The following is a 144,179-nucleotide window of genomic DNA, read 5'->3' as shown; positions in this document are numbered from 1 at the left end:
GCCATCTCTATGTCCATCTTTCTTTCTCAAGTGTTTCATTTTTATTATTCGTTTCTTATTAGTCTCCTGCAGCAAATAGACTGACTCCCTCTGTGCACCCAAGTCAACTAATAGATGCCCAAGAAAAACTTTCAGCAGCTTAGGCTATTGTGTGAATGATGGCTGTAGGCAACTTTATCTACACCTTTATAGCTAGTGATTCAAAGGCAGAAGAGTTCCTCCTTCTCCCAGCATCTAAATGTCATTCAGCCCAGGAGGACACTGTCTGTCATGTTTGGGATTTGTCTCCATTACCTGAACTAATCCTTGTAGAGAGGAGATGAGATACCATGATTTTTTTTTAGACATATACCCCTTTTGTGGATGGGGATGGGCAGGTCCCAGAGATTAGTCATTTCACCAGATCACATGAGATGGGGGAGGGAATGTTCTCCAGTGAAAAGAGAACTATTAAGGAAATAGTTGTCTATTATTAGAAGACCTAATGAATGAATTGGAGAATTAGGTATAAAAAGAGGTATCGCGGGAACAATACGAGGGAGTACAAACCATAAAAGGCTTTGTGACTCCACCTTGAAAAAGGTGGAAGTGCTTTTAGGTTTTGGCATCCATTTTGTTGCCATCTCTGGTGAAACAGAAAAGAGGCCTCATGTTTTCCTTAGCCTTTGTTTCTTGGTGTCTAATGCTGTGAGATTCTGAGCGGAGGGGAAATGAAAGCACTAAGATTATATTAGTAGTTTAGAAAATAGGTAAATTGCTCCAGGGATTGGTGTATGCAGACCAGTACGGCAGCTCAGGAGCAGAAACCATCTTTAATTAGATTTTCCTATATATGATGAATATTTTCTTTCAATGCATGACAACAACCAAAGGGAATGAATTGTCCATAAATTATCACCAAACATCTGGTATACATTTTAATGCAAATTACTACATGGGAATACAATTCCTTTAAACCACACCCATCCTCCTCCTCCCAGCAGTCTCCTAGTAACTATGTATTTACCTACTTTATTAAAGATATTTTTTAAAAATTGTAGGCTGTTTTCTTATTCTGTAATTTAGTGGAAAAGGCAAATAGGTTAAAATATGGCATATTTATAACAATATGGTTACTTATTATTCTAATACTACTTGATTCTTTAAATGTATTCTGTGAAGCAAAATTGTTCTAAATAACGATTAATAGACAAAGAGGCTGCATTTTAAACTTGTTTCTATCATGTTTAAGTTGATGGAAGTTTACGTCATGTACGTTATCAAAGACCAGAGATGGTTTTAGGTTAGAAGAATTCTGTTTACTTCCAAACTTGTAAACAGACATGTTCACAAGTTGATGCTCGTTTTTTAGGAATTGAAAGATGGTCTGGTATGAACTGCCAAACACACCACCTTGCTCCACTGCAGAGTGGCAGCATTCTTACATGGGATATGGAATGTATAGAAATCAGAGGTGTCAGAAGCATACATATTTGTGGCAAACACGGAGCAGTGTAGAGAAGAGACAGGATGTAATTGCAGAAAAGGCAGAAGAGATAGACAAGAATATGCTGACATTTTAGGATAAAGGTTCTAGAACTGTTATATTATTTTATCCACGTTTGTGTTGGATAAACAATTTCATTTGAGTAAAATGCCAAAGAACTAAGACGCATTTCCTCGCCCACTCCCACCTCTCCCTCCCCTCCCACACACCTCCCACTGGGGTTGGATTGCTGGCTGGTCCCTTATTATTCAGTCAGAGGGGTGTCCTTGAAAGAGGCTGAGAGTAATAAGGAAGCTAAATCCAGGCAACGCGGTGAGTGGCAGCAACACTAGACAGGAACCAACAACCTGAATTCTGCCTCTCTTTCTACCATTTAATAGCTATGTAATTATGGCCAGCTCACTTTACCGTAACCATTTCCTCATCTGAAAACATGTGGCAACATGCTTGCTAAGGCTCTTTTCTCTGCTAAAAAATTAAATTTGTCTCCAACATTTAGACCCAGAGTTCTAATTTTATAAGCAGCAAAGCTTTGGAGTTAAATTATTTTAATTAGCCAACCAATCCTATATATATATATATATTAATCAGAAATTATAGGTGAAGTGCTCTGTCAGGAACTGGAATATGAAAATAATTTATTGGGAGCAGATGTGGCTTTTAAGCAGTTGAGCGCCTGCTTCCTACATGGGAGGTCCCGGGTTCAGTTCCCAGTGCCTCCTAAAACAAAACAAAACAAAACAAACAGGAAGCAAACAAAGGAGAAAAAAACAACTCAGGGGAACCAGCCAGTGTGGCTCAGTGGTTGAGCACAGGAGTCACATATATGAGGTCCTGGCTTCAATGCCCAGCCCAGGTGCCTCAAAAGCACTTTTTTAAAGTAGTTATTAACTAACTTCACTGGGCTCTACAGTTAGTAGTTCTCCTCACTTTTTCATGATTTCTCTTGCCCCTCCCTCATGTCATTCATTACTTCCTTCTATACCCAACTTTAATTCCATGATGAACTTGAAAGAGTCAAGCTTGTACCTTTTTGTTCCCTCTGCCTAAAATGCTTTCTCCTACATATCTACATAGCTCCCTATCTCATTCTGAGGTGGAAAAAACTCCTAAGGGTCTGGCCGTGATACCTCTTCCTCCTTATCTCCTAATTGGCTGCCCCTCACTGCTCCCTCTGCTCCAGCAACCTTGGCCTCCTGCACATGAGGCACACTTGAGCTGAGGGCTGAGGCGCTGCTCAGATGCTCTTCCCCCTGGTTATCATCATGTCTTCCTTCCCCATCTCCTTTAAGACTGCTCAAAAGTCACCTTTGGGGAGCAGGTGTAGCTCAAGTGGCTCAGCAACCTGCCTCCCACATAGGAGGTCCTGGGTTCCTTCCCCAGTACCTGCTAAAAACAAAACAAACAAATGAAAAAGCCACCTCGGGAGAGCTGATGTAGTTCAGTGGTTGAGTGCTGGCTTCCCACATACAAGGTCCCAGGTTCAATCCCCATCCCCTGTACCTGAAAAAAAAAAAAGTCACCTTCATGAGCTTATGTGGACCACCATAAACTTGATTCCTTTACCCTCCTCTACGTAATTTTTTACAACATTGCTCACTTTCTTTTTTGTAATGTAATGCTCAATGTATTATTTCTATTGTTTGTTGTGCCTTTCCCATTGTTAGAATATAAACTTCATGAATATTTTGTTCACTGATATTCTAATTTCTGGCACATCGTAGGGTTTCAATGAATGCTTAAATTATCAGTGCATGTAATAATTACTTCCAAACAATATTTTATTAGAATCTATCAAATATTTTGTAGGACATACCCTCTTGAAAATAATTATTAGTTTCTATTGCTGTACAAAATGATGTAATGCACCACAAATTAGATGTAACATCTAAATAATTTAGTAAGAAAATTAATATAAAACAAATGTTGAGAGACTGCTGAAATGTATTATTTTTGTCAAAAGTAAAGGAGTTGGGAGATTTTATTTTTTGAAATTATAGGAAAACATGTTGGTTTATTGAAAACATTTTTTAAAAAGTACACACTATTCTTTTTGTGATTAGAAATGACACAGTGTGGTCATGTGGAAGTGTCAGTAAATACTTGCTCAAAATTTTAAATAGAACTCAGAAAAAGAATGCTTGGTATCTGCAAAATCATACCATGTGAAAGTATTGCCAGTAGAAGTGGATTCTTGCAGGGAAATTTTTTCTCTTATTGACTATTTGATATAAATATTTAATTTAATATACAAAGGATATAGTTTAAAATAATTAGGAATGGCCATTTCTTTTAAGCAACATTCTACATGCAAATAACTTTAATAATAGAATTTATATAAATACATTAAAACATTCAAATTTGAAATAGCTTAACATTATTCATAGTGACAATAAGTGTGGCCTAATATACTTCTCATCCTAGAAATCCATATTAATACATAGGTTTATAGTGCAACTTTAGAAAGACATTGCTTGACTAGGCAAAATGTTAACCTAAAATAATAATGAAATCAAACATATGTATTTGATGCACTTATATTGATAGTTGTTGTTTCTCAGCACTAAGTCCTATAGTAGAAACAGTCTTCCTGAGGTCAAAGACAGGATTAATCAAGTACAAACCTGCTTAAGGAGGTTGATTTGAATGGGAGAGATAGAGCTATATTTAGGATACAAACATTATCAGCATGTAATTGGTTTCTGTTGGGTACAAGTTTAAGAGAAGCATCTTATATTTGTGTAATGTTTCCAGTGGAAAATAATACTCCTCTGGTAAAGAAATTTAAAATTACACCAAGGGTGCTAAATTATTTAACAGTAAGAATTTTCACAAAAATGTTGATGGACATTGTGACCATAATTTAAGTCCAAGCAGTGAATTTCATATTGAATATTAAGGCAAGTTGCACTGTTTATTTTAGAAATCTCCTTAAATTTATGCATTTTATAGCATTTGATAAATAATACAGTAGTGTCCAAGGGAAAAAGTCTCAAGTCTACATTTTATTTACTCATCTAATGCCAACCTCTCCAACAATACCTTGCCTCCTACATTTCTTATCAGGGGCATTCCACAGGACATACTGAATCAAAGTAGAAACACATTATTAACCAATGACAGGTTCACCTACACAGTTAATAAATTATGTACTTAGGCGATGCATATATCCAGAATCCATCAGTGCACCTATCTGAGTAAATAAATGCTTGCAGAATAAATATAACAGGGTATGATGTTTTCATCTGAAGTTGTGGAGATTGGTGGAGAAGAATTTGCTTGGAGTCAAGCTTTATAATGGAATGATGGAGCTTAGAACGGTCAGCTCAGGCATCATCCAACAAGTGCTCTGGGAACGTGGGAGTCTAGGAGTCTGGAGTTATTTGTAAGGGTTCAGGATGCCCACATCTTTCCAGCTCTGTGACCTTGAGAAGTCAGTTAATCTCTGCAAAATGAATATACCAAAAATGTATACTTATGAGTACAAGTATACATAAAATAAACATACAAATAATGTATACTTATAAGATAAAGAGCATAGTTAGCACAATACCTACAACTTAAGTGTATCTGATAAGTCTAGCTCTTATTATTTTATAGACTGTATAAATTCCATTTATCACACATTATCTGCTATAGTTTTGGAATTTTGAGATGTTGTGATTACTACATTATACTTACATTTAATACAAGTCTTTTTTATATAAAAATATCTATGCATCTATAAATATTTTAATCAGTGGATAATGGAGGTAAACCTATTAGTGAACAGTGGTCTCTGTAATTTTGATTACATTATAGAAATGGTCCTCATATGCTTAAAGTTGAACATCACGACTCTATATGACATTTTAGAATTACAGAGACTAGAACCTGCAGTCCAGAGAGATTAAACAGTATGCTCAAGGTCATGGAGTTTGAGAGAGGAAAAGTCAGCATCCTGCATGCCAGAAATCGTCTTTCACATGACTTACTAGGCTATTCAAAGAGGGGAGATGGTGGGGGTCAATTCAGTGTCTGTACTCATGCCAAGTCCACAAGCCCTCACAGTTATAGAAATTTTCAGATGAAAACTTGAAAAAAAAATGGTCCTGGCCATATTTCTAGGAATAAGTACATCATAGGGTAAATGTACAAGGAACACTTTTCCCGGCCTGAAAAGTAATTGTTAAATTGCTGTTTTAATAATTGGGTCCAGATGGTTCAAATGAGATTTATCAGAATAACAATGCAATTTCACAAACTGTTTTTGTTTCGATATAAGAGAGTATTATTGTTTTTATCCTAGTTTAAACACTTTGTGATGTTTATTCTTATTAGTATTACTAATGTTTTCTAATTTTTTTTCCACCAAAGATTTCACTAATGGCAGTCTGAGTTTCTGTGGCAGGAGAAGAGCTACAATCATGGCCCCAGTCAAATAAAATTTAAGCATACTTGCTGACAAATATTTTCATTATTTCCAGAACTCAATTACTGTAATACTACCAAAAAGCTCATAAATTACTTAAAACTGTGTGTTCTGCACTTTCCCCCAGAAATCTCCATGGAAAAGCAACGTAAATGGTGTGTAGCTTTTGATGAATTATGCTTTTTCTCATTCCTAATGTAAGGTTGAGTTTCTCATTATTAAATGGTCCTGTGCCAAGATAGTTGGTGGCCTAATGGTCAATTAAATTTCAAACGGACTTCAAAGACCGGGATTAGTTCTTTCCCTTTACTTTCAATTCCTTAATAAAAATGTACTCAAATCCCTAAGAAAATTTTAAATGTACTTCATTTGGAGTAGGTATTTAAGAATTATAATATATTGTTTTCCAAAAATTTTTTAATAGTTGAACCTTTTAAAATAGCAGATGTGACAATCAGAATGATGATACAATTACAAGTAACAGTGGCTGTGCTAACATGCAAAAATGCAATATCTTCACTGCACTATTGAAGATATCTTAATTCTGCTCCATTATTTCAGGTACATAATTTGTATATCCCAGAGGGAAAAGCTCCACGTGTACATTTTGTGCCACAGGCATAAATCTTACAATAACTGTGACCATTGTACACAAATGATTTCCATAAGAGAATTACTTGGGAAAACACTTGAAGAATTTTAGCTGGGTCTTTCCATTATTCTATGAGATTACTCATTTTACATGACTTTAATGTTGGTGGGGAAAAGTACCTAGATTTCCTACACCTCCAAACAAAGCAACGCAGGAAGATTTGCAAACTTTCCTTCCCATATCCCCACAGTACACCCCTGGAGCAACCTCAGCTTAAGCTCTGCTGTCATAATAGGGATTTGATTTGTGTTTGACACTAAAAAGTACCTAAAAAGCCATGTGTGATAAAAGTTGAACAACAAGTTTCTTCTATAAAGTAATCCATGTTTTAAAAAAAATACATTTCAAGAAGTCTATCATATAGAGACTTGGGCATGGATACTGAAGGCAAAACAGCAAAAGATGCATGTACAAATTATGAGCACCTTGTTCATTTGTGTGGTTTGATGTCTATGGAGATCCTGGCCCAGGATAGGGCTCCAGTGAAGTTATCAGGTCTCCTTATCCCAGAGAATCCTGTTCTACGGTATCCACCACCACTGGCTGTGGGGGTGAGAGGTGCCCAGAAAGGGGACTGAAAAGGGCCAAGTCATAACTAGAAAAGAACTTCCAGCTCTCTCTCTTCTTCTTTTAACTTTTAATTTTAGCATAATAATAGATACAAAAAATAAGTTGCAAAAATCTAATAACACAGAGAGGACACTAATATTCTTCACCCAATCCCCCTCAATGGTGACTTAACTATTGTGCAGTAGCAAAACCAGGAAACTTACATTATTACAACGTGTGCATAAAGTTCTATGCCATTTTGCCATGTGGAGACTCTTGCACACATCGATTCCATCACCAGAAAGTTCTCCCTCATGCTACTTAAGGGTAGTTGCACTTAGGGCTGTGATAGAAAAGAGCAAGGAAGAGTAAGGATGAAGGTCCAGAAAGCACTAACCTCATTGGGTAGCCACAGCATCCTGCTGTGGGAACAAACTGCTTCAGATACCAGGTCCCATGACTTAACAAGGCTTGTGTAATTCTATAGTAGTGTGAAAGGAAGAGCCTTTTCTTTGATTTACACAGATAAGAAACTTTTACGCTGAGAGAAAACTAGGGAGAAGCATGTTGACACCAATATCATTATTTCTCACTTTGTGAGAAAATTCCAAGGTATGACCTGGAAAGAGGTGGGCAATGCTGATGGTTAGGGGAGGAGATTGACTAATGAGGCATTTTGTTGCTAGAAAAGTGTGCACACTAATATTAAAGAGAGAGAGAGAGAGAAAGTTTTTATCAACATATGTACCAGAACATCTGTTATCTCATACCATTAAATGAAGTTTTCTCCCTGAGAATAACAGATGTTGTAAACAAAGTGGACTCCTTTGACACCTTGTATATTAATTTGGCCATTTAATGGAAAGTTTTCTAAACTGAAATGTATAGTTCTTTGTCTTAACAATGTAATGCATACTTAATTTAACATTTATTGTTGACATTATGAGTACTAGAAAGCATATGAACCCAATGGGTTTTTTAAAGGGCTTGGGTTCTAGTAACACTTTGTTTCCAATGAGCTAAATAACTGAACAGCAAACTAGACCTTTAGCAATCTCCTTGCTCTTCAGATTTTGATCTAGAGATGTCTTAGTAAAGGCCCATTTACTCTCCCTGATTTTGAGATCCCCTATTTTCTGTATACTCCTGACTACCTACAAAAGCTCTTCTTCAAGGCTGTGCATTTGGAGCAAGCTTGGGAACAAGTGCTCCAGCCATTTTCAACTGCAGTCACCTAGACAATGTGGATTGCTGCAATCCACTACTTAGACATCACAAACTTCTGGGCTTTTCTCTTAATCCAAATCCACTTATTTGAATCCAAGTTAGTTTGTGATCATTCAAATAGACCTTGACCTTCTCACTTGGACAATAAAGATATGGGACTAAAGCAGTAGATATTCTAGACCATGCCCCCATTGGGCCTTGCAGACCACTGTGTGGATCTACTCTGAGCTCCCTACCCAACTCTTGCGCCAACCAGAGCAGCTCTTCTTCTATCTTCCCTATTTATTTTGTAATATTAGAACTCTGCTTGAGATTTTGTTTGGGAATGGGATCTGCTAATAAAAAATATTTTGAAAACCAGTGGAGCAGATCTCTTTATGATCATATGAACTGATCTTGCCATAAGGTATGGCCCACAGCCAGAATATTTAAATTTTCTAGGAATTTGAAGATTTTTTCCCCCCTATAGATATGCCAGCTGATTATTATTCTCCATGTCTCCCATGTGTTCTTCATTTCTGGTGGGAACAGGATTTCAGCCAATGAAAGCACCTGTTCCCACCTCCCTGCCCTGATTACGGACTTCAATCCTGGGGTGAAAGGATTACTTCCTTCTCACAAGAGGGTAAAGAACTTTCCCAAGACATAGCTGTGGTTCATATCAATGAGACAAAAACTGAACAGTGAATGAACAGTTAGGAAATATCCAAGATTCACTCTTCTGAAAAAATCCTCCCATCAGCATACAATGAAGAAAATGCCACTGTGCAATCAAGGTAAGGAACATAGCTGTCTTTCTGTAAATCTAACTAACAAATTGGTATTCATGTAATTGAACCTCTTATTTTCCAGGAAAAAAAAAAACAATGCATCTATTCTGTTGCCGCCTGTGCCTTTTGACTCACCAGTATCATTCAAGTCATTACTTGGGTTTTGAAAAAAACCTGAAATGAAACAATTTGTTCCTTCCCTTGCAGGTCAGTCTCCTTGTTTGTTTATGAAGTGAAAACGAGCCATATGCCTAACCATGAAGAGAATATTTTTTAACCAGGCTCTTTGGGAAATTTATTGAAAACCCCCACTTTTTCCCCCATTATCATCAAAAGCTCACCAGACTCCTGAAGATAAAACATGAAAACCACAGTTTTCTCCAAATGGTTCTAGATATTATATTTTTAACAGATTTCCAGACATAACTTATATTAAAAATTATACCTCTGATGCGATAATGAGATTAAAAGGTACCCGAATAATGGATCATATGATTATGTTGCTTATGTAAACTCTTCTGTAATATTTCAGATTCTAAATAACACCCTCGCCTATAGGCTAAATCAATGGAGAAACACTAACAGGAAAATCAATAATGGAACTTACCCTAAGGAAGTATTGATAGAATAGTTTTATTTTTATTGTCTAAGCCTTTGAGTCTGACACGATCTTTCACTGAAAGTAAAATTATGGTACAACCAGTCAGAAAAACAAATTGTCCATCTGTGCATTAGCTATTTCTCAGTAAGCAATAGGTAAAGGGTGACATCTTTGGAGTCTCTAAAATGATGAACTTTTTCAAGCCTGAGGTTTCATTTTATGGCTGCTGCAGATTAATAAAAACCTGTAAGGGTTTAATTCTGCCAACTCTTCTCTGTTCATTAGTATTACAAACCTTCAGACTTTTTATTTTATTTATTTTTTACCAATTCTGCCCATCCACTTTCTAAGCAAAATGACAAACCTGTTCGTTGGTTAATGGACCTTGCACTTTTATCCACTTCAAGTCTACTGATGTATAAAAGGCATATCCTTTTTTTTCCTCCAAAATTATAGAGAATATCTTTATTATGATATGGTATTACTTTCCATGTATAGAGGATGAATTACTCAGAGTTTCCTAGGGTCCATCAAAGAATAACTATCCAACCAAGGAAGAACAATGATCAAATTTTGGCAAAAAGAATTTCGATTTTAATTGTGCTGTGCAGGTCTGTTGGGTTCGCCTTGCCTGCTTTCTTGTAATTAGAGCACACTGCTACTCTGGTCATCAATGTGCTTTGTGGCCTACTGGTCAATCTCCCTTATCCTGAGGACAGTCACGACGGCTGCCCTTACCACATAACTAAGGCCCAGGCTTTCTGGCTGATCACCCTCCATCTGTCAGGTAAGTTCGTGCAGCCTGCACATCTCCTTTGTGCAGAATGAATGTGGGGACATCACCTTGGACTATGGCAGGTGAAGATAAACACTTATTAACTCAGATTTCCACAAGGACACAGGGATAGTAGCAACTGGAAAATGAAGGTGAGAATTGTTTCTTGAGGTGAGCATGAGTGATTGGGAAGAGCCATTACGTAAGTGTTGCTTTCAAAGGGAGAGAGAAGGAGATGTTAACAGCAAAGCTCGAGAGGAAAGGAGTGACATGGTGGCTAATGACAAATCCCGTGACTCCCACCTACCTCCCGTGAGTCTCTGAACAGCATTAGCCTTTATTTTCATTTCTCTCTTCTCCTTCCACTCCATGGTTCCTTTCTCAGTTTCTACTTTCATCCTGTTTCCCAAACTGATATACCCAGAAGAGGGAAATGAATCCTATGTCCCTTTTCCTACTTCTAAGATCTGACATTTGTTGAACACTTAAGAAGTGCAGAATACTGGGCTAACATGTTATACACATTATCTAATACAGTTCTCACGTGAGGAAGTACATTAGTCCGCCTTCACAGAGGTGGAAACTGAGGTTCAGGGGCTTTTTAAAGGCATCCATAGTCACACCACTGCCGAATGAGCAGCAGAATCTATGAAAACTGACAACTGTCTGACACCAGAGCTGGATTCCAAGCCATCTCCTAGACTGCCTCTTCCAGTTGTTTTCTGAGGTTTTCCACTAACCATTGGTTTCTTCCACCCAAATTTGAAAACATAAGCTGCGTTCAAAGACAGGCACAGATCAGATATTTTTTGCATATCTTTGAACATAAATGATGAAGTCTAAGTACCCTTAATAGTTTTCTCCATCCCAAAAGCAGAAATAATCTGTTTTGCAACAATTCTCAGTAATTAGTTAAATTAATTCTTAGGATTTTATAAAACATATATTCATATAAAATTTCCCATTTCTACAGTAGGATAGAAAACATGTGAAATCCTAACATTTTTGCATTCAACCATACACCCTTTTCCAGGCTTTAACAATGACTACAAGCAAATACACAGACACAACAAACAAACAAGCAAACAAAACAAAAACAAAAAAAATACTCCAGTCCAAAGAAATGAGTAATTTGAACAACAAAAGTGCAAACAGGACCTTAATTGACGAATTATTCTAAAGCAGTGCATTTATTAACCTGCTTGGTTTGTAGTAGTCATCTCACAAACTCATACCCTTACAACGTACTGAAATTATTTGTTATAATATGTGTATGAAATTGATACATATTCATCATTGTTTAGCATCAAAGTGAATGTGGAAATGATTTCAGAAACCATTTTGAAGTCTTGTTTCAAAGGCTCTGAGAAAATCAGAATTCCAACCAAATGAAAAGTAGAATTGTATATTCTGAATTACACATATTGTATAACATTAAGTGTGGCATAGATTCAGTGATATAAATGGATAATTAAATGTAGTCCTCAGAAACTTTCAAGTACTGCAAATGATGGTCCAACTACACCAACAGTTTTGGTCTCATTCTGGGGAAGGGACAGGTCTTATGGCAATACAGTTCTAATTATGTCCTTTCTGGACACCTTTATTATTTGAACACATTATCTATGCTTTGGTGTGCTTTGCTCATGGGACAGTTTAAAGTAAATGCCAGCAAAAATGTAGTGTTTCACTAAAATTGTATCAAGTAATCATTCTAGCACATGAGTAAAAACATTGAAGAATCATAAATTAGGAGGGTCAGAGAGGATCTAAAGTTCACTTAATTCAGTTTCCTCATCTACAGATAGAAACTGCAGCTCATACCCATTGTCAGACTTGTTCAAGGGCATACAGCCATTTCTTCTCATTGGAGATGTGGTATGAGATGGTGGGGAAGCATCAGATTCAATACAATCTTACAGCTCTGCCTTTTCCTGGTGCTAGGGCTATTAAATCTCTAGGCTTCCATTTCCTCATCTTTAAAATGGAGATAGTGTCTATTTTACAAGCATTGAATGGAGTGCCTTGTGTAAAATAGCTGGATTATATAGTAGATATTTGAGAAATGTTATTTTTTCCTCTTTCTAAAAGCATCGTGAGCTGGAATATGTGCTAGGTCCTGTCAATCTGACTTCAGTCTTTTTATTTTTATTTTTTTTTTGAGGTCCTGGGGATCAGGGATTGAACCCAGAACTTTGTATGTGGGAAGCTGGCACTGAGCCACATCAGCTCCCCTGAGCTGGTTTTATCGTTTGTTTTGTTTGTTGGATTTTTGTTGTTGTTGTTGTTGTTGTTCTCAGGAGGCCCTGGGACGTCCTATGTGAGAGGCAGGTACTCATCTGCATGACTTCATCCGCTCCCCTGACTTCACTCTTGAGTCAACCTGCCATGACCAATCAGCTACATCATACTCTGGATGTTATCTTTCTTTGGGGCAACACTAGGTGCTTTTACATATGTTTACAAAACTCAGGAGGAACTTCATAGTCAGGAAGGTGGTTTACCATGATAAGACTCACTAACTGTTCCCTGGTGAGCCGACCGAGATTTACCCAACTATGAATTCTCCAGATGACACCTCTTAACAGCTCGTGGGCTGAACACGTGTGTGGGTTCTCCTGCACCTGTAACTTCTCTAGGTTTAAGCTGCTCTGGTCTTTGCCACATCCAGATTCATGCCTTTCTAATACTGTTGACACCTCACTTCCCACAAAGTATACCGTAGCAATCAAGGTCTCCCACACCTACTGGAGAAGAGCAGGACTCTTCTGGTCTTTCCATGAATTAAGGGCCCTCCATTCTCTGGATTTTCAAGAAGGAGACAGTTTGACTCAAAGATTATGAAGGTTATCTTAACCCTTCCAAAATGCCAAGTATTTTTTAAAGTTTTTTTCCCTTGAAACAAAGAAATTCCTGTTCACCAAAGACAATTCTCCAAATCCAGAGAAACAGAAGAAAATTAAGTGTCATTCGTAAACATACCAGTTATTAATGTTTCACCTTTGAAATTATAATGTACATAGAGAGTCAGGAATCATAGAGAGTACACTGTACTATTTAATAAACAATATATGGCTAGGTTTTTCTCATGTCATTAAATATTCTTCCTCAGTATCTTTCTTTAATGGCTATCAGATGACATGTCTATCTTTAACAGGGCAGATGCTGAAATGAAAGATATTTTATTGACCTATGATAGATCAATATCAATTTTCATTCATTTGGCCAAAATTGATTAATTCTACTGAGGCTAAATTAACTTAAGCAACCAGCTTTTGGTATAAATTATGAAATTGTGATGGGTTTAAGCAGGCAAAATCTCCATTACTACTAAGTTTCATACAATAGCTGTATATAACTTGGATGGTATAATAGGCTACTATAAAAATTAACCCCAAAAAGGCATCCTTTTTTTATGACTATGAAAATCAATATCAATATAACAAAGGCACGGGAAGCACATTTTAAATATAATTATGGAGAAAAGGGGGCATTCAAGAAAAAACAGGAAGAATGTTTAGGAATGATTAGCTTAACAAGGGAGAAAATAAAGCCACAATTCCACATGGGTTCTGGTTTTTGTGGTCTAGGAATTGGAGATTAACTGTGGGACTAAGAGCAGATACGGGGCCTATGTACTAGTTGTCAGCATCCACATCCTGCTAGATGATTCCTGAGTTCTTGTTCCTCTCAAAAACTTTTTTGGGAATAAAACATTTATTGATTACCTATCTGTGGCAGACACTTGGTTTGTGATGGTGATATAAAGATGCATGACTCCATCTCTGCTCTAATGGAACTCAAATATAGTTGAACGAACATATGATAAATAATTACAATACCTTGTGACAAAGGCCATTTTATATGTGCCTTGGAGATTTGGGGGAGCAAAGAGGAAATAGCACTGGACTGTGTCTTGGGGTGGGGACTTTCCCACAGAAGTATTAGCCGACCCTTGAAGAATGAGGAGTTTCAACCAGTGGGCAAAAAGAAGAATGGTCAGTGTTCAGAAAGTCAAACTAAACCAAATGCTGAGTGATAGTATATTTGGTGTGTAGGTCTAGCACTTTTCTAAGTTCCAGAGGAAGACAGAAAAGGAGTAAACATTTTGGGTTTTGGCCCACATTCCCCATGACTCTGCCATCCCCTTGCCCCCGTTTCTTTCTCAAAAGGGTTTAAAGACACCATTTTGGAAAGACGCACAGAGCTTGAAGTCCAGGAGTCTCCCAAAGCTTGAAACAAATCTTGATTGTAGACCCATCTGTTCTAAAACTTCCACTCTGGTGTGCATCTCAGATGTGCTTTGAACAATTGTGTATTATTTTATTCCTCCTTGCTCTCTATTCTGAGAAAAGTCCCTACTTACTTTGGGTGCTGACGTGTTCTCTTCCAGCCACTTTATGGCTGTAATGTGAGAAATGCAGCAGGCCAGGTTCCTCGGGAGTTCAGGAATCATTAGGGACTGTGACACACCGCCCCGAGGCCTGGCCAAGACGACCACCCAAGCCCTATTTCTGCCTCTACTGTGGCACTTTGTTCCTGAATGTCACTAGAACCAGCACAGACAAAACACTTGCAGCATCCAGCCCCATGGAGTTTATAACCCAAATGTTATATTAGCAGTATCAAGATTGGCATGCACCACATGTTACAAAGACAATGCCACACTAGTAAAATATTCTATTGAAACTCTTAAAAAAAAAAGATCAGCATACACACACCACACACATACAAAGCCCAATCAAGCTGTCATTTCCTATCATTATGAAACTAATTTAAAAGTCTGGACTCTTAAAACATATTTTACTATTGCAGTTGTTGTTTGTCCAGGAGGAAAGTTGCCGATCTGCTCCCGTTAGATACTTTTGCTTGAAGATACCATCACCTGTGCCCTACCCCCACACTGTTGATCAGCTATGTTTTGTCATTGCTTTTTCCCACTGTGGTCATGTGGCAAATGCCATTTACTATGAAATTAGTGATACACTGCAGTGATCTTCTATTTAAAAAATCAGAAATTAATCAAACAGACTTCTAGAAAGCAACAGATAATGCCCAAGAAGTAAATAAAGGTGATGGATTCAGTGAGTTTGTGTTAACAGTGGCATCCCTCACAATCACTACATCTAGCATAAACTCTACTGTGTAGTATAGCATCGAATATGCATCTGGTATAATCTGTACTGTGTAGTATAGCATTTAATGTGCATCTGGTATAGTATATATGAAGAACCTACATTGGGAATTCTGGTAAGCACCCTGTGTCTTATTGCTGGATAGTGGTAATAATGACTTATCTAAATTGCACCGTTCTGGAAAATGTGGAAAATATTAAATGTCACAGAAAGGTCCCTACATCTGTGTTCTATTCCTGGGTAAACCAGAAAAGAGAAGGATTATGGGCAGTATCCTGACAATGGCCTGGATCTTTTCCGTACATGATAATTTAATAGCTTATCTCAAAAACAGGATTTGTCCTTTTGTCATCATACATATAACCTTGTTCACACTTTTTTCCCTTAACCATATGTCTGTTGTGTACCCAAATGACATTATATCTCCACTAGACTTTTCTTCTTGCTTTGCTTCTGAGAAACATCACAGCAGTGTAGGGGTAAAGAAAACAAACAAACAAAAACAAACTTGGCCAGACTTATCCTCTTAAGGTTTCAGTTTCCAAAGCTTTAACTTGCATGGGGGATTTCAGAGATCCCTTCTAGCTTTGATAATATATGACAAGCTGAGGTGGAAATGTTGAATGATGTAGTGATACTCTATCTTTGGAAACTGTCCCTTAAGGAAAGAACTATCAGAGTCCCGGGGTGAGGTAGCCACCACCAGAGGGCACCTCAGGGCCCCTGGCTGCTGTGACTTGCCCTCGGAGGTGCTGTTGGTATTTCTGAACTGGGGGGAGCCACCAGGCTGGGAGACAGAGAGCTGGCCCCTTGAGAGCTGCCAAAGGAGAAGCTGCAGGGACCACTTGCGAGAAACCAACAGGGAGGCCTTCTCTCTCTTCCCTTTCTGCCTTGGTCTGGCTAGCTCCCACTTCAAGTCTGGTCTTAAAAATGCCTGTGTCAGGTCTTCTTCCTATGTGCTCTCCTAGCGTAGCACTTACCATGGCTCCAGATCCATCCCTTTACCAAATTCACTAAGGCCCAGTCTTACCATTGTGTGTCCCTGCCTGCCTCAGGGCCCGGCAGTTAGAAGACGTCCAGCAAGTAGCCGAGGGATCAATCAGTATCAGCCAGAAGGCTCTGCCAACCAGGGTGGCTGCCAGGGGGAACTGTCCAGAGACGCCTCTTGGCAGTGCCTGAGCGCACACTGTGAAAATGGGGAAACATAATCATTAAAAATCTTCAGTTCCCTCATCCCAGTGCGATTCACCCTGGGGAAAACGGTCTACTGAATTTAGGGAATGAAGTAAAAGTTTTAGTTTCTCAATAGAGTGACCAAAAATAGATAACACATTCTTAATACAAATCCTAGTTGGAGTGAGGGACTGAAAAATTCCAAAGTGGGCTCAAATGCTAACCTGAAACTCAGATTCTGGTAGACAGAAGAGCCCAGGAAAAGAGCCACTGGAATGAAATCAGCAGCTAACTTCGTTCCTTTTTCTTGGAGAGGTTCTGCCAAGCAGTAAACCAGTGAAATGTAGGCAGCAAGGGAAAGGAGAAGCAGTAAATGCCCTCAAGTACTCCCAGTAGGAGCATAGTATCCAACCCCCAAGTAATTCCAAGTTGCCAATAGCTGTCTTCTCTTTTGAAATGAAGAAAATGACAATTTTAAAGGAAGGTGGAAAAGAAAATGCTTCCTTCCTCCATTAGTTTCCTTTCGTTTCCCTTCTCTGCTGCCTTGTTCCAAAATAATAAAATGCACTAAAGGTAATGAAACTGGCAGCTAGTGCTGGGTGGTATGGTTAAAGCCTAAGTTTGTTGGTCCTCTGTTTCAATCAGAAGCCTGCCCCGAAGAGTGCATATAAATAATCTGTGACCTCATTTATTAAAAATAGTGTAGTAAGCTAGATCCCACTGCTCTCCCCCAAGGACAGTTTGGCACACTACTTCTAATTGCTGCATTTCATTTTGCAAGAATGCTCCAGGAAATGAATCATTAAAGTCATTTTATCCACCAACCCATCTTCCCAATAAAACTAGACTTAATGTTAGACAGACATAATCTTAGTCCTTAAAGAAAACTTAAACCCAGAAGTCTCCTCTCATGAATCCTAAAGAAAGTAAACACTCCAGATGCTTGCTAAATAATATCAAGCTTCTAAGCCTAACAAGCTGGCATCCAGCCACTTTCTATCTCGTTGGGTTTTTATTTTAAAATATTCAATACTTTGTTCTGTGGTGAAAGATGCCAGGTCCTTTTTGTAAAAGCTGTTTGAATGAAATTCACTTAGCAAGTATTTCTCAGCTCACTCACAAAGAAGACAAAATGGCTCTCAAAACATGCACAAACTAATACCATAAGTGATCCCACACCAGTGCTCTGGAAGACTTTCCCATATTCGGAAGGGACTTGAATTATGTGTGGTGCCACAGGAAAAACCACTTGGTGGCCCAGTGCCCACCCCAGCTGACAGACGTGAAACCCAAGACAGGAAAAGGGAAATCCATCTGCCGCGGCTGAGGTCGGCAGGTGGCCAGGGCTCAGGAACACCCAGTTGGGCGAAGCAGGAAGAAGGAGCAGATAACTCCGCTAGCCCTGAGTCAGCTGGTGGAGCTTGCCTGGGTAAAGGCTAGACTGCCTCTTGTACATCATCCCTCTACCACCACAACCCGAAAGGAAAATAAATCAGCACAGGCATCACAGCTGCACAGTCCCCTGCAAGTGTCACTATCACTAAAGAAGATTTTGAGTCAGTTGATATTTGACCAGAGATTTATGCAGGGCCATTAAAGTGTTAAAAATAAATAAATAAAACTACAGCCCACTTCCAATTACACAGGGCAATGAAGTAGCCCGGCTAAGTGGAAGCCACAGAAGAGCAGGGAAGCTAACACTTCCTAAATGCTTCCTTGGTTCAATCTTCATTTCTTTTGATCTTCTTTAGCTCTTTTGATCCTCTTCTACAGATCAGCAGGAACTGATTGTGATCCCCATTTTCACAGAGAAAGAGGCTGCAGCTCAGAGAAGTCAATGAGTCCACTTCACTTAACGTTGTATAACTAAGAAAGGCCAGAATTGCTGTTCAAACCCAGGTTTTACAGCCTCCAATCCATTCTCCTTCCATTGCCCCACACTGCCTCATGATAACGGCTGTTATTACAGTGGCTCTACTATATGACAAAACTTTAAAAAATGAGTAATAGGCTAGAATTTGAACTTTTCCCCCTTTGTTCCAAATGCAAAGTGAAAAAGCAAAAGAATCTAAGGGACAGAAAAGTTAGGCAGAAAAGGAAACAAAGCAAAATTCAAAAAATGCACAAGTGTTTTCTAAAATACCATGAATTCTTTATGATCTAATCACTTCTCCATTGTGCCAGCTGAGAACACATTTCTTAACACCTGTTCGTGCCCTCTTGGAAGACCGTTGTTTTTATCGCATCTTAAAGTGGTGTTAAACACCCTCCAATTTAGGTTATAGGTTTACTTTGTTGTTGAAATTAAAATGTCCTGCAACACTATTGACACTGAAAGCATCTTAAGTTGGCTGGGTGTTTTAAGAGTTAGTTTGAAGACCAAGTTGTAACTCTGAACATCCCTCTGTGGTTATAGACAAGGCTTCCATTAGTAGACTCTGGTCAAGAAGAAGCTAATTTTGGCTCACTCCCAAATGCAAAGCCTTGTCCTCTCCAGCTTTGGTAAACATTGCCACTTTTTATTGAAATGTTATTTTTTTCTCTTGGGAGGCAAGTAATGTTTGAACCTGGATAAAACTACCAGGACAAAGGTCACTCACTATCTTTAGATAAAGAGTAGAGTGAACCGATTCACCCTGATGAATACAAACCTGGATTAGATGTAGTTCCTACACTCTAGATTTGTGAACAAATATCTGTCTACACTACAAAGTAACATGTGGCAAACGGCATAAAAGGAGCATAAGTAAATTTCCGCAGAGTTAGGTGAGGGAGAGGCATGTTCTATCTGAATGACTCGTGAGTACCAGAGGTATCAGAGTACTTGACACTGTCACAGAAGCTGGGAAAAGTGAGCAGGAATTGCCCCCTTTTAAATGCCTTATTTATAAATATATATACCTTACAGAAAATCTGGAAAACATATAAAAGAATATGTTCTGTGGAATACCATGGCTGAGAGGAGAAGATATATTACACATCTTCTTTACCAAATCTTTCATCATTTAGTTCATTCATAATATTCTCTCTGGGAATATTCCTATATATAAAACGATTTTTTTTTAAATTATAAAATTTTAAATTTTGCTTAATAATTTTGTAAATAAAGTAAATGACCCTTGTTCATCTATTCCTGATTTTATTTCTAGTATGAAGAAATTGTCATTTTGGGGGGTATTAAATCCTTTTGTGGGGAACCCAATAGCTAAATACGTGTGCAAGAAACAGCCCTTTTCTATTTTCTGATCTAAAAGACGAAAAACTATTATCATTCAGTCAACTTTGATTGCTCTCAGAGAATCTATCAAACTATTTTTACCAGTACATTTGTTGTTTAGTGTCACACAAGAAACGGGCTTACCCAGTGACCAGGTTTAGTTGCTGTAGCCTTTAGTCATTTTGTTTTGTTTTAGATACCAGGGCTGTGAATTGAACCTGGGACCTCATATGTGGGAAGTTAGTGCTCAACCACTGAGCCAATTGACTCCCTCTTCCTTTATTTTTGACAACCGAAGAATATTTGTAATTGTGCACTCTATCTGGTCACATGGCTCTAATATTTCCTTATTTTAAAAGGATGAAAGAAATTCTTTAGTGCCAGAATGAACATGGCCAGTACCATGAAGTATAATATTATTTGTTATTAGAAAATCAAAATAGCTGCCACAGAAGAGGATAGAGGATGTTCACAGTATCAACTCACTGAATTCAATGACATTTCCAAACAGGAAATAGATGTCAATAGTATAAGTAAACACTTCAGCCCACACAGCTTTGTTTTCTTTTAATTAAGGGGGAAAATTACCTTATCTCTCAGCTGGGGTTGCCCTAGGATCTTCTTAATTTACTGCTGTGGGAGACAGCTCATCTTACTCCTCTAATCTATTTCTTCACCTGATGTACCTCTGGATAATGTTTTTGGAATGAGAATGTGCTAAGTGGGCAATATTCACTTACTGCAATGATTCTTTTTCTAGAGGGAGAGTCAGGATAAATTCATTAATAAAAGCAAATGAGTTTTCCTAAATAGAGAAACCACAGTAAGCTTATGGTTCCACATTTCAAAATAAAGTGAGAAGATTTGACATTTTAATTCTCTTCCATTGTTCCTTTTCAGTCTTGATGTGTCAAATCCTAATGTTACTCTCATAAACATGAACCAAACACATATACACACATGCTCTCTCACATATCCACCTGTTCTATTTGAAACCTATCAAAGAGTAAAAATACATGAAAGTTTTATTTATTTGATTTCTCCTTTTTATTTTGCTGCTTTATGAGAGCTGCATGGGGCAGAAGACACTTTGTTTCACCAATAAAACAACATTAGGCCATAAATTTTTTTTTTTTTTTTTTTTTTTTGGTTCTCTTTGTTTCCTCTCAAGTAAGCACATCCTCATTAGTTCTATCACTGGAGAGGAGAATACTCAGAGGAATCAATCTTACAATCAAATTATATATCTGTTGGTATACTGTGAAAAACTCTGCAATTATTCTCTATAGATATAGCAGGATAAAAATCCATTGCCTCTTAATTCACCCAGTGTGTCAAGGGGATCAATGATACTAGGGCAGACTATATAAAAGACTATACAGCCATGCCAAGTGCTTGGACTGTAGTACGAACGTTTAAATCAAAATATGTGAGAAATAGCCCTGCCTTCAAATTGGTGAGGGAGGCTGGAGGTAGGACGGAATGCTGAGGGGCGAGGGAGAAGGTCCTCAGAGGTCCTGTGGTCTGGGGTCACAGCAAGAGAGTCTATGCTAGTTTGCTGACTGGAAATTGAAGGGGATTTATAAATGAGAATGTTACCAAGTAAGATTTGTCATAACTCAGTGACTGATTGTGAAAGAGGATGAAGGAGTATCCTCAGATGAATAAACCCTTTTACCCTGAGAGGTAAGACAATGATGGTGATGTTGGCGGAACGCCGTCCACAGGAGAGCAGGTCTGGAGCAAAGATGAACCCAAGTGGGTACGCAAATTAAGTGACAACAGGAGAGCCAAGTGGAATTGCCCAAAGGCAGTGAAAAGTGGCAGAATTCTCCCAAAGTGGGGAAGATAGAAAACCCAGAAGCTATATATATATATATATTTTAAAAGCCTGATCATGTTGATTACCTTTTGTTGTTGTTATTGTTAAAATCAGCACAAACAAATTCGAAAGACAAGCAAAACCCGACACACATAGTGGCAATACATTTGACCAGCAAATATTAATTTCCTTATTATACTGGAAGATATTTTACAAATCAATTAGAGAAGGATCGCTACCCAACAGAAAAAAAAATGAGCAAAGGCTATGGATAGGAGATTCACACAGAAAGAAACACAAGCGGATTTTAAACATGTGAAAAGATATTCAACTCTTTTAAGAAAAGAAAGAATTAAAACCACAAGGGGATACCATTTTTCACATAGTAGATTGGCAAAGAGAAAAGTTTGAAAACATTCTGTTGAAGAAGGTATGGGAATATGGCACTCAGAGTTGTGGGAAAAGAAATTAATACAGTTTTTGGAGGTCAATTTCAGATCATCATAAAAGAATGTGTAGTAAAAGCACATACACTTAGAACTTTCATGTTCTGAATTTATTTAGCAGGTAATTACATACGGCACAATGGACTAAATTTAAGTTAAGGTACAGAACAGATTATGTTAGCAAAAAAATATTCACAAATATGGTTTGCATATGCCTCTAGCATCCTCTGCAAGACTGTAAAAAGACCTTATGGATGCACATGTGGAATGGGGAGGATGAAGGTGGTAGAGAAGAACTGCCTAAGAAAGAGGAGGGAGTAGTCAGGGAACAAGAGATTCAGCAGGAGAGTCTGATAATCTGGAAGCCTTGGGGCACATGGGGAGAGCAGTCTCCTCCACTTAGCCTGGAAAGAATGAGCGAGGAAGGAGCTGGTGGAGAGAAGACGGTGGTGGTGAGTTTAGGTTGGACTTTTGAGAAGTCACAGAGTAAGCAAGAGAGAAATGAAACTTGAGGTGTTAAAGTTTGAGCAAGTGTCTTTGTTTCACTCTGTTTTAGTTTTTCTTTTACAAAGAAAAGAGAACTGAGTAGGGGAAACGAGAGAAGAGAAAAAATGTAGAAGAGAGGCTGAATATGCAAGTGTGAGGAGGAATAAACATCGTGAACCCCCCTGGGAGGAGGGATGGGATTAAACCCAGATGACAGCTGGTTGGACCGCTGGCTTTGGAAAGCCAATGGGGAAGGAAGTTGTCACTAGTAAAAATTACAAAGTACTTTGAGATGATAAAGAAGGCATATGGGAGGACGGTTTTGAAACAGAGAAGTTGGTCTCAGCTGAGGTCTTGAGACCATCTGCCCAAAGCTGGGGATTTCCCCATCAGAGATCATTACTTTAAGTGCTTTTTCCAAAAATGGCTACTGAAAGAGATTCCCCCAGACTTTAGTTTCTTTCTGATTGGACATCTCATCCCTTGCATAAATCAAATGTAGAAAAAGAGAAAATGCTCCAGAGAATATCCCGGTGATGAGGCTCCACCAAAAACCAGATTCTATCTAATAAAAGAACCATAACTTCAACAATACTCTCCTAAAGAGGTTGTTCTCCTTATTTCTAATGCTAGGCATTGCCTAAATTAAACTTATTCAAGCTCATTTGTTTCTTTAACTAGCTACTTCATTGACAGAATAAACAAAGTAAATCGACTACTTATTTAAAGTGACTTTACATCTAACAAATGTTTTTCTCTTTTCCATCTTTAATAACTGTTTTGGGGGGTTTAAAGTGCTCAGAGCAGAAAATTTTGGAAAAAGGTATACAAGAAAAAAAATCTAATAACCATTTATAAACTGTATTTTAAATATATAGATATGAGGGAATCATCTAAATGGTAATGTATATACAAAACATCATATTCTCTCCCCAGAAGGCATAAATTGTTAATTATAATTTCAATGTTTATTACTAAAATGTCAGTTTCTTCTTGCTTCTTTTATAGGAGGTTAATCATCTCAACAGTCCAAGTGGTATTCAAACTATGATCTGTGGTAAATGGGCATTTTTAGTCACTAATTTCTATATATGTTGTGGGCTGTGCTTCTTGGGGGTCTATTTAATATTAAAACTAATGTTCCGGCCGGAAACATCCAGCAATAGTTAAGGTTAGGCATTTGAGGATGCATTTTCCCATGGTGTCTGTGGCACTCCACCTTAGGTAGTTTTTATCACCTATCCTTAAGTTACAGATTTCGGTTGTCTGAAGCTCATTCTCTGGTCAATTCCTCAGGGAAGAATGAAGAGGTTTTGCATGTTTGTAACTGTTTGCAACCATTATATCTGCTTTATATTTTGGCAAATTTTCTATTTAAAGTTTTAATATAAAATTTGCTGAACTGTGAAATCATTGTCTCACATAGCCTTTTGCCTGGGTATCATAAATATAAATATTACTCAACATTGCTCTTGAAAATTCTAAAAATAATCTGGTTTTCTTTTCTTATAAAGAAAAATTGACTAATCCTTTGCCTAGATGTCCAGAGGATTTTTTTTCACTTTAAAGTCCAGTAATTTCATGGGACTAAGTCTTAGTCATGTTGGTTCAATATCCCCAGGATGCAGTATTCCATTTCAATATGTAATTTCAAGACTTTTTTTTTTTATTTCAGGAAAAATTGATTGGATTATAGCTTTTACGTTTTATTTCATTGCTTTCTTCTTTGGGAAATTCTAGCATTCATTTTTTAAAAACTTTTTAGCTTTTTTACATGCATAAAATATAAGATTCCCATGTACTACCCTATTATAAACATCTAACATTTAGTGAATGTACTACATTTGTTAAAATTTATGAAAACACACTTTGGTAATTGTGCTATTAACTGTAGTCCCTGGTTTAGCTTAGGCTTTATTGTTTGTGTTGTATAACTCCTTGGATTTTCAAAAATTGTTATTCTGGTAACAAAAACAACTTAAAATTTCCCCCTTCATCACATTCAAAATATAATTCATTGCTGTTGGTTATGGTCACAATATTGTGCTACCATCACCACCACCCGTTCCCAAACTTCTAGTATACATATTTTGAAATTTCTTTGCCTAACATCTAAATTTTTCCATTTTCTCTTGAACCCCTTTCTTTTTTATTTTTATAGTTGTCCTCCTTTTCACCTTCCATTAGGGCATTATGTGTATTTTCTAATTTAGATCTCTGAAAATTTCTAAAATGCTTTTTACTTTAATCCTAATTATTTCCTGAATGCTGTCACCACATTCCTGAGTTTTACTAATTCTTATTTGCATTGGTCTTTAATGTCTTCTACTGTTTTCTTTATTTCTTCCAGGTCATTTTAAATATCATGGGTTTTATTTTTCATCTATTTTGTGAACCTGTCTTTCAGGTGTAGTCTGTGGAAACATTTTTAAATTTTCCTTTTACTCGGAATAACTTTATAAGGAATTATTCTGTAATCCTTTTCTGTTGCTCATTTTTACCTGAAATTTGTTTTTCTGAATTTTTAGGAGGGAGAAGTAGGTCAGAAGAGCTCTTCCAACTTTGTGGCTCTAGAGCTCCCTCTTTTGTTGTTTTCATGAAATATCAAGGATATGGCTGGTGCTTTTGGAGACTTCAACTCTGATCATCTTCCCCACTCTTATCTGGACCTTCTCTCTATTTCTCCTCCTCCCCCCTTCCCCTTCCCTCTCTCTCCTTTTCTTCTCCCTACTCTGTCCTCTTCCCCTCCCTACCCCCTCCCCTTCCCCATCTCTCTCTCCCTCTCCTCCATCCACCCCCCCATCCCCCATTCTCTCTGGCCGGCTCAATTTGGAGTCTATTGCCAGCAGCTACTCCTCAATGTGCGACATATTCTTGTTAGTTTTGAGAATGGATCCCTTGCACTCATATCCCCAAGTTCGTTTTCAAAAGCCTCTTCCGACTTGAGTTGCTGGTCTAAGACTGGTCCCAGGGCTTCCCCGCTGTCTTCAGGCTGTTTGGTGAGTCTCCTGTTCTCAGATTTCCTGACTGCCCTGCTGCTCCCCTCCACTTCCTACCATACAAACTGTGATACCACGAGGACTTGGAGCTGTCCTTTGTCTCTTTCCGATGGAATTTGGAAGTTCACAAAGTACTATTTTACCTAATTTTGTTGTAAATGTTCTTTGTCCAATATTTATTGTGCTATCATAGTTGTAGTATGAGCTCTTATTAGGGGGTGCCTTAAAGATTGCCCTAATGTCTTCCAAAAATATTTTTTAAAGGTTTTGAAATAAATATATATGTCAGCATGAATATGCAGCTTATTTTAATATACCTTTGGAATAAAAGACTAAGAAGACCTTTATTTGCCAGACCCTAATTTATTTGGAGAGAGGATGGTAGCTTGTTAAAGGGATAAAACTAAATGCAATTTATTTTACTATTTAAGAGATTCAGATCAGAAAGTTATATAGAGGATATGATGGGAAATTCAATATGGCATCTTTGTAACTTAAGGATTAGCCTAATATGGGGCAAAACATGTTTTTCTTTTGACTTGCTTGGAATGGTTTAAATGACCATTTGGAATATCAGTTAAGTATTTTTCACACTGAAGGTCTGAAAACTTGCACGTTTGAAAAGTAGGGAAATAAGACTGGGGAGATAGAGTAGGTTTAAAGAAGAGAATCCAAGACCACACACACACACGCACACACACACGCGCACACAGCTTTATAAATTTTTCTTAAATCTAGACAACAAATATACTTTTATATGATACATCATGACCACTTTCTTTCATTCTATTAATATAGGCCAATTAAGTTAATGCATCCCCTGGCATGTCTTAATTCCTGGAAGATCATATTTTACTGGACTTCTTACATTTGCTTTCATCTTTACTAAATTGGAACGAAAATGAAATCCATTATGGATATTATAAAAAGGGTTACCTTTACTAAGGAAAGAATGCTCCCTCTCACCCTCTCTTTCTTTTTCCCTCTACATAGAGACAGTTTTGAGGTATAGGATAGGGATTTAAGATGTCCTTAGCTAGAAGGGAGATAGCGTGCCCTTGATATTCAGGAATCACCATTTCCTATTCTAATTTTCATACTACCAATGCAGGGGACCCACTCCCAGAGTTTCTGATTCATAGCACATCTTGGGCATTGATGCATTTGTTTTTTTAAGCCCCACAGGTATTCCAGTGTGCAGCCAGAGATGAGAAGCACTGGTTTAGAACATAAACTTGGAAGATGAGTCTAAGAAAAATGATAGTTTGCGAAAGAGCCTGAGTGTATTTGCTAGGAGTTTGGACTTCGTAGGTAAAGGGGTGGCACTGAATGTTTTTTTATTGTCTTTAAAAAATATATTTTTACTTGAGAAGGTTTTGTTTGTTTTTTTTTAAAGATTTATTTATTTTTATTTATTTCTCTCCCCTTCTCTTCCCCCTCGCACCCCACCCCAGTTGTCTGTTTTCTGTGTCTATTTGTTGCGTTTTCTTTGTCCGCTTCTGTTGTTGTCAGCAACATGGGAATCTGTGTTTCTTTTTGTTGGTGTCATCTTGCTATGTCAGCTCTCTGTATGTGCGGCACCATTCCTGGGCAGGCTGCACTTTCTTTTGCGCTGGGCGGCTCTCCTTACGGGGCGCACTCCTTGTGCATGGGGCTCCCCAGCAAGGGGATACCCCTGTGTGGCAGGGCACTCCTTGTGCGCATCAGCACTGCGCATGGGCCAGCTCCACATGGGTCAAGGAGGCCCCGGGTTTGGACCGCGGACCTCCCATGTGGTAGACGGATGCCCTAACCACTGGGCCAAGTCCGTTTCCCATTTGAGAAGTTTTGAACTTACAACACAATCATGCACATGTGTAGAATTTGCATACAACACCCTTCCACCAACATACTACATTGTTGTGGGACATTTGTTACAAGTTATGAGGTAATCTCATCCAGATGCAGACACACACATACACACAGATAGGTAGATAGACGATAGATAGGTGGATAGATGACAGATAGATAGATAGATAGATAGATAGATAGATAGATAGATAGATAGATAGATAGATTTGAAAAGTAGTGAGTAGCTGTGGACTGAGACCAGAGGAGAGGATCCAGTTAAAGTCTATTGTAGAGGCAAGACACAATGAGCATCTGCACTCTGGCAGTGCTTTACCGTCTGAAAGGAGAGAGAGACGTGGGAGAAATACTCTTGAGATGAGAGAGAATTACTGGGAAAACTCTGAAACTGTCTAGGAGATAGAGGGTTTGGGGAGCTTTCCAGGTAATTCTGATGGGACTTTTTGTTAAATAGAATTGATAGGGTTTGATTACAAACTGTAATAGGAAAACAACTGGGAATTGGAGTTGAACCTGAAGGTGACCAGATAGATAAGAATGTCTCCTCCAGAAGCAAAGTATGAGCATGGAGATGTGTTGCATTTTGCTATACTGAGGTCCGTGTGCTTCTGGGGGCTGCCAACCTAGGTAAGTCCAGCTGGTAGCCGAAATTTCAGGCCTAGAGTTCAAGAGAGAGCTCTGGGCTGGAGATCAAATTTCAGGATCCATAGATGTATAAGTAATTAGGGAAGCCATGTAAATGAATGAGGTGATGTTAGACGAACATGTTGAGTTTTAAAAGAACGGGCTAAGAACAAAACCCAGGGGGATACCAAAGTTATGGGAGCTGTCAGAAAAGAGAAACCAGCAAAAAATGAAAAATAGTGTCCAGAGAAGTAGGAAATTAATCCTAGGAGAAAAGCTTTGTATATGCGCAGGTACAAGACTGTTTCTGGGAAGAATAGTACTAATAGTTAAAATTCTGTTGAACTGTCCTTTAAATGTGCAGAGGTTATCACCTGGGAATCTTGTGCAAATGCAGATTCTGATTCTGAATGTCTGGGGAGGGACCTGAGCATCTACATTTCTCACAAGCTTCCAGATGATGCTCTGGCTGCCAGTCTCCTGACCATGTATAGTAGCAAGGGTATAGAGAACAGTGCCTGGTGAGGATATGAGCAGTGGAGACAAAAGAAGTGTTTCAGTGGATTAAGCAGAGGATATAAGTAAGAAACTAAAGACAGATAGCTGTGTACTACTTTTAAGAATTTGGGGTTAAAAAGTAACAAGACAGAAGATATGTGTGAAAGTCACATTGGAGGGAAGTCAGTTCTAAGGTGTGAGGGGCATACCTGCATGTTTGCAGCCTAAATGAAAAGGAGCCAGGGAATAAGTGACTGAAGATCAAGAAACCTAGCAATGTCCCCGAGGACTTGGCCTGTAAAGTAGGGTGGGGGCAGGGAACTCAAGAGTATGGTAGTGGCCGGGTTGGCAGGAAAGGAAAGAGCAAGGCGTGAGCAGAGGTAAGCTTGGAAGTAAAGCTTTAAGGCAGTGAAGAGTCAAGTCTTCTTTATTCTCATGAAGTAGGGATTGAGGGCAGCTGCTGAGAAAAAGACATATGGACCTCGAAGAAAGTGTTAAATTTGGAACCAGATTTGTGGGGCATTGAAATCCTAATTGACTAAGTTTATATGAAGTTTTAGGGGGCAACTAGCCATTTAAACAGTCAAGGAGGCCATGGAATCCAGTGGCATCAGGCTTGACTGACTGACCACGAAGGAAAAAGTCTACTGATGTTAACTGGTGGTGTCCTGGCTAATCGCCACGGGGATCCAGGGAGCTGACAATATTCTGAAATCTGGTGTTCAGTTGCTCTGTATCCCAAGGATTTCAGAAGATTGAAAAGCCTCAACCCAGGATTCCATCCCTCAGAAGGGCTGGTAAGCACAGAAACGTTTTGTGGAATGAAATTTAGGTACCAAAGAGGTTCAGTAATACGAGGCTACATGGTACCTCTTCTTTCTGAGGTAAAAGGCAAAGGTCTATTTACAAAATTAAGTCTGCAGCCTCTTAACTATAAGGGCGAGGTGTGTTCTGAGCAGGAGAGGCAAGTGGACTTAATGGGCAATCACCGGAACATCTACTAAAGGAAGGTCCCAACAGTGTCACCGGCTGGTTCCTATAGTAAGAGGATCTTTAGATAATGCCTGAGGAGCTCAGCTGGGGGAAGCAGTGTTATAGGGCTAGGAATGTAGCTAAGCCACTGCAACTGCGTCAAGGACATTTCTTGGCCTCATGTGCAGCTCCCTCCATCCCCTTCTCTAATAAGCACAAAGTTTTCCAAACCTGCTATTTAAGTATAAGCAAACACTGAAACTCAGGATAATTGCTGTGGCAGTTTGAGATTATTTATGAATCCCCAGAAGAGAGATTATGTTTGTAAATAATCTATTCCTGGGTGTGATACCCTTTGAATGTGCTAAGATTCAGCTGACATGTCTTGATTAAATTACCTGCTAAAATGAGGGCTTTGATTCGACCAAGTCAGTACTGCATGACTCAGGTTGAGTTCCTGCGCCCGGGTGAGCTGATAGAAATGGGCACTCACTTAAGAAGATACACAGGAAGAGAGAGAGCTCTCTTACGGCAGAGAAGTGAACTTTGATCTGTGACCCTGGGAAAAGAGATGAGCCACTCACCTGAGAGTTTGCAGCTGAGCGCAGAAAGAAACAAGCCCTATGCCAGCCTGCAGCTGGGAGAGAGGACGGCTGGACCCTCACAGAGATTGGCAACTGTCTTTCTTCAACACGTGGCAACTGACTTTGGAGAGACAGCAACCTTGAGTTTTACTCTTTAGAACCTTGTAACTGTAAGTTTCTACCACAAATAAATACCCTTTATAAATGCCAACCAATTTCTGGTACTTGGCAACAGCACTAATACAATTGCTCTCCTTCATTTTAAGGGTGTATTAATTTCCTATTGCTGCTGAAATAAATTTCCACAAACCTGGTAGCTTACAACAACACGAATTTTTATATTACACTTCTGTGGATTAGAAGTCCAAAATGATTCTCAATGGGCAAAAATCAAGAAGTCTGATAGGGCTGTGTTTCTTCTGGAGGCTATAGGAGAGAGTCTGTTTTCTTGCCTTTTCCAGTGTCTAGAGGTTTCCTGCAATCCTTGGCTTGTGGACTCCCCCTATCTTTCAGCTAGCAATGACCAATGGAGGCTTTCTCACATAGGACCACTAGCACACAGATTCCCATGCTTCCCTCTTCCAAATGTAAAGGACCTTGGTGATTATATTGTGACCAATCAATCCAGGATAATCTCTCCATCTGAAAAATCAGCTGATTAGCAATCTTAATTCTATCTGCAACTTTAATCCTCCTTGCCATGTAACTTACTGTATTTACCCATTCCATGGATAGACACAGGAACCATTATCCTGTCTACCACAAAGGGATATATTATTTCCTAAGAGAAACACTGGTCTTGCCAAATCCCCACCCATCTCAAAGATCATTTTAATGTCATGATTAATAGCCATGCTGCTGGTTCCTGTATTTTATATTATTTACTTATTTTTTTGGTTCCTGTATTTTAATTGGCTAAAAACAGAAGAATGGATGCTTCAATTACCATGAGAATTCACCCAAATGGAGTTAAACTAGCATTAAAAATAGAGAAGGGATGGACAATTTTTGGTTGGATTATTAACCAATCAAATTTAATTACAACAAAATCAGATAGACTCCTTAACAGTTTCAGTAAAAGGCAGATAATGAAGTTAAACATAAATATTATAAGAATGTGTCTTAATGTGCCATTGTGATTTTTAACTATTACCAGCTAGGTAATGAATAATCAGAATATTAGGAATAATTTTAATCAGATATATTAACTTTCATAACACATATGTTTACATGAATAGTATAACTACTAAGGTAGTATGATTACTCATTTAATCTTTTTTCTTTTCAGATCTGTGGGTACAGAAAGTGGGTACAGTCAATACCATGAAATTGCACAATAACTCCTTGTTAAGAGAAATAATTTTACTCATAATTGTTCTAGCACTACATTTGCTAGCTCTGAATTTCCAAAGCAAAAATTTCCAATTCCAAAGCAAAAATGAAATAAAGGAAGCTGAGTCATTTTTGTTACTTCAGATTTACTTAGAGTCTTTGATAGACTAATGTTTTTTGTAAATCTCTTGAGGGATTTCTAGTATGCATCATTTTCAAAAGTTCTTTGAACAGGACCCACTTCTTGCATAGTATAAACTACAAGGCATTAATCAATCAACATTTTTTTTTATATAGGGCTATATGGGACACCCTTTGGAAAATACTGGGAAAACATCCATCTGCTTGCTTGAAATTCCTAAGAATGGATTCGTCTTTTGTTTTATGCTATCTTTGATACATTTATGAAGGAATTCCTGGATGAAATTTTAGCAGAAGGAAAAAATGCAAACTTTTCAGGATGTAATTAAAGGTAAGCTCTTATGATCCTAAAATGATTGGTTTATAAGTTTCTATCTTCTGCTAGCCTGTGACTGTTTGAGGGCATGGACTCTGTCTTACCTTTCTTTGCACATCTCACGCCTAGGCTAGTGCTTGCCACACTATTGACACTTAATATTTACTGAAATAAAAAGAGCAAGAACCCATTTTTAAAAGTTGCTTATTATTTTATAAAGATATAGATTATAAGTCAACCAAGGATGTATTCGGTTTTTTTGTTTGTTCGTTTGTTTTAAAGATTTATTTATTTCTCTCCCCTTGCCCCCTGTTGTCTGCTCTCCATGTCCACTCGCTGTGTATTCTTCTGCATCCGCTTGCATTATCCAGTGGCACTGGGAAACTGCATCTCTTTTTCTGTTGCATCATCTTGCTGTGTGAGCTCTCCATGTGTGCAGCACTACTCATGGGCAAGCTGCACTTCTTTCACATGGGGCAGCTCTCCTTGTGGGGCGCACTCCTTGCCTGTGGGGCACTCCTTGCAGCACAGCACTCCTTGTGTGCAGCAGCACTGCACATGGGCCAACTTACCACACAGGTCAGGAGGCCCTGGGGATCAAACCCTGAACCCTCCATATGGTAGACAGATGCTCTATCAGTTGAGCCACATCTGCTTCCCAAGGATGGATTTGTTAAGCAGAAGGTCACAAGGCCAGGCACATGGTCTCAATAAATATTTATTGAGAAAGTGAATTAATAAATGAATGAAAATTAAAGTTTAGCTGTTGAAACCAAAGTAACATACTTGAAAGCATTTTGTAAAGAGTGCTTATATATAAAGAACTGATGCTAAGGACAAGATAATAGTGTCTCAAGAGAAGAAGTCTTGAAAGACTACAAAGTTTAGGCGATTCTGTAGAAAAGGTGAGATAGGAGCAAGTTCAGGACCCATATAAGCAAGGAAATCATCTACCAATTGTAGTCATCATCTTCATATTTATAGCTTTGACTAGATGTGGTACTATTCTAAGCATTTGATATGTATTAAATCATTTAATTTTCACCACAACTTTATGTGGGGCTTATGATTACACCCACCTTACCTATGAGAAAATTGAGGCAGTCAGTGGTTATTCTGTTGTAATAGTCAGTAAGTGACAGAGCCAAATTTATACTTTTAGCACTTACGTCATGTTACTTCTGAAATTGATTTTGCATTTTGGAAGGAAGAAGGAAAGTTAACTGGATAAGTAAGGTGGGCCCAAGTTATGAATGGACTTGAATATTAGAAGGGGAAAATGTGTGTGATTGCACTGTGTTCTGAAGAAACAGAGTGACCTGACTAAGCCTTATTTAAGGAAAATAACTTCAACAAGGTCCAGGGTGGCTTTGAGAGGAGAGACAGTATTATCATGAAAACCAGCCAGAAAACAATTTAAAAAGTAGAGGACACTAATATCACGAAAACCAACCAGAAACAATGAAAAAAGTAGAGGAAATATCTAATTTGAGGTCTGTATTCGTCTGCCAAAGGGGGTACCAATATAAGATACCATAAATCTGTTGGCTTTTATAAAAAGTATTTATTTGGGATAGAAACTTACAGTTACCAGGCCATAAAGTAACTTACTTCCCTTACCAAAGTCTGTTGTCATGCGTTGGAGAAAGGTGGCTACCAATGTCTGCAAGGGTTCAGGCTTCCTCTTCCTTTCAAGGCTCTATGGTCCCAGCTTCTTCCAATATCAGCTGTAGGTTGGGATAAGCAGCTCATCTGCTCTGCTCTCTCCAGAAGGCCAGCTGTAAACTATTAGGCGAATGGCTCGTTTCACTTCCTAGGGCCTCTGCTGTGCCTAATGAAGTCTTCTCTCTTTGTGGGGCTCCTGCCGTGTCTAATGGAGCTTCTCCATGTATTTACTTCCTGGGGCTCCAGCATGAAAACACAAAAAACTCCATTCTCTGTTCCGCCCTGTGGTTTTCTCTGTGAGTCCCCATCCACAAGGGGTGCTATGTCCTGCTATGGCCCAATCAAAGTCCTAATCATAATTTATTCAAGTAAAAGTGAAACCTCTGAATCCAATACAATCTAATATGCCCAGAGGAATAGGTCAGTTTTCAAATATAATCCAATATCTATTTTTGGAATTCATAAATAATGCCAACTGCTATAAGATCTGTTTCAGAGGAAGAAATAGCAGCAATTGTTGACAGAAAAAGAAGAAAATGAGAGACATGCAGAATCAAAGCTTGAGTTAAGGTTTCTAGCCGAGGTGTTAGGTTGATGAGAAACGTCACTAAATTAGGTTACACCATAGGACAATTTTCTTTCTTCCTTACTAGAATGGGGTAGGGATATGCAGTATAATGGGGAGAAATTTCTAAACTCCCTCTTGGCCCTTATATTTCCCCGAAATCGTCTCAAGCATCTCAAGCTTCAGCTGGTATGTTTGAACTCAGGGCAAGCTCTGCATTACTGACTGCCAAGAAGTAAATCTCTGAAAGAAGCAAAGGGAAGGCAGCACCTCCTAACCACATATACTTTGATTTCAGAGAGTAGATTTATTTTTAATACATGGAAAGTAGACATTCTAATCTTCTGATTTGGAAGGTGAGCCATACTTCCCTTTCTACTTAATCTTGTTTATCCCCGCCTCTCAGCTAGTGCTTTCTTAATGCTTCCTGCTTTAGACTTTCTTACCAAATATCATATTGATATATTCTGGCCTTTGTATGACTCATTTCACTTGGAAACCTCGTTCTAAAAAACTGTTCATACCTAAAAAACTGTTCATCTTGTAAGATGTCGTGAGCATTAACAAACCCTAGGTGATCCAATTCCACAGTCATTTATTGTGTGAGCCTGCAAAGCTCAATGCCACATACTGTTGGGGATACTAACCAAGCTTTAAAAATTGGCCTAATATTGCAGTAACTGTCACTCCAGTGAGGCAGATAGATAAGCACAGGAAATAGGTCAGGATTTCAGAGAAGGGACAAAATAGGTGATCTGAGAGAAGTTTAGGGAAAATTTCAGAGAAGATGGTAAAATGTAGCTGAACTATGAAGAATAGATAGGCTAGGGTAAGGAATGATAAGCATTCCAGGCCATGGTAGAACATAAAGTCATGAGTAAGTGGGTTAATCTAAACTTTGACAAGTAGGTATAGTTGGATCATTGAATGTAGCAGGTGAGAGTCTAGGTACAAGTAGACTGGAGATCTATGCCAGGGCTTGTTTCTGGGAGCTTCAAATTCCATGACAGTATGTTTGGACTTTATTATGTAGGTTGTGTGAAGTCAACTGGAAGAATTTAAGGATGTGGGTGGATATGGGTATGCCTGGATTTTAAGAACACCAGTCTTATTTGCTGAGCTGAGAGATTAGAGAAGAGACAAGTTAATCATTCTGAAAAGGGCTGATGAAAGCCTGAACAAAGGAAGTGAAGGTGCATTGAAAATGAGGGAAAGAAGAAATGGAAGGTGTTAGGACCAAATGAAGGAAAGTAGAATTTTTACAAGATCCTAAAATGTTTCTTGTGTTTCTCTCTAGAGCAGAACAAGTATATATTGTATTATAGTGATGTAAGAGACTGCAAGTGTAGAGTAAGTTTATTGTTCACATATTGGCCTACTTGTTTACCTGACTGATACCTTGTCCAATTACCAGAAGCATGCTTTTTTTTTGCTGATGGCTATATGCTTTCAGAATTTTAAAATTATTTTCTTCTTCTACAGGAAGCCAAGGAGTAATTCAAGGAACACAAATGTTCATTAATGGCACCCAAGAATAAATGAACACCCACCAACCAACACCTGAAGAATATAACTTTTGGAAGTGTGTATAAATATTTACTGAAACTGAAGATATGGATGGGTCATAAAATAAGTCTCAACAGGTTTTCTAAAAATTGAAATCCTGAAGATTATCATATATGGCTGTAGTGTAATTAAGCTATAAATCAACAAAAATAAAACCAGGAGCTGCCAAATATTGGAAATTAAGCAATATATTTATAGAAAACAATGAGTCAATGAAGCAAGCTCAAAAGAAATTAGAAACTATTTTGAATTATATCATACTGAAAATATAACATAAAATTTTGGAGGGAAATGAAATCTGTACTTGGAAGATTATAATCTCAAATGTGTATTTTAGACAAGAAAAAAGCTAAATATCAAGTAAACCCAGTATCTATCTCAAGGAATTTGGGTAAGAACAGTACATTAAACCTGATGAAAATAGAAGGGAATACATAGATAAGAGCAAAACAGAAAACAAATATACCCTAGAGATTATAAATACAAAAATTGGTTTTCTGAAAGAGTTTAATACAATTAAGTCCCTAACACAATTAAGAAGGGGAAAAGAGAGAGTCAGAAAGACAAGACAAGCATTACTGAAGGAACGTCACTATGGATCTTGCAGACACTGAAAACTTGTAAGATTATAGTACCTATAAGCTTTTTATCAGTAAATTTAAAAATTTAGATAAAAAGGATAAATTCCTAGGAGGATACACCTATCAAAATGAAGACAAAATTAAATAGAAAATTTAAGAAACCTTATATTTAAAACAAAATAGTACCTAATTAATCCCCCCACACACACACACACACAAAATCTAGGCCAAATGTCTTCACTGGTAAAGTTTTCAAAATATTTAAGGAAGAAACAACACCAATTTTACACAAACAAGTCTAGGTAATAGAAGTATAGGAAGCGCTTCGCATATTTTTTAGTGAAATCAACATATTCCTAATACTAAAATAACCTTATAAGGACATTACAGGAGAGGAAAATTATAGGACCTCTCTTTCATAGTGATAATCAGTCAAAATCAATCACCATAATTCAGTAAATGAAGAAAAATTAGGAAGCATCCTAAAAGATACAAATAAATTGCTTGTAAAATTCAACTTCCACACATGATAAAAAAACATCACCAGGAATAAAAGAAATTCTCCTTAGTCTGATAAAGGTTATCAATAATAAAACTGACAGAAAATATCATTTACATTGTAAAATATTGAAATATTTCTCCCCTGAGATTAGTGATGTGAATGTATGCCTGCTATCACCACTTCTATTGAATTGTTCTGCTTGAATTCCTAGCCAATGTTTTAAGAAAAGGGAAGAAAATGCATGAGAATTAGAAAGGAGAAATAAAACTGTATTTCAGTTGTATTTCAGACAACATGATTACATAGGTAGAAATTCTGAAATAGTCCACAGCCAAAGTATTAAAATTGATAATCCAATTAGGAAGCCCACTGGTAACAAAGTCAATATACAAAAATCAATTGTATATCTATAAATCAGCAGTAAACAATTAGGATATTTCATTTAAAATGATATAATGTATAATAGCATCAAGAAGATATCAACTAGGAATTTGTTTAACAAAAGTAAACAGGTTGGAAATTTTATAGAAATAAATGAAAGAATATATAAGTTAATGAATTGAAGGACTGAATAGTACCTACAATATGATCTATCAGTTGAAGACAATCTCAATCAAAAGGTGAGCAGGTATTGTGATTCTTAATTTTATATGAAATTACAAAGGGTCAGAATATCCAGGAAAATCTTTAATAGAAAAGACAAAGCTGGAGAACTTAAACTTTAAGATATCAAGTCATTAATGCAAAGTTATAGTTATTGAGTTGTGTGTGTTGTTATAAGAATAGAAAAATGGACCAAAGAACCCACTCATATGTATTTGCTTAATAAAGATGAAGGTGATGTCTTAATTTCCCAGGCAACTATGACAAATACCACATAATGAGTTGGCTTGAACAACTGTAATTTAGTGTGTCACAATTTCAGAGGCCAGAAGTCCCAAATCAAGGTATTGGCAATTCCATGTTTCCTCTCAGAAGACTGTTACATTCTTGTGCTGGCTCTCTGCAATTCATGGGGTTCCCTTGTTTGCATTTCTGCTTCCCATCATATGGCCATGTCTCTTCTTGTGTCTACTCTTCCAGTTCCCACTGACTTTGAGCTTCTGATTGTGTGGCCTACTCTGACTCCTAGATTATAATTTCTTCTCTTACAAGACCTCCAGTAATACGGATTAAGACCCAACCTGATTCAGTAGGCCACATCTTGACTAAAAATAACATATTCAAAAGGTCCTATATACAATGAATTCACACCCATAGGATTGTAGATTAAGATTAAGAACTGTGTTTCTTGGGGTACTGTGGTGGTTTGATATGGTTATGAATTCCAAAAATAGATATTGGATTATGTTTGTAATCTGATCTGTACCTGTGCATGACTGAGTTATGATTAGGGCTTTGATTGGACCACATCATAAGGGCATCAAGTCCCCACCCCTTGGTGGGTGGGGACTCACAGATAAAGGCATGACAAAGGACAGAGCTGGAGCTTTTGATGCAAGGGTTTCTGATGTTGGAGTTTGGATGTTGGAGTTTGATGCTAAAGCAGGAGCCCCAGGGAAAGAGACAGAGCCATACACCTGATAGTCGACAGCTGACCTTGTGAAGAGAGGGAAAGCCTAGAGAGCCTCATCTATAGCTGATCTTGTGGAGAAAACAGAGAAGCTGAGCCCAGAGAAACACAAGAAGCCTGAACCCTTGCTCCAATACGTGAAAATAGACTTTGGTGAAGGAAGTAACTTAAGGATTATGGCCTGGTATCTGTAAGTGCCTACCCCAAATAAATACCCTTTATAAAAAACAACCAATTTCTGGTATTTTGCATCAGCACCCTTTTGGCTGACTGATACAGGTACATAATTCAGCCTACCACAAGTAACATGGCAGTATCATGAGGGAAAGATGATCTTTATAATAAATGCTCTAGAGTGAATGGAATGTCCACGGTTTGTAAAATAAGTTTTGACTCCTATCTTACACTAAATACAAAAATCAATTCCAGTTAGGTTGCAGATCTAATGTAAAGTGTAAATTATCTTCATGACTTGGAATAGGCAAAGATTTCTTAAAAAGAAAACAAAATGTGCTCCCCAAAAAGGAAAAAAAAAGAAAAATAAATTTGCTGACATTAAAATTAAGAACTTCTTGAAAAGATATGCTTAAGAAAGTAAAAATGCAATCTAGAAAATAGGTAAAGATTTTGCAATACATACATATCGCAAGAGATTTGTAATCAGAATAAATGAAACATTCCCTTATACCAGTAAGAAAACAAGGCAGAAAACTTAAAGAAAAAAATGAACAAACAAAAAACAAAACAAAAGGGCCAAAACTTGAAAAGATATACAGGGAAGAGGCTATCCAAGTGGCCAGTAAGCATATGACAAGGTATTCAAACTCATTAGTTATCAGCGAAATTCAAAGGAAATGAAATAAGTGCTGAGGAAGTCACCAAACACACCTAGCAGACCATCACCCAGCTCTAAAGTATTCTCTTTTTCTATTGTGTGTAGATGTTTCAGTATGTTTCCATTCCACAGACTGGGGAAGATGTTAGGTCTAATGAAAAAGCTTGACCATACCTTAAACCTGAAACTGAAACTGGAAACAAGCAGCCCCAGCTGCTCCACAGGGCAGAAATTCTCAGTGCAGGGCCTCCCCACTCAGGGGTGAATAAATACCCTGCCCTCAGGCAGCACAGAGTTGTCTTTTCTCTCCTATGCACAGTGGGGATCCAACTTTGACCGGAGCAGTTGGCCACTCTTGGAGACCAGCCCTGATGGAGTCTCTTCCCCTGCTCTTTTGGACCCTTTGTGCTGTGTAAGTAATAAAGCAGTCATTTGCTGAAAGTGTCTGTTGTGCTGAGCTTGTGTGCCCATGACTACATATAGCAACTTGCTCCACAATAAGATAACAGTCCATATTCACCAGAGTGGCTAAAACAATAAAACTCACAAACACAGAGAAAAGAAATAGAGAGAGAGGGAGAGAATGCTAATTCCAAATCTTGGTGAGCATGTAGAACAACTGGAACTCTGGTTCCAAAACTGGTAGTATTTTCTAAAACTCAGTATATGCATACTCTACAATTCAGCAATTCTATACCCAGAGATTTGTTCACTTGAGATGCATACAAATGAATACCAGAAACTGAAATAAAAATATTCCTAGCAATATTATTTGTAATAGTCCCATCTTGCACTATGTCCTTCAACAGTTCAGAAAACATTGTGGTATATTCATACAGTGGAATACTAACCAGCAATGAAAACAAAATGAAATGTAGCTACACCCCCAAAACATGGATGAATTTCATAACACAAAGGTAAGCGAAAGATGTCAGATATAAAACAGTACAAATAAATTTCAAATCAGTAAACTATGCTGATTAAACTGGGGAAGTAGTGCATGAAGTGATTGGGTAAGAGCATGAGAGGGGCTCTCGAATAATTGTATTTTCCTGTTTCTTAGTCTGGATGGTGGTTAAACAAGTATGCTCACTTTGGGAAAGTTGTCTGTCTGCACACATATTACATGTGCACTTTTCTGAATGCATACTTTACTTCAATAAAAAGTAAAAATATTTATAAAAATTAGAGCAGAAAACAAAAGGATTACGGATCCTCAGAGGGTCGCTGAATCTGTGTGTCATTTATTCACCTATCATCTATCAATCATCTATTTATTTCTATTTACACACAAATGCACACAAACATATACATACACACACATATATGAAGGGCCACAAAAATATATACATACACACACATATATGAAGGGCCACAAAAATGTTTGCAGTCCTTTAATAAAATACTGCCTTTTGATCAAAGTTTGCACTTGGAAAATAAAATCTGATTGCAATAGCTAGAGGCAAATTTTAATAGCTTAGTCCACAGTATGTATACATTTAGTATTTAACACATAACCTGGGACAGTAAAAAATGCAGCTGTAATAACAACTCTAGATGTATGACTAAAACATTGAAAGTTGTCCAACATCATTTTTGAATAATTACTATTGATTCTTAATCTGAAATCACTAAGTGGAGGAAATGGTCTTATTAGTAGAAATTGCAATTAGATTCAATTGCTGTTTCAGACTTTCTGCATTACACAGAGAAATTTCAGTGTCTCTCTTTTTTTTTAATTAAGAAAACACTGTTAGAATTAATGATATGAGAAAGTAGTGAAAGGGTAATGGCAATTTTCAATTGGTATCTCATATGTAGGATTGTGGGGGTGATATGAGTTAAATTCTCACCCTATGTTAGTCACTTTGTTCCACAGTATCAGGGGGCTGCACTTACCCCATTCACCAAGACCTGTATTTATTCACGAAGGAGAGAAGATCAGACATAGCACTAAAAACTTTACCTTACTCTTGGTAAAACATCTCTATGTGCTTGTACTCTGTACAGTGAGTCAGTAATATACGAATCAGACCAATAATATTTCACATTTGTATGGCGCTTTGTGGAGAAAAAAGGGCTTTCACATATATTTGTTGTGACCCTCAGAACATTCTGGGGCTTTGGTAAGGCAGCTGAAACTATCCCCACTAAATGGATAAGGTTGGTGGCACAGCTGCCTCCTAAATTGGCTGTAACATTTGAATATGATAATTCCTGTTAAGTGTTTAGCACAATGCTTGGCACACAAAGTATTTGACATATAAGGCTTTCATAATTATAATAATGTATTGTTATTGCCTCTGCAAGATCTTACAACTCAAAAAATTCTGGGACAGAATGTGACCTTAGGTCACCAGACATCAGTCACCTCATATTGTCTTGAAACATTAGAAAAATCCTGACTAACCAGTTGAATAGTATAGCCCTTATATGAGGGCCTGTTGAAGATATTTGAGGAAAAAATAAGTTGTAATCATAATTTCTAAAAAAATCTTGACCTGGGGTGTCTAAATGAGAAATACAGAGATAGGTTCCCACTCACACTGTCCCTGTTGTTAGTGAGGTTCAAGGTAGGGAGCAAAAGGGACACCTGGCGCAATGGCATCCATTACCAAGAAGCTGGGGAAAATATTCATTTCAAAATTCTCCCTCTGTTAGTTCCCAGAGGCAGACAGAGAAGTCTCCTTTCTAATGGAAAGAAAAAAGGTCAGGTTTCTGGGAACAACACTCAACAGTCACTTGAAAAATAATCAGGCTTAGCTGGAAATAAAACATCTGCAGCATATAGACCACGAAGCAAAGAAAAGACGAGACGGAGAAGACCATCAACCCAGGAGTCATTTTGTCATCTTTCTGGGTGAGTACACATGTGACATAAAGGGAAGAGAAAGTGGTTTCCGAAGTTGGACGCACCAGCATGTTGCCAGGCAATGAGCAAAGACGGAGAGTTCAGACAAAAGGCTGATACTTCGCTCACTCAGCATACAAAAGAGAGCCAGATGCTTCTGGCCTAGAAGGAGCTTTAATAACACTGCAAAGAAATCTTGGCTCCCACTTAGAAAGGGGGAAATAATCATTCTCTCAGTGATCCTGAGAAGGCCTTTCTTGTACTGGGATCTCTGGATGAGGCATTTGCTCGTAGAGAATAAATTAGAAACTCAGAAAAATTCCACTGAGTAGAAACCAGACTAGAATCAGACTAAGGAATCTACAAGGAATCTGACTAGAATTTAAAAGAAAGGGCTGGGGTTGCGTGTAAAAGCAATTACTCTTTTTACTCATGAAGACTTCACATGAAAGGTGGAATTATTAATTGTATCCTCCCTGGTGGAACTATTTGTAATTTTGTAGTAACAATTATTAATAAAAACTGATAAAAATAACAACTGATGGTAAACGGCGCTGGGCATCTTTCAAAGTAATTTGCTGTTCCTTTCATCTTGTGTCTCTCACAGCAGTTCTACAGCGTGGATCAGGAAGTTGCTTTTGAGGATGAGGAAATAGGCTCCCATTGCTTTTCAGTTTTCCCAAGCCTGGCTACAGGTCAGAATGACCTTGAGAAGCACTACAGCACAGAGCCAGACTACCTCTATTTGAATCCCAGCTCTACCATTTACCATCTTTGTGATTTTGTAAACATTCTTATCGTTATGACAGGATAAGTTAATTTTGGTAAAATTTCTTAGAACCTGCCATGTGTTTGTAGAATCAAAGAGAGACACCCACCCCAAACCTACTGAATCTAATGTCTGTGGGTGGACTCTAAGAAAGCCTAATTTTAGAGGGGACCTCCAGAAATTTGTACTCAAGTTAAGCCCATAGATCCTCATTTGAGAACCTTTGGATTAAGCAACTTGCCCCAAGTCTCTCAACTAATTACGATTGCCTTAGAACTAGGCAAAGTTCTCCAACCACCGAGCCAGCCATCTCTGCAATGCCCTTTGGCTGTTGTGATGTCATTTGGCTCCTGGCTCTCCTCCTAGACTCACCTTCCGCAGTTCCCAAGCACCGCTGTACAGTCCAGCAGTACCTCACTGGACTTATGTTGCCCAGGGACAGTATTTCATAGTTTGTTATCTTCGTGTATATTGTTTTCTTTCTGCCTGGAATGCTGATCTCTGTTCTTTGATAAACTCTTATTTATCCTTCAAAACTCCAAGGGAAGCTTTGAATTTGAAAGTCCCCATTATATGCACTAATTAGCTTATCACAAAGTATTATACTTGCTGATTTCATAAATTCTTTCACAAATTATTCATTGATTTTCTTCTATGTGGCCAGGCACAGAAGATGCAATAACTTCAACTTCGTAACACTGGTTCTACAGGAATTCAGACAAGAAAACGGGCAATTGCAATATATGATATATACGATGCATTAGGGCAATTAGAAGAGTAAATAAACCAAACTTTGAGGAGTCAAGAAAGGCTTCCAAGAAAAAGTTATGTCTGAACTGAGACATATGAATTAAGTACAACTTAACCCCGTGGAGATAAGGGAGAATATTGCAGGAAAGAGCTTATTCTTTCCTCAAGGAGACCTTAAGCTCCTAGAAAACAGAAACGATGTTTATTTGGCCTATCTTCTGGGTACCTAGTAAAAGGGCTCAATAAATGTTGGTTAAATGCAGAATCAGTAGAACAGCACGGTATACATTACTGATGACAAGTCAAGAGGGCATGCAAGAGAGAGACATTAACCTTTTTTGAAAATTTAATTTTGTAGTTCAGATTCAAAAAGGTATTTGAGCTCATGCTCTCTTCTTGCCAAAAAAAAAAAAAAAAAAGAAAAGAAAAACATAGAGAACCTTGATCACCATACCATGAAGATATGAGCCATGCAAACTTGGCCTCAGACATCAGGAAGGAGATAGAAATCTACATTCCTTCTATTACCAGGCCCTCAATATAGGAAGGAAAAAAAAGCAAAACAACTTACCAGGTGTTTTGCTGAGAGTACTATAAATTATGAAGGCAGCAATCATCTATGTGATACCCATTTTTAAATTATAAAGCTTCCATGGAGTCATTCTCAAAGCAAGGCTATATAAGATCTCATTTATATATATACATACACATATATATACACACACACACATATTTTTAAGATTTTAGTCTGAGGTCAAAAATGTAAACTACTTTCTGAGGTGTATATGTAAATTAAAATTCTACCTAGCTGAACATTTCTATATCCTTAATATGTAAACTCCTCTAAACTCTAACCAGAAGGAATTATAACTAGTTTTTTAATTCCTTCATCTGTTTGGTCTTCCAGTTCAGTGTGATATAAAAGTATCATTTGAATTAGAAAACTAACAAGTAAATATGATCACCCCAGATGCTAATGGAAATCTAGCAATTTGGTTGGAAAGTTGACCTTCCTCTCTAAATCTGTGAGCACAAATAAAAAGAAGAAAGTTCAAATTAGGGTGGCGTGTTCATTTATGGGACAAGGAGCACTGTTGAGAGGGAGGATTATTTTTTTTAAAGTCTTATGGAAAAAGCCGGTAGTGTTTGTTCTCTCAAATAATCACATAAAGACCCTGCTAATGTTTCTGGTACAACAACCCTGCCGTGGTTCATTTCCAGACAATGAAAGGTGAGAAGACTGGAAAGGAAACCTAATAGTTCAATGTCTGTGGACACTCAATCAATTTTAATTGAATCCGCTAATTGAATCACCCACATCCTTTTAAGAAGGACATAGAAATGATGGAAGCAAGCCTCTGTTTAGATGCATTTTCTATTTCTCCCAGCATTTCAGCATCAACTGTGTTATTTTCCAGAAAGCATTGAGCTTTTTTCCAGTGAGGAAAGCAGGTGGCTGGCCAAAGGTAACCTTACTTGGATTTAATAAAGTGTTACATTTCTTCCATAGAGTTTCTGAAAAGTCCTTATTCAAAGTCTCAAGGTTCAAATAATGTCCCCAAACACTTTACTTGACATACTTCTCCCATTATCTTTTCATATTAATTTCCCCTTATTGTCTTCATGAGGGACATTAGGAAATTCCAAAGCAGCATAGCCATCTGCTTCTCTCTCCTGTCACCCGCTCCACTGACCCTCCCTTTGTCTCAGGCTCCGCCATGCTGACTTGGGGCCCCAGAAGAGGGGGCTCAGGGTGCCCCCAGTGTGGGCAGGGCAGGCCATGGGCTGTAGTCACCCAGATGGGGGTCAGCCACCAACGATTCTTTCAGGAATCCCTGACCTGGGGAAACTGACGTGCCTTAAAGGTGACATTAGATAAGAGACCTCAGTCATCCATATTCAGAAGGGAAAAAGCAACAACAACCAACAAGCAGACTCTATAGAAATTATTTTGTTTTCTTTGTTTTAATTTTATTTGGGGAGAAAAGTTCTGCTAACAATACATTTATTCTTTCATCCAATACGCATTGAATTCTTCTTGTGTACTAGGTGTACTAGGTTTTGTGGCTATTATAAAGATAAACAAAAACTCCTCCCTATCTGTCCTTGTCAAACTCCTATCTTACGGGCCTCACCAAGTCATCACCTGCAGGCAGATTTCCAACTGTCTGAGCGCGTTCACATACAGCTTCAGTGACACCCAGAGTGGGTGAACTGTGCAGGGATTTAACTCCTCTCTCCCTCCCTGGCATCCCTCCACCAGCGACCACTTGGGGTTGGTGTGTAATCACCCCAGCCCTGTGCCTGGCATAGAATTGCTCAAAGGTGCACATTCTACACCCTTTTCCTATAAGATTGTATCTCATCATTCATTGTGGTTGGTTTAAAAATGTGCTCTCTGTTGCTTGCTATCTTATCTGGATATGATAGCTGGATAATTTTTTTTTTTTTTTTTTTTGGAGGTACTGGGAATTGAACCTGGGACCTTGTACATGGGAAGGAGCCACTCAACCACTGAGCTATATCTGCTCCTGGGTGACAATTGGTGTTTTCTTTTGTTTGTTTTTGTTTTCAGGAGGTACTGGGGATTGAACCCAGGACCTCATACATGGGAAGCAGGCACTCAACCACTTGGGCTACATCCATTCCCAAGATAATTCATTTGATTTTTTTTTTAATTTTTAAATTTATTTCTCTCCCCTTCCTCCATTGTCTGCTCTCTGTGTCCATTTGCTGTGTGTTCCCCCATGTCTGTTTGTATTCTCATTAAGCGGCTCCAGGAAGCAATCCTGGGACCTTCCAGAGTGAGAGAGGCGATCATTCTTTTGTGCCAGCCACCTCAGCTCCCTGGTCTGTTGCTTCTCTTATTGTCTCTCCTCTGTGTCCCTTTTTGTTGCGTCATCTTGCTGCTTCAGCTCTCCATGTAGGCCAGCACTCCTGTGAGGGGCACAGGGCAGCACTCCACGTGGGCCAGCTCGCCACACTGGCCAGCTTACCTTCACCAGGAGGCCCTGGGTATCAGATCCTGAACCTCCTATATGGTTGAAGGGAGCCCAATTGCTTGAGCCACATCCGTTTCCCAGATAATTCATTCGTTATTGGCTTTCCCTACTCTGATATCAGTGTTTCCTGACTTTCCAGATAAACTATTTGCATATAAATCCTTGTCTCAGGGTCTGCTGCTGGGAGAAGCCAAACAAAGCACTATTTTGAATGAGCTTACAGGACCGTATGAGAACCAGACAAGTAACTGAATATGCACTGATTCATACGCAATTTCACACAGGCATGCACAAAAAGGTATGGAGAGTATACACATGACAACATGTGTAACACCTCTGAGACACTGGTCTCTACTCCAAGACAAAATAAATCCCATACCTGGGCATCCAAATCAATGCATTATCCAAACCCTCGTCTCACCTCTAACTTCCCTTGCTCCACTGTACTGCTCCTACTTACTGAATGGGATTTTGTACTTTAATATTGTCAATGTTTTGTTTGTGTTCCAGCCTCGTGTGGTGCCCTTCCCCTCTTTCTGCCTAAATTCTACCCTCCTTTACAGACCAGCCCAAATCCTCTCTACCCTATAAATCCAGTACTGACCACCTCAGCCCAAAGGGAATTTGATCTTCTATATCAGTATTGTTGCTTTGGTCCTTTAAGGGAACCCTATAAAGTACAGTTAATTACCTCCTTAATATGAACGTCACTTGCTCCCAAATGAACTTACAGGCTTTTACTAGGTAGAGTCTATGTGTTCTACTTTCTTGTCGCTTCCTTGGTCCTCAGCACATAGTCTCTCAAGTAACTGATTATTGAATTTGTAATTGATTCTATCTGTTTTGTTTTGTTTTTCCGATTTCATTCCCACCATGTAAATCTGCTCAAAGTTATTCTTAGAAACATATACCATTTTCTGTAATGGGAGGAGTAAAGCACTACTGTGAAAAGATACCTGTTTTTAAACAAACTACTAGTTGTCCTCCTTTACTAGTTGTCTTCCTCTTTTCTACCCACTAGTATGTCAAGTCTCATAGTAATAGGTTTCAGCTGCTACAGTTTCTACTCCTTATGTCAAAATCTTGACTCTTCATCTATTAAAACTTCACCAAGCAGCAAGAAGAATGAGAAATAAATATGACAAATGACCACATAGCTGACATTGCACCCCATTACTAAATCAGTAGAAAGGGTAGACAATAACTGATTCCAAATAAATCCTTCTGTATCTTGGAGTCAAAGGGTATAGGAGCTAAAGGGGAGAGCAGAGGGGCAGAAGGGATTATGACAAGAGAGACATGTAGATCATTTCGATTTAGAATTAGAATTCTATTGCTAAATTACTTTTCATTTCTAAGAATTTGCTCCATCTGTTGCCCTCCTAACACTGTCTAGACAATTTCAAAGTATTACATAATTCATAGTGGCTGAATATTTTCCTGTTTACTACAGTGCTTGTCTACAAAGGTCACTGATAAAATAATATTTTTAACTGGTATGGAAAACATCTCAAAAATCCAAGAAACAAGAGCCAACCACAGCCAGGGCTTATTGGTACTGATACATGGATAAAATATAGCCACCACAGACCTCATTGTTCCTTGTTTCTGACAAGGTTTTGACAGGTGTCAAAAAATAAAAAATCAGTTCATCTTGGCACTAGTAAAATGAAGACTATTATCCATGGACATCTTTTTCATTTTGGAATGGTCTGCTGAATAATAACGTAATGCTGATGACACAGGACAGTCTGCCCTAGTTAGAAGCCATAGCTGAGTAAACGCAAAATGCTTTTCAAAACTAACATATTTTTGGAATGTATTTATGGAGACAAGGAAGTAGCACTTTGACTATAAAGAGAATTAAAAAGAGTAAAGTAGGGGAAGGAAGGAAGGGAGGGAGGGAGGGGAGAGGGAGAGAAGCAGAAAGAAGAGAAAAGACTGTGGATATAAGGAAAGTGCATTCCATTCTGTGTTGATTTCACTTAGGGAACTAGCTAGTATTGGCTCACTGAAAGTGAACAAGTAGATTTTCAACCCTAATGCTAATTGTATGAATATTGTTTTGCCATTCTTGAGTTAGGAGGCTGAGCGCTTGCACAGTCTTGTATTCCTAGAGCCACTATGACAACCGTACTGGTCCACAGGCCCAAGGGTGCACATGGAGCCTCTTCCTTGTGGAGACGTGGTGTGGGGCAGATGCGGCCAATGGCAGTCAGGGCTCAGGGGCCAGCCTGGGCTCTCCGTGAGTTTCCAGGCTCCTCTCTAAACCCAGCATCTAAGAACTGGTAGAATATAAACGGATATTTTTCTAACTAACAATACATTTCTTTATTAATGCTATCACGTTTTATTTTACCTGTCCTCTTAAAAGGGAATATCCAGTAAGATTTAGGGAACTAGGTAGCAGGTTGACCAACCTTTTGGTTACTCTTTGACCTCCTGATTTATGGTCTAATCACATACTTTTCTGAGTCCCGAGTGACCCATCATCTGACCTAGGGAAGCCCATTTTCTGTTTTTCTGTGTAAGGGCTGAATACCAAGAGCAGTGCCACAGCCCTTTCTAGTATAGACTAAAGTCTATGGTTTGAAGTACGGCTCTATAAAGATGTCAGGCAAGTATACACCATTGATTGTGAAGATGTGTGGGTAAAGAGCTGCATGGCTATGGCACATTTCACACAGGGACCTTCTGATAAAAGTGTAGAATTAGCATGCATGCTTCTCTGCTCCCTTCTTAGTTTCTCCAACTTTGCATCTTCTCATATGACAGCAGACTCAGCTGTGATATGGTACTCTGGAAGGGAAATGAAAGAAAATGGTGTTTTATAGCAAAAGCAACTGCAGTACTGTTCATTTCTTTCCAGGATAAAACATCAATATACTAAAATAGCCAAAAACAGATTTTCAAAGAACATTCCAGACACACTAATTTCTTAAAAGGCTACAAACCTAGATGTGATATATTTGTGGTCACTGAATAACCCTTAAATTATGAGAGGTCGTAAATGAGGGCATGGATTTTAATGGAAGAAATTTATTAATGAAATTTATTCTGATTAAAAATTTCATCAAGATGAGTTACTTTAGAAGAAACAGAAATACTTTGCTTATAAGACTAAATATGAGTTTGAGAGTTAGATTTTACCAGAAAAAATTTGTGAATACAAGAAATATATTTGTCTTCGAATCCATCTACTATTCTCAGCATGTGTTTAAAACCCATGCCAGAAAAAGTCTTATTTTTGGTCAACTTTATTCAGTTAATTTGATTGGCCATGTTAGAAAATTGTTAACCATAGTCTGTATCAGTCTCCTGGCTGCTATGAGAAATACCGCACAATGGGTTGACTTAAAAACAGGAATTCATTGTATCACGGTTTCAGAGGCTAGAATGCTTGCTTCCTTCTGGCTTTTCCCCATGGCTTCTCTCTCTTCTGCTTGTAAAGGACTTCAGTAATCAGAATTAAGGCCCAACCTCATTCATCTGGGCCACATCTTAACTAAATTAAATCTTCAAGATACCCTATTTACAATGGTTTAACACCCACAGGAATGCAGATCAAGACCAAGAACATGTCTAAATTGGGTACATATTTCAATCCAACGCAATCTGCAACTCAAATTTACACATATATTAGAATTCCCCATGAGTATAGTTTTACAATTTTTATGACATTATATTTGCATACACAATATATAAAACATTATATTGATCATTATTGGTTGGCAACAGTGCTTAATTCTGAATGATCTCCGTTTTACATCGAGTATACAATTTCTAGTCATTTAATTTATGTTGAAGTTCTAGTTACCTATATCTTTTACAGTAGAATATATAAATAATAAATCTATATAAATACAAAAGTTACATGAAACTCTAAACTTGGCATAGGCACAATTCTCCAAAGAATGATTAATAAAACCACACAAGATCCCCAGAACATTAATATTTATTTATTCTGATGAACTTTTTATCACTATCATATACAAATTTAATGAGTTGTGTGTGTAGTCATTAATATGCAACCACGAAACACGAAATAAGAAGCAAAGTTAATTTATAAATGATAGAATCAGTAAGAGAAGTACTCTCCAAAACTATGTTTAAACTTTGTTTACATTTCAAAACCATGCTTACATTTTTTTTGGCACTTGGATACAGTTAAATAACAAGACCGGTATGTAAATAAGCATACCATAATTTTTCTTCTGTGACCATAATTAAGGCACATGTAACTAATATACCTGTAGGACAAAAAAGTGACTCTTAAAGTCTGTTTCTGTTATCAATTGGTATATAACAAATTACTCCAAATTAGGGGCTTGAAAACAATAATAATCCTTTGTTATCCTCCATACTTTTAAAAAGCCTTTTAATTTTAGTAATATATATACAGCTCAAATTTTCCCATTGTACCACTTTCGAGTGTACAATTGGTATTATGTATATTCACAATATTGTGACACCATCACCAATATCCATTACCCCAACTTTTTCATCCACCTCAGAAAGGAACTCTGCTTCCTTTAAACAATAACTCCCTATTTCCCTCCCCACACTCGGCCCCTGGTAATCTATAATCTACTCTGTCTCTATGATATTTGCTTCTTATAGGTAGTTCATGTAAGAGAGATTATACGATCTTTATCTTTTTTAGTACAGTTTTCCAGACAACATGGGAAACTTTCTGATAGGAAATAAATGGACACAATTTCAGCCTCACGGCAGTCTGGCAACTACAGATTCAATAAGCAATACTGCTGAGATCTCATCTGAAAGAACTGAGGAGTAAGAGTATAGAAATTATTGAAAACGGCAATCATCAGAGGCTTAAATGAAATTAACATCAGATGATTTCAAAAAGGAGGAAAAATATTTTCTTATATTCACACGCCTTTAAAGGTGTGTAAAAGAAATATAAAGAACTTAAGATCTGGATACAGAGTGATGTTCAAAATAGTTAACCACCTCTTAAGCACAAGTTCTGGGCAATTACTCAGGAGGCCAGCCAGCACAACCTACAGGCACAAATCCATTGATAATTAGAGTGCTGCCTGGAAGCAGCAGAGAATGTAGTTTACCAGGAATCTAAAGAGTTACAATTGCAAGAGACCTCAAAACATGATGATGGATCTATCCCTGCCTTTTTAGGTGGGAAAGGGGCTATCGATTCATCTACCCAACGAGGCAATTGTGCGTTAGAGGAAATGAAGAGATTTGCTCAAACATCACACAGAAACTAAACTGCAGAATAAAATCTATAACCCAGATATGTTTCCTTCTAGTAGGTTTTATTACAGCTTTGCTCTGTTCATTATAGTGTGGCATATTTGAAGTTCAGTATATATTTTAAAACTAACCAATATTGAATGAAGAATAAAAAGATTTCACTTGTAATTTGGCTCTACCATTAATAAACCAAGTGACTTTAAGTCTGAAGAAACTTCTGGGCTTCCACCTTCCTCCTCTGTGCTTCGAAGGGTTAGTTACATTAACTTAATGGTTTCCTCCAGTTCTAAATTCCATGAGCACAGACTACATAGCTCTTCCATAGGATAGATGCTAAAATAAACATCATCACACCTAGAAGTTTCACCTGGAAACCCAGAAACACAAAGATAGATCTATGTGATGATCTCCTGGTGATTTATTTCACTGTATCAAACATTTTGGGTGGAGGTAGACGAAGGCTATCTATACACATAAAAACTGGTATGTTGAGGACACATGAGGGCCACACTTTAATATTAAAACCAACAACCAATCATAAAATTTTCACACACAAAAAAATGTGTCTGACTGATGTTTTGACCTTGTAACATGCAGGCTGCCCAAACAGCTTGAGCTCTTGTGAGCTATTATCTCACAGAACAGAATGGTAATTTGAGGTTTTTTATAGAGGAGTGGGGTAAAAGTCTAAGTCAGCACACCTGACTTCAACTGGAGCTGGTTGTTTAATCGATTCTCAACACAAATCCAGGAAACAGAATAAGGCGTGTGATCTACTCATAATTTCCCTTTCCTGAAAGCCTTCAAAACAGGTACTTATTTATTTGAACATCTCCATTCACAACCCTGTCCCTGTTACAGCCTCTTTTCGGGAAGGATGTGAAGGAAGCTTCCCTCCTCACATGGTTAAGTATAGATTTCCCTTTTAGCTTCTCTCATAGCCACAGGCTTTGAATCAGTCGAGAGAAAGAGCTTCACACATACCTCAGAGTCTGAGGGAAAAAAGACACAGCCTTGAAAAATTTCTCAAAGAATAATACCAGAGAAGGTAAACAAGTGAATGAGGTTAAAGACAGATTCCCATAAAGCAAGATGGATCATTTTTAAGCTCAGTCAGAGGTCTGAAGTTCAGAGGTTAAAAATAGGACTTAGATTTCAAGTGAAATTAGTTTAGTAGTTATGTCACAGTTATTCTTCCCAAGAAAGAGTAATAGGCGTTCTGTATCCTATGACTAATGTGCACTGGCAGATTAAATGGAGAAGCTTACATAGTGTCTACCCACACTGCATAAGAATACAGCTTCCACGCTTACTAAGCATGTAATTTTAGGTATATTTAAACACAATTCAATTTAAAGAAATCTTCATCAGCCTTCTATTTTAAAGTGCTGATTCTTTTAAAAAGAAAAAAAACTTCCCATTTAAATGTTTTCAGTGCTTTAAGATTCATTCTTTCCAGCCCAGTTCTTCATGAAACCAGACACATCCTCATTACCTGTACTCATATTTGAAGTCCAAGCTCAAATACAATGTAAAAAAATATTTAGTCTAGCACAGATTTTTATTATTGTTGCTCAATGTTAATGAAGCAATTAGGAATGCCAGGCATCCCTAACAGATTAAAGAACTACCCCAAATAAAATGTCAGAATAATATATATATATATATATTTTTTTTTTTTTTTTTTTTGAAACTTGCATTAAATGCTTCTTATGTTAAAGATACTGTGACAATACTTCAAGGGACCCAGAAGTGAGTGAGGCAAAGTTGACAGTCTAAGGAGATAAAATTAAGATAAATTAAGGATTTGTTTGTTTATACTGCAGTGATTCTTTCTCTTGGTGTTGCTTCTGTGGACAATGTAATTATCAACTCCACCCTCTACCCCATTTAAGGTCCTTCAAGGTTCTGTGGCTTGGGACAGACATGGACATGAAGTGTTTTAGTCTGCTAGTCTGCCAAAAGCAATATACTAGGAATGGGTTGACTTTTACAATGAGATTTACTGGCTTACAAACATACAGTTCTGAGGCCATGGAAATGCCCAAATCAAGGCAGCATTAGGTGATACTGTCTTCTGAAGACTGGCTGCTGGTACTACTGGACTCCTCTGTCATGTGGCAAGGTACATGGTGGCATCTACTGGACTCTCCTTTCTTTTCTAATTCTTGATGCTTTCAGCTTCTGGCTTCTGGCTTTCTCTCTCTTCTGAATTTCATTCTCTTATAAAGGACTCTGGTAAGAAGAGTAAGACCCACCCTGGGCCATACATTACTGTTAGTAACCTAATTAAAGTTCCCACCCACAATACGTTTACATCAACAGGAATGGATTAACTATAAGAAGATAATTTTCTGGGGTCCATCCAGTTTACAACTGTCACATGAAGTTTCCAAGTACCTATACTTAGTGACTCATGGTGGGGAGCAGATGTTATTCCCTGTAAGTCCATAATGCTAGTGGCAACTTGTGCATTAGAATGAGCCATGGCTGGGAGTTGATATTTCTATAATCCAGCCCTGAGTGCCCTCACCTCTACTTTAAGTGAAGGGCTGGATGACAGACTATCTAAGGGGACATTCAGCTCAAATATTCTCAGGAATATTTAGACACAGCAGGGGCATGTGGAGAATTCCATACTCTCATGCCAGACCTGTATGGCTACAGAATATGCTCACTCTAAGGGAAAAAAGATAAACATTGCTGGAAGTCCCTTAGAGTTCAGTTTTATATTCATCTCAAATTTTAAAAACAGATGTGGCTAAAACAATTGAATAATTCAAAGCATTATTGCATAAAGGGAGAATGATCATTGTTAAGTTCAGTTGAAACGCGCATATCCTTAATTTTTATTTTAGCTGTGTGCGTGCATATGCGTGTGTGTGTATGAACTAACCCAAATACATTTTGAAAGGATACAGAGTATAAATAAACAGATCTATAAGTCATGGATCAGAAACATAGTTTAAGTTTCAAATAAAATTAGTTTGGTAGCTCTTACAGTTTGGTAAGCTGTGTTTTATGACACTCAGTTTCAGTATTTAATTCTCTAGGTGCAATATTCAGCTGAAAATAGGACAAACAAGCAAGTAGTATTCAAACTGTAGTGTTCTTTTTTTAAAATGGAAAAGTGCAGTGAAGTTACAGAAATAGCTGCTTTTCTATCAGGAGTCCTCATTCTACGGTAATGGTGGGGTGGCATCAAATGTATGAAGAAGAGATTGATGAATGTACCATTTTGCTACACTCCTCCCTCAGGTCCCATTATCTAAAATGCATTCAGGAAGCAAAAACTGTCATGAACAAAGGTTAACCTAGTAAAATTCAGTTAACTCTGCATTGCTTTTTGACAGTGATTCCTCAAACTTTACTGTGTGCATACATTTCCTAGGGATCTCATTAAAATGCATTCTGTATATGTAGTTCTGGATGGGACTTGAGAATCTGCATTTTTTTGTTTTGCGCCCTTTTATTAAGTGACCTCAACTGTCATTGTAGCTGCTGCATCAGCCTGCTCTTAAAACATAAAACACTTTTCCAATTCCTTTCGTCCAGGACAGAAAGATCTTCCAGGTTGCACACCAATGACACAAGAGGCTCCGGCGATGCCAGCTCCAATGATGGTGCCATCCAGAAAGAGAGAGGGTCCTGCCCCATTCATCCACATCTTCCAGAGTTTTTAAAGAAGGAGTCCTTGGGAACAAGGCTGCTTGGCATTTTGATGATGCAGATGTGGGTTTTGTATTTCCACAATGGTGTTGGGAGGTAGGTTAAGCGTTCGCCAAGGTAAGTCCTAGACTCAGCCTGAGGTTACTTGGTGGCTGCAATCTTATTCCATTTCGAAATAATGTCCTCCTGAGAATGGACAGAGACCACAGCCCCACAGATCTTCTCTCCATCCATGAACAGGTCCCCTAACATGGCCAGGATGAGATTCTCCCAGCAATGGGATGCGGAACCCTTCCTCAGCCGAATAAATCATTTGCCACCATTTTTTCTTCTTTTACTCACTTGCCACCATTTTTATTTGCATCCTCCTCCCACATGGCCTTAACTCCTTTTTTGAAGAGATGGAAGTCACTGTGGCCTGGCAGGTCCCTGGGACATACCATGCAACTGTAAAACTGCCAGAACTGCTCCATAGACTGCACTTATTACACATCAGATACCACGTTCAGATCCGGTAACATGAAGATAAACGAGACCCAGTCCCTGCCCTCAAGGAACTCAAGAGTAGACAGACCATTTTAATACTGAGTATAATCTAGTAATAAAGGTCCACCACGGAGGCTACCATTGAAGTGCCAAAGAAAAAATTTCACTGAGACTTGTGTTTGCATGATGAAGAAGTTTCCAGAGAAAGTTTAGCCAGCCGCCAGAACGGGAAGGAGAGAGTTCAGTGTGGTATTGGTATTTATGGAGACATCCACTGACCTAGCCTGAGCTCTTCCTTAAGCCTCTGCATGTTGATAAGAACTTGTTGAAGGCAGCCAAAGGCAATGCCCTGTCTCTTAAGTGGCTTGAAAATGTCACAGATAGGATGTGGTGGAGAGCTAGAATAGAGACACTATTTATAGAGAGCACGTCCTAACATCAGTATTTCTAGTTCATGTTGTTCTAAATAGATATTTAATTTTTAAAAAAGGATTCCAGCCTACATATTCTCCTACTTATCAGGGTCTTGGGAATCAGGAAGTGATGGTATCATCACATGCACAAGATGACTCATGCTCTTTCCCCCAGGGCTGTGAGTTTAACAGAATGGGGTGACAAAGTAGGGGAATCTCCACTTCCTGGAGCCCATGCTTACCCCTCCTTGAGATGTTTCCCTCCTCTCCCCATAGCTCTGTGTCTCATTAGACAAAACACATTAAAAATGTGACATTTCCTCCCAATAGCACAGGAAACATTTTAACATTACCTTCCTATCTCTTTTTTACACACCTATTTTCAAACATAAACATTTTATAAACAGATTTTGAATGCTTATAAGTTACCCTGTACAATTATTATTGTGAGAATTTCAAAACAGTGACTGCTTCATTGCATATCTACATAATTCAGGTTGACAAATGTGCATCAGGTATATCCAATATTGATGATATGAAAATTGTAGTTAAGTAAATCTACCGGTTTTAGGCATGATTATGTTTTGCATCTGGGAAGTACAAGAGTATAAACATAGCAAATGTTCTTTCTTAAAATTATAAATATTAAAATGCTACTTTTTTAAAGAAAAAGCAATACTTCATGTGGCTTCTTTTCTAGTGAAGGTGGGATTCACCTCTAAAAACTAGCAGATGTCAAAAAAAATTTTTGAAAAATCTTCTGCTCATTGAAAAACATATAAAATCCATACTAACAGAATGGTGGAAAAGAAAGAGAAGTCAGTATAGAATAAAATGCTAAAGATAAAGCTGGAGAAGGGCACAGATATGATTCATTTTTACAGTTTGTCCACACACCTGTTGGGTATAAGCCGCATATTTTAGCAACCCATTTGAGCAAATGGCCAGCCCTTCAGCCTCGCAGCTGTCTGGTGACTGCAGATTCAACAAGCAGCACTGCTGCCATTTCATTTGAAAGAATGGAGGGCTGAGTAAGATTTAAGTGACATTCTGGAATTCATGTTTTCTCTCATGTTGAGGAAGCCCACTCCATTTTCCCCTGCCAGACCCTGAGGTCTACTGGGTTGTAGAAAAGTAGTCCAGAGCTTGTCGAGGGTTGCTGGGTACCCAGCATGACGGACCGTGGAGGAACAAAATCCTCCACAGTCTCGCCACACCTCCACTGCTGCCTGACTCTCTTCCATTTTCCTTCTCTCAGTGAGATTGATGCAACTTAGATTCTTTTCCCTCAGAGGGACTAGCAGTAATATGATAAACTAATCCATACTTATAAGAATAATATAAGTGCCTTAATAAATTTATCTTCCCATAAAATCTGCATTACACTCTTCCTAGCTTTCTGGACACAATGATATTCAATTATATTTTTTATATTAAATATATTATATATTATTATATTTATATTAAATGTAATAATAACAGCAACAGCAATAGCTATCTATCGAGTCACTAATATCCTAAACTTGCACATGTTAGAACCATTTAGAGATCTTTTATAAACTCCAAAGCCTGGGCTGTACCCAGAGCAATTAAATCCCATCTTGATAGCTGAAATCAAGGCATCTGCAATGATTTGAATGGAACCAAGGAATGAAGCATTTACCGGAGGCCAGACATTTTTTGAGGTATTTTCTATGTTCAGATATGAATGGAGCAGTTGGTTTGCTTGACTCCAAAGCTCACCTTCTTTCCAGTGCTCTTGGGTGTGACAAATACCTAAAACAAAGGATTGACTGCTGTGGCTACTTCATGGCAATCTAAATGAAGCCTTCTTTTTGGCATGTCTTTCAATAATTATTGTTCTTTGAACAATGTTTACTGAGAATTTATAGTGTGTCAAGCATTACCCTGGAGATGCAATGATGAATAATACTTGGCCACATCTTTCAAGGAGCTCACAGTTTATTGTGGAAGAGAAGACTCCTTAGAAAACTGTGGTGCATGCTATGGAAGAACTATGTGCTAAGTACAGTGGGACTCTGAGAGCGAGCGATGCTATCTGAAGGGCATGATGGAAGTCTGAAAAGAGGAAGGACAATTTTGTTGGGACATTCTATAATGTGAGGAGGAATGTGAGGAGGAATTTTCAGGATGAATAAAACTGAGGACAGTCCAGGCAGCAGAAACAAAGTATGCATAAAGGCTCAGAGTCCAGCTTCATAGTGCCCTGCGTTGGGAGAGCATGATGTGTCAATAACAGTTGGGGTGGGGGGAGATCTAGAAATTTAGGCAGGGGCTTGAGGGCAAAGGTCCTCCTCCTGAGGGAAATTAGGAACTATTAAAAGATAGTTTCTTTTGTTTTACTTCTAAGCAAGATGACACTTGATCCTAGTCATGTTTTGACAGAAAACTTGCAGCGATATGATGGCTCTATTGCTGAGTTGGAAGGCCATTGCATCATTCCGGAAAGATGAAGAAGGCAGTGAACGCTCATAATCTTAGGGCATATTTCTGAGCACTTTGTGGTCATGATACATATTTATCAGATAGAAATGGACATGAGTTGATGAGTGACTGGATGTCCAGTTGAGAGAAGGGAGAGGGTGAAGATGGTGCTAAGCCTTCCTCTTGAGAGAGTATGCAAATGGTCAGGCCATTCATAGAACTGCAGAAGACAGCAGAGGAAGTTTGGGAAGGAAGAATAAATGCTCCCTTTTGGACTGACATCCAAATTTCCTGGCATCTCTAATTTCCTAAAACTTAAGCATGGGGTGACCTCCATGACCTCTGTCATTAATGACTATTAGATAGCCAGTTAATCATGTACATTAAATTCACAGAATAGTGACTGTGGGCATCCCACACTATTTAATGGAAAGATGAGTTCTTTATTCCTATCAAAGAAATCTGGTATGGCAGCAGCTCTTCTACGGGAACAGCTATATCCGAAGGTGAGACTTGGAGATTAACATGTAGTAAGTAGAAGCAACTCATGCTTATTTAGTGGCAGACACTGTCTAATCTAATTCTCCCAGCAACCCCATAATGTAAATATTATTATCACCATCCCTGTTTTACAGATGGGAAAACTAAGGCACAGAGCTGTCAAGTGGCTTGCCAAGGCCTCACAGCTAGTAAGAGGTAGCAGGATTTAAATTCACACCATCTGATTTCAGAATCTGTGCTCTCTGAACCTTTACATTCTATTGCCTCTGTCTGTAGTATGTTGCTTAAGCAGATAATGCTATCAAGATTTCAATGGTTTTTTAAAAAGAAGCCAGATTTTCCCTCCCATTCTTTAGTTCTTTCTTTAATTATTCCACTGATATTGGCTCTGTGAGTTCTTGTTCATGCTGTTCAGGAAGAATTGGAGAGCATTAAATTTTCCTGTACTCTAAAAATGACATCATTTCTAAGGTTTTGACATCTATATAGCACAAGAAATTGCTGGAAAAAATTTAATTCATATCCCACTTTAGTACCTCTCAAGGAGGAAGGATTTCTTGCCTCATTTCTCAGCAGTACAGGATGGAATTTCATGGAAACCTCAAGGGTATTTTTTTTTATATAGATTCAGAGTCGATTATAATAATCTAAGGGAATAATGGGAATTAAGTAATACATTCTTCTTCCTGATGAGAAGATGGTGCTTTCATATGGACATATTTGAATTAACATAGATTTTTAATTCCATTCTTCAAGAATTTTTAAAGAGCCAACTTGTTAGTAGAAATCAAAATTTATTTTCTTCTTGTACCATTTGGCACATGGCTAAGATGTGGAAATTTCAAGTTCTAGCTCCTACTTCTCCTTTAACTAGCTGTGAAACTCTGGGTAACTCCTTCTTAGCTCAGGCTTCTACTTTCTCATCTGTGAGTTGGGATAGATCGTCTCTAAAGCCTGTTACATGCCACGATTACATAACTCTATTCATAGAAACAAAACCTTATTAACACCAAGAAAAATTAAGGAACACACATGAAATAAGAGTGCTTCCCCTCTCCCCCACTAACTTTAGCTAATTGTGCTGGGCTTTAATTGGCTTAATATAAATTACATAATACCGACGGTGATATGATTAGTGATTAAAACTAAGAAGAAAAATGTATCAGAGAAAACAGTCCTTTTAGAATTAGGCATTTGCCTTTGTCCTGTGGTTTGAAAGCATCAAGCAGAAAGATACCATGTACAGAACAAAATCTCTCACAGTCTGAAACCACTGTACATAAACCAATTCTGCTTGGCAGGATGATATAGTAAACTAATTCACACTACTATGTTAATGAATTTCCAGATACATCATTCCTAATGGAAAGGAAAGTGCAACACAAAAGAATTGCATGTCTAATAAAGTATGCTAAAAGTAGAGGAAAATCATACAGTAAGGGTGATAAGGCAAATCCATGGCACAGTCAGCAGGTTTTTCATTTTTTCAGGACTACGCTTCCCTGGAAAGATAAATTTAGATGTGGGTATGTTTAATCAAATTCAACAAATATCTACTGAGGACCTGCTGTGGTCCAAGCCCTACTTACAAAGGAATAGAATGATTAATAATCCCGAGAGATGCTTAATTAATAAGGCAGATGGGATACTGCCTGCTGTCCCCACCATTTGGTGAAAAGGTGTATTTGTGCAGTGGATGGCATGACAGCGATGCAGCGATGCTACTGGGTTCGGTGGTGCTGGTCTGAGAGAGGGGTAGTATGTGGGCAATTGGGTTCAACTATCCTGGAAACTGGGGGGAGGGTTAGGGGATGGAGCAGGATTTGCATGTGTGGGGTTAAAATTACAACATTGGGAATGTTCTTTTGGCAAATATGGCAGGGGAGGATTACTGGTATATATAGGACAGGGTGCATCAGGTGCACCCTTCTATGGAATATGTAAATGTTCATCTTGTCATAGTGTGTTATACCAATGGGTGGAGACCCACACAATAAACAAGAAAATATTAAACTCCCGTCCTGGGAAGTTGTGCTATGTTCTCATATAGAGGGGCAAGAGTCTCGCAAGAACATAGGCAGTGCCTAATTAAAAACCACACCAATATGTCAAGCCCTCAATATTATTGCAAGTAACAATCTTATTGTTCAAAAATTGAAACTTAGCGGTTACCACAGGTCCTGGGGGGAGGTGGAGGGATGAAGAGAATAGATAGAACACAGGGCATTTTCAGAGCATTAGGATTGTTCTGCATGATCTCACAATGATGGTTACAGGCCGTTTTAAATTTCGTAAAAATTTATAAAAGTGTATGTCCAATGTAAATGTAAATCGTAATGTAAACCATTGACCATGGCCAGTAACAATGCTTCAATATTTGTACATCAATTGTAACAAATGTACCGTCTATATGTAAAATGGTATTAATAAGCAAGAGGGGAAAAGAGGAGGGCATTGGGTATATGGGAATCCCCTATATTCTTTGTGTGACTTTTCTGTAACCTAAAGCTACTTTGAAGATAAAATGAAAAAAACAATAAGACCCTGGGGAAATATACAGAAGAAAATCTCACTGTACATACAAGACAACAGAGCTTACAGTGATGAAAGACATATTATCTTAAAACGTTCTTTTTTATTATTTAAAATTCTTTTTTTAAAATTTTTTGTATTTTATATGTTATTTTTAAAACTATCATTATTATTTCATTTTCTTATTTTTATTTGGTTATTTTCTTGGCTTCATCTTTGGAAAGGTTTTTGTATCACAGAAGGGTCACAACTGTGGCAGGGGAGGATCATTGGTGCCAGATGTCAGTGATGGGGGATGCCTGGGAGAGAGTTCTTCTGGAGCATGCCTCTAAGGCATATGAATGTGTTCAAGTGTTCATAGGGCATTGTCATGGTGGGTGGAGATCCATACAATAATCAAAAGAATATCAAGGTGGTGGACTTGGCCCAGTGGTTAGGGCGTCCGTCTACCACACGAGAGGTCTGCGGTTCAAACCCTGGTACTCCTTGATCCATGTGGAGTTTGCCCATGCACAGTCCTGATGCGCACAAGGAGTGCCCTGCCACGCAGGGGTGTCCCCCGCGTAGGAGAGCCCCACGCGCAAGGAGTGTGCCCCATAAGGAGAGCCGCCCAGCACGAAAGAAAGTGCAGCCTGCCCAGGAATGGTTCCACACACACGGAGAACTGACGCAGCAAGATGACGCAACAAAAAGAAACAACAGATCCCCATGCCACAGACAAAGAAGAAGATGCAGCAAATAGACACAGAGAACAGACAACCAGGGTGGGGGGTGGGGGGTGGGGGGGGGCATGGGAAGGGGAGAGAAATTAAAAATAAATCTTAAAAAAAAAAAAAGAATATCAAATTCCCATCCTCTGGAGTTCTGCTACATTCTCTAATGGGACAGGAAGAATTCCCTGAGTACGGGGGTGGTGCCTAGTGAAGGAGGACAGACCATGGTGCCAGGCCCTTGATATTGATGATTGCACTTCTGACCCTTTTCTATTGAAATTGAAACTTAGCCTAGTATTATATGTTGCCCAGGAGTTACCTCCTTAGAGCCTTCTTATTGCTCAAATTTAGCCTCCTTCTAAGAAACACAATGTATAAACACACTGCTTCACCCTGGTGTGGGACAGACTCCCAGGGATAAGCCTCCCAGGCACCAAGGGACTATTACCAAGTACCAGCTGGCAATGTACCTGGAAAAAGACCTCAACCATAAGGGGGAAATGGTAAATACAAATAAGTTCTTATGGCTAAGAGATTTCAAAGTGAGTTGGGAGATCATTCCAGAGGTTATGCTTATGCACGTCTCAGCAGGATCTCATTGACTGCCAAAGTAAATATTGCCTCAAATAGTGGGGTATGTGAGGACTCTAGACACATCCAGTCACAATAGGCAGGGCAGACAACTCAGGAGTTTGGCACCCTACCAGGGGGCTTTACCTTGGAACTTATGTTCCCCAGTGTGACAGAGTTGGACTCATTTGTGGTTTCCCTACACATAGCTCTTCTGTCCCTTCTATTTGAACCTATATTTAGTACTATACTTGATAAGTGTATGTCCAAGAGACTTAAATCTTTGATCCATCCATGTGCCAGTTGGGCCCTGAATCTCAGCAGAGTTATAACACCTACTCTCCCATTTCTTGGACTTACCCAGGACAACTAACAAGGTGATGGACAACACCCATCCCAAGAAACAGAGAAAGTCTGCAACTGCATGCAAGAGAGTTCCATCCATCTGCCAATGGGATCTAAGCCCCTCTCAATTAGAGGCAGTGTGGGCATCACCATCCCCAAATCCTCAAGATTGGGGAATCAACAATGGACTAAAGTAGACTTATTATTATTCTAATATAGACTTATTGTTATTCTAGCAATGGAAAGACTTTTATCATTGATGTGAAAGCAATGGCCACTGGAGGCTCTGAGGGGAAGGAGAGGAAAAATGGATGTAATATGGGGGCATTTTCGGGACCTTGGAATTATCCTGCATGACATTGCAATGATGGATACTGGCCATTATATAGTTTGTCATAACTTACAAAATTGGGCAGGACAGATTGTAAACTATAATCCACAGTTAGTGGCAATGCTCCAATATGTTTGTCAATTGTAACTAATGTACCACACTAACAAAGGATGTTATTAATGTGGGAAAGTGTGGAAGGGGGAGGGAGTGGGGCATAGGAAATCTGGTATATTTTTTAATCTAACATTTATGTAATCTAAAGTTTCTTTAAAATAAATTTTAAAAATAATAATCCAGAAAAAAAAAAGAGTGACTATGTGACATACTTTGAAAAAAAAGGAGGGTGAACAGAAAAGTAATATGTTTAAGTTCTAGATGGGAGAATTTAAGATACAGTGCATAGTTCTCCATTTTTTTATTCCATTGCCATGCCTTTGTGCTCTAAATGGTGTAGCTCTAAGGGGGTAGAGCCCCCCCAAGCCTGGATTGTAACATCACAGCATAGGGACTATTGCCCTAAAGAACCATCCAGACTGACAGTGGACTTGTCATGAGTGAAAGATAAACTTTTGTGACATAAATCACCAGTGATTTTCAAGTTATTAGTAACTGCAGTATTGTCTAGACAACGTCACTGAAACCACAAAGCCCCTGCCTAACTGCGGTCTATGTCCCCTGTGAAATGGAAGAGGAAAAGTGAAAAGTGCACTTAACATTATTTAATTTAATGTGGGTGCCCTGAATAAAAGTAGAGTTGGGTAAGGGAGTTGGAAAAGACTGAAGTGGGTTATTTAGATAAGATGTTGAGTGAATTTCTAAAGAGAACTTATTAGCATAGATAAGATATCTGGAAAAAAAATGAAGAAACTTCAAGAGAAGACTGAAAAAAGAGCATCTCAGGAAAGGAGAACAGCAAATGCAAATTCTTGGAAGCCAGACCAATTTTGGCCTAGTGAAGAAACATAGTAAGAGCCAATGTGGGTCTAGCTAAGTGAGTAAAGGGAGTCAAATGAGGTGAAGTTAGAGAAATGGGCAGATCCATATCATGCAGGAGCTTATTTGTATTTGATCACAAGTTAAATGAAAAGTCAGTGAATGGAGTTGAACAGGGGAGTGAAGTGATCCAATTTTCATAGCAAACAGATCACACTGGCTGTTGTGTGGAGTTTAGACTATAGGAGAACAAGGATATGAGTAAAGTAAGGGTCTTTTAAGAGATTCGCATTTCCCTGATGACTTCTTACTAGGGCTTGAATCATGCCCTGCCCCCTTCCCCCCAAGAAAGACATGTACAAGTCCTAATCCCCATTCCTGTGGGTGTGAGCCCATTTGTAAATGGGACCTTTGAAGATGATGTTATTAGTTAAGGTGTATCCAAGCTGAAGGCAGGCAGGCCTTAATCCAAGATGGCTGACCACCTTATAAGCAAAGGAAATTGGAATGGACATAAAAGCCCAAAGTCAGCAGAAGCCAGAAGTCAGAGTAGACAAAGAGAGGGTTCATCTTGTAACAGAGGATTGCTAGAACAGTAGAGACTCCAGGAGAAAGCAAGTTCTGTCAATACCTTGAGAGTGGACTTGTAACCTCCAATACCAAGAGAGATTAAATTTCCGTTGTTTATGTCAACCAATTTGTGGTATTTCTCATAACAGTGCTGGCAAAATAAGACACTAGTGATATTGAGTATGTTTTCACTGGCCATTTGTGCACCTTCTTTTGTAAACTGTCTCTGCAAATCTTCTGGCATTTTTTATTGGGTTGCTTATCTTCCAAATATTTAGATGTAAATATTGTATTTGTATTTATACAGATATAAATATATGTTAAATATATTTCTTAATCATAAAATTTCTTTATACCTCTGGCATATTCACATTTGGTTATGGAGAATTCTTACTTTAAATGTTCCTTAATATTTTATTTGCTATTATTTTATGCAGGATTCTATGTCAATATTTAGAAATTAGTTGGAATTAGTTGGCCTATAGTTTATGGCTTATAGGTATGTGTGAATGTATGTGAGCACAAGTACCAGGGTAGTATCTTAATCAAGTGTTGATATTTTAGTTTTTGTTGACTTGGTAAAATATAACTTTAAATATATATATATAATGGTTTAAATAGCAGTGGCACTGCCTGTGAAGGTTGAAAGTCATTCACTAGTGAAATTGCTTGGAGTAGAATTTTTAATAGTGATAATTATGGTACTCATATATTGTGAGGAGATTTACATGATGAAACAATGTAGGTAAAGCTCATGACACATAAAAGATTCAAAGTGAATGTCAGTTCCAATCTGTTACAATTTCAAAAGTTCTCCTAGTCTTAGGAGCTACATTTTGCCTTGCAAGTAAATTGTGAAAACACAGAGGCTAAAAAGAATGTTGTGTATGATTTTTTGTAAATTCACAACTTCCGTAATAAAAATATATTAAAAAAAAAAAGAATGTTGCGTCCTAGGCATTGCACCATTCTAAAATTTTTCATGATCCTTAAAAATTCTTAATTGGACAGGATTTAGTGGGAAATTCCAGAATTTACAATTCACTTTCTTTGTATTTTTCCTGGCTATACTACAGGATGGATTTGATGGCAATGTCATTTCTGAGCAGAAGTGTTGTTCATCCTTAGCCTTAAACAGAACATAAACATAAATATAGTTGACCCTTTATTGGTCTTCCATGACATAGCTATATTTTTCTGAATTTAGTAAGCCCCTAAGACATTTTCCTTTCCCAGCATCTTTGCTTTGCCTTTTTCTAAGTTATTGGTGCCAAATACTTGGGTTCTCTTCTCTTCCTTTTTGGCATTACATACTTCTCATTGCTAATATCAATGCCCTTTGCTTGGCCTAGAAAACCACAAGAAGCCTGCTCACATGCTGGCATCATGTGGAATGCAATATATACTTACTTTCTATCAGCTTTATTAATATCATTTGCTGAAAATAGACCTAGACCTAATGAATTAAGGAACTGAATTAGCAACTGACACAATTTAAAAATGCACACATGCAAAAACCTCATCCCTTCTAGAAAAAAACTTTTGGTCATTAACCTGTGATCCAGAATAAGCTTTATTGACCTCAGACTGTAAACAATTCCAATGTGCAATGATGTGAGGGACCATCTGTGATTCTCTTATTATAGTACAAGCAACAACAGCATGTAAAGGAGTAATTGAAAATGCTTTCCCATTGGTCTTATTCATCAACATGTTATTAAAGTCATTGGAAAAATATTACTGGATTGTTTTAAGCTTTGTCAGATCTTATAAACCCCAGAATTATTAGCATTTTATCTAAATGAGTGGGATGTGTTGGTTTCTTTTTTTTTTTTTTCCCTTTATAATGAAAAATCATGTTCCAGGTGCCCTGTGATAAACTAATTAATCTTTGTCCAACAGTATTAATTAGGATGGCATTTAGACCTGTGTCATCCAAACACTCTTGGGGCTATGACTTACTCATAGGTTCTCAAGTTGACATAAAAAGCTATCGACTCACATTCCTTTGTGAGTAGAATTTCTGACAAAAATTTTCACATTTTAATTTTAATGGTAATTAATTTTTGGCAGGCAGAAAATACTGTGACTTTAGTGAATTACTTGTGAAAAGTCACAGGATTTCCTACCTAGACATCACTTTTAGTAATAATACTCTTATAAACACACCATTTCAATTTTGCTTAAGGCCAAATTGAGTCACTTGAATAAAAATGAAATTTGAGTCCTGAATCATGCATAGGGAGAGTCCAGGCTATCAGTTGGACACATTGCCACAAACTCCAGATTTACCTGGGAAAAAAATTTCCTGAAGGAAAACTACAAGAGAATTTCAACATCAGTAAGAATTCTACATGACCTGTCAGAGGAAATTTCTGTATGGGAAGGACTTCTCTCAAAAGGGACAGTGTACACAGAATTTATTAACAGTAAGTGGGGTAAGAGTCAGTTCCCATGCATTCTTTGTTGTATCACTTAATAAGTCTGGTATTGAAAGCTATAGAAACGAGTAGATAAATCATAAGTAAAACAGAAATAGGAAAACATAGTTGGCAAGTCTGACCACATACTTTTCAGGCCATGGGTGAATTAACTGCAGCATACACATAAGTTAATGCGAAATAAATGAATTGTTTGGTGGGGGCCCTTGGCAGAAGAGAATACACAAAAGAACAGCATGGGAGTTATTACTGAAATACGTAAAAGCTGTGGATTTTCGCCAGATTTCCAGTGACTTCATAAGCTGCAAGTCTTATAAAAAGCGTAGAATGTCCTATACTTCTAAATTTATAACAAAAATATCAATAAAACTGTCCAAACAGAATTTGTATTCTGGCTATGACTCTTAACTATAAAATATTAGCATATATGCATGCAAACAAAATGTATTTGGCTTATTTTAAAGTTGTATTTTCTTTTTTAATCAGGACTTTTATTTACATTTATCTACAGGTAGAAAAAGTTCTGCTATTTATTTCATAATGTTTCTCATTATCTTGCAGATTTTGGAATCAGGAACTCCTCCTTTCCTTCCCTCCCTTCCTCCTTTCCATCCTTCTTTCTTTCCTTCTGTGAATACAGTCAGTAAACCAACCTGCATTACTGAGCACCAACTACATATTAGGGATTCCCTGATATTAAGACATTCTATATACAAAGAATATTTTCATGATGGCTATCACATTGTTCTATGAAGCCATTTAATAACTATTTCATATTCAAGAATATTTATCTATCTAATTAAAAGTATGTTGTGGGAAGAAGATGTGGCTCAAGTAATGGGGTTCCTGCCTCCCTGGTTCAGTCCTCCTAAGGAAGACAGTGAGCTGGCGCAATGCGTGGGTACAGCGAGCTGATGCAACAAGATGATGCAGGAAGAAAAACATAATGAGAGATACAACAAAGCAAGGAATAGAGGTGGTAGCTCAAGCAATTGGGGGCCCTGGGTTTGGTTCCCAGTGCCTCCTAAAGAAACAAGTTAGGGAGGCGCATGGAGTTTGGGAGGCACAGAAATTCTGAGGAACTGAGACAATCCTATCTAAAACAACAGATCACCAAAGTGAACAAGCAGCAGACACTGAACTAGAACTAGGAGGCGCCTCCACAAGTTTCCATTACTGATGTGAAAGGAGATCTGTCGGTGTGTGAAGGCACTGGTACACTGTGAGGCTGGCACTCTGCCTGCTCTTTCCTTTGGCCAATACTGGGTCTGGATAAATCTCCCTTCAGGATGTTTCTGCAAAATATGGAAATGATACAGAAAATTAAGGAAATGGAAGTGACTTCCTAAATTGTCAGAGGAACAAAAATACTCCTGAAAATTTATTTAATATAAGACCTAGAATATTTTCCAGGCTGTTTTATAACCTTAATAGAATGCAAAGAAAGCACAGTTTCTATGAAAGCAAAGGCAAAATCCACAAACTGATATTAAAAGAGAAGTAGATGATAAAATGAAAATAATTTTTAAATGCAATAGAGTAAAATAAACTGGCAAGGAAAGGAGTAAATAGAAGAATTGCCACTATAGAAAATGAATCATGTGGAACAACTTAAAAATCTCTCCTAGAATGCAGAAGAAAAAGTCAAAGCAATTAAGAAAAGCAAAGATTTTTTTTTGCAGAGCAGAGAATGAAGTCATGATTGAAGAAAAAGATTTGAAAATACAGATTGAAAAATGACACTCAAAGAAATATTAAAGCAAAGAAACATCTAGAAATGTTGTTTTTTTTACTACAATACTTAGAGTGAAAATTCCCACAAGCCTTCAGGCCATAAACAAACTATCTAGACAGGGACAAATAGCCAATTTGCCTTAGACTTCTCTTGCTAAAGGGCACATTAGAAGGAAAAAACATTTATTGAATGCTGAAGAGGGGATAAAATTATAGGCAAGAATTTATTAAGCCAATGCAAACAAAAGAATCAGGCCAATGGTATAATTTAACACAATTTTAGGCTATATAGAACTAAAAATCAACTGAGTTTATTTAATAGTGGTAAAAGGCTTAATCTACACTGTAAATAAAAACTAAGAACCTTAATGTATCAAAGATATAATATAAAAAACATGGAGTAAAATATGTTAAAAAATTTCTGTACAACTCCATAAGCCCTATGTTCTGACCATTTGCAAACTAGATACTATTAATAAAAGATTAAGTTATAAATCCAATCTCTGAGTATGAATTGCTTCAGGCATTTTGAAGAGCAATTTGGCAGTATTTATTCAAATTACAAATGTGCATATCCATCAATTCCACTAATTCACTTATAGGTGCATGATTTAAGGAAACACTCCTGCATATTCAGTGAGAGATACATGCTAGAGGCTCATTACTATAATGCTTGTAATAGGGGAGAAAGAATGAAATAACAGAAACAGCCCTCAGTAAGGGAAAATATGGAATATGATGGACACTATAAAGAAATTTTAAAATATATTAATGAACTAAAAGATTATATTCCTAACTCATGATGGTGACCCCTGGATTTTGGGCATTGGAAATAGAATCCCAGAGAGTCATCAAAGGAGATATGTTGCCTGTAATATCTATTTCTTTTTCTTTCTCTTAAGAAGAATGTATACATCTACTCCACAGGGAATTATTTAAAATACTGGAAAGAAATGATAAATAACTAACAATTTTTCATTCTGAATGATAGGGAGATATGTGATGGCTATATTATTCTTTGTGGTTTTTTCTTTGTAATTTTCTTATTTTAATAAAACATAGCTCTTAGGGCAAAAAGAAATAAAAATTAGAGTTACAGAATATGTTGAAAATAAAACAGTGAGATCAGAGCATAGCAAAATTTAGGAGTTGTAGCCAAAGCTCTACTATGAGGCAAAATCCTCATCCTTAAATGGCATAATTATTAAATATTAAAGAAATGTAAAGAAACTTAGCATTCAATTCAAGAATATAAACAAGCCCAGAAAGCAAAAGGATGTGTGTGCCATGAGTTTTATAGACATTAACACTGATTTTAACTTCCTCATGAACATATAAAGAGCAGCCATCCATAGATTTCACATATGGTATACTGGAGGAAAGGCTAAAAACATTAGTCACTATATGTGGTGCTTTGAAACTGAATGTACCCCAGAAAACAATATTCTTAAAGCTTATCTGTTTCTGTAAGTGTAAAACTATTTTAAATAGAAACTTTTGATTAGATTATTTCAAGTGAGGCAAGGTTCAGGGTGGGTCTTAATCCTTTTACTTGGAGTCCTTTAAAAAGAGGATGAAGGGAAACGGACTTGGCCCAGTGGTTAGGGCGTCCGTCTACCACATGGGAGGGCCGCGGTTCAAACCCCGGGCCTCCTTGACCCGTGGGGAGCTGGCCCATGCGCAGTGCCGATGCGTACCGGGAGTGCCCTATCACGCAGGGCTGTCCCCCGCGTAGGGGAGCCCCATGCGCAAGGAGTGCGCCCCCTAAGGAGAGCCGCCCAGCACGAAGGAAAGTGCAGCCTGCCCAGGAATGGCACTGCACACACTTCCCATGCCGCTGACAACAACAGAAGCGGACAAAGAAACAAGACGCAGCAAATAGACACAGAGAACAGACAACCGGGAGGGGGGGGGATTAAATAAATAAATAAATAAATCTTTAAAAAAATAAAAAGGATGAATACACAGAGAGAGAAGGAGAAAACCATGGAAGCAAGAAGTTGAAAGCAAGGAAACTGGAAGAGAAGGGTGAGACAAGCAGAAGTTGCCATGTACCTTCCAATGTGACAGCGAGTCCAGGATCACTAGCAGCCAATCTTTGGGAAGAAAGCAGCACCTGATAATGCCTTAATTTGGACATTTTTCTTAACCTCAAAACTGTAATATTTAAGCTTGGCTAAAGCCAAGGCATTTCATGGTATCTGCTTTAAGCAGCTTAGCAAATTCTAACATTGTAACATTTGTGCATTACTCTATGTGGACAAGGGTTTCCTGGGTTCAGCTGAGAGGAAGGTGATATGGAAAACCATGCTGAGAAAGCAATTCTAAACTGGACTTCTAATGACCTACAGGTCACTTTTCTTTATCTAGGCATGGGATAGATATCAGTGGGAAAAAGGCCTTTCCTGAGACATTCTATGGTGATTGATTTTCCTGTAATGAGGTATATTTTCTAGAAGAAAATTTTTAACAGCCACATGGAAATCTGCAAGTGAATGTGAAGAGCAATTCTTAATCTTCATTAATAGAGAGGGCAAAAATCAGAAGGTGAAACCTTCTGGGTAAAATTGGGAAAAGCCCTAAATCTGTTTCATTTGTGATGAAAATTGTACCTGGAATTTCCTGTGGTGCCAAGATGATGAGGGTGCTGATATCGGTCTCTTTGGGGCCTGGGAAGAATTTAAATTATTGTTGGTGAATGCTAGACCCATAATCACAAGACAGAAAAGGATTGTCTGCAGTTTCTATTCTAATGGATAATATGCCCTGTATCTTCTCTCCCTGGGATGAAAACACTTTGTACTGATTTCTACATGAGGATTTGTGCAATTTTCTTTGAAACAAAAAGCTATTTACAGTGGGTTTTTTCATCAAGAACACTGAATTGTTACATGCATTCGAGGACTTTGCTTTGGCTTTAGCGCTCTCTATTTTCAGAAACTTTCTTTTAAATCTCACCAAGACCCAGCACGATTTAGTAAGGGTCCTATGAAAGACAAACTTTGAATTAGTAGTCTTGTACTCCATATGAAAAAATTTTAACAGTTTTTTTTTCCTATGGGAAAAAAAATGAACTAAAAAAGAATGGGGAAAATTCCAAAAAGCCAGACTTTCATAACTGTCAAAACAAAATTGCTTTACAACCAGCTACCCTTAACCCTAAGAAGAAGACTGCTTGTGGCCAATTGAATCTTCAAAAATGACTGCAAATATATCTCTTGTCTGACATGCCCCTCTGCAGTGTGAATTTGCCATGCCCCCATCAATGGATATAATCTAATTCCTCAGCCCTTGAATATGGGTTAGCTTGTGACTTGCTTCAATGAAGAGAGTACAGTGGAAGTAATGCTGTATAACTTCTAAGGCTGTGTCATAAAAGGCAGTGCATCTTCTGCTTTATTCACTGGACCACTTACGTTTGGAGCCCAAAGCTGTCGTGTAAGAAGCTGACGACCCTGAGGCTGCCATGCTGTAAGGAAGCCAAGCCACAGAAAGAGGCCACATGTAGATGTTCTAGTCAGCAGTTCCAGTCTTTGAATCATTCCAACCCAGATATGATTAAGCTCAAGATGATTTCCAGCCATTGTCACCTATAAGTCTTCCCAGCCGAGGCCCCAGATATTATGGAGCAGAGAGAAAAATCATTCCCACTGTGCCACATCTCACTTCCTGACCAACCCAATTTGTAAGCATAACCTACTGGGTCTGGTTTTGCTGTAATCAGACACTGTTTCACTGCAACTTCTTCATTCACATGGCCAATACACCACAGAGACTTCTTTGATCACATGACTGTCAGCCATAGACTGGATTTGCTTCCCAACTCTAAAAATAAGTAGTTTTGAATTTTACCTAGAGTCATTTGTAAATAAGACTCCCACTAACAGGGTACTTTGTTTCTCCATAAGAGTTTGGCTTCCAGCTAGCCAAGCCATTACCTGGCATTTGGCCTTCTAAAGTGTCTTTTGGCCATTTAAGGACTATATTTCTAAATTGCTTTCTCTGTTTGGTGAATACTGTAAACTACACTGCAACATCAGAATGACATTATAGCCTGGCAGTGACACCAAAGTTAGGAATATCATTCCTCAGCTCTAGGGAAACGCATCCAGCAGACAAATTACTTTAGAGTAAAATTGAAAACTAAGCCCTGATACCAGGGTCCTACTGCTTCATGTGCAAACTGAGTAAGAAATATTGTTGGCAAGCTGGCAGGACATCTTGTAGCACCAATATTACTTCAAGCACCAGACCAAGACATAAAGAGGGGCATGCTCAACCTTCAATAGAATGAAGCCTTTGTGTTGAAGTCATCTTGGATGGTTAACCCCAACTTTCACTCAGGGCAGGAGATCCACTTTATAATACCCCTCCTAAGTAGACTTTTAGCCTCTATTTGCTTATGTTGAATGAGAAGAAATTAAAAACTCAAATGACATACCTCTCTCTCAAATACATATTTAATTTTTATTAGTTATTCTCTAGTGAGTGAAATATTTTAAGCAGCAATCCATCTGGCATGGGTGGGAAAGCAGGTAGAATATTTTTAAGAGGACACCAATTTAGCCAGTTTTTAGTCTAGGCAAGCAGGAGTCATTACCAAGAGAAGATACTAACTTAGAGTTTATCAAGTTTTATTTTTGAAGTTTAAGTTGGAATTGGTGGAGAATCTCCAACAATTCTGGTTGAGTGCACTGGGGGATACGTGTTTTTATATGGCAACCAATGTATCCTGAGCGTTAGTCAAATGCTCAGCATTGGGTTGACATGCAATCTCCATTTCTTAATGGGGAGACCAGACAAGAGGCGGACTCAGCTGGCCAGTCCCAGTGTGGCCCAGGCAAGCTGCAGTCGAACATGCAAGCATTAGTTAGAGAACTGGTAGATGAATCCTGAACACCACGCCTAAAGAACATTGTCAAATTTAATTCAGCCATGTCAGTCCAAACTGTTTCATCCAGGGGAACCCAAAAGGTAGGTGGAGAGGGAAGTGGAAGCCAGATTTGAGGAGGTGCTGAATGCTCGATTAAAGAGCTTCAAATTTATCCTCCCAGATATAAAGAGGCACTATCCCCTCCCCCGGCACCATAGATAATCAAAAGTGGTCTTGACAGTAAGTCTTTTCATGATTTCCCCAAATGCTCTTCACCAAGGAGACACACATAGCTGTTTTGAAAACTGGCTCCTGAGTGCCTGCCCATTGACAAATGGCTGTAATTTCGCTTTCAGTTACTGCGCTTTCAGCAGCATTTCAGATGGCAGGCTGGCTTCTTTGGAAGTGCTGGAGGGGCTGCTTTGGACTTCTTTGATTTTTGTCTGGCTGCTTTCCACCTTATCTTACTCACTGGTTACAGTTTTTAAAACCTTAGGCATTTTCTGTTCTGCCTCAGCTGAAATATTTAGTCTAGTCCCTGAGAGTAATTGGCCCAGTACTTGATCGCCAATACATGCTCATATCTTTGGCAGAACAGAACTCAGTTATCATAGAGCTACAGATGATAAACAGATTTGTGAATCATTTCCTGCATTGTGAGAATAAGCAATTTTTTTCTATTTCTTAATGCACTTTAGGATTTAGGTTTTCTTCCCATTTCTAAAGGTAACTAATTTGCTTTGGATCACCTCCAGGACTCACTTCTTGGAGTCTTTTCTGCATTTGACTATCAAATTACGCCAAGGTTTTAGGAAATCGTGTGACTCTATCAAAAAAAAAAAGAGGGAGCATAACACAATGGTTAAACACTTAGACTCCAAAGCCAGATTGTCTTGGGTTTGAATCAGCATGTACCACTAGACTACCTGTGTGAATGCAAGCAAAGCAAAATACTTCAATTTTTTAATGGCTCAGTTTCCTCATTGAAAATGGGGAAAGGTAACCATGCTTACCACACACAATTGTTTAGAGAATTTATAGTTACAAAACACTTGAATAATTCCTGGTATGTGGTAAACATTATAGAAGTGTTTACTAAATAATAATTAAAGAAATAAATAAACCAAAAGACATTTCTATTAACGACTGGCTAACTGCCAGAGGGTCAGTACAGTACCTGGGTGGGTAGCTCCATTTAAAAAGAGCACTGGTGCTCTGGTGCTTTGAGTCTATTTCTTTCATACTAATGATACGTATGTTCAGGTTCTAGCTAAGTCTGAGAATGATAAAATAAGTAGATAAATAACGTGTCAGAAGGAAAGTGCAGTATTTGCAGATACACTCACAGATGTGGGTGTTGACTCATAAGACAACTCAACAAGACTGTTCAGGAGATCATATTTCTAAAACAGAGTCAACTACTTTCTTAACCACTGCATGTTCTTCAAGTGACTAGGACCATGGCTCACGGAGGGATGGATGAAAGAAAGCCTACTGTCCCCCATCAAACACTATGATCACAGTTTTATATTCCTGATCTTAGCAGCAGTTGACAAAAAAACTCAGAGATGAGGTTTCTGCCTGTACACCACCTGCTAAATAGTATATTAGCTTGTGAAGTGATTTTAATTGATGGTGGTGGATGTATATTTTTACTTCTTTGCTTATCCCGCTAAACATACCATAGGGTCTCACACACAGTAGGTGCTCAGTGAATATTTGCCTATTTACTGAGGCCAGAAAGAAGCAGGGGAAGCCAAGAGAAGATTGCAGCTAGTTAGGTCTTGGGTATTCCCTCTACACACCCAGACTCTCAGGAACTTTGTGAAAATGAGAATTTCTGTATTTTGTTGGCTTAACTTCCTGTTGGAGGGTGCTACTGTCCTGTTCCCTGAAGCTATATGTCTTACATAAACAGGTCTGTTATTCTGTCTCAAACATTTATTGAACACTTTCAGAGTGCCAGCTTCTGAACACATGGAGATGAGAAAAATGAAATCCCCATCTTCTGTGAGCTATTTCTCCCATTTTGTGTCTTTGATTCTTCCCTCCCACTGACCTTTGAGATACTTAAGCCATACTTACAGATAAAGTGCCTTAAATCCAACAATACAATTGAGATGTTTTTTCTGTATTCATATGATCTCAATATCTATCAATATAGCTTTTGCCAGACATATTTGGTACCTAAATAAATTGCCTTGCTTTATTAAATACATAGAATAATAAATTTCCAAGGATGATTCTTAAAGATGTCATTCTTTTCAAAGTGCTTAATTTGACAGTTATGAACGTATCTCGTGTTTACATTATAATTTGTTACATCTTTCAAAATATAGCTTTTAAGCAAATATATATATTTAATACATATATTTTTCAGGGTGAAAAGACTACTCACTAAATAAAAACCCCTTTGTGGAAATTATAGACTCTTATTTATGAAATTTTAAAAAATGTGTTTATGCATTATTCCAGTTAATGAAGGCAATTAGCTAACAAAAGGTTAAAGAATGAGAAAGCTGTTAAATCAACTCTTTAGATTAATGATCTCCAAGAGGATGCACCCCAAGGGCCACATCAAAGCATAAGAAGTTAGATAGATCAGGGATATATTTGCATATGATTTGTATGTAATTTGTATTTCATTAGCATATGTGTGCTTGACTCTAAAGTCTTAGGTAATTTTCAAGTTAAAAATTTCCCTTCAGATTGTCATTTCCCTTTTCAGGTTCATCCACTCGCAGATACAACAGCAATGCATGAATATTACATAATAAAATAAGACTGAATTATGCCAAGTCAGCAGAAAGGTAAGAGGAACAGTGAGTTTCACCCACAAATTTTTGCTGGGCCATTAAGAGCCCACAGCTTGGACACTATCTTCTTAGATGAGTCAGGAAGAGGGAAATGAGACTTTTAATCTTGCCTTGGCCTAGGATGTCTAACCTGGTTAGCAAATCTGCTACACCTAGAGTAGGTTAGGATTTTAAATTTAAAAGTCTCAAATGTAGGCGGCCCCAGGCAAAATTTGAAAATCAGAGTTTATTGTCCCAGGACACTCATTCTGTCCTATATTGTCCCAGGACACCCTTTCTGTCTAGAATCTCTACCCTTGCTTTCATAAATTGCTTCTGTCCCACCTTTGTTAGAGGCCTAAAGTCTTTGTTCTTTCTTTAGCACCAATTCTCCACCCAAATAAAAAACCTGCTTTCAGGAATGGATCTGACATCAGTCATCTGCAACTCAGTATAAATTTGTTAGCAGTTTGTTCATTCAGCAATAACCACTGAGCACTTACTTCTTGTTTATTCTTTCACTTAAATGTTTACTGAGTGCTTAAGAGATTCCAGTTGCTGTGCTGAAGATTCAAAGCAGACTAAACTCCAGTCTCTGACCTTGAGTAGCTCACAATCTACTGAGGATGAAAGAAATAGAAAAGAACAATTATGATATAAGGTGTTCATAGTGGAAGAAACAGGGTTCCAGAGACGCTTAGAGAAAGGGGCAGTTAACCCTGCTTTAGCCAATCAAAGAACGCTTCCCTAAGGAAGTCTGGGGAGACAACTAGCAGAACCCAAAAGGCCCTCCCTTCCTTGCTTCATGTATCTACTCCCCTTGGGTACAATTTCTGGATTTGATAAGCAAGTTAGGGCAATACTTCTTAGAGTAGAGTAGAAGGGAGGGAGGATGTAGGACTTTTTTGAGTCCCTTATGTTATGCTCTTATGACATAGTTTAGCTCTCTTTTCCAGAAAGCCTGCTCCTGCATATATGACTGGGTATGTGACTTCTCAGGCCCTAGTTTTCCCAGTCTTCTTACCTGTGGTTTGCAGGGGCTGTTTTCCTACTCACCTCTGGCAGTGGGGTTCAGAGTAATCTGAAGCAGGTTATTTCATTGACCAAATGTTTCAGTTTGGGTTCCTCAGGCAGCAGATGCTGAGACGGTGATTCGAGTGCAAGTGTTCATTTGAGAGGTGCCCTGAGCTCTCACAGGGAAGAGGGAAAGTGGTAGAGGGGAGGGGAGGGAGGGGAGGAGAAGGAAAGGGAGGGAAAGGGAGAAAGGGAGAGGTGTTGGTAAAGGTGTGTCACCTAGTCCACTGTCACTGTGGGTACTGAGCCTTAACCCTCCAGGGACGCACTGGGGAATGGCGCAAATGACAGGCTTCCAAATGATCCACCTGAGGGGTACGGGCTCTGGTATTTCTATAGCAATGAGAGTCAGAAGTGGTGGTGGTGAATTATCCTCCTGCTTAGAAGAAACCCCTCGGGGGCAGAGATACAGATATTGTTGGAAGTCCATAGGAGTGCAGGTCAGCAGGCCATGCCAGGGTCCTGACAAGAGTACCCCAGGTCAGTCACTAGCCCTCCTTTCTATTACTTGCCTTTAACATCCCTATTTCCTCATGAAAGTTTCTGACACTCAGCTAACATGCTCATTCATGAACAATGGCAACGATAAATTATGATAACTGATATTATCTTTCTCAAAAGACCCAGAAGTCTCTTGTGCTCTTACCATCCAAGCCCTACACTCTTCTTGCTTCAGGTGACAGGCTTAGGAGTGTCACTTTTGCAGCAAAGAGGTGAAATCAACCAGCTCCAGAAATAAAACCTTCAGTTTCCAGTATAAATATTGGCCCCCCTTAAGTGGAAGCTTCACATAGCATATAGGTCCCAGAGGTCAGGGAAAGTAGAATGCATGAATCAAACTCTCAACACCACCTTAGCCAAGTTCCGTCAGGAAACTGGTCTCCCGTGGGTAGATCTGCTCCCATTAGCCCTCCTTAGAGTCAGATGCACCCACAGGCCCTCAAGCTATTCGCCTTTTGAAATTCTGTTTGGACAACCACCCCAGTTATTCAAACCTTCAAGGGAAATCTCAGACTCCTAAGAGAGACTGACCAAGATTCCACCCTCCAGCAGTTGGGAAAAACCCTGACCCAAATACACACCACTGTCCTGTCCTGGGATTCCATCCCATTAGGCCACCCAGTACTCCCACACTTACCCAGAGATCTATTTTGGGTAAAAGACTGGAAAAAGGAGCCCCTCCTTTTTCCAGTCTGGACAGGTCCACATACTGGTATCTTTGTATCCCCCGACTGGACGGGTCCACATACTGGTATCTTTGTATCCCCCGACTGCTCTCAAAGTTTCAGGTATTTCCCCTTGGATTCATCATACTAGAGTTAAAAGGGCACACTCCAATGAAAAACAAGACAACTGGATAACTCACCCTGTAACTGACTGTCCCTTGAAAATCTGAATTGCCCAGAGCCACCAAGAATCGCCATCACCTAATTAGATGGATTCCTGTTCCCTTTGGTTCTTATTCCTCTTTGGACTGCTTGGCTTGCTGTTTGGGACTGGACTGGCAGCTACAGCTCCCAGGGACTGGAATGTAGCTGAAAGGATACTAATCTTAATACTGTACTTGTGTCTTGTAGGATGCTTTGCTACTTTAAGTTGTTTTTCTTCACTTGACTTGGGGCCACCACCAACCCCTACCCCTGCTGTACGGGGTACTACAAGGCCATAGTATCCACCATTATACAGAGGATAAAGCAGCTCAAGGGACAATGGTCTTCTGTCCCTGCCTTTAACTATCACACCTATGTGCCAGCAAAATGTTATGATATCCAGACTGTTACCCTATGTTCAGAAAATGGGCAAAAATTCTGGACAGGTACAATGAAACACTGGGGCAACTGTAAAACCTGGGGTAACCCAAGGGAAACTATATGCTGCAGCTGTCTCCCACAAATAGGCATGTCCAATGAGGGAGGAGTGCAGGACCAAGCCCAGGAAAACATCTTAAAACAGGTCTATGCCAAACTCATCCAACTAGCCAAAGGTCCCAAATATCAGTATCAGCAGGCAAACCTCACAGGACTCCACCAACTTACTCAGCTCATAGCCCCCACTCGGCAGATGGAGCAGATAGTCAACACCACTTATACCTCCTCCTTAATGTCCGCCCAGACACCAACATCTGTTGGCTGTGCCTGCCCCTCTCAAGAAAAACCTTTATAGGCACCCCATCTCCTCCAAGGAGGACTTCCAATCACACTTGAGCTAAAATTAGAAATGAATTTGTTCCAATTGGCCCCATGGCCCTTAACATTCGGCTAGTTCTCTCAGAAGACAATAAAAACAATATAGCCTGCAATCTGGGTAAAAACTCTGATCTAACATCAGAATTGGTTGGGACCATCCCTGCAAACTTATGTACTGCCAATAAAACCCTAGCAAATAACTTGACCCAGTATAACCTCCCAGGATTGTTCTTCCTATGTGGAAGCACTGCATATAGATGCTTAGAAATCAAATGGACAGGGAGTTGCTTTACGGTGTTCTTTTATTTTTTTAACATTTATTTATTTATTTATCTCCCCTTCTCCACCCCCCCCCCCAATTGTCTACTCTCTCTGTCCATTCGCTGTGTGTTCTTCTGTCGCCACTTCTATCCTTATCAGCAGCACCAAGACACTGTTTCTTTTTGTTGCATCATCTTGTGTCAGCTCTCCATGTGGGCAGCACCATTCTTGGTCAGGCTGCACTTTTCTTTCACGCTGGGTGACTCTCCTTATGGGGCACACTCCTTGCGGGGGACACCCCTGTTGGCAGGGCACTCCTTGTGCGCATCAGCACTGTGCATGGGCCAGTTCCACATGGGTTAAGGAGCCCCAGTATTTGAACTGCGGACCTCCCATGTGGTAGGGGATGCCCTATCCATTGGGCCAAGTCCGCTTCCCCATGGTGTTCTTAACACCAGAAGTGTCAGTAAATACTGAAAATGAGCTAGAACAAACCCAAAACCTGCACCAAGAGTGGGCCAAATGAGCTCTGCTCGCCACCACCCTTATAGGTGCAGGTATAGTCACAGGAATAGGAACTGGACTGGGAGGATTAGGTTCTTCCTTCGACTTTTATTATGAACTCTCCAGAGAATTAAATGAGGACTTAGAATGCTGACTCCCTAGTCTCTCTTCAGAGCCAAATCAACTCACTAGCCACAGTAGCCCTACAAAACAAGAGAGCCTTAGACCTATTAACAGCAGAAAAAGGAGGAGCATGCATCTTCCCCAAGGAAGAAAGCTGTTACTACATCAACCAATCAGGAATAGTTTATACCAAAGTAAAAGAGCTAAGAGACCAGATTCAGGAAAAAAAAAAAAGAGAACTAGAGGAGTCATGGAGCTGGAATCTGGGACAATGTTCCTCTTGGCTCCTGCCCCTAGCAGGTCCCCTAATCACTTTACTCATGTCAGTCACATCTGGCCCCTGCATAGTCAATGCCCTTATCAGGTTCATTAAAACAACAGTAACCCAGAAAGAAACAGCAAGAGTTCTGGCCCTAAGAGAATATAAGACCCTTAGCATGAGTGATGCCCTATAAAAAACTTTTAGCAACATCAAAGGGGGAGAAATGTTGAGAAATAAAAAGCATAACCTTACAAATATCTATCTAATGAGTCACTCCTGTCCCCGCTTCTGTAAATCAGTCTGTGAAAACATGGCCTTGCAGGAAAATATCAAGTGAATGACTCCTGCCCCCTGCTTCTATAAATCATACTGTGAAAACATGGCCTAGCAGGAGGATATCTAACAAGTAACTCCTGCCCTCGCATCTGTAAATCAGCCTGTAAAAGTACAGCCTTGCACCTGCATTCTGCTCCTGTAACCCTGCTTGCAAAATTTTGCCTAGCAACGCATTAGCCAATGAGCAAAAGTTATGCTGATGCCACCTGCAATCCTATATAAACCTATGGAAATTGAAAAACGGGGCTCAGAATTTGGATTGACTCTTTACTGGGCCTGTGCATAATAAAACTGTTCCTCCATCTCTCCTGAGTGCCGGTTTTGGGTTTCTTCTGTGGTTCAGTACTCCTGGCTTTGCTGCAACAAACACCCCAACTCTGGAGTTGGGATACACTCTAGCAGTAGCAAACACAAAACTAAGCTGGACCCAAATCTTCAGTAGCAGGAGTAGCCCAGGTCTCATGGTTAGGGGACCAGCCAGTGTTCTTACTCTAGAAGAGAATCAATCTACCCTGTCATACAGAGAATCTAAGAATCTATCCCATCATACAGAGAATCTAAGAATCTACCCCATCATACGGAGAATACAAGGACCCAGGTAATGATTAGATTTTCCATTTATATTCATGACATCACTTCTATGTGCCATAAAGAACGCTTAACTACTGACGATACTAAAATGAATGACAAAGTGCTGGTCCTTAAGGAACTTACACTCCAAAGAGAAAACTACAAGAAGACCTCTTTCATAAATTTGATGTCATTTCAAAAACATGTTGCAGATTATGGAAGGTGAGTGTTACTTCTTGATAATTTAACCAACTTAAATACTATTCAAATATTTTATTTTTCCAATCTTTTGTCAACTTGTGTCAATCTTCCTTGCTCATAGGGTATAAACAAGAACAGAACAGGGATAACATTCAAGTAGATTTTAATTAAGTGGCAACTGGGAGGACAGAAACCAATACTGGATAGCTAGGGAATTATATATAAATATAAATATATAATTGCCTAGCTTTCCAGTATTTACATATAATTCCCTAGCCATTTGATCATTTCAATTTCAATTTTGTTCACAGTGCTGAGTGCAGCAAGCCCGTATGAAATCTTCTGCAATGTAGAAAAGGGCATGCCCCTTTCAGGTAAAAACAGCCCAGCGCCACTCTCCCCCTCAGTTGGCACCTTTGGATAGTCTCAACCAGTACAATTTCCACAAACTATGCAGTGACTTTGGTTTTGTTATTTTTAAAACTGAGCTGTAACAATGAAATCACTAACTCAATCCAATCAGGCTGTCATTCCAAATAACAATTCCCTCCAGCCAAACAAATCTCACCACCTTCCTCACGTAATTTGCTCCTTCTCCTTTTCATTTTGAAATGCATTCTGTGAAAGGTTGACCTTTTCTAGAAGCCTTCAAAACACACCTCCTTGGGGCAGCTTTCTATGAAAATCCCCAGCACTCTCATTCCTCCTCTGTCCACTGAACTCTTTTTCTTCTATACAGCTAGATTTGTCAGCAAGTGTGCCCACCCTGTCTGACTTCTCCTTTCTGCTTTAGCCACTCTACCTGCTCTCCTTATGGAACCCCAGGGTACTCAACCCATGGGCTAACCAGCAACCCATGATGTTGCCTGGCATGAAAAGATGAACTGGGCCATTTCCTGTCCCTCCCCTGGGAAGTTGGGTGTGGAAATAGCAAGAGAATAAAGAAATTAATAGTAGAATCTGATGCTGAAAAATTCCATGAGGTAGAGTTGGTGCTAAAAGAGGTCATGGCAAATCAGGAAGAAACAACCACAGGTAAGCTGGAAGAGCAGCAACCAAAAACATGCAGAGAAGCTACCCAGAAGCAAGAGGAGAATAGAGCAGACACATAAAGACTCAGAAATGCCAAGAAACAAAACCAGGAAGTTCATGAAAAAGGCTGCCTCCCAGAGAGGGTCCCTCACTAGAGATGGATCGCTGGGTTTCTCATGGCTCTACAGTTTCAGATCTACAAGGGCCAGCTGTAACAAGGACTGTACTGAGAATGCCCTCTCCCTCTGGAACCCTGAGTGTCCACATGTGGCCTCTGGTTTGAATTTAGCTCAGAGACTCCTTTTTTTTTGCATTGAAGAGAAATAAGTTCATCTGTGCTGTAAACAGATATGTTTAAATGGTACTTCAGAAATGTAGTCAAACTAGATTTTTAATACACTCGAGATCCTCTTGAAGACTTACGACCTTTGTTGTTTGTGTTTCTCAAATTTTTATTTTTGGCCATCTTTAAGGAAAATAGTTCTATGTGAAAGAACTCTGCAAATAAGCTAATCACATTGCACAATCTATTTTATAACCTACGTTATAGTCATCTTTGTAGCTTTCAACATTTCTGTTCAGTAGAAATTCCAGTCCTCTTTGCGGCCCTTCTCCTAGAAGGCATTTTATTTTACAACAGCAAACACAACTAGTAAAAGGCCACAAAGAAGAACTCAGGCACCACCACCTGGCCAGGAGCCTCCTTCTGTCAGTGCCTGGCCCCTTAACGGTGAGTTCTGCCCATTATGACAGCCAAGGACCACGCTGGGTTCTTCCCAGCAACTCCACCGGGTGTGCCAAGAAGGAAGCCTCCCACTTGAACATCCAGTAGAAGCTGAGCTAACCTCATCTCAACTGGGAGTTACCTCACACATAATCCCCAAAGCCATTTCTTTTCATCACCCTTGCAGCTGACTCCAGACCGGCTGCTGGCATGTGGTGCTTTCGTGATGGTGCCATCACTCTCAGTCCACACAATTTCCCAAAGTATACCCATTCCCCTTAGGCTCAAAATCACAAATCACCCTCTTTTAGAGGCTTTCTGTTTCCCCTGGCTGCCTCTGGACACTGTGTGCTACCTTAATTTTAACACATTCTACTAGTCTGGAGGGTGCCATTAATTTTATTTTTATATGTCTATAAATCTTTTTTAGATCTGTGTTCCATGGTCACTTGGTGTTAATAATTAGCATATTTATGAGCTAAAGCAATCAGACGCCCACATCTCAATGTACCTTATAGCTAGTGTACTCAGAAAGCTGAGCTAAGACCCGGAGATGATGCCTACTCTCCAGGAATAGCATAGCATAACATTTACTATGATGGCCACATCAATGCCCCAGTCATTCACAGACTCATTCTAAACCAACCCAATTATTTAAAAAGCACTGGTGCAGAGGGATGTATGATTTAGAAGTACGGTCTTTAAAATATCCAGAAGGAATAGAATTTGCATTCCTCAAATGGATTTGGAATATCAATGTGCTCAGGTCGAATTTCTTGGGGGCAATGCATGCGATACCTCTGATATAACCTTCAAGAGGTTCGCACCTAGTTAATTGCCAGCACGTACACAATCTGTAAAAGCTGAGCTTCTTAACCTTTTTTGTTCCACGGACCCCTTTGCCAGTCAGGGGAAAACCACGGACCCCTTACTAAGTCCACACTGTACTGTGTATTGTTTGACAAATATACCACACCTGCACCAACACATCCCCACAAGAATGTATTTTTGAATTTAAAGTCAAGCTCAGGGAGCCCCTGTTAAGAATCCCTGAGTTAAAGGAAGCTTTAAGCCTAAGCTTCTCTACAATGCAAGAAGTCTGAGGTTTTCTTATCACCTCGTTCACTGTAAAAACTGGACTTCAATCAGGCAGTTTTAACTGCTAAGTCAAGGAATTTGGTCATTGCTAAGTTAGGGTATGGATGTTGCTTCTTACAATGTTGGGATGGAAAATTTGGGAGTTAGGATAATCAATTTCTTATTCTTCCCCAAACATCCTTAGGTTGGGTTTATCATTCTTATTTAAATTTGCATAATACATAAGCGGAAAGTGCTGTAGACTATACCCTGACTTAAGAGAACTGACTATATTAAATTTATCTTAAAATACATAAAAATAGAGAAAAGCAAATATGAATTCAAAGGACTCCACCACTGTTTTCCTTTCAAACATGAGTTCCTTACTTATTCTTAAAATATGTCCATTTTATTTTTTAAAAAATGATTTGCCTGCGCTTTTCATAATATGTCTACTACATAAAGAACGTGAATTATTGGTGGATAAAAGAAACACTGTTGTATGCAGCACTACTTTGTTTTCTGCCAACCAGTCAGTCACAAGGAAAGAAAAGTCATCTATATTAAGCCCCAGATAGAGATGGTGAGAGACAACTGTTGCTTCATATGCCCAAGTGTCTATTTCTCAAAGACAGTGAAAACAAAGAAGAGAAAGGAGAAAAGTAAAAGGCAAATACCACTTAGGCTAAGCTGTTGAACCAACTGCATCTCCCTGAAATATGTTTTCTCTAGAGAGACAGTGGTGTGAACAGCCATTTGAGATAGGTGTAGCCCCGCTCACTTGGTGGCACTTGGTAAAGTATTCCAGCACTGATGGGATGAGACGCCAGTTCTTCGGCTGGTGAAGCAATCTCTCTAAGGGACTGGTGACACCACCCCACCTTTTCAACATCACACTTAATAGGCCAATACTTTCTAAGATCATTGCCTTGACCACCTTTCCAAATCAACCCTGTATCAACAGGAATACAACGAACTTCTACTTGTTTCCCACTGAGGGTAATAGCTCATGCTTTACATTTTAAATGGAAAGAAGGCACACTTAATGAATAGACATCCCATCCAGTTCATCTGAAGAATGTTGCTCTGAGTAACTTTTACCCAAGTCCATCACATTCAGATGACCTGGGGTCACAGACATATTACTTTTACAGTTTTCCAGAAATTTCATGTGATATCAAGTGATAAGAATGAAGCAACTTTATTTGTTTGTTCTTGCTTTCAGATTAATTTAAGGTAGGAGAAAAATGGAGACTCTCTTGATGTTGGCATAATGGCTGGTATATAGTGTTGTTAATGAGTATATTTGGTTAATTAACTAATTAATACAAAATTCGGTTTGCAAAAATCTTGAGAAAAATAATAGTGTGCTCAACTCATCATGGTGGAAGTAGATGTCATAATGAATGGGTCTTTGAAGAGGTAAGTCTGAGGAGCTTTCAGATATATGGCTAAGTGTCATACAATGTACCTTCCTGAGGCATTCAGTAAAGACTTAACTTACTTTGTCCACAGGATTTCAGATGTTGGATGTGTCTGCCTTTAGAATGTGACATTTCGGGTTTCACGTCCTTGACACCATAGATGTCATATCTCTTTTTCTTTCAGTTTCCAGTATTCTCTGTCTGACTTGGGCAGGTGTCCCTCCTCCTCCCCCCACCCCCGACTCTGGCCCCTCTCGCCAGGATGGTGAATTTGCCTTCAGAGAACATTGAACAGAAACTTTAAAAGGTGTTAACTACTACAGCTTAAAATGCTAACCTTCCTACTACACTTTCATTTTAATAAAAGTCTTTGTAAATTAAAGAAATGTATCTCTAGAGTGAATGGAGATATTTTTTGGCAAAGAGACATTCTTAGAATTCTTAAGTTACATTCTATAACCAGAGGTCCATTTCTCGTAATTGGAAGATCAATCTGTCCCCATTAACTGAAAAACATGGGACATAGTTGAACCAGGATATGAATGAACAACCTTCTTATTTCCATTCCAAATTGTTTCAATAGCTAGAGCATTATTTTAAAGGATTAGAAAAAGTTAGCTATTAATAGATAACGTGCTTTGTGTACTAATTATAAATTAATTAAAATTTGGGCCACAAAATGACTCTCATGGCCTCGCCCAGAAGGCTATCTTAACCACCAGGAAATAGGAAGAAGAGACTATTGACTTATCTGGTTAAAAGAGAAAGGTTAAGGCAAACTTGGATGCTGTTCTCCTTTTGTATACTTGTACGTAGGAAACAAATTCTTTGTACTTTCAATCCATTCATTTTAGAAGTTAGTTTTTCCTGACTTTTAACAACCCCAAATTTAGCAACCTCAGATCTATACATTGTATCCTTTCAAAAGGACAGCAGGAAAGCTGGTAACATGGAGCCTATTATATTTCTATTTTTAAAAGGAAACCAAAGGAATATCCCAGGAATTAAAGCCTCATCAGCCTCACTTGGGTACCAGAAAAACTGACTAAGGATCTAATTAAAGGCCATGAAGCACAAAATATGCAGCAGTATAATCTGACAGGGTCAGAAGAGCAGAACTTCATAAGGGAGAAAAAAATTACCAGTGTTTTCAACAAGGATTCTTTCTATGAAATGAATAAAAGGCTATGCCTTTTCAATTTGTTATGATCATCAAACTTGTTCGTATTAATTACCCTCATTTATAAGTTTCTCTAATTTCCAGATTGCCCAGGAAAGATTTTTGAAAATCTTTCTGGTGATGGCTGAAACAATGATGACCCCAAACGACGTTCTACAGCTTTTTGATCCTCCAAAGTTGAATTCTCAGGGTTAGCTTCTACTCCATCATCTGCTCTGGACTCGCCCAGCTTTCATCACCTTTAAAGTTTTTCCTACAAAGGATGAAAATTAGTTTAATTCATTCGATGTAAAACTATCTGAATTAAGGTCATTCTAATAATTTAGTCCCTCTATGATTACCTTCTGTGTTTCCAGGAATGAGTTTGGGCTTTGGCACCACATGGATCACCAGCTTGTTCTCTTACTGGCACTAAGACCTTAAACAATTTACCCTCCTTTTCAAGGCTTGGATTTTTCACCTTTGTCTGTGTATGTTTGACATGAATAATAATTCTTACTGAGAACAAAATACAATAGAATGGCAACAGTCTGAGACAACCAGGATGCTGTATTATTGCTACTTCTGAGATTTAAATCTTCACTCTAAATGAACACTATACTTAGAAAAAGATAAGACCCAGCCCAAGTGTCTAGATTCATTCTCTTGGTTTTCTTTTTGGTTAGATAAATTAATGAGTAGGATATATAATACAAACTTCAGCATTGCAACGAATGCTTTAAATAGTTGTTATCCATCAAACCACATGAGGAAAGAAAACCATGGCAACCACAGCAGTGTCAGCAAGACCCAGGCACCACTGCAGGTTTTAGGCAAGGCCCGTGCCTCCCCTTTACCCCCTTCATATGGTTCATGCCACTGTGGCACCTCCGCATAGCTGTACGCAGCCAGGAGAGCACACCTCACTATGGGCCATGCATGACAGTACGCAGGTCTTCAATGATCTATGACAGCCATTTAACATTTTAAAGGATCTATATTTTTAAGTGCTTTCAGAACAATCCTATTATTTGGCCACTCTGGTGGATAAACAATATAGTTACATGATGATATTTGTAAATTACCCCTTTTGCCATTCCTCTCATTTCCTGTTCAACAAATATTTATTTCCTTCCCTTCCTTTTTGCACTCACCCAGCCCTTTAAGACAGTGGCATTCACACTGGCATATGCATTCCCATGCATGTTTTCCTAGGTATACGTGGCACGGATTGTTTTAAGATGGTTGATTTCTAGATGCCCACTTTCTATAGGTTGTCTTTCCTAAAACCATGCACCTGTGTATGCCCCTTCTCCTTTTCAACACCTGTTCATTATCACCCTTCTTTCACTTCACCCAAGAAAGTCTTACCCCACTCACTCCCTTTTTGAATTTCATTAGGGTATACTGGCCCAAGGTAAAAGCCCTTCCTTCTAGTATGCTGAGCTAAGAGACGACGGAAAATAGTGGTTTAAACACTACGTTGTTTTTCTCTGTCCAAGACATGTAAGTTTGGTATTCGGGCCCATGATGAGATTTCTGAATTTTGGTGTATTGTAGAATGAGCAGTGTGATAAGGTCAACTTCTGTTTAATGGCATAATCTCTTCTATCCCTGCTCTCAAAACTGTCTAAGAATGACTCTTTATGTGGGAGAATAGCAAAAGAACAAAATAAGTGAGTGATGGAAAAACAAAAGCTAAGGGAAAGACTTGGAAATTCTCCCTCCCACTTATGATGAGAATAACCAAAGCTTGTTTAAAAAGTGTGTCTGGAAATACCAATCTGCTAGCAAAAAGTCCCACTGAATTTTCACCATTCTTGGTAATGAGCAGGAGTTTGATAAGAACCTTCATTCACTAACATTCCAACTCATGCCTGCAACTCCAGGGTTTTGATGAAAATGTGTGCAAAACATGTTATAAGAAAATTATATTTTATAAAATCTGTATTAGTAAGAATTTATTTAAATTAATAATATTTCTATTTTCCTAATGTATTGTGGTACCTTGAGTTTAAAATGTGCCTCTAAGCAAAAGAGTAACTGGTCTCATAATAGCCATTTGCTCATTCTTAGTAAAGCATTTTATTAAATTATTTAGTGAAGCAAATTTTCAAAGTATATGACTCCAAAGAATCACTTTACAAGTCAGGTCAATTCAGATTCTTTGCTCTCAGTTAAACTGAAGAAAGTCCTGATTGAGTTGAAAGCTGATAGATAATTTAAAATAATTTAGATGATAAATCACTGTGATTTTGGGGGGCATGTAAGTTGAAAGAAGTGTAAAATAATTGAATAGCATTGCTATAATGAAACTCACTCCAATTCCAAGTATTTATTTAGTTGAACAAGATATCCCAGTACTTCCCACTATAAAAATGAAAATTAGGAATTGACTTGATGGTGAGCCCTGTCTCATCCTATCAATAAATAATATTCATCCATGGTTACACAAACTAATTGAAAAAAAGCCCCATCCATCTCAAGACAGATTTTTAATTAAACTTTACTTTTCATATTTAATAATGACTTGAAAAATGTTATAATCAATTTATGTTGTTTTGACTAATTTTCTACAGTTAATTTTATGAACTAAATTCAGAAGAAAAATTTTAAATGTAGAGCACTGTTGTCACCAGAAATATGTTGGTGAACATAGAGTATTTAAAAATCAGAGGTTTATATACAGTTTCTTGCTAGGAAGCATGATAGATCAATAAAATATGTTACACAAAAACAAAGTTCTGTGGTAAAGTACAACTGAAATAAAAGGGAACTTTGAAAAATCTTCTACTGCTAAAGAAGAACTTGTTCACAGATATTTTTAAATGGATAATGGTAGTTATCAAATTACTGAAGTAGTTAGATTCCGCTGGGTTTACTTTTTAAAATGATGCATCACATTTATTTTAAAACATCAAATTAATAATACACCAGAAATTACAATTTTTAAAACCATTTAAATTTCTGAATTTAATGTTTAGTGGGCATCTTTTAAAAAGTGTAGAGGATACAGAAGTTTTTCAAACTTCCTTTAAGGTTAGCAAAAAAAATTGAAATCTGCTTCTTTGTAACATTATTTGGTAAAAGTAAGAAATTGACTATTTGACGGGCTATTTTTAAAGTCTTTTTCTGTCTGATAACATCATTTTTCGGCTAAGGAGAAATTATGACCTTATAGTTCTACTCATTATGGGAGTACAACCATTGAAAACTCTCTTTAAAGGAGATTTCCCTGAAAAGTTAATCATAATCTGTTCTTTTTGGGATGTAGTCTTGACCACGGGTCTCATAGTTTTCTGACCAATCTCATGACATTTCATGTTGGGGCCATTCTTGTCTTCCTCCTCCTGAATGCCAGGAGTTACTCTATGTTTAATTACCTCATGTCTTCTGTAAAAGCCATGAAAGTTAACTTTGGAAAACTAAATATGCTCCTCCCTGGGCTAGCTGAACTACATCTCACTCAACAAACCGTAGTCCTGGCCCAAGGAAGACAATGATCAGCAATGCAATTTTTATCTTTAGCTTGCAGGATAATGGTCTTTAAGTAGTTTAGATAAGATTTTCACTGAAGTAAGGAATCCTTTTTATTGGTAATTATGTGCTATTTAATTCACTTAAAAAGAAAACACTTTTGAGATATACTAGGCCACCTTACAAAGGCAAAGATATATTTAGTAAGAGAACACAGGCAAATTATTTGAAAGTTTGTTTTCAATGAAATAATCATTAAGGAAGAGGATATGGCTCAAGCAGTCGGGTGCCTGCCTACCACATGGGAGGTCCTGGGTTTGGTTCCTGGTGCCTCTTAAAAAAGATGAGCAAGACAGGGAACTGATAAAGCAAGATGACGCAAGACGACATACGGGGAAACACAATGAGAGACATAACAAGCAGGGTGCAGGGGAGATTCAAGCAATAGGGTGCCTCTCTCTCACATGGAAAATCCTGGGTTCAGTTTCCGGTGCCTCCTTAAAAAAAAGATGAACAGACACAGAGAGCACACAGAGAGTAGACATTGCAAATAATGGGGGGTTGGGGGGAGGAATAAATAAATAAAATAAATCTTTTTAAAAAAGAAATAATCTTTAAAATACAGGAGAAATTTTTTATTAAATGGGACCACTAAATAACCAAGTAATAAAATTTAAAGTGAAAAAAATAATTAAATATGGTCCTTAGGCTGAAGAAGCCATTGTTGTCCAGAGATTTTGCTAACAGGCCTAAACCCTTAAGTATTATCATAAAAGTATTTAAAAATATGTTTTTGAAAAGAGAATTAAGGTTTCAAAACTTATTTTGTTTTCTCTTCTGCAATAGATGTTGACACTTTAGGTATCAGTGTAGAGAAAAGATTTAAAACTTCAAGTTTAGAGTAGTGGTTAAGAGCAAAGGCTTTAAAGTCAGATCAACTGCTCTACGCATTTACTAGCTTAACCTGTTCCAGGCACAGTTCAAAGCTCTAGCTATACATGAATGAAACCAAAAATTCCTGTATTCATGTTTCGTTGGGTACACAAAGTTATATAAAACTATCATATGATGCCAGTGCTGAAAAGAAAAATAAGACAGATTAAAGGGTCAGAGCACCACACAGGTTGGTGGGAGAGCCTTCTCTAGTAAGAACAAAAATAGAAGAGTAAGATATAAATGGCAAAGTCGTTTTTAATTGGCTTTAACAGCTCAAACACGGTGACCAGAGGCAGATTAAAAATTGCTGGCCGCTGAAAAACAAAATGTTTTTCAAGGGATATTGATATCAAGTTTACCTGAAATCCGAGGGTCATCCAAAATGAAGGCTGACTCTAAGTTAAGAATTAATTAAAGAGAACAAATATAAGTGGACAAATAAAGGGATGGGTAGATCCATAGGTCTGTGATAAAACAGATAGAGTAAAATGTTAATGGTAGAATTTAGGTTTTGGAAAGGCAGGTGTCTTTCCATTTTTCTATATGCTTGAAAATATTCATAATAAAATGTAGGGAGAAAATTTTAAAATAACACATTAGAAAGATTTATTCTTTCCAAGGTTAAAAACAAATTTCAGATTAGAACAAGTCATAATAGCAGTCATTAAAAATTACTCAGGTTCAGCAAATTTACAGTGGTGTTTATTTATTTAAATCCTATTCTACATAGTTAACATCTTTTACAACTAACAAGGAGATGATGATGGACAACAACCATCCCAAGGAACAGAGTGTCTGCAACTGCAAACAAGATACTTCCATTCACCTGCCCCATGGGATCTAATCCCCCTCTCAATTAGAATCAGAGTGAGCATCACCATCTTCAAATCCTCAAGATTGGGGAATGAACAGTGGACTAAAGTAGACTTATTGTTATTCTGCTATAGACTTATTATTATTCTAGCAATGGAAGAACCCATATCATTAATGTAAAGGCAGTAGCCATCAGAGGTTCTGAAGGATGGGAGAAGGAAGAACAGGTGTAGTATGGGGGCATTTTCAGGACATTTGATTTGTCCCGTATGACATTGCAGTGACGGATACAGGCATTGTATATTTTGTCAGAACTTACAAAATTGTGCAGGACAAAGTGTAAACTATCATGTAAACTGTAGTCCATAGTTAGTAGCAATGCTTCAATATGGATTCATCAATTGTAACAAATGTACCACACTAATGAAGGATGTTGTTAATGTGGGAATATGTAGGCAGAGGAGGGGTGGGGCATATGGGAATCCCTTATATATTTTATGTAACATTTATGTAAATTAAAGCTTTTAAAACTACAAAAAATTAATTATAAAAAAACTAAATAATATCATCTGTACTGAGTTATGTTTTGGACTTATGTTTTGGAATAGTTAGGTTTAAGAGTATGCTAATTTCAGTTAATCACTTCGATGGATGATATAGGGATATTTAGACTACGAAAATACCCATTTGAAATATTTTCAAATTTCGTAGAAAGTACCTATAAAATAATGTTTTCAATTTTAAATGTTGGGAAGCGGACTTGGCCCAGTGGTTAGGGCATCCGTCTACCACATGGGAGGTCTGCCATTCAAACCCCAGGCCTCCTTGACCCGTGTGGAGCTGGCCCATGCGCAGTGCTGATGCACGCAAGGAGTGCCCCGCCACGCAGGGGTGTCCTCACATAGGGGGCCCCATGCACAAGGAGTGAGCCCCGTAAGGAGAGCCACCCAGCACGAAAGAAAGTGCAGCCTGCCCAGGAATGGCACCGCACACACAGAGAGCTGACAAACAAGATGACGCAACAAAAAGAAACAGATTCCTGTGCTGCTGACAACAACAGAAGCAGACAAAGAAGAACATGCAGCAAATAAACACAGAGAACAGACAATGGAGGGGGGGAGAAAAAAAGTTTAAAAAATAAATAAAATAAAATTTTAAAAAATTAAAAATTTTTTAAAATGTTTATGTTCCACTATGTTAGTGACAGAAATGCTGAAAGTCCTCATTCTTGAATATTCAGTTATTTCAATTTTTTAAGTATCAGTAATAATTGGTAAATGACTTCAAAAATGTAGACTGACCCACTTCCATGTTAAATGGCATAACTCTAAAGGTCTCCAAAGTTTAAGATTGCGTATGTTCTAGACTATTCAGGAGATCCAAATTTAAAACTATAAGAACTTTGTAGCATCAGAGTAAAGATGGTGACACTTAAAAATGTATCTACAGGAAGCAGACTTGGCCAAATGGATAGGTGTCTGCCTACCACATGGGAGGTCAGCGGTTCAAACCCCAGGCCTCCTTGACATGTGAAGCTGGCCCATGCACAGTGCTGATGCGCACAAGGAGTTCCGTGCCACCCAGGGGCATCCCCCACGTAGGGAAGCCCCATTCGCAAGGAGTGCGCCCCATAAGGAGAGCTGCCCAACGCGAAAGAAAGTGTAGCCTACCCAAAAATGGTGCCGCATACAGGGAGAGCTGACAAACAAGATGATGCAACAAAAAGAAACACAGATTCCTGGTGCCGGTGATAAGGACAGAAGATGTCACAGAGGAACACACAGTGAATGGACACAGAGAGCAGACAACTGGGGGGGGAGGGGAAGGGGACAGAAATAAATAAAAAAATAAATCTTTAAAAAAACAAGTCCCTATGAATATTGTGACCAAAGCCAGCTTATAAGAGAAATTTCCCTCAAATTTCTTTTCTCAAAATTCTCTTAAAATACAACAAAAGAATAAGATTTCAAAAGATATGGAACAAAGAAATGTCAAGAATCTGCCAGACCGGAGGTGGAATTTCTAAGAATCAAAAAATAAATAAGGAATGAGGTACAACAACTTGATAATGCAGAAATAAATTTAAAAATTTCTACTCCCTACCTCCCTCACTCTCATACTTATAATGGGAGACCATCTCTATGACAAAGAGTTCCTTTCTATGGTGTCCAGGACCATTTTGGCCCCAACCCTCTCACTTTATTTATGTTTATTCAATTACTTCCAGTTAGGCAAACATGGCTTTTGGATAGCACGTTACAACATAAAATGTGAAGTTGGCAGAGAAAGGTGCTGAGTTTGGAAGAAACATAGGAAGTTGCTTCTGGAACATGTACCAGTTAGTTCATTATTTCTAGCAAGGGTCTAATTTCATATTCTTCCAAAATAAATTTTCCTCCCAGATTAAGATCACTACTCTGTGATAATAGGAAAGTGTACCTCAGTGAAGGAGATCCATAGTAGATGAATAACTGATAACACCAGAAAGTTGGCTATAAGCAATATATACATATTAATCAAAAAATATTAGGGACAACCAGCAAGATGATGGCAGAGTAAGGAGCTCCTAGAGTCAGCTCCTGCTACAGAACAGTGTAAACACCCAGAGCTCTCTGGAGCTAGCTGAAATACCTGTTTGGGGGCTCCAGGAGACCAGAAGAGCATCCCACAATATCCTTGAAGGAACGGAAGGAGGAGACTGCTCATCTGCCGAGAAGATTCTTTTTAGAGCTATCCACACCACGGAGGCCAGCGCCCATCCTCCACTGGAGGCACAAGCCACCTCAGGAGCTGTTCTCTGGTTGGAATTGGAAACTCCACTTTTCAAAAACAGGGGACAAAGAGACGGTTGGGTACGAACTTCAGCTACTGATGAGTAAATTCAGAGGGCTAAAATATAATCCTAAGAACCGCTAAAGTTTGAACATGTCCAAATCAGAAAGAGGCTAGTAGCCACCATCTTAACTCCATGCCTGACACGAGGGGAAGTGGGGTGGACTGAAAATCACAGTGCTGGTAGGGACAAGCTTCTTCCTATCCAGGTAAGTTTGCAGCTCTGGCCTAGGCCCCAGTGCCTCCTCCAGCAGAGGAAGCTAGGAACCTGTGCCAGCCTCTCCAGGAAATTACCAGCCAAGCTGCAGAGGCCAGTGATTATCCTACTTTGGCAGTGCAAACCATCCCAGGAGCTATTTTGTGACTGGAACTGGAAGCTCCATTTCCCAAAAACAGGGTAGGAGGAGATGGTTGGCCAAGGATTTTCTCTCCTAATTAGTAGACTAGCCTGGCTAAGGTACAACCCTGGGAAAGCTAGGGTGTGAATCTGTCCAAGTCAGAAAGAGGCTGGTAGCCACCATTTTGACTCTGCCCCCAGCATGAGGGAAAGCCTGGCTGACTGAAAATCACAGTGATGGTAGAAACTGGTTTCTCTCACCCAGAATGGCCTGCAGCCCTAGACTAGGCTTCAGTCTCACCTCTGACAAGGAGGAGGCTGGTGGGCCCTGCACCAGCCTATCCAGGTAACTTCAGGCACCTTTGGCTGGTACAGTCTACCAGGGCAACTGTGGTCATCTCGGACCTGCACTGCATAGTTTGTTGCCCACACCTGCAGCTCCATCCCTGCCCCACGCAGATGAGAAAGGGGCTTAAAGCTTCATCAGTCTCTCTGGGCAGCTACAGTCTAGGCCTGCACAACTTGGATTATTCCACACAACTGTGACTCTGTGACCCTTGGCAAAGGAGAAAGTTGGGAGAAACTTCATCGATCCCTGGGGCAATGAGGGCAGCTTGAGTCTCCACAGTTTATAGCACCAACTACATTCTTGGCTCCTACAGCATAATCAGTGAGGGAGAAAGGGCAGGAAGTCCTAAACTAAAGAGAAAAACTGTACCCAGAATCAATACTCTAGGTAGTCAGATGCCAAGACACCAAAAGAAATTACAATCCACAACAAGAAACAGGAAGATATGGTCCAGTTAAAGGAACAAGATAAGCCTCCAGGTGACATAAAGGAACTGAGACAACTAATCATAGATGTTCAAACAAATCATCTTAATAACTTCAATGAAATTGGCTAAGGAGATTAAGGATATTAAGAAAACATTGGATAAGCACAAAGAAGAATTTGAAAACATATATAGGAAAATAGCAGATCTTATGGGAATGAAAGGTTCAATAAATGAAATTTTAAAAACACTGTAATCATATAATAGCAGATTTGAGGATGCAGAAGAAAGGATTAGTGAGCTTGAAGAAATGACCTCTGAAAGTGAACATACAAAAGAACAGATGAAGAAAAGAATGGAAAAAATTGAATAAGGTCTTAGGGAACTAAATGATAACAAAAGACATGCAAACATGTCATAGGTATTCCAGAAGAAGAAGAGAAGGGAAAAGGGGCAGAAGGAATAATTGAAGAAATAATGGTAGAAATTTTCCCAACCCTATTGAAGAACATAGATATCCATGTCCAAGAAGCACAATGTAATCCCATCCAAAAAAATCTAAACAGAACAATTGTGAGACACATACTAATCAAATGCTAAAGACAAAGAATTCTGAGAACAGCAAGAGAAAAGCAATGCATAACATATAAGGGATATCCAATAAGATTAAGTGCTGATTTCTCACCAGAAACCATGGAGACAAGAAGATAGAGATATGATACATTTAAGATACTACAAGAGAAAAACTTCCAGCCAAGAATCTTATATCCAGCAAAACTATCTTTCAAAAATGAGGGCGAGTTTAGAATATTCACAGAAACTGAGAGAATTTCTAACCAAGAGACCAGATTTTCAGGAAATACTGAGGGGTGTGCTAGAGCCTGAAAAAAAAAAGACAGGACAGAGAGGCCTGGAAGAGAGTCTATAAATGAAGATTATACCAACAAAAGTAATTAAAAGTGTCAAAAAAGTGGTGAAAATTAAATAGAACAGATAAAACTCAAACAGAGAGATATAAACTTAACCAATGATGTAAAGCACTTGTACTCAGAAAACTGCAACTCAATGTTAAAAGAAACCAAAAAAGTCCTTAATAACTGGAAGAACATTCCATACTCATGGATTGAAAGACTAAATATCATTACTATGTCAATGATATTGACATATATCAAATTGATATACAGATTCAATGCAATCCTGATAAAAATTCCACCAGCATTTTTTTTAAATTAAAAACTTGATTATCAAATTTATTTGGAAGGGTAAGGGGTCCTGAATAGTCAGAAACATCTTAAGAAGGAAAAGCTATCCTTTATCTCCAGACTTTAACTCATATTACCTAGCTATGGTGGTAAAAACAGCATGGTACTGGCATGAAGACAGACACATAGACCAATGGTACCAAATGATTCAGAAACAGAACCTCACATGTATAGTCAAGTGATTTTTAACTAGCCTGTCAAACCCACACCATTCTGGCAGAACAGTCCATTCAACAAATGGCTGAAAGAACTGAATATCCAAAGCCAAAAGAAAGGAAATACAACCTCTATCTCACACCTTGTACAAAAATTAACTCCTAATAAAAAAATTAGGATTAAAAACCTAAACATAAAAGCAAGAACCATAAAGCTTCTAGAAGAAATTAAAAGAAAATATCCTCAAGATCTGGTGGTAAATGGTAGATTCTTAAAGGAGATAAAAGGAGGACTGAGATGGACTACTGATGTTTAATGTATGTAGAAGTTTTAATTAACTTTACTGTAAAAGTGTGGAAATATCTAGAGTGGATGGTAACACACAGTGAGTAACAGCTAGTTTATAAATGAGGGTGTGGCTTAAAATGATAGTCTAAATATGTAAATGCCAATTGACAGAATGCTAAAGAATAATCTAGCAACTGAATAGCACAGTAAACCAAAAGGTGAATGAGAATTGTGGTTGATGGTACCGATGTAAGAGTGTCCTTTGTGAATTAGAGCAAACGTACATCACTACTGCAAGGTGGTGGGAATGTGGTGAAGCATGGGAAAAATACAACTGGAATGACCTATAGATTGTGGTTAGCAGTAATAATATAATATTCTTGCATCTATGCCAAAGGTGTACTGTGTTGATAATGGGGAAGTATGGAAAATGTGTGCCAAATGTACATTATGGACATAGTAACAATCAGATGATATTATCTTATCTGTAAGAAATGTGTCACCATAGTGTGGTGTGTTAATGGAGGTGTGTTGTTTGGGAATTCTGCACATATGCATGATTGTTTTATAAGTTTACAACTTCTGTCATAAAAAATATATTTAAAAAATAATAATAGAATGAGTTGGGGGAAAATACACCAAATGTAAGATAAGGACTATGATTAGTAGTAATATTTTGACAATATTCTAAATATTCTTTCATAATTTGTAACAAACGTCTCACAACAATGCAAGGTGTTAGTGGAGGGTTGCTGTATGGGACCCCTGGATGATGTTATGAATGTTTGCTTTGTAAGTTCACAACTTTTACTATGCACTTGTTTGTGGGGAGCCACTCGCCCCCGCCGGCTCGGGCACTTGTTTATGTATATTCATATATAAATGATATAAAGATAATATAATAATAGGGTGGGTTGGGAAAATACTTTGGTTAGTGGTAATATTTTGACAATGCTCTTTAATTATTAGTTAAAGATGTTTAACAACAATTCAAGGTATTGGTGGTAGGGTCGGTTATGAGAGTCCTGTATGATGTTATATATGTTTGTTTTGTAAGTTCACAACTACTACTATACACTTATTATTTATGTATGTTTATGTATAAGTGATGTACTTCAATAATTTTTTTTAAAATTAGGGACTTTAAGAAACAGAACTTTATATACATATTGTATAACAGTAAACTTGTTTTTCTGGGTAGGAGATAGCAAATCTGAAATTCTTTAAGTGTATTCAAAAACTGAGAAATAAGTAAATGTGTTTGGATAATGAGAACCAGGTATCTCATTGTCAGAGAAAAGAGTTATAGATGAAGAAAGTAGGAGGGCTAAAAATGAACCCAACAGGTTGTACTGGAATTAAAGAAATGAACTCCTGTTTTTTAAGATAATAGATAGATAGATAGATAGATAGATAGATAGATAGATAGATAGATAGATAGATAGATAGAGTTGTGTACAAATACCTGAGTATACACAAACTTTTTCCCAGGTCTGTTCACTGTGAAAACTTAGACATAATTATATGATAGTAACAATGAGCACATTTAAAATACAAATCTTGGCTCCTAAATATCATTCTCCAAAGAAATGATCCAGAATTTGTTGAATAAATAGCTGTCCCAGAGTTGAAGCCATAAGAGTCCAAGACGAACTTGGAATATAATGTGGTGCCAAAAACCAAGGGAACGCTCAAAAAATGGTAAGATTACAATGCCACTGAAATACATAAAAGTAGAAATGGAAAGACACTCAATTCTCCAAATGTCGAATTATAAATTCAATAGAATAAAAATTTTGATAACACCTTTTGTTTTCCTGGAACTAGAACAAATTGATACTAATTTTTATATAAAAAAAATATTTAAAGATTCCAAAAATCTCCAGGGAAAAAAGAAATGAGGTGGGATCAGTTATAACCAGCTATTAGAACATATTCCTCAAAATCAATAGTAAAAATATTGTGGTATTGGCACATAAGTAAATGGACAAAGAGACCAGAATAGAAAGTCCAGAAATAAACTTAAATACAGGACTTTTAGAATACCATAAAGGGTACATATGAAATAAGTGGAGAAATAGAAATAGAAGAATATAGATTTTTAAATAAGTGCTGTTGTGACAATGGAAACCATTTGGAAAATATTAAGTTTGTTGCATACTACACACCATAGACAAGGATAAATTCCACAGGCAGCAAAGAACTAAATGTGAAAAAGGAAACCATATAAATACTGAAAGAAAATTAAGGTGAATTCTTTTAAAATAATTGATTCAGGAAGCCCTTCTAAATGTGACTCAAAGTACAGAAACTAGAAACAATAAATACATAAAAATAAAAATGCCTGGACAGCAAACATGAACAAATGAAAAAAACAAAACATTGGCCAGTGACAAAATTGGATAATGTATTTGCAACTTACATCACAAAGGCATAATCCTGTCAATAAACAAAAAGCTCTAGTAAACTAGACAGAAAAAGACCTACAACAAAAGAACAAAAGTCATAGACAGTGTACAAGGTTAAAGAAATGACTGTTAAGTACATAAAAAGATAATCAGCCTGACTTAGTAAGAGAAATTTAAATTAAATCTACAATATACCACATTGGTGAGTCTGTGGGGAATCAAGTACACATACAATGCTGTGAGAATGAAAATGGTACAACTTCCATGGGAGGACATTTGTTAATAAGTAACACCATTACAGATTCCATTGATCTTGAAAGCTTCCTTCCTACAGATATCCCTGCAAAAGTTTTAAATCACACATGTACAAGTTTAGCCATTGCTACATTTAAGGAAAACAGAGGAGTCCAACATTGGAGATCACTGTACTACACATTTTGGGAAACTATGCAGCCTCAAGCAAGAATGAGGAGAACTCTATGCATTTATATAAGAGATCTCCAGTACACGATAAATGAAAAAAGTAATGTGTCAAAAAGTGTATATAATATCCTTTTTATGTAAGAAAATGGGGGAATTATGCAAGCAGATATATACATATAGTAAGATTTCTTAAGCATTAAAACACATATAGATAATATATTATAAAATACTTTAAAATGTATATCTGATTAATTAATGATATATAGTCAATCCTCCATTTTCAAGGAATTACGTGTTTGTGAATTTGCCTACTCACTAAACTTTACCTATAACTTTTAAAATCAATACTCACTGCACAGTCGCATCATTTGTGGGTGTGAACAGAGTGGTAAAAAATGTGAACAGCAGACAGGCAGGTTCCCAGCTGAGGTAGAACAAAGCAACGCTCCCCCTTCTTGCTTCCGCTCTCTAAATTTAAGTAAGTATCCTCTTTGTGATAGATTTAATACCAAATTCTCCACACTTTTGTGCTATTGTTCAGTGGTTTTGCTGTTTAAAATGCCTCCAAGCATAGTGCTAAAGTGCTGTCTAGTATTCCTCAGCACGGGAGGGCTGAGATGTGCCTTGCTGGAAAACACATATGTTAGATGAGCATTGTTCAGGTTCAAGAGACAGTACTGTTGACTGTGAATTCAACGTTAATGAATAAACAGTATATATTAAATAAGGTGCCCTGAAAGAGAAACACACATAAAACAAAGTCCAGTATTGATTGGTTAAGGAAATTGTTATAACCAGAGTTTTGATTGAACCTAACCTAGTGTTTTGCCTAGGAACGGTGGTTCAGTATTTCAGGTTTCACCAAGTCAGTGTTCACGGTGACTTAGAACATAACTGTCAGAATAATGAGAATCCCTGTATTTGCTAATACATGGAAAAGGAGACACTGGAAAACTAAATAAGGAAATTTTAAGAAGTGGTTACTTTTAAGGTACAGGGAGGGGCAAACAAGGAAGCAGGCAAGACTGCTCTGTCATAACCTGTGAATCATGAAAATTCATTACCTGGTTAAAAAAATAAACCTTAAATTAAAAAATTAATCCTTACAATTGTAAGCAAGCTGAAACTAATGAATCCAACGGAATATTAATGTGGAGAAAGAATTTATTCAAATTAATTTAGTATGTAACACTTTCACTCTATTTCTTGGTGAGATGCATGCTAAGGAACTACAAGGAAATATTAAGCTCCATTTAGTGGCTTTTATGGTTAGCAATAATACAGATATAGTTACTTTGCAAACAGTTTCTTCATATTGTGCATTAAATTAAATTTGTAATTATATTAATGATGTGAGTGGTCAAAATTTGTGTGATAGAAAAGAGACATTTATAATTTAAGTATAAACATTATAATGTTAGAACTGTATAGGAAATAGTATAAACTCCTAATTTTGTGCATTGTCCTTTTTTTTTTTTTAACCAAAACAGAGAGAGAGAGAGAGAGAGATCTATGTCTCCTGGCATTCCTGAAAGAGCCTGGAAATGCTGACACTCTAATAGTAATGAACACCCCTGACACCTAGTTCTTGGCTTCTAAGGAGTATTCGCAACTAAAAGATACCAGAGCCCCATAGAAAAATGACTGCTGCCAGGACTGGGGCAGAAAAGTCCCAAATAATCCTTCAACAATTTGTTCCACCAGAGAGCAAAAAAATCCAAAAATTAATGGTAAGGTATTGAAAGGATGTAGGAGTCAAGTTGAAGGGATTAACATTGGCCTAATTTATGGGAAGCGGACTTGGCCCAGTGGATAGGGCATCCATCTACCACATAGGAGATCTGCGGTTCAAACCCTGGGCCTCCTTGACCCGTGTGGAGCTGGCCCATGCTCAGTGCTGATGCGCACAAGGAGTGCCCTGCCACACAGGGGTGTCCCGGCATAGAGGAGCCCCACATGCAAGGAGTACGCCCTGTAAGGAGAGCCGCCCAGAATGAAAGAGAGTTCAGCCTGCCCAAGAATGGCGCTGCACACACGGAGAGCTGACGCAGCACGATAATGCAACAAAAGAAACACAGATTCCTGTGCCCCTGACAACAACAGAAGCGGACAAAAGAACATGCAGCAAATGAACACAGAGAACAGGCAACTGGGGCCAGGGGTGGGGGGAAGGGGAGAGAAATAAATAAAAAATAAATCTTAAAAAAAAAAAAAATTGGCCTACTTTAGAACAATTAAAGTACCAAGAATAATAGTAACAGTAACTTCTTCAAGAACATTGACTTAAACATAAATGGAATCACTGTGATGAGAGAGAGAGAGAGAGAGAAACTGTATTGCCACTATGGATTTGGTTGTTTTATACAGTGACTATATGTCCCTATTTCCCAGAGCCTTCTGGTTTTTGTCTGTAATTATTAATAGTACTTTCACTATTCTGAATATTTGAAAAACATAAAAAGTTGGAAGCAGAATGAGAAACTTAAGGGACAAAATACAGATACAAAACAAGGACCCAGAATGTATCCTAATATGGATAGAACATCAGAAAACACACTGGGGTCACAATTTGGAAAATGTGCATGTGTGCTCAGGGCTTGAAGATATTAAAAATAACTAGTTTTTTTGTTCACTTGTGATAATGCTGTTTTGGCTAGTTAGGAAGATATCCTAATTTTTCAGATGGATTCTGAAATATTTTATTGCTCTGATATGTCATAACATCTATAATTAACTTCAAAATACTTGAGCATAAGATGTAGGAAACAATAAAGACATGAAAATAAGCATATATATTTGAATTTATTTGATTTACATAAATAAGATCTGAGAGGATATACAGAAACTAATTTTGGTAGTTACCTATGATTTATTTTATTTAATTATTAATTTTTTTGGTCAGTGGACCTGAGGGGACAAAGAAAGAAAGAATAGAAGGAAAATTTCAGAGGTATACCTTTGCACAAAATTTTTAATTTAAAAAAATTCACTATTCAAAAAGTATTTTCTTGTTAGAAAAAGTAAATATTTTTGTTAGAGAATGAAGAAACCATCCTCAATCTTCAACTGATCAAGAGCCAAAAAATAAAATAAAACCTTAGAGCGTATGAATAATGTCATTATAAGGGTAATTAAAGTAATATATTTCAAACTTTGTTCTCAGAAAAATATCTTTTCAGAGGTACACAGAATATATACAAAATTTGATTTTGTATCAGACCATATATAAAACATCACTGACTTTCAAAAGGCAGAAATTGTATAAGTCAAATACTCTGACCACAGTGAAATAAAATTAAGCTGTGTTCAAAGGCCGATTCACATCCATAAAAGCTTTTATTATTAAACAAAAAGAAATGAAAACAAATGAAAGCATTCAGTTCAGGAAGTTAATATAAGGAAAACAAAGCAGGAGGAAGGAAGTAATTCTAAAAGAAGAAAATTAATGGCAAAAATAGAATAAAAACAGACTTGAAATACACATACACATAAGAGCTCATTCTTTTGAGAAAAAAAATTAATCAAAATGGCAAGCATCTGGTGATATCTTTAAAAATGAGAAAATATACATAGCAAAGTAAGGAATGAGAACATAGCTTGATAGAAGATTAAATTAATAATATGGCTAACCTCATAATAAACATGGCTAAGTCTATGAAAACAAATTTAAAAATCTTATAGAAATAGATGATTTTTTTCAGTGAATGATAGTTTTCCAAAACCTATAGAATAAGTAAACCATCTAAATTTATAACAATTCTGGAAGAAACTGAAGAATTATCAAAGAATTACTTTCTAAAAGGGTGCAAGCCCAGAGTTTTCAGGCTAAGTTCTTTTCAACTTTCAAGGAACAGATAATTACCATGCTATATAAACTGTTCTGGAGCAAAGGAAATTACAGGAAGCTTCCCAATTCATTTTACAAAGCCAGTACACTTCTGATCACAAAACCTGACAAAAATGGCACACACAAAAATAAAGAAAATGACAGGCTATGAATAACCTTATTAAAATTCTAAATAAAATACTAGCAATTTCAGTCCAACTCTATGCTAAAATAACAATAGCTCATGGTAAAGTAAGATTATTCAAGGAGCACAGGGATCTTTTAATACAATATATCACATTAATAGATTAAAAAAGAAAACCATATGATCATATAAAATGATGCCCAAAAAAGGTGTCTGAATAAAATACAATATCCATTCTTGGTTTAAAGAAAAGAAAAAAAATATTTAGTAAAACAGGATCAGAAGCCTACTTTAATAGTGTAGCATAATTTTGATTCTCTCAAATTTAAGCCTACAAATCACTTGCATCAGAATAAACTGGGTGCTTGTTTAAAATGTTGATAGATATCCTTTTCTGTTGAATCAGTTATCTACTGCCACAGTAACGTTGTGGAGCTAATCACCCCAAAATTCAGCGGCTTAAAACTGTAAGCATGTATCTCTTTAGCTGTCGGTCTGTGAGTGGGTCATTTCAGTTGGATGTTTCTTGTGATCTTGGTAGGATTCACTCACATGTCTGAGACTCAGATGGCTGTAGATGATTTAGGCCACTGAGGCCAGAATGACTGGAGCAAAGTAGCTCTTCCCCATATCCTTCTTTCTCCTCCTGGAATCAGCAGCACAGCCTGGACATATTCTTACGTTGATGGCAAAGACGCAAGAAAGCAAACATGAGTAAAAAGCCCTTGTTAAACCCCTGGTTGTATTACATCTTCTAACATCCCATTGGCCAAAACAAATAGTGTAATGACGTCCATTGTTAAGTGTGAGGCAAACTGTCCCACCCTGGCAGGAATGCTCTTCAAATTACAACTGAAAAGGGTGTAAATAAAGAGGTGAAGAATCAGGGCCACATCTGTATTTCCCAAATTTTCCACAGTGATCATGCTACTCTCGAAATATTTGCTACTTTAAAAATAAAGCCACATGACCCGGCAATCCCACTTCTGATACACACCCAAAAGAATTAAAACCAAGTGCCTGAACAGATATTTTCACACTGATGTTCATGGCAGCACAATTACTAAAAGATGGAAGCAATCCAAGTGTCTGTCAGTGGATGGAGAAACAAAATATGGTATATACATACAATGGAATACTATTCAGCTTTAAGAAGGAATGAAGTTCTGATACATGCAACAACATGGAAGAAATTTGAAGACATCATCTTGAGTGAAATAAAGCAATATAAAGAAGAATATTTTACGATCTAACTGATATGAAAGAATTATTAATAGAATAGGCAAATTCATAGAGTCAGAAACTAGAATACAAGTTACTAAGGGCTGTGGTGGGAATAAGGAATGGGGAGTGAATGCTTAATTGGTACAGAGTTTTTGTTTGGGGTGATGGGAAAGTTTTGGTAATGGATGCTGGTGATGATAGCATAACATTGTGAATATAATCAACACCACTGAATTGTATATTTGAAAGTGGTTGAAGTGGGAAATTTTAGGTTGCATATATGTTACCAGAATAAAAATTTTTTAAAACCATAGAACTGTATAACACAAATGGCCAATGTAAACTCTGGACTACAGTTAATAGTATATAGTTATAATCATATAGTTTCATCAATTGCAACAAAAGTGTCACTTAAAAGAGGAGAACAAGAAAGAGAAAAGGTGTGCTCCAGAGTCAAAGGGGTTGGGACAATTGCAGTGGTTGCTTATTAGTAAACAATTAACTAGAGAAATATTTATCAAACTGCAGTTTGCAATTCATAATTGGGTCAACAATTCAATTTAGTGGGTCATAAAAATAATTACAAATGAAACAGACTGGAAAATATCAGAGTTCATTGCAGAGAGTTAACAATATTTTGTGAAATACAAACAGTGGTACAATGTAAAACTTCTGCTTTCCTCTTTGAAAGACTTTGCCATAGAGGAGCCTTCAAAGTAAGGTCAAGAAAAGGTAATAAAGAAGAGCACACTTGGGGTTCAGCATGTGAACGGGGCACCGAGGAAGATGTAGAGAGAATGGCCATCTGTCCTAAATTAAACCTGGTGGAGTTATCAATAGCATGGCTTTTATTATCAAAAGTGTTCCACTTTGGGCAATAAATTACATGGCCACCCTAAAGCAGGGGTTCTTAACATATTTTATTCCACGAACCCCTCTGCCAGTCAGGTGGAAACCATGGACTCCTTACTACAGCCACATAATACTGTATATTTTTTAATAAATACCTCACACCCTCACCAAGACGTCCCCATGAGAATAATTCAAGCTCACGGACCCCTGGTTAAGAACCCCTGCAAGACAGCCAGCCAGGTCAGACAACTTTAGAAAGCCTAAAGTACCCATAGACAAAGGGTAGTCGTCATAAAGACGTCCCCAGAAGAGAATTACAAGCATGTCAGGTGGGCCAGAGGTAAGCAATTTAGACATAATTGTGTTAACCTGAAATCTGTGGCATCAACTGTAAAAATTTCCAACCATTCATGGATCCAAGAGAGAAGACTCAGCCCAGGCCTGGCTACGTCCATATGGCCTGGAGCTAAGGAGGAGGCCTCAGATGGAAAGGAGCACACAGTGGCCCAAACCAGATGGAGAGCTGCTGTGTTACTGTTACAGGAGTAAGGGGTCCAACAAGATACAGTGATATGTCATAAACCCCTAGGTTACTTCTTCATGGTGCCATGTGGTTTGTACTGATATCTTTTCATATTACAGTCATAAGGTTGGAAACAACTTTAAGAGTGATGGATGTCACACAGGTTTTGGATTCAGGCAGACCTAGAATGTACACATTCTAGCTATGTAATCTGGTTTATCTCATCAATAAAATGAGAATAATAAGAATTACTTAGAACGAATGTTGAAAGAATTGAATACATGCTGATAAGTAGTAGATTTTAGCATTGTCACAGTGACCAAGTTGGGGGAGGGCCAAGTATTGGCAGAAGAAGAGCAAATAAGAAAACTCACGAACCTAGAGTGTGGACTCTGGAGAAAATGGGTTTTCTCTTATAACTCAGGTAGTGGCAGTAGGGACTCCAGTTTGAAAGATGGAGCTCCCACTGAGATGTGTCCCTGGAACTTGACTTACTTTGCCACAAATTCCACATGCTACTAAATGAATGCCAGATTACCATACGATTATGTCCACCTCTGCCTGTAAAAAAAGGGGGGAGGCGGGCTACCCTCAGTTGAGTCAACTGAGGACACTGGGCTCTTTCCCCTTTTGTACCTCTCTCCTGTAACAATCACACACAGCCTTCTTGTTATTACCTCATTAAAGGGTATAAGCTTCACAGTAAAGAGTACTGTTTAAACCTAACTCCTTTCTAGGAACAACAATTTGACTGAAATGCAGTGTTCTCCTATGAAAGTAGGTCTACAAAGCAGATCCTATTACAGTACATTCAGGTCAATGTGAATGAAACCAAAAGAATTCATAAAGCAAATAAAAAATAAAATTTAGCTGCATTAACTCCCTTGACAAATATCAAAATACAGGTACAGATGAATTCCTCAGATGACGCACAGCCTAATATGGCTACATGTTATGATGTGTTACTTAAGTCATAGCTGACAGTTTGCCAGGACTGCATTTGTTAGAGCAAACACAGATCAGCTTTAAATTTCTTGGCCATTATGTAACTGCTTTTACTTAAAGGATTACTTGTACTCATATAAGAACGAGTCATCTACCTTCCTCTTACAGTACTAATGCAATTTCACAAACTATAGACATACGTATATGGATTTCATATGTACATGTTAGCTACTTTAATTGATGAAAGCAATGGAAAACATACTTCTCTTTGTGGCAACATTCAAAGGCCTACCTCTGCTTTTAGCTTTCTGGATATTTCATTTGATTATAGAGTAATTCTGAGCCCTTAATATTATCATCAATCAATAAGATGAAAGGGATAACTATGAAATACTATGGAATCCCATTTTAGTGCCCTGACACTGATCTTTCCTCTTCTAGTTAGTCAAAAACAATTCTTGAAGAACATTTCAAAAAGAAACTTCTTTTTTTTTCCCCAGGAATTTCAAACAGGATGTTATTAGTGCTTGTTCTATTACATTAGAAAACTTTTATTAAAACCACCTTTCTCTCCCTTTTAAATAAAGAGGCATGTAGCAAATTTGGCAGACATAAAAATATTTTTATAATGCTAAACAGAAATACATGTGCATTTGTAATGTGAAGCATGCTGTTGTATTTTTAAAATTCTGTCTTCTTCCTATTCATTATTCTCTTGGCTTCATGGAAAAGCAAGCCTTAATTAAATTGGAATTTATCACCAAACAGTCAGAATTCACATAGCAAAATGGACGATTGACTCACCATTAATCAGTTAATTTCCATCTTCCATTATGGGTAATTCAGAATCCAAATTTGCCTTTTTAAACCCTACACTTCCTGATTTGGCAGTCAAAAAGGATTAGCTTTATTAACTAACTTCCAAATCATTATTTCCTACTGTGTAACATGACCTTGATTAATTTCAATAAGGTTATGCAGCAAGCAAGATATGTCTCCTAATGTCTAGCATCTTACAGAACTTACTTGCTTATTTTTCAACATTTATCATTTGTATTGAGCATGTAGCCTCTGTCCTTAATGAATTTCTAGCATATCGTAAGTTAATTTAGTATATTAGTTATCTAGTATCTCCAAAATACTGACCAGCAAACCACAAAAACAAAAAAGCATGTTAAAGTAAATGTTTATTTAACTAAAAAGTCCATGGGGTTCAGCAGATCTGGGCTGGACTCCGCTGGCCTGGACTGAGCACACTCATGTATCTCTTGTATGGTGAGTTCTGGAGTGTGGGGAGGGCTCTGGTGACTGTTGCTCTGCTTGCTTAACAGTCTGAGGGTTGAATAGGGTTGGTTGATCTATAATGGCCTCAACTGGAATGACAAAGGGGCTCGAGTCTGTCCTAAATGTCTTTAATCCTCTGGATGGCAAGCTCGGACATGTTCTCATGGCTATGGCAAAGCAACAAAAGTTAGGGCTGTCCCAGTTGCTGAAGTGCCTTTCCAGCCTCTATTTACATCATGTTTGCTGACATTCCATTAGCCAAAGAATGTACCCCAGAAAAACATGTTCTTAAAGTTAAACCCATTGTAAGGAGTTTCTTTTAATAAGTCAGTTAAGGTGTGACCCACCTCATTCAGGATGGGTCTTAATCTTATTACTGGAGTCCTTAATTAATGGAATGAATTCACATGAGAGAGAAAGAGAAAGAAAGCCACAGAAACTGAAATTAGCAAAATCCAGAAGAGAAGGGAGAGATCTGCTGCTGCCGCCATGTGCCTTGCCATGTGACAGAGGAGCCAAGGATTGCCAGTAGCTGGTCTTCTGGAAGAAAGCATCACTTTGATGATGCCTTGATTTGGGCATTTTCCTAAACTCAAAACCATGAGCAAATAAATTCCTATTGTTAAAACCAAACCATTTCATGGTATTTGCTTTAAGCAGCCTAGGAAACAAAAATAGGAAGTCACATGAGTCAAGAGAATTGTAGTGGGAGGGCACTGTAAAATTACTTGGCAAAAGGTTTGGAAACAGGGAGGGTAGAGAATTGGGACCTTTTTATTATCCATACTTAATGCACAAAGGCATGCTTAAAAGTACAAAGTGATGTGCAAGTTCAGAGGAATGAGAGATATTTGATTTGAGTATCAAGGAAAGCTTCAGGGTGGAGGCAATAAATGCTGGCACACACTATTACATAAGAAACATCATCACCTGGAATTGTTCTCACTGTGAAATGTTAAATTACAGTATCCAAAAACCCATGCCCTAACTCATATTATACAAACCATCTGACCATGGAAACTTCCTCCACCTTGATTCCTCAGCTTTGTTTATGTCTCTTAGCAACCTCTTGGCTCTCAACAACCTCATTCCATGTCTCTGTTGTAAATGCCCAAGAAAATCCCTGTTGAGAATAGATATAACAAACTGTCTTCTCTGAATTTGGTGCTTAGGACTCCTGGAGAAATTTTTAAATGAGCAAGTAGAACAATTAGTAATTTTTGGTCTCCAACATCAGCTTGACCCTAAGCCACATTTAACAATCACTTTACTTTTGGTTTGCCAATTCCATGCCTACCTCAAGTGATTGTAGTAAACTTTCACTCCCACTTCACATGGCAAACTCCCTATCATTTTCTTACTAGCCTACTTATTCATCTAGATTGGTGAGAAAGTAGAAGGCAACCTGGTATAAGATACTACAATATCCTACCCACCACCTACAAAATTGATGGAATTTCCTCCTTCTCTCCTTCCCTCCCTCCCACCTTCCCATCCTTTCTTCATTCTTTTCTTTCTTCCCAATTTCTTCCCTCCCATCTTCCTTCTATCTCCCTCTCCCTTTCAGTCTCAGAATCCCAGACCCTTCTCCTACTCATAAACAACCCTTTCAGGCTCCTACATCAATTATCTTATCTGTTTTCCATCATCATTTTATCCCCACACACACTTTCCTTCCACTTATGAACTGGCTCTCATCCTAAGGAACAAATCAAAATAAAACAAACAAAAAACCCTTCACCTTGTGACTGATCTGTAGCTATTACTCTAAAAATTTAAATTTAGTCTACATTTTGTTTCCGCTTGTTCATTTTCCATTCACTCTTTAAAACCCCAGTGTCGTGCACGCCCCCACTAATGCATTGAAGCTTCTCTTGCAAAGGTCACCAATGACATCACTATTCTCAGATTCAGTGGATCATTTTCAGCTCTTATCTTTCTGGACACGTGTATAGCCCTTAATCCAGTGTAGTTGAAATCTTCCTTCTACTTAAAAACGGAATCTCCTTTTGATTCTTTGTTGCTGTTTCTACTTTTTCTCCCCTCTGATGGTTCTTTTCCAGATCCTTTTAGGACCCACTCTGTGTTGATCCATTTGTTTTGGAATTCCCATCACAGAGAACTGTTTTCACAATGTGTGTATTGTTCACAGGCAATTATATATACTTACAGACATTTACTGCCATTTATATATGGATGATATTCATATTTCCATTTCTAGTTTTAACCTTTTCTGATGTTTATGATATTGACTATTCAACTGTTGGCTTTATTATATAGACACAGGTTCCTACAGGTATCTCAACCTCCACATGTCCAAAACCGAATACATCATCTTAACTCACTTCCTTCCCCTCTTCCTCTTCCTCCTCCTTGTCTTCTTGGTCATCTTCCTTCTTCTCCTTATTGGCAGATATATATAAAATGCAAATATAATTTTCATTCACTCATAAAATTTTATTCTAATTTAACTTGTTCTTTGAATGGAAAAGAAGACATGGCAGTGATTTTGAAAGTTAATCTACTGTCATTGCAATCTTCTGTATGTCTCTCCAAAAAAAGGAATTCATCATCAACATTATAATGGATGACCAGTCATCCACATGTGCTGTGTCATAGATTGCATGAGAACCAATTAAACTAGACTTATTTTCTATTCACCCTGAGCTTGCATTTAAACTGAGACAAAGTTGACACAACCATATGTAGAATTAAAATAACTATGTCATCAATATCAACCCGAAATTAAAGACTTAATTGTATAAGCTTTTTGCTATGAGTTTCTGTATGATAAAAAGTATAGGTGATTATTTTTGTATAGATGTACCACAGCAGGACCTAGAAAGGAAAAAATTGCTTCCCCTTCCTATGATTGGAAAGGATTTTGAGGTATGGTGGACAGACCCAAAGGTGATGCCTAATTATTCCTGCCTTCTGGTATTCACAGCTTTGCATAATTCCCTCCCAGTATAGGCAGTATCTGTCATATGATTCTTTTTTTTTATTTTTTATTTTTTATTTTTTTAAAGATTTATTTATTTTTAATTCCCCCCTGTGGGAGGAGGGGCACCCGGCTTGCCTCAGTGGCAAACAGTGCAGCAAGAGGTGACACTGCCTCTGCCCACTGGGCCTAGACAAGGTGACCACGCCTGACTAGGCCTTTGCTGCTAACGGCTGGCCGGCACCGCCCTCCCCCTTCCTATCTCCCGCTTAGCCCAGCTCTCACTTCCCCTCCCCCCTCCCTTAAACCTAATCTCTTAGTACGCTGTTTGCCCAGCAACAGCTTCAGCCTACCAAGAGTTAGCACATACTCTACTGGCCAATCACTAGCCCAATGCCAGAACATTGCCTTATATGGAAACAGCATTTGCCCTAGCCAATCAGAACCCGCCACACCACTCCCCAATCCTATAAATCTGCATCCCCCTCCGCAATAGACCAGACTTGTGCCATCAGCCTGTCTCCGCGACTTCTTCCTGGGTCGTGCGCCCTCCACGCCTTCGGAGCCCCAGAGGGAAGCCTCAGCGGCCGTACGAGGCTTTCTTCCCCATGCCAGGGACCCCTCTCGTCCCACAACGGGACCCCACTCGTCCCGCAACAGGGACCCCGTTTCGTCCCTCACCCCCCCCCCGGTTGTCTGTTCTCTGTGTCTATTTGCTGAGTCTTGTTTCTTTGTCCGCTTCTGTTGTCGTCAGCGGCACAGAAAGTGTGGGCGGCGCCATTTCTGGGCAGGCTGCACTTTCTTTCGCGCTGGGCGGTTCTCCTTAAGGGATGCACTACTTGCGCGTGGGGCTTCCCTATGCGGGGACACCCCTGCATGGCAGGGAACTCCTTGCACGCATCAGCACTGCACACGGGTCAAAGAGGCCCGGGCTTTGAACCGTGGACCTCCCATGTGGTAGACAGATACCCTAACCACTGGGCCAAGTCCGCATCCCTGTCACATGATTCTAACAAATAGAATACAGCAAAGGGGAAAAGACTATGCCCCCAGGATTATATTAAGTAAGACTGCCTTGCAGCAGGCAGAAGCTAGGGATTCTCCTTCTTGCTGACTTCCTAAAGTAGGTGGTCATGTTGGAAGAGGCCCATGTGGTAAAGAACTGTGGGTTGTCTCTAATCTAAGGGTCTCAGTCCTGCAATCTCAAGGAACTAGATTCTGCCAACAACCACATGAGCTTGGAAGAGGACCCTGAGCCTCAGGTGAAACCTTAGCCTTGGCCAACACATTGACTGCAGGTTTGTGAGGCCCTGAAGCAGAGAACTCAGGCAGGCAACGCCAGAATATCTGTTACAGAGAAACTGTGAGATAATAAATAGGGATTGTTTTATGCCACTAAGTTTGTGGTAATTTGCTCCACAGCAATAGGCAACAAATACAGACAATAAAGCCTGAAGATCCAAATATAATGAGAAGTTCAAAATAGTTAACACTTCAGTATGCTTGTCTTGTAAAAATTTTTAAAAGTCGTCAAAGATGTGACAATCATGCTTTTAAGACTTTATAATGGGGGAAAAAAATCAAGGAAATTTAGAGACCAAAAAGGTACATGTTTTCCAGTTTTCTATATACCTATTACATTAAGAATTTAGAACTGCTATAAATATTTATACAATGCAAAAAATAACAATGCAATTTAAAATATGTGAGTAAAGAAAATGAGGCAGAGGTAAATTTGAGGGAGTAAAGGTATAATGAGCCAGATAGTGAGGCACCTAAATGTCTAGAGGTGGCCACAAATTTGGCTTTAAGTTTTTTATCAGGCCTAAAAAACAAAAACAAAAAAACAGGGAAAAAGACATGGCACACAATGTATAGAAGATAAAAACAAACATAATTTCTGTGGAGAAACACATCCCTGGTTCTAAAGGCTAAGAAATTCCACTCGTGTGGACCTATCTAGAGAACACTGTGGAGGTAGCATTACGGTTGCCTGATTTTAAGGAAAAGGGGATTAAGGATACCATACCCTAAAACAGATATAAACAACTGGGATGAGAGACTCCCTTTAGGTTTTATTGAAAGGTATCATCTTCTAGCTCAGGTATTCCCAACCAACAAGCCAACAATTCCTCAGAATCCAGGAAGACAAAAGAAAAGGGTCATAGCGAGGAACAGACAGATACACAGGGACAAAGAATAAGAAAGAGAGTGATAGAGCAGAATTCACACACAAACTTGTAGGAAATGCTGTGGTGTTTTCTCACTTCCCAATTATTCCACCACAAGTCAGCAGGTTTCCAAGAGAATCCACCAAAGAGCCACTGAAAGAGTTTGGGGATGCTGATGGGGAGAGGCAGTCTAATGTTTCATTCCTTGATTCAGCAATTCTTTTGAGTATGGAAAGATTTTCCAGGGACATTAAGGGAATAATTGCATTGTCCTTGACTTTCACATATACTCTACAAAATTTGATCTACCAAAGAACATCTGTTCACTATTGTTAAACTATATGAAAGAAAGCATACTTCTCAATCATCCCAAACATTACTATCTTATTGATAAGAGGGCTAACTCTGAAAGATATATATATATATTTTTTGCATTGGTTTGTTTGTTTCAGTTCTCTCCAGGCATTCTAGGAAATCTCTGTCATTTCTCTAGCTGAATACAAATTTAAGGCACAAACAACCCAGTAACAAAATACCAGAATTAACACTTTAAATATTAAAATGTGCAGTAAACAACAAAAGATTATAAGACAAAGAAATAGAAATGACAGCCCATACAAAGGAACAAGATAAAAATCCAGAAACCATCAATAAAAAGACCAGACTTTGGACATACTGGACAAAAGTTTTTAAAAAATGATCCCCAATATGGTCGAGATAAAGGAAAATACTGAAAAAGAATGAAAAGTTATCAATAAGAAGGATGAATGCATAATATGAGAATCTCAATAAAGAGAGAGATGGGCTTTAAAAAGGAACCAAACAGAAAAGGTGAAGACCACAATACCTGAAATGAAAAATTTCCTAGAGAGTTTCAACAGAAGATTGGAATGGGTAGAAAAGAATCAGTGAACTTGAAGACTGTACAATTGAAGTGATTCAGGCTGAAGAGGAGAAAGAAAAAAAGAAGAAAAAAAAAGTGAACAGAACTTAAGAGATCTATGGGCTACATGGAGCATACCAATATATGCATTACGGAAGTCTCAGAAGAAGAGGAAAGAAAGAGGCAAAGGGAATATTCAAATAAATAATGGCAAAATTTTTTTTCCTCAAATTTAAGAAAGACATGAATGTGCATATCAAGATTCCCAAAGAACCCAAACAGGATAAACTCAAAGAGAACCACACTTAGACACCTAGAAGTGAAACTGCCAAATGCCAAGGACAAGGAGACAATTCTGAAAGCTGCAAGAGAAAAGCAAAATGTTAGGTACAAGAGAGTTTCAACAAGATTAAGTGACAATTTCTCATCAAAAACCATGGATGGGGGAAACAGGTGTGGCTCAAGTGATAAGGTTTCCGCCTACCATATGGGTGGACCCAGGTTTGATCACTGGGGCCTCCAGGTTAAAAAGAAGAAGAGAGAGCATGCCTGTGCAGTGAGCCAGTGCCTGCGTGGTGAGCCAGTGCCTGCATGGTGAGCCCAGTGCCCATGTGGCAAGCCAGTGCCTGTGCAAGTGAGTCATGCAGCAAGATGATGATACAACAAAAAAAGAGAGACAGAGGGGAGAGTGAAGGTGAGGTGCAGCAGAAACCAGGAACTGGCTCAGTTAACAGGGAAACTTTCTCCACATCAGAGGTCCCCAGGATTGAATCCTGGTGAATCCTAGAGGAGAAAAAATGAGAAGAGAAGACCAAAATAGAAGTAGACACAGAAGATTACATAGCAAATAGATACAGAGAGCAAAAGCAGTAGGGCGGGGGGAGGGGAATAGAAAGATGGATAGATAAATTGATAGACAGATAAATAAAATAAAATTTTAAAAAACCATGGCGGCATGAAGGCAGTGGGGGAAATATTTAAAATGCTAAAAAAAAAACACCAATCAAGAATTCTAAATCTGATAACACTATCTTTTAAAAATGAGGGAAAGATTATGACATTCCCAGATATTAAAAGCTGAGGGAGCGCTGCCCTACAAGGAGTGCGAAAGGGAGTTCTTCAGGCTGAAAGGAATGACACTAGACAGTGGATTAAAGTAGCATAAAAAGATAGAACACATCTAGTAAAGGTAACTGTTTTAATTTCCTTGGCTGCGCAAGCAAATATCATGAAACAGTTCAGGTTAAACAATGGGAATTTGTTTGTTCATTGTTTTGAGGCTAAAAGAAAGTTCAAGTCAAGTCATCATCATGATAATACTTTCTCCCTGAAAACTGGCATTCTGGGGCTGGTGCTGGTGATCCTTGGTTCCTCCGTCACAGGGCAAGGGACATAGTGGCATCTCTTGGTCTCTCCCTTCTCTTCCAGGTTCCCATCAATGTCCAGTCTCTTGATTTCTGTTGGCTTTCTTTCTCTCCCTGTTTGTCTTTTAAAGATTTGCTTTTAAAGAATTTCAGTAATAGGAGTAGGCATAAGTAGAAGAATCAAGGGATGAAAAACAAAAAACTTACAAAATGGAGACAGCAAAATGGCAGGAGAAAGTCCTGCATTAACAGTAGTTACTTAAAATGTAAGTGGATTAAACTCTCCATCAAAAGTCAGAGATTGGAAATATGGATTAGAAAAACTTACATGCTCATTATAGGAGACACACTTTAAATTCAAAGACACAATAGGCAGAAAGTGAAAGGATGGAAAAAACTATACCATGTAAGTAGTAACAAAAAGAGAGTTGGAGCAGCAATACTAATATTGAATAAAATAGACTTCAAATTAAAAAAAATCTTACGAGGTATAGAAAAAGGCACTATATGTTGATAAGGGGGTCAATTCAACAAGAAGACATAACAGTTATAAATATATATGTACATAATAGCAGAGTCTCAAAATGACACAAATATTGACAGATTTGAGTGGAGAAAATGACTTTAATATCAGAAGACTTCAATTCCCACTTTCAATAATGGATAGAACATCTACAGAGAATATCAATAAGGAAAGGAAGATTTGAATGATACTATTAGAAGTTCCCCCTTATAAGGTTTGCAAGAATTAACAGGTCATAAATCCATTAACCAATAACCCTGCAACATAAATTGAAGAAAGGCAGCCTCCAGCCTTAACCCACCAAGCCATCCTTACAGGCTAAGAGGCAGCCCATCCCCTCCCAAGAATAAACAAAATGGAGCAGATAAGGACCTTCATCCCCTCCCACCAACCCCTCCCGTATTCTAAGACCACATCCCCCTGGCCATTTGGCCCCAGGCTGTATTCCATTTCCCTGCCTATTCATGTACTGCATAAAGTCATACCCACCACCCTCCAGCAGGACTGAAGTCTGTTCTTCAGACCCCCTCCATTGGGAGAGCTTCACTGGAAACTTCTTGCCTGCAACTGTCAGTCGCTGTGTCCCAGTGAGTGTTGTTTTTCTCCAACATGTGGTGCTGAAAACCTGGGCTGGGGTCACATTGAGACTGATCCGTTGGTGAGGAATCCTCCACTTGCCATGGCCAAACACCCATATAATACCATCTGGTATTGAATTTCGGCTGGGCGAGTTAAGGATTTCTCTACTGGAGGATACTGCTTTCTCTCTCTCTCCTTTTTCTGTTGTCCAGAACAACCCACCAAAGATCCTAAGCACGAGATCAGTGATACTCACTGCTGTCCCCAGCCACAGCGGGCAGAAAGCCTGCATCCTTGTGGAAAGAAACTCCTTGGCTCTGGAGATGTCTGGCTCCAAGTGTGGTTTCCGGTTTCCTTGGAGATTTCTAACTGATTTGGGGATGCCTGTCTCACTCAGAATCTCCCCTATCCTAGAGATCCTTAGTCTCACCCAAGCCACCTAAAATGGGGGATTCAATTCCACCATCCCCTCCTGAAAAAAAAACAAACTACACTTTTGGGTTCTCTCCTCCACAACCTTAAAATTCTGTATCCAAAGGAAGACATCTGACCTGAAAAGCTCATTTTCTGTTTGACCTCTGTGTGGCTGCAATAATAATTGGACAATGAAAGTCAATGGCCAGAAAACGCACTTTCAATTCCCAGGTTCTCTGAGATTTAAAGAACTTTATCCAGAGCAGTGGCAAGGGGCCCAAGGTTCCCTATGTTCAGGCCTTCTTTTAACTTTGTAACCGTCCTCCCTCTGTCAATCCTGTTCTTCTCTTACACCAAAAAACTCCTCAAAAGCTTTCTTCTTCCTCCCTTCCACCCCTCAAATCCCCTGAAAACCTCAACTTTGATCCCGCTGATCAGACTCCTCCTGCCCCTGCTCCACATATATCTCTGACGCGGCCTCCATCCCCACCCCCTTCGTCCTCTAATTCCCCTTTCTTGCCCTTCTCATCACCATCTTCCCACCCAACTTTCTCCCCTCCTCATACAGGTGCTGGGCTGGCACTCATCTCCGCTCCCCACCCTTCCCTGCCTTCTGCATACGGAAAACCCTTCTTCCAACTCCCATCCCTCTGATCACGCCCCTCCTCCACTGCCCTGTGCCTCATTAGCACCCTCTGACTCTCTCCATCCTTCTCCTGTTCCCCCACACCTCCCCTTGAGCCCGATGCCTTCTCCCCACCCACCACCAACTCTCAAGCCCAACTCCAGCCTCCTTCCCCAGGTCCTGTCCTCCTTCTCCAGAAAGTGGCCCAGGCAGAAAGCATTATGCATGTTCACATCCCCTTCTCCCTCTCTGATCTCTCCCAAATCAAGCACTGTCTCCAGTCCTAGTCTTCTGATCCTTCTCATTTTGTCAGAAATTTCAATACCCAGATGTCCCTAATAACATTAACAAACCTATAATTGCTCTCCTCTTACAAGTAAGCTTTAGCAGACTCCTAAGTCTAAGTGTACTCCTAAAAAGCAATAATCCAAAATATGTGTTAAATACACATCTATCTAGACCACTAAATTAAAGCTTAATTCCTAACTGGTTGCTGATTACTGGTAAAAGTGTTTCCAAAAACAAGCTTGCATATTACAAGCAACACTGATTCCAGAAAAAATCTTAAAAGCAGTACAATCAAAGATATAAAATAATGAAAAGCCTAAAAATAGCCACACCAAAGGGGTGAATATTATGAGTCTTGTTAATGAGCGTTATGTTTCTGTTGGTGTGCCATAACTCTTTTTGTGTTTGTTTGTTCAGTGCCTGTGTATATTTTAATAATTCCAGATGGTAATATTCAATTGATAACTGAAAATTCCTAAAAGAGCTCTATTCAAATGGTCAAAAACCAAATAAGCACTTATATTAATAAATAAGGATGAATGCTAATAAGATAAATTTGCATTATGTATATTAAATCTTTAAAGTGATGAAAATTGTAAGTCTTGACTAAAGAAATTACTACAAATCTCTTCATAAAAAATATTTCTTACCTAAAATGAAATGCATAGTTTATTTTTCTTCACAGAATGAAATGAAGGATGTGAAACTTAAAAAGTAAAAATTTGTATGAGTGCTGAGTGAAATTTAATAAGTTTGTTTAAGAAAGTGTAAGAAAGATAAGATGGCTGGTTTTCATAAAATCAGAATGGAAGTATGCGGGCAAAGCTTAAATGCATATGGCAAGTTGTAGAAGGTATTGTGGTAGTATTAAGTAAGGGAATATGTTCTGTGAAGGTGGGGTTTGTCTTGAAATGAAGTAACTATACTCTATGCGGTTATGAATAGTTATAAGAAATTTGTAGAAGCATTGCTTAAACTGAAATATTCAAATCGCTAATTATAGGAAGTCATCATTAAACAGAAACTGAATTAATGATTAACTCCATAACAGGAGAAGCTGTCAGAGTCCACCTCAATCTACATATTAGAGTGGTGATAGGGAGAAGATAGTTTTTATTTCATTGGGAATCTTAGGTTTTTATAAAATAATGGGGATAGTAGTTTTTCCTGCACTGCTAAAATAAAATACCTGTTAATTCAATATAATCATGGTAATTGTATATTATAAGAAGTTTGCTTTGAGACAGTTGCCAAAATCATTTTAATAATTTATGCATATAGGGTACATAAAAAGTGTTTTTATTATTAAAGAAAAAGCCAATGATTTTGTCCTAAAAAAAATGACTGGTTATGAAGAAAAGTTCAAATATAAAAGAAAACCTGAATGAATACAGAAATTTTTGTAGCTAAAGTTGAGTAAAATTTATTATGTCTATAAAGTTTTAAAAGCTGTAATATCAAATAGTATACTGATGCAAAATTAAAAGTTTGTTCTTTCTCTGTTAAAACAACAAAACTCCCCAAATCAGTGGTCTGTTTCAGCAAAAGTTTGCAAAAAGTTTTTCTCCTGACTAATCAGTATAGAAAAGAAAAAAATCTCTTTTATCAAAATAGATTCTTATACTTTAACTTTATCATTTCCTTAGCTGTTTAAGAAAAATAAATCTTATCACTTTTAAAAACTGAAAAATATCTTTTACCTTGGGAAAAAGTGAAATAATAGAATAGTTGAGTTCATTTGATATATTATAAAATGAATAGAAAGTGTTTAACAGTGTTATGAAATTAAAAGAGATTCTTTAACTCTCTTTTCATCAAAGTTGTATCAGTAAAATGTTCATATGAATAGTTAAAGAGTGCATAAAATTCCTGAAAATATAAAAATGTTTCAGCATAATATTATACAAAGCATAGTGTTATTAATCATGGCTTTAATTATTTTAAATGCTATGTGTCCCAGAAAAAACCTCTCCGCCTTGAAATCATCTAATTTGCCCCACTTCCGCTAACTGAAGAAGCAGCTCTATGACTGCAGAAAAAGAGTGACCATTAAGGAATGCAGGGGTCTTGCATAACAGTAGATTACTATAGATTAAAGTACACCACTGCTGTCTGCAGCAGTCCCAAATATTGCAAGTTTGTTGCAAAAATTAATATCCAGTTATATCACTAGCACCGTTTTTTTTGCCTTTATTTTTTTTATGTTACTTTTAAAAAATATGAGGTTCCCATATACCTCCCACCCCTCTCACCCCACTCCTCCCCCTATAACAACAACCTCCTCCATCATCATGAGACATTCATTGCATTTGGTGAATACATCTCTGAGCACCGCTGCACCTCATGGTCAATGGTCCACATCATAGCCCACACTCCCACAGTCCACCCAGTGGGCCATGGGAGGACACACAATGTCTGGTAACTGTCCCTGCAGCACCATCCAGGACAACTCCAAGTCCCAAAAACTCCCCCACATCACATCTCTTCCTCCCACTCCTACCCCCAGCAGTGCCATGGCCACTTTCTCCACACCAATGCCACATTTTCTTCAATTACTAATCACAATAGTTCATGAATAGAATATCAATAAGTCCACTGTAATCCATACTCTATTCCCCCATCCTGTGGACCTTAGAATGGTTGTGTCCACTCCACATCTATATAAAGATGGGCTTAGATTCCACCTGGATGCTGGATGCAATTCTCCTGCTTTCAGTTGTAGGCACTCTTGGCTCCCTGGTGTGGTGGTTGACCTTCAACTCCATGTTAGCTGAGCAGGGTAAGTCCAATAAACTTGCTGAGGCTTTCTTTAGTATCTCTTTAGGCAAATCAAGCCAGCCTGCATTCACCTTTATGTGAAAAAGCCAAAGCTGTATTTTGCAGTGCTTCCCCAGGGCTGTGTGCATAACCCAACCATCTGTCCTAACCTGGTAACAGAAATTCTGGCTGCCCACACTGAAAGCAGTTAAGTATGATAAAATTAAAGGAATTTCACAGAAACCTGATAAAAAACCAGCTGCTTCCATGAATAGATTCACCGAGTCTCTCCCTAAAAACACCAATTTAGATCCTGGTGAAACTCCAGTCAAATGTACCTACACATCCACTTTATCACACAATCTTATCCAGATGTTAGAAAAAAGTTACAAAAGTTAGAGGATGGCCCTCAAACCTCTCAGAAAGACCTGATTAAAGTGGCATTCAACTCTTTAACAAGAGAGAAGAGGAGGCCAAATTGAAAGGGGATCGGGCCAAAGCCTCCCTCCTAGTTGCTGCCCTCAGGTTCGAGTCTCCAAAACCAAATCTCTCTTCTTCTTTGTGACCGCCTCCTGGACCCTGTTTCAAGAGTGGGAAGGACGGGCATTGGTCGCGTTCCTGCCCGGATCCCAGGTCCCTGCCTGAACCTTGGCCTGTGTGTCATCGCAAGGGTCCTTGGAAGTCAGACTGTCCTGAAAACCCCATTTCCTGGAAACCCCGTTTCCTGGAAAATTGTTTCCTGGAAGCTCCTCCAGCACACCCAGCACACCTGGGATCCTCCTTTCCAGACCTCCTTGGATTAAGTGAGGATGACTGATGGGTCCCTGGTTCGAGAGAGCCCCACGTCTCCATCAGTAAGTCGGAACCCAGGGTTATCATCAAGGTGGGCGGTAAACCAATCTCTCTTTTAATTAACACAGAAGCCACATGTTCAGTCCTCTTAGAACATTCAGGACCTTTATCCACTCCCTCAATCTCTATTGTGGTAGTTGATGGCATCGTTTCTTCTTTAATTATCAAGCCAATCTTCTGCTCGATAGAAAAATCACACATTCTCCCATCAATTTCTTATAGTCCCTACCTGTCCCTCCCCTCTCTTAGGTTGTGACATAGTGCCCAAACTCCACTCATCCTCTCAAACCAACTCCCTTTTCCTCTTGTCCATCCATCCACCCCCTCCCTGATTCCTACTGATAATCCTCCACTGCAGGCCCAGGTCTGGGACACTAATTCTCCTTCAGTTGCAACTACCCATCCCCCCTGTTAGAATAATCTTAAAAAAAAAAAACCTGCTCCTTCACAAATATTCCTCAGTCTCCCATGTCCCTTAGTGCTCGGCAAGGCCTTAAGCCCACTACTGACAAACTCTGTGCTTGCTGGTCTTTTGCGCCCAACGAATTCACTCTTTAACACTCCTATCCTGGCAGTAAAAAGCCAAATGGAAGCTATCGCCATGTACAAGATCTTAAAACTATTAATAAAACCACACAACCCATCATTCCTTTAATTCTTAATGTCTTTGTAAGCACCTTTTCCAAATGGGTTGCAGCATTTCCAGTCGCCTCCGAGCGAGTCAGTGTTGTAATTAACATCCTGTTAACAGAAATAATTCCTTCTGTTAGAGGGAAGGGATTTAGCCTTCCCTCTTCTATGAAGTCAGGTAATGGGACAGCCTTCACCTTATAGACCAAAAAAGGGAATTGTAGCACCTTAGGAATTACCTGGAAGTTACATATTCCTTACAGACCTCAGTCCTCCGGAAAAGTTGAGAGTATGAATTGGATCCTAAAACAACACTTAGCCAAATTATCAGTGCAGGTTCAAACACCATGGACTGAACTTCTGCCCTTCGCTCTCATGAGAATTCAAAGCCTTCCTCGAAAACCACACTTTCTAAACCCCTTTGATATCATGTATAGATGCCCTTTTACTCTTACCATGTAAGAGTGTGTTATTGTGTTAAAGTTGACCTAACATAAATGCATTCATTCCTGCATCAACTGACTCTACTTTTCCTGCACCAGAACCTTCTGCCCTGTCACTGCCTTTTCATCCAGATTGAAGCCGGCTCCACCACCTTCTGCAGACAGCAAACTACGAGACTCTGAGGCTCAAGGTAAGTACACCTGTAAACCTCTGAGGGTCCTACGATTGAAACTCACGAAGGACAGAGGTGACAACACACCAAACACAGGGGCTATCACCCCTTTTAACACTTTGGGTTCCTCTTAATTCTCTACCCTTTCCTTCTATGCCTTGTCTACAAAGTACACCTAAGCCTGGCAGCATCAATGCCTATGGTACTATTCAGAGCCAACACTTTTTGTATTCCATCCTCACACTTACCCAACTCTGTTGTCCCTTGCACCTTTCACTCGAGCAATACCTTAACGTCATTCAGGACCTGTGGTTACAAGAAGATTTTGTTGCTTCTCCTTTTTGGTCTTTGTCTCTTACAGCTTCTCTTCCAATTCATACACTGAATCGTACAGTCAATAACTCAGGAATACATGAATAGCATCTTTTTGCTGCGAGAAACAGTAACAACCTCTGAAGGACCAGAAGCCAAAACCCACCAGACATGATGAAAGGGAACCCCTCTCCACCCCTGACAGCAGAAAGTAGCCAGATTGAGTGGGTGTCCCAAATCCCCTCACCCTCCCATTCTGTCCCATACTCCCATTACTCAAGTCCTTATCATATATAGATATAATCGAAGAGTTAGGAGTGGTAGACGTTCCCCCTTACAAGGTTTGCAAGGATTAACAGATAATAAGTCTGTGAATCAATACCCTTGTGACATAAATTGAAGACAGGCAGCCTCCAACCATAACCCATAAAGCCATCCCTAAAGGCTAGGAGGCAACTCATCCCCTCCCAAGAATAAACAAAGTGGAGCAGATAAGCACACTTACCCCCTCCATGCCAGGCACCAGCAACCCTCCCGTATTCCAAGACCTCCTAGCCCACTTCCCCCTGGCCATTTGGGCCCAGGCTGTACTCCATTTCCTGCCTATTGATGCACTGTATAAAGTCATACCTGCCACCCTCCAGGGGGGCCAAAGTTTATTCTTCAGGCCCCCTCCATTGAGAGAGCTTCCCAATAAACTTCCTGCCGGCAATTGTCAGTCTCCATGTCCCAGTGAGCACCATGTTTCTCCAACAGGTACTATAAAACCACTAGATCTAAGAGACTGATGATATAGAATATTTTATTGAAGAGCAGTGGAGTGCAAATTCTTCTCTAGTGCTCATGAGTCATTCTCTAGGATAGATCCTATGTTGTCAAAAACAAGCCTAGTAAATTTTTAAATATTGATACCATGCAAGTGTCTTATCTGATTACAATGAAATGAAGCCAGAAATTAATTAGAGGGAGAATGAGAGTATTCAAAATAGATGTAGAAATTAAACATGCACTCTTAAATAAAAAATGGCTCAAAGAAGAATTAACAAGAGAAATTAGGAAATAATTTCAAACAAATAATGAAAATGAAAAATCAGTAGTACAAAATTTATGGGACACAGCAAAGGCAGTGGTGAGAAGGACATTTATAGCTCTAAATGCTTACATTAAAAAAGAAGAATGACCTCAAATTAAAGACATAACCTTACAAATGAAGGATTTAGAAAAGGAATGGCAAACTAAACTCAATGCAAGTGGAAGGAAATAAAGATTAGAATGGAGATAAATGAAATAGAGAATTTTAAAAAACAATAGAATCAATGAAACCAAAATTGGTTCCTTGAAAAGGTCAATAAAATCAACAAACTTTTAACTAGATTGACAAAGAAAAAAAAGACGCAAATAACTAAAATCAGAAATGAAAGGAGGGTGCGTTACTAATGACCCCACAGGAATAAAAAGGATTTTTAAAGGGTACTATGAATGACTGTATGACAATGAATTAGATAACCTAGATGAAATGGATCATTTCCTAGAAACACACGCACTACTACCACTGACTCAAGAAGAAATAGAAGATATCAACTGACCAATAAAAGTAAAGAGATTGAATCAATAATCAAAACCCCCCTTTAAAGAAAAATCCAGGACAAGATGGCTTCACTGGTGAATTTTACCAAACATTCCATAGAGAATTTTTTAAGGATTTATTTTATTTATTTATCATCACCTCCCCACCTCATTGTTTGCAGTCACTGTGTGGTGTGCTCTCTGTATGTGCTCATCCTCTCTTTAGGAGGCACTGGGAACCGAACCCAAAACCTCCCATGTGGAAGAGAGGCGCTCAATCACCTGAGCCACCTCAGTTCCCTGGTTTGCTGTGTCTCTTATTGTCTTTCCCCTTTGTGTCTTTTTTGTTGCATCATCTTGTTGCATCAGCTCAATGTGTCTGCCTACCGTACCAGCCTTCTCTCTCCAGAAGGCACCAGGAACCGAACCTGGTACCTCCCAGGTGGTAGGCAGAAGCCCAATTGCTTGAGGTACATCTGTTTCCCTCTACAAAGAATTAACTGGGATCCTGATAAAACTCTTTTTCAAAATTGAAGCAGAGGGAACACTTCTTAACCCATTCTTTGAAGCCAACGTCACCTTAATATCACAAATAAAGAAAATTAGCATCCAATATCCTTTATGAATATAGATGCAAAAATCTTCAACAAAATACTAGCAAACAGAATCTAAAGGCATTTTAAAAGAATTTTATAGCATGGTCAAGTGGGATTTATCCCAGGCATGAAAAGGTGGTTCAACATAAGAAAATTATTGTAATATATCACATTAATAGAACAAATGACAAAAAACACATGATCATCTCAATCAATGCAAAAAAGGCATCTAACAAAATCCAGCACCCTTTCCCAATAAATGGAAAACAGGGATAGAAGGAAACTTTCTCAATGTGATAAAAGGCATATATGAAATACCCACATTAACATCATACTTAATGGTAAAAGGCTGAAAGCTTTCACTCAGGATTAAGGGATCAAGAATAATTCAAGGGATCAGGATACCCACTATCACAATAACACAATGTGTTATTCTACATTGTGCTAGAAGTTCTAACCAGAGCATTTAGGCAAAAAAAAAAAAAGAAATATAAGGCATCCAGACTAGAAAGAATAAAGCAAAACTTTCCTCTCCATTTGCAGGTGCTGTAATCCTATATCCTGAAAAGTCTACAACAAAAATCTTAGAGCCAATAAGTGAATTCAACAATGTGGCAGGGTAAAGATCAACATGTGAAAATTAATAGTGTTTCTATATACTAGCCCTGAACAATTAGAAGGGAAAATCAAGAAAAAATCCATTGATAATAGGAACAAAAATAACCAAATATCTAGGAATAAATTTAACCAAGAATGTAAAGGACTTATCACAGAAAAGTACAAATATTGCTTTAAAAATATCAAAGATGACCTGAATATATGGAAGGACACTTTAGGTTCATGGATTGGAAGACAAAATATTGTGAAGATGTCAACTCTACCCAAAGCTTCAACACAATCTCAATCAAATTACAATAGCTTTCTTTTAAAAACATGGATAAGTCAATCATCAAACTTATATGGAAGATAAGGGGCCCTAATAGCCTAAACCATTCTGGAAAAAAATGTAATGGAGGTCTCACACTTCCTGATATTAAAAGATACTATAGATTGTATAGTTTGTGAATACATTTCAATAAGATTGATTTAAAATAAGATACTACAAAGCTACAGTAATCAAAACAGTGTTGTTCTGGGACAAGGAGAGACATGAACAAATGGAATCAAATTGAAAGTTCAGATATAAACCTTCAAACCTATGACCAATTGATTTTTGACAAGAGTGCCAAGTCCACTCAATAGGGAAAGAATAATCTCAAGAAATGGTGCTGGGAAAACTGGGTATCCAAATGCAAAAGAATGAAAGTGGACCCCGACCTCAGACTATAAACAAAAGTTAACTCAAATGGATCAAAGACCTAAATATAAGACCCAAAAATATAAAACTTCTAGAATAAAATGTAGGGAAACATCTGCATAACTTTTAGATTTTGTACCAAGAACAGGAGCAAAAAACCAAGAGCACAAACAACAAAAGAAAAAACATAAATGGGACATTTTTGATGCACAAAGGATTAAAAAACCTTTGTGCATAAAAGGACCACCTACAGAATGGGAGAAAATATTTGGAAACCACATATCCAATAAGGGTTTAGTTTCCAGAATGTATGAATAAATCTTACAACTCAATTACAAATAAGCAAAAGACTTGAATAAGTATTTCTCCAAAGAAGATATGCAGGTGGCCAATGAGCACACGAAAAGGTGCTCACCATCTTTAACCATTAGGGAAAAGCAAATCAAAACTATAATGAGATACCATTTCCTACCACTAGAATAGCTATTATTAAAATAAGTGTTGGAAAGGACGTGAAGAAACAGGAACACTTTGGTCATAGATGGTGGGAATGAAAATGGTGCAGCGGCTGTGTAAAAGTTTTGTGGTTCTCAGGAAGTCATAGAATGATCTTATGACTCATCAATCTCATTTATTGGTATTTTCACATTGATGTTCACAGCGGCATTATCACATTTGCCAGAAATGGAAGCAGTCCAACTGTCCATCAATACATGATGGAGAAACAAAGTATGCTATACATATACATTAGAATATTATTCACCTTAAGAAAGAATGAAGTTCTAATACATGTAACAACCTGGTTGAACCTTGAAGACACTTTGTTGAATGAAATAAGCCAGACACAAAAGAAGTACTATATTTTTCACCGATGTGAAATAATTAGAATACATAAATTCATAGAGTCAGAAACCAGAATACAGGGACTGTGATGGGGCTAAAAATGGGGAATTAATGCTTAATTGGTACAGAGTTTCTGTTTGGGGTGATAGAAAAGTTTTGGTAATGGATGGTGGTAATATAGTAGCACAACATAGTGAATGTAATTAACTCCACAGAATTATGTATTTGAAAGTGGTTAAAGGAGATACATTATGTCACATGTTACCAGAATAAAACTTAAAATCACATAGGCCTGTACAATGCAAACAGTGACCTCTAATGTAAACTATACTCTATAGTTAATAGTACAACTATAATAATATTGTTTCATCGATTGTAACTATGCCAGTTTGAAGCTTAATATTCCTGTATGTATATCTGGGACCTTTTGATTAGATTCAGTTAAGAGAACTTCCTGTTGATTAGATCACTTCAGGGGGCATGACCCAGTGTGGGTCTTAATCCTTTTACTTGAGTCCTTTATAAACTGAAGAAACATACAGAGACACAGATACAAAAGCTGCAGAATCAGAGAAATACTGGGGGGCTGAGAGAGAGGACACAGAAGCCAGAGCTAGAATCAGCTGGGCACAGAGGCACAGAAAGAGGCCCCCAAGAGAATGAAAGAGACAAGGCATGGAAGAGAGGGGAGAGATGAACAATATGCCTTATCTCCTTCAGCTGCAGGTTGGCGAGATGGCACCTCTTGATGATGCCTTGATTTGGACACTTCCACAGTATCTGAACGGTAATCTTTTAACCTAATACATTTCCATTATAAAAGCCAACCCATTTCTGATACATTGCTCACAGCAGCCTTTAGCAAACTAAAGCAATAACAAAAGTAGTAACGATAGGGGAAAACCATGAGTGTGATGGAAGTTTATATGGGAATTCTGTATTTTCAGGATGATTTTTCTGTAAACCTACAATTTCTTCAATAAAAATAAATAAATATTACAAAGCACTATGGTTTCTGGTTGAGAGGTCCAATGGGGCATATGGATACACTATCTTGCTTGCAGTTGTAGAAACTTTCTGTTTTTTAGAATGGGTGGTGTCCATCACCATCCTTTTGTTAGTTGTCCTGGGTGAGTCCAGTGAACTGGAGAGTAGATGTTGAAACTGCTGGGATTCAGGGCTCACCTGGCATATGAATAGACTGAAGATTTAAGTCTCTGGGGCATATATTTAATAAGTACAGTGTTAATTACAGGTTCAAATAAAAGAAGTAGAAGAACCATGTGTAGGGAAATTGTAAATGAGTCTAACTCTGTTACAGTGGGGAGCATATATTCCAAAGTAAGGCCCACTGACAGGGTGCTGAATTCCAGAGATTGTCTTCCCTGCCTATAGTACCTAAATGTCTTTAGAGTGGGGGTTCTTAACAAGGGATCCATGAGCTTGAATTAAAATTCAAAAAAAAACCATTGTTCTTGTGGGGACATGTTCATATGGGTATGATATATTTATTAAATAATACACAGTATATTGTGGACTTAGTAAGGGGTCCATGGTTTTCACCTGACTGGCAGAGGGGCCCATGGAACAAAAAAGGGTAAGAACCCCTGCTCTAGAACCCTCAGGAGCTCTGCTGTTTGAGGCACTGTTTACTGTGGCAGTCAATGAGATCATCCTGAGACATGCATAAGCAAAATCTCTGGAATGCCCTCTGGACCCACTGTGAAATCTCTTAGCAATAAAAACTCATTTGTATTTAATATTTCCCACTTATGGTCAAGGTATTTTTCCAAATACATCACTAGTTTGGTGCTTGGTAATCCCTTGGTGTCAGGGAGGCTTATCCCCAAGAGTCATGTCCCATGCTGGGGAGAAGGCAGTGCATTTATATGTTGTATTTAGAGAGAGGCCACATTTGGGCAAGAAGGAGGTTTTTAGGAGATAACTCATAGGCAATAAATAATATTTGGCTAAGTTTCATTTCTTAAGAAAAGTTTCATAAGATTGGGGAATGACCAAATATAAGGGGGGAATGTAGACCTATTATTATTCTAGCAATGGAAGAACTTGTATCATTGATATAAAGGCAGTGGCCACAAGAGGTTCTGAGGGGAAGGAGAGGGAAGAATGGATGTAACATGGGAGCATTTTCAGGACATTGGAGTTGTTCTGCATGACACTGCAATGACAGATACAAGCTTTTATACATTTTATCAAAACCTATAAAATTGTGTGGTGTAAAGTATAAACTATAATGTATACTACAGTCCATAGTTAGTAGCAGTGCTTCAATATGTGTTTAATTGTAACAAATGTACCACACTAATGAAAGATGTTGTTAATGTGAGAAAGTATGGGAGGGGAATGGGTGAGGTATATGGTAATATCTCTATTTTTTTTAAGATTTATTTTATTTATTTTTTTCTCCCCATTCCCTTGCCATTTTTCACTCACTGTGTCTGTCTTCCTTGCTTCTTTAGGAGACCCAGGAGCTGAACCCAGGGCCTCTGATGTGAGAGGGAGGTGCCTAATCACTTGAGCATCTCCACTCCCTGCCTTGTTGTGTCTCTCATCTTGTTTTTCCTGCCCACATCTCTTGTTGTATCATCTTGTTGGGTCAGCTTACTGCTTCTACCTGTCGTGTCAGCGCATTGTCTTCTTTAGGGGGCACTGGGAATCTCTGCTCCCTGCTTTGCTGTGTCTCTCATCATGCTTTTTCCTTCTTATGTCTCTTGTTGTGTTAGCTTACTGCATCTGCCTGTCATGCCAGCTCACCGTCTTCTTTAGGAGGCACCAAGATCCAAACCAACAACCTCCCATGTGGTGGGCAGGAGCCTAGTCGCCTGAGTCACATCTACTTCCCAATATCCCTATATTTTTGATGTAACATTTATGTAATCTAAACCTTCTTTAAAAATAAAAAATTAACTAAAAATAAAAGAAGTACTATTGGAGGCAGATGTAGCACAAGTGATTGAGCTCCTGCTTCCCATGTATGAGTACCCAGGTTTGATCTCAGGCACCTCTTAAAAACAAAACAAACAAATGAAAAAACCAACTCTTAGAGGGAAGCAGACATAGCTCAGGGGCTGAATGTCTGCTTCCCACGCATGAGGTCCTGGGTTCAATCCCCAATTAAAAAAAAAAGCACTAAAATAAGGGACAGTTTGAGACAGTTTCTCTCCTGAGTAGAGGAATGTCGGAGCAAAACAAATAGATCTCTTATAAGAATTCTTAAAGGAATAAAATAATTTTATAAGAATTATTATAGGAATAAAACCCTCCATATGATGAAACAATGCAATGCATCTCTATTCTGACTTCCTGTCTATCTGTCCTCTTTCCTAGCATTAAATTCAGAATTGAGAGATTCATTGTGGATTCATGTGCTATGTTTATTTGAAATGAGAAATGAAGGCAAACTTGTTTTTGCAGAAAAGGAATCTGAATTTGTAGGGTAGTTTGTCAATAAGGAACAGACTATATGGTGGTCATTTTCTACAAACCAAAGAGCTAAAATCAGAAGTTTCAAAGTTTTGAAAATATATATTTTAAGCATACATACAATATAAGCCATTACAAAATATATGTTCTCTTCAACTATTTGAACCTGATAATTTTTCAAATTACCTAATTAATAAGACTTGAAGGAATATATTGATTTATAATTTCTTTTATGGGGCACGTGGTTCTGCTTTTAGACAATTCATAAAGAACAGGGCCACATACCTCTTAAAGGCCTCCAAAATAATAAAACTGTCCTCTGCAAGTGTGAGAATCCTTACTGTCATGTTCTTTTCTAGAGCCAATAACTTGGTGCCACTTTCTGCTTAAGGGGGAAGTATGCTAAAGAAACCTAATACACCAAGCTCTAATTCAGGATCTGTTAATCCCCTCAATTAAGGGTGATGTGGCTAAAGTTTAAAGAACAGCTCCTCTGTGCCTAATTCTGCCCAGTACAGAGGGCTGGATGGGGAACCAATTGGAGAAGTATATAAAAAGACCTGTTCATGGAAGGAGTCTACATGAGGAAATATGATTCCCAAGAATTGGAATCCCCTCAAAGACAAAATATTGGCAATGTGCTCCTCCCAGTGAAAAAAAGGGAGGCATCTAGAGACCAGTGCAGGCACTCAGGGGGATTTCCAACAGAGAGACAGAAAATGAAGAGCACGTGACCAGGAGGCTTTAATGGAGAGGTACAGGCCTGTATAAATAGCCTCCAGAAAATGAATTTCATAAGGGAGGTTGGACCTGAAGTTCCTCTGATGAATGTTCTCATGTTCTCCGCCAGATGAACAACCAGGCAGAAACAGGCTTATTGCCAGTGCCTGAGGCTGATAGTATGTTAACAGATGACAAAGAAAGCTGAATCCCTAATTTCCTACTATTTCCTCTGTCAAGAAGAATATCTGTCAGAGTAGAAAGGTTGGAACTGACAAATATAAGAAGGGATTGAAATACAAGACCAGGGAATAGAATCAAGAAGTCCCTTGTTGATCTAAGTGAGCAGTATGGTTGTCAGTAAGACTTGTCATCTCATCATTAACCTTGCAACTGAGATCGTTAAACCCAGAGTTAACCTTTGAGATATCCAGAAGAGAAGACATGCCAAGAAAACTGGATTTGGATAAATGATGTTTTGGTTGTCACAAAGAAAAGAAGGTGGATTCTGCAACTTGCAGTCCAGAAAAACAGGCATTAGTGCTGTGCAAGATCCTAGAGTAGGGCCTAAGGCCATGAAGCTTCCACGAAAGGCCTGTAGGTTTACACTAAGATAGGGCAAAAGAAGGAGGAGGCTGGCAGAAAGGGAAATGAACCCTGCAAGGTTTATATTGGACCTACAATAACTCATCTTTTAAATTACCTACTTAATAAGAGACTCACGAATAGTTCTGGCTGGCATCAGTATTTATGGACCTCATCTTCTGGGTGGGTCAAGCAAATAGACAAATGACCGTATCATCCAGAGCAGTTATTATCTGCTTAGAGGCAGGTTACAAGCAGGTGCAGAGAATACTGAGAATGGCAGGCATTTTCCAGGGCATTATTCATGTATTTTTGCTTTATAAGCCTTTTTTTCAATTCCTTCAGGGAAGTTGAGTATAAATTTAGAAACTGGGCATGGTACCTGTCTTAGTTTGCCAGGGCTGCTATAACAAAGTGCTATTTGTTTAAGCCACAGACTGGTTGACTTAAACCAGACAAAATATTGTCTCAGATTGTGGAGGCTAGAAGTCCAAAATCAAGGTGTTGGCAGGGCTTTGCTTTCTTTTAAAGGGGAGAATCATTCCATGGCTCTCCCCTGGCTTCTGGTGGGTGGCTGAAAAGCCATCGTATTCCTTGGCTGGTGGTGGTAAAATTCACTTTCTGCCTCTGTTACATGACCGTCTCTCTTTGTCTTTTTGTCTGTGTTCAAATTTCCTCTCCTTGTAAGGACACCAGTCATACTGGATTAGGAACTGCCTTAAACTAATAGCATCTTCAAAGATCCTATTTACAAATAAATTCACATTCATAGAACTAGGGATTAAGACTTGAACATGTTTTTTAAAAGGGCCACAAGCCAATTCATAACAGGGCCCAGTGGAAGATATGGAGGAAAGCTTCAGTTTGATGCTCTGTGGATACTCAGAGACTCAAGCTAAGAAGTCTACTGCAAGGATAGTTCCATAATTCATTCCCATAAATGGGAATGGAGATCCTAGTATTTTGGTAGATTTATTTCTATAATCTAAAATTCCTTGGGACTTGTAGCTAAACTAGTACTGGGATTGGGGTTTGTACATAAAAATGAAAATAATTATTAGTAGCCAGCATAAGTCCTTGAAGTAAATAATCACCTAGGTTAAGTCCATTTCCTCTTTTGATAAGGTTTTGTTAAGGCTGGTATATCAGAGGCACACCAAAGATAAAGTATATTGTTTGTGATGTTACCCTGTGCCACTTTTTACATTGTAGCTGGTAATGTAAATGCATACAACCCCAAGGAAAGGCTACTTGACAATTTTGTCAAAATTTTAAGAGAGTATACCTTCAAAACTTTGAGGAATTTGTCCTCTAAGTGTACTCAAACGGTTCAAAAGAAGGTAAATAGAAGGTCATTTATTCCAGCAATTTTTAATGATAACAAATGACCAGAAAAAATCTAAATATTTTTAAAAGTTTTATTAAATATGTTATGGGATAGCTATAAAATGAAGTATAACAAAAAGTAGAAAAGTCTTTACATTCAGATATGGAATAATCTGAATTTTAATCTGAATTTTTTAAGGTACCTCCTTGATTGAACCCCAGACCTTGTACGTGGAACGTAGGCACTCAATCCCGAGATACACACCCACTCTGAACATATATTTTTAAGTAAAAAAAGCAAGAGGTAGTGTGTAGAGAATATCAGTTAGGTAAAAAAGGAAAAAAAAATATATATATATATATACATAAAACTTGTATATGCAAAATACAAATCTAGAAATACATACAGGAAAATAATACCAGGGATTACTTGTTTAGTGTGAGTGCAGGAAACAGGATGGCAGAGAGCAGGGGTGCAAGGCATATATTCCATTGAATAATTATCAATCTTCTTTAAATTTTTGAATTATGTGAAAGTATTACTTGTTCAAAAATCAATTTTTTTTTTTATGTTGGACAAAGAAAAAGTAAAATTCTTCTAGAGGAGAGAGACCAAGATAAGAAAAATATTTGAGAGCCACATCAACAGGGATGTTGGGCCTAGAGCAGAAAATACATTTGGATAAGCCGTGAAGGAAATCTGCCTTCATATACTCAAGCAACTGCCATAAAAAAGGAAGGCTTTGAATTGTCCTCTGGGGCCTCAGAGGGGAGAAAATTTGGGCCCAAGATGGGATAACTCTAGTCAACCAGTTTAACCTTAGGATTCTGTGGGTTGTCAGCTAAGGTTGTAGAACTGACATTGCAGCTTGACTTCTTCTACCTGATCAGGCTTCCTGTTCCTCCTTTGCCCATGTTTTGATCCATAGGGACACCTTAATGAACTTCCTGAACACTAAACATTGCCTGAGAGTCTGCTTCCCACAGAGGCCAAACTGTGATACTTTCCTCGTTGTATATTGGGAGGGGTATGGAAAAATAACATGTCTTTTTGTTCACAGATCTCTGGATCAATAAAAACCACACCCAAAAAATCTTCAACTATATCTGATCCTGATATAAATGATGAGACACTGGAATTTAAGTCCAAGTCCAATGTTTTATTGGGATGAGACTTTTGGGGGAAGAAGCAAGCATATTTTGCTTGTAAATAATAGTGGCCAGAGGATAGACTATGGTAGGTTCAAAATGAAGTCTACATTATTTTACAGCTGCTCCCAGTAAGAGGTGGCATGTACTTTCCCACCCTTGACTCTATCAGTCTAACCAGTAGAATGTAGTAAAAGTGGCATGATTTGAGTTTTAAAGCATAGGTCCCAAGAGAACTTGCAGCTCCCTCCTTTGCCCTCTTGGAACACCACCATGATGGGAGGAAGTTAAGGCTAGACCACAGACTGATGACTGATCTTGGGGTGGGGGGGGGGCACCTTCCAGCATTCAGCCAGCACCAAGACACATTGATGGGACCATCCTAGGCCATCCAGGCCAAGTTTAGTCACCAAATGACAGCAACTGCATGAGTGACCCTAAGCAAAACCACCAGAACTGCTCAGTCAGCCCACAGAATCAAGAGGAAAAAATGTGTTATTTTAAGCTACAAAGTAGCAAGGTGGTTTACTATACAGCCAAGTGTAACTGAAACACCATGAATGATCTAAAAGAGATTATCAAAATTCATATTTTGTGGTCCTTTGATTTTTTTTTAATGAGAGAAGTTGTGGGTTTACAGAACAATCACACATAAAACACAGGATTCCCATATATCATCCTCTTATTAACACCTTGCCTTAGTATTGTACATTTGTCATAGTTGATAAAAGCACATTTCTATAATTGTATTCTTAACTATAGTCCATGGTTCAACTTAGAGTTTACTGCTTATGCTGTTCAGTTCCATGGATTTTTAAAAAATTGTATTCTATTACCATGTATACCAACCTAACATTTCACCTTCTTTGATTTTTAATAAGCATAAATTGTCTACCTCTTTTCAGGAACTATTATCTTTCTTCTTTATATGTTAGTATTTATCAACTTCTATTTTATATGAGTCCATTTTTTCTTGGATTTTCAGTCAAGTTTTGAAAAATTTTGAAGGAAGGAATGGGGGAGTAAGGACGAATTCTGTTTCGTGTTCCTAACCCCTGACCCTGAGAAGAAAGCCAATCCTCATTTCCTCCAGGAGAATGGGCAGTGACTCTTCCAAAAGGATGACAAAATAGGCCGCTCATCACTGACTTCCCCATCCCACTTTTTGCACATGATGCTCCATGGACGTAAATGCCACCAACCTTTCCAGATCTGCCTCACAGCCCGGTCCCCATCTATCACCCATTCTCATTGTCAGCCTCTTTGCCTCCCAGAGTCCAGATTTTCTAAGTCACATGTTTAAAATGGCCCAAACGAAGGGGTAATAAATGTTACAGGGAAATGGGTCATTACATTTTTCTCTCTTTACAGCAAGAAGCTCAAAGGAGAAAATTATAAACAAATTGTGATGAATAAGTGATTTCAGAGCAGAAAGCTCCTCTAAGGAACCTAAATCACAACCCTAACAGCTGATTTCATCCCTCTCTCCATCCCTTTATCCAAGCTTGACTCCAGATACAGACTCCAGGGTTGGAAAAGGACAGGAACAACTGTTTGAGGAGGAAAAAATGTCATTGAAATAATCGTTTCTGCCTTTTTTCCTTGTCTGACTTCCTTTCCATCTCCAACAATGCTGTGTCCACCTACTAGACATCTGCCCTGAAGGCTTATAATTCTGTATAACTTAACTTTTTCTTTGCCTTAGTAAACCATTCAAAATGTTGGCATCACATTTAACAATGTAAAAAGGAAATATGGCAGGTTTATTTTTAGCTTTATGTATGGAGTTCAGGGAGAATTATATCTATTTTTTTTCCTTTTTACTGACATTTTTCCTTGTGTCTATGCACAAGTAATAAAATTTTCTAATATCTAAGATGGCTACAAAAGCCAGTCAATGCAGAGAAAAACCATGTATCTACACATGATACTTAGTCTCGTTTATCATCTGCTCTGAATATTTAAAATAAGTGCCTCTAATACTTCAAAAATTCACTACTGTCTACTTTCCAAAGAGAGAAATAATCTATCACATTAACATTAATTCCACATGCAATATCTTACTGATGTCTCCAGAATTATAACTTCAAATATTATATTTCCTGCATGAAGCCTTATTCACAGTCAGTTATCATCTTAAAAGTGAGGAATGTCTATGCACATACATTTGACAACCAGGGAGTTGTTTTTTGGGGTTTTTTTAAAGTTATATTGGAAGAAATGGTGGCTGCCTAAGAAGAGTATAAAATACTTTCAAAGGAAAAAAAGTGGCATCAGATAACATTGCCATAAGTGTGTACAATCGTTCCAGCTGCCCACACTTCCTCCAGAAGCAGTAAAAAATTAGAGAATATTTTCCCACCTTCTGCCACTTTTCTTTGCTCTCAACACCGGCTTTAAAAGAACTGAATGTCTCAAACCCTTTAAATTCATGATTCACACCTAATGGTTCAAAAATAAGAAAGAGAATACATATGAAGGAATGCACGAATTGCTCTCACAATCCATTTAAATGTTCAATGATGTGTTCAGAAACTGGCAGTGCTACGTACCAAAGAATCCCACCAAAACTTCTTGGGTAAAACTCATTATAGACCTTTAGAGGAGGAAAGAATATTATAGAGATAAAACCTTATACAATGACAAAAATAAAATTGCCTTTCTCCTCACAGCTTTGAAGAAACAGGTTTTCAAGTAAAATATCCTAAATTCTAACTTTACTCTGAGGTTTTCAAAAATGATATGGTTTCTTTCAAGTTGTCTATGTCCTGCATCAAATATCGAAAGGCCAGGTCTCCACGACCAGGAAAGCAGACTGCTGAGGCTCTTATCTGGATAATTCAGAAGGGAAGAGAGAAAGCTCCTTTGCTTTAAATTGGCCAGATCATCTAGGAGCCAGGGAAAGGTGTTGTCTTAAATAGCCAGGAAATTGACACATCTTTCCTTCTTCCATTTGCCAGTAAAGATCTGGCTAGACTGGGCCCCAATGGTCACTTTTTCATCCTGGATTAAAATAGAACAAATTGATACAAACAGACAGCTGTCTGGGAGGGGAGCCTTCTTTGAAGCTGATGGAAAGTAGAGTTCAATAATTGAAACAGTAAAGCTTTAACTCTTTAGCAACTCTGAGGCCTGTCACAATAAAAATAGTGGTACACAGTACAAATACTATTTTTTAAAAGCATCATTTTAGGGTGAACCATAATCCTTTCTTATTAATGAGTAGAGTTTCTGTCATGGTCTTTTCCAGTGTAATCCTTCTGAAATGTTATGAATGCAGGTTATTAGTAAACTTTTCTCTGCTATCAAGGATTTCTTCCATGAGTCAAATTCCCAGCCTACTTTGATGTGTTTCCTCAAAATAAGGCTACAAGAATTCCACTGAGTTACTTTTGTGTTTGTTTTAATTTCCTCATTTAAGTTGTTTCTCCTTAAAACCATGCAACCCTCACTATAACACATTCTATAAAAGGATATTGAAAATAGCATAATTGTAGCTTAAAATATTAAGCACAGAGACATAGGGATTTAGGCAAAAATATTAAAAGGTGTCTGGCTATCAATCAATTTTATAATATGGCTCTCTGAACTCTTCAATCAGAAAAAACCTGAGGAACCAAGATGTCACATGTGATAGGCTTGTCACATCAACTTGGATTAGATTAGTCTGATGTCTTAGTTTGCCTACAATGTGTGTTAAACCGTTTACTATGAGCAGATATCATGAAGCTTAGGAGTCTGTCACTTTGGTATGTGGGGACAGGGGTTGGGGAGCAGAGATTCCTGCCATGTCCAAAAGATGTTCTTATTGGTTTCATCTTGAAACTCAGTGGGGGCTGGCATCAGGAGAGGAAGGATCCACAGTTGAGGTAGGTGGTGGGAGTGCATGGAGGAAAAGAGCTGGAAGCAGGATCATTGCCACAGAGGACAAGGGGAGGGGGAGCCCCAGAACATCCATCAAGGCTCCAGGCCTACCTGTAACAAAGGACTCAAACTGAATGGCTGGAAACAATGGAAATGTACTGTCTGACAGCTCTGGAGGCCAGAAGTCCAATATCAAGATGCTGGCCGTGCCATGCTCCCTTTGAAGGTGCTCAGGAGGAATCCTTCCCTGCCTCTTATTACATTCTGGTAGCCCCTGACATTTCTTGGTTTGTAGGTGCATAATTCCAACCTCGGCCTCGGCCTTCACATTGCCTTCTCCCTTGTGTGTCTTTTCTCTTCTTATGAGAACACCAGGCTCCATCTTACTCCAGTATGACCTCACCATACCTTAACTAATCCCATATGCATTGACATTATTATTTCCAATTTCACATTCTGAGATGCTAGAGTTTTAGGACTTCAATGTGTCTTTTAGGACAACACAAATTTAACCCAGAACAGTTTCCTTCGAAAAGAGCTGTGGTCTCTGACTAACAATGCATCTGGAAAAAGACATTGACCAAAAGGGGAAATATTAAATACAAACGAGTTTTTATGGCTACGAGATATCAAAGTGAGTCAGGAGGTCATTGTAGCAGTTACCCTTATGCATGTTTCAGCAGGATCTCGTTCACTGCCACCGCAAAACAGCACCTCAAGGGGGACTCCTGAGGGCTCTGGAGATATCCAGACACCATAGGCAGGGCAGACAGTCTCAGGAATTAGGCACCCTGTCAGTGAGCTTTATTTTGGAATATATGATCCCGACTGTAGCAGAGTTAGACTCATTTATAATTTCCCTACGCATGACATTTTTACCCCTTTTATTTGAAACTATAATTAGCACTATACTTCTTAAATACCTGTCTCAGAGACTTTGATCTGTTCATGTGCCAGCTGAGCCCCGAGTCTCAGCAGAGTTTCAACACCCACTCTCTGGTTCATTGGACTCACCCAGGACAATTAAAAAAAGGATGAAGATAGATAACTCTCATCCCAAAAAGCAGAGTATCTACAACTGCAAGCAAGACAGTTCCATCCATATGCCCCATGGGATCTAAGCCCCGTCTCAATCAGAAACAGTAGGCATCACCATCCCAACATCCTCAAGATTGAAGAGTGAACAAACATAAGGGGGAATGCAACTGTGGACTAAAGTAGACTAATTATTATTCTAGTAATGGAAGAACTGGTAACACTGACATAAATGCAGTGGCCACCAGAGGTTCTGAAGGGAGGGAGAGGGAAGAATGGGTATAACATGGGGCATTTTGGGGAAATTGGAATTGTCCACATGACACTGCAGTGATGGATGCAGGCTAGTATAAATTTTGTCAAAACCTATAAAATTGTGCAGGGCAAAGTGTAAAATAAACTATGATGTAAACTATAGCCCATGGTTAGTAGCAATGCTTCAATATGTGTTCATCAGTTGTAACAAATGTACCACACTAATGAAAGATGTTAATGTGGGAAAGTATGGGAGGGGGGTGGGTGGGGTATATGGGAATTCCTCATATTTTTGATGTAACATTTATGTGATCTAAAGTTATTTTAAATGTAAAAAAAAAAGTAAAAAATAAAAAAAGAGCTGGGGTGAGGAAAGGAAAATGGATCAGAAGCTTCATGTGAATTAGTGTTTCATATTAAAGATGAGAGGGCAAACTACTGGTAAAGGAAAGAATGCCATGCTAGAAATACTAAGTAATTATTTTGAAATTATGAATAAAATGTTGGAAGTCATTGCATTACACATTTAAGCACAGAACATGTCACACTCATAAATGAAGAAATCCATTCCTTTTATGATTTTACTTCATTTACAATTGTGTTTAGTATTCACCTTCCAGCAGCTCAGTTAAGAAGTAGCTGAGGGGAAGCAGATTTGGCTCAGCAGATAGAGCATCTGCCTACCATATGGGAGGGCCAGGATTCAAACCCAGGGCCTCCTGACCAGTGCGATGAGCTGGCCCACGCACAGTGCTGATGTGCACAAGGAGTGCCGTGCCATGCAGAGGTGTCTCCTGCGTAGGGGAACCCTACACGCAAGGAGTGGGCCCCCATAAGGAAAGCCACTCCACGCAAAAAAAAAAGTGTGGCCTGCCCAGGAGTGGCACCGCACACACGGAGAGCTGATGCAGCAAGATGACGCAACAAAAAGAGACACAGATTCCCGGTGCCGCTGACAGGAATAAAAGTGGGCACAGAAGAACACACAGTGAACGGACACAGAAAGCAGACGTCTGGGGTGAGGGAGGGGGAAAGGGAGATAAACTTTGAAAAATAAATCTTAAAAAAAAATAAGAAATAGCTGGGAAGAACTGGTCAATAGTCAGTTCTCAGTATCTAGCATATACTCAAGCTAAGGTTTGGGGAGCCATTATTCTACTAAAGAAAAATCATTTCTGACATGAGTGTGCATAAAAAATTTACATAAGCTTGGTCTCTGGACGTTCTCCTGCTAACTTGCAAGAGCTAATGCAGCATCCCAGAAGGCGGCCGTTTACTTCCTCTCACAAAGGAGCTCAGGCCTGTGTTTTGTGAAAGTAATTTCATCCAGCTAACTGGAATATTTGAGTTACCATCAGGACATAAGTCCAAGGGCTTTACACTGGCCCTGCTGACACGTCTGACATTTCAAATAACAGAACTATAAAATTCTAAAAGTCATTCTGCAACAGTGTCAACCAGCTGAGGAAATGTGCTTTCTCCACATACATGTCATTCTTTATTTGATCAAAGATGAAAGCATCCAGTTTTGAAATGAAAGTGCATTAAAACATCTGTTTCCAGGGGCATATTAAAGACAGCAGAGTCTAGCAGAGATCAAGGAGAAAGGCCTAACCAGTCAAGAGAGTTTCTTCTGCAGGGGGTAAAACATTTTGTATTAGGGTGAAAAATGAAGAATCAAGTACGCCTGGCAATGCCTATACAAATCTACCATGCTATTCTTAGGAGAATGAAATATTATGTAATCCTAGGTTTTCAGAGCTGAAGGGACTTTGGAGGTCAAGCCCCTCATTTATAC

This window comes from Dasypus novemcinctus, chromosome 15 (genome assembly GCF_030445035.2).
Source record: "Dasypus novemcinctus isolate mDasNov1 chromosome 15, mDasNov1.1.hap2, whole genome shotgun sequence".
NCBI lineage: Eukaryota > Metazoa > Chordata > Mammalia > Cingulata > Dasypodidae > Dasypus > Dasypus novemcinctus.
Note: the sequence above shows the minus strand (reverse complement) of the source record.